This window comes from Centropristis striata, chromosome 17 (genome assembly GCF_030273125.1).
Source record: "Centropristis striata isolate RG_2023a ecotype Rhode Island chromosome 17, C.striata_1.0, whole genome shotgun sequence".
NCBI classification, from domain to species: Eukaryota; Metazoa; Chordata; class Actinopteri; order Perciformes; family Serranidae; genus Centropristis; species Centropristis striata.
The window spans coordinates 4,465,731-4,609,909 of NC_081533.1; the positions used below are offsets into that span (position 1 = coordinate 4,465,731).

Here is a 144,179-nt window from a genome sequence, read left to right on the forward strand (position 1 = left end):
TGTGATAGCAGCTGTGAGACGATGATGATCTGTAAACTGACCACGCCCACAGCAGAGGGAGGAGCTGCTGCAACGACAACAACAACAACAACAACAACAACAACAACAACAACAACAACAACAGCCTTTTACATGAAAGACAAAATTCATCTGAGATGTTCGTCAGTTTCACTGCAAAACTGGAAGAGAAATATAAAAGCGTGGTTGTGTCAATGACACAAAGTTGCAGAAATCTAATATTTCCTGGACTGAGAGGAGAAGAAAGATTTAGATTTAGATTTTCTGAAAAAGAATCCTAATTTTAGGATTTTTGTACTTTTACAAAATATCTAAGTACTTTTTCCAACAGCGAAGGAGTCAAAGCAAATAGTACAACAATGTTAACCCTTTGATGCACAACATGGTCTAAAGTGACCTGACAGAGTTTTTATCTTCTATATATTTGTAATAAATTATTTTCATCATTCAGTATTCCAGGTTTTCCTCAATTAGTTTGTTTTTGATCATCATACATCCTCATTTTATGTTTTCCTTTATTATTTTTTAATAAAATCCCTTTTTGTGTCACTACTCTTCGAATGCACAACATGGGTAAAAAATGACCCATATCCATTTTTTTTAGCTAAGTAGCTTGCTAAGCTAACTACTTAGCTAACTTCTTGGCTAAGTAGCTTGCTAAGTAGCTTGTCAAGCTAACTACTTAGCCAACTTCTTGGCTAAGTATTTAGCTAAGTAGCATGCTAAGCTAACTACTTAGCTAACTTCTTGGCTAAGTTTCTTGCTAAGCTAACTACTTCGCTAACTTCTTGGCTATGTAGTTAGCTTAGCAAGCTACTTAGCCAAGTAGTTAGCTATGTAATAATACAAAAACTTTTTTTCTTCATAAAGTATGAGAGGCAAAATGAAAATAATGATCAGTTGTTTTTAAAAAAACAAGATATTTAAAGAATACTTGAAATATCGATCAACCATGTCTTCACAGTGTCTCTGAGGAGAATTTAATGTTTCTAACAGGATCTAGTTATTACAAGCGCTTTATTTTTGGCAACGTTTTAAATGAGACATGTAGAATAAAGTGATTTTGACAGAAATATCACAATCTTCAGCTTCGTTTTGGTTACTTTTTCTAACAGAATCTTTCTTAACCTATGATCCATTCATGGACTGTCGGAAAGTTAGAATTTTGACGATAATGCCTGTTTTTACAGTTTATTTTTAGTCATTTTGTGTCTTCTGTGTTTATTTTGTCATTCTGTCTTCTCATTTTGTGTCTTTTTTTTAGTCATTTTGTGTCTCTTTTTAGTCATTTTATGTCTTTTTTTGGTCATTTTGTGTCTTTTTTAGTCATTTTGTGTCTTTTTTAAGTCATTTTGTGTCTTTTTTAGTCATTTTGTGTCTTTTTTAGTCATTTTGTGTCTTTTTTTAGTCATTTTGTGTCTTTTTTTAGTCATTTTGTGTCTTTTTTTAGTCCTTTAGTCCAACATTAAATGTGATTTTGAATCTTTTTGGAGCTTTTGGAGACTCCAGATGGTTAAATAAAAGTTCATAGTACTTTTTCCACCAGCAGAGTTATAAAGCAAATAGTACAACAATGTTAATGAGCTACTTCTTGGTGTTTTTTCACAGTTTTTTCTCCTCACAGAGCGCATGAACTCTAGCAGAAGTTATTCATCTCCTCTGGTTAAAGAGTCGAGGAATGACTGTGACAGAAACCCACAGCTGGTTCAGCCGTGTGTGAAGAATCACGCCTCAAACATCTCAGAGTTGATGTTTAGTGTTGCCTCTAACTGGTTATTTATGTGTTAATTCTGTAGAAGACTGTGGTTTTTGCCTGAGGCTAAAAATAATTTCATGAGAGATTTGTCACAGTACACGGCATTCTGCAGAGTGCAGGGTGGGGAGGAAATGAACAGGGGAAAGGGGGGATTTTGCAGGGCCGGCTTCAAATGCTCCGGCTCTCTCCTGAAAAAATAAAACCGTCTGTGCGGCTATTAATAGCTGCAGCAGGACGGTGTGGCTCTTTAAGACTGACTAATGGCTGCTTTCATACGACGCAAGCAGAAAAAGAGCCGAGCTTTGCCACCGTTTTCATCAGCAGCCTCTGTGGAGCTGCTGATGACGCGCGCCAGACGCCCCTGACTGTTTCTACAAACAGACAAAAAAAGACACAAAATGACAAATAAGACACAGAATTACTAAGAAAAAGAGACAAAATGACCAAAAAAGACACAAAATGACCAAAAAAGACAAATTGACAAAAAAAAGACACAAAATTACTTAAAAAAAGAGACAAAATGACTAAAAAAGAGACAAAATGACAAAAAAGACACAAAATGACCAAAAAAGACACAAAATTACAAAAAAAACAACACAAAATTACAAAAAAAGATACAAAATGACTAAAAAAAGACACAAAATGACCAAAAAAGACACAAATTGACTAAAAAAGACACAAAATGACTAAAAAAAGACACAAAATCACCAAAAAAGACACAAAATGACTAAAAAATACACAAAATGACCAAAAAAAGATACAAAATGACTAAAAAAATATACAAAATGACTAAAAAAAGACACAAAATGACAAAAAAAGACACAAAATGACCAAAAAAGACACAACATGACTAAAAAAAAGATACAAAATGACTAAAAAAACACAAAATGACTAAAAAAGACACTAAATGACAAAAAAGACACAAAATGATTTAAAAAAGACACTAAATGACTAAAAAAAGACACTAAATGACAAAAAAAGGCACTAATGACTAAAAAAAGACACAAAATTACCAAAAAAGAAACAAAATTACCAAAAGAGACACAATATGACCAAAGAAGACACAAAATGACTTAAAAAAGACAAAAAAATACTAAAAAAGACACAAAATGAGAAGACAGAATGTCCAAACCCCCCCACAGAAGACACAAAATGACTTACAAAGACACAACAGACACAAAATGACCAAAAAGACACAAATGAAAGGACGGTGTGGCTCTTTAAGACTGACTAATAGCTGCTTTCATACGACTCGAGCAGAAAAAGAGCCGAGCTCTGCCACCGTGTTCATCAGCAGCCTCTGTGGAGCTGCTGATGACGCGCGCCAGACGCCCCTGACTGTTTTTACAGACGCACTTCAGGACTCGGAGGAGGCGAGAAAGCAGAAACATTGTAGATTTATTAGTCAGCGGGTTGTGAGTAAGGAGGAGTGGGGCCTCACATCTCACAAACGCTACAAACACCCTGATAAAGTGACGGCTGTTGTGAAAACAGAGCGTCTTCCCTAAAGTTGTTGTGTGTCTTGTGATGCGCGTGGAGTCTCCTGAGCCAGGGCGTCTGGTGTTGAAAGGCCGGTAATGCCCCATGACCCCAGATGACATCAATAATAATGTGTCATCATGAGTCCATCATGTGTATCTCAGAATTAAAATCATTTGTCATATCTACTCCAAACCTTTTACCTTACAAGGATAGTTTGATATTTAGGGAAATATGTAATGCTTTCTTGCTGACAGTGACACATTAGATTGCCTAATATCGGACAGAATTGTCAGTTTCCTCTAGGATTTTTTTCAGCAGTGGGGGTAAAGGGTTATTTGTCCCCTGGATGGTGTGTGAGTGTAAATATTAACCAGCAATTTATAAAGTATAAAAGAATGACACTCGACTGCATAACAAGCAACACAGTTTTGCCCCAAAAGCCTAAATTTGGTGCCTCTCACACATTCTAATGCCACTATTCCATCTCAATCATTGCATATTTTAGAGAATTATTGTAAAGGAGAATAAGGGTTCTTCTGTTTTATTCAAGGCGCCTTATTTTGACAGACTTCTTGAAAATTTTGTGGTGGACTCTGCTAACACATCCATATGCTCTTATTTTGAAAGCTACATGTGTTTGCTTTTATTTTGAAGGCGGGTCTAACACAGTCTTACCGTAACGCTTAGTAAACACTATTTTATTACGCTTAGTATGTTTTATCTAAGGCATCTTATTTTGACAGTCTTCTTGTAAATTCTGTGGTGGGCTCTGCTAACACATCCATATGCTCTTATTTTGAAAGGCCGGTTATACCCCATGACCCCAGATGACATCAATAATAATGTGTCAGATTGCATCATGTGTATCTCAGAATTCAAATCATGTGTCATATCTACTCCAAAGCCTTTACCTTACAAGGAGAGTTTGATATTTAGGGAAATATGTAATGCTTTCTTGCTGACAGTGACACATTAGATTGCCTAATATCGGACAGAATCGTCAGTTTCCTCTAGGATTTTTTTCAGCAGCGGGGGTAAAGGGTTATTTGTCCCACTCACATTGAAACTGTAAAAGTATGTGTGTTTTTTCCTCTTGGAAGCCACAACAAACTTTAATTTGACTTTAACAACTTGCCTGTTGTTATACATCAGGGGTCTCAAACTCGTGGCCCGTGGGCCAATTGTGGCCCTCGTGACGATATTTTGTGGCCTCCACCTTGATATGAAAGTTTATTGTGAATTTTATATGAATGTCTCTTTACCGTGTTGTGTGTGGAAGGTCCCTTTATTGCTCCAGCTGGAGCTTTGTTTCACTTGTTTCTATGACGACGTTAACTAAAAGAAAGGCAGCTGCTACCGGAGCGTTTATTATCTGCCGTGTTGTTGTTACCGCAAGAAGTGGAAATGTTATGTAATGTCATTTTGTGTCTTTTTTTTTTAGTAATTTTGTGTCTCTTTTTTAATAATTTTGTGTCTTTTTTTGGTAATTTTGTGTCTTTTTCTAATCATTTTGTGTCTTTTTTTTTAGTAATTTTGTGTCTTTTTTTGCTCATTTTGTGTCTTTTTAAAGTAATTTAGTGTTTCTTCAGTCATCTTGTGTCTTTTTTTGTAATTTATTTATTTTTCTGTCATTTTGTGTCTTTTTTTTGTAATTTTTTGTCTTTTTTTGGTCATTTTGATGCTGCCTCCAGCGGCCCCCAGGTAATTTGAGTTTGAGACCCCTGTTATACAGCATCTATGTTCACTTAAATAAACGGTTTCAATAAAACTACTTGTGACATGTCATATTTGACTTTGACTGAACATTTGCTCTCACGTTGCGATAAAAATATTGGGATATATATATCGTATATCAATATTCAGCCTAAATATATCAGATATATGACTTTTGGTCCATATCACCCAGCCCTAAGTTTCATTAAGTAATTCTGCTGCAGACAAATAAACTGCATGGAGGAATGTAACCTCCTTAGCAGAGAGTCGTGCACCGTCACACAGTTCCCTTTAGTTCTTCAGCTAGAAAAGCATCAACACCGTCACCTTTTCACTTCAGGACACCAGCAGCATTGTTACCATACACAGTATTAAGTCCATGATTTTTGTACTTAGAAGCGCTTAAAGAGCGAACCCAAGGCCGTGCCGCTTCTATTCAGCTCTAATGAATGGACCACGTCTTATGTAACACTGACATTATTCACACCTCTGAATGCATAAAAAAAGATGGCTTTCCGTGTGCCAACTTGTCGAGGGTGCGTTTGGAAAAAGCTTCACAGCCAGCTCCTGTTAGCGTCATTAAAACTACCCAATATACTGTTGAGTTAATTGTCAGAGAATCTAGAAAAACACGTTTGTATTCTGGTGACACGGAGAGAAAAAGCTGCTTCATGAGGATGAATAGACGACTGAGTGGGAAGACTGTTGTGCTGTAACTGGAATATTTAGTTTAAATACTTCATTTTGACATGGCTACACTGTAAAAGAAATACATATTATTTCACAGAATTTTACTGCATTATTTTACATGGTTTTTCTTGTTTAGTTTTTTTTCGAAATTGAGTGCAAATGTCATAAAAATAGGTAGAATACTTTCACAGATATCAACCATAAAAAGGGAGTTGAAAACTGTAAATTAATATAATGGGACATTGTAGAATTTTGAGATTTATTCAGTATTGTTTATTGCTTAATTTAATTTAATTTTAATTGAATGTTAAAATACAGTGAAGTTCTATGTAAAAAATAATAATTAAAACATCATATTGTTGAATGTAAAATGAATTTGTATAAACAACTTTAAAAAATCATAAAAAACTGTTAAAGTCTGGCAGCAAAAGTTGCTAAACACCGTCAAATTGTAGTTAAAGAAAAAGTAGATGTTCTACAGAACATATATATATATATATATACTCTGTATATATATATACATCTATATCTGTATACATATATATCTGTATACTCTAAAACGAACAGGAAGTGGGCCATCTTGGATCAAAAATGGCGATTAAGGCGTTTTTCACCATTTCCACTCCATATAACTGAATGACATAAAGTCTGTCTAAGTTTCTAAGTCTAAGTCTTTTTAAATATATATATATATATATATATATATATATATATATATATATATATATATTTAAAAAGACTTAGACTTAGAGACTTAGACAGACTTTATTGTCATTCATATATATATATATATATATATATATTTAAAAAGACTTAGACTTAGAGACTTAGACAGACTTTATTGTCATTCATATATATATATATATATATATATATATATATATATATATATATATATATATTTAAAAAGACTTAGACTTAGAGACTTAGACAGACTTTATTGTCATTCAGTTATATGGAGTGGAAATGGTGAAAAACGCCTTAATCCCCATTTTCGATCCAAGATGGCCGACTTCCTGTTCGTTTTAGAGTATGGCTTCTTGAGACTTTTTGGTGCGTCTTCCCATGATACATGGATGTACCAAATTTCGTGTCTCTATGACAAAACTGTTTTAGGGGCTCAATTCTAGGGGGCGCTAGTAGGTCATTTAGCCACGCCCATTTCTGAAACCAATGAAATATGTAAATTTTTGACGGGATTGAATTTTGTCCCAAGTTTGGTGAGTTTTGGAATATGATAAAGCCTTCAAAAAACACGATTCATTTGCCGTTTTTATAAACGGAAGAATTTTAACAGGGTCCTCGCACTGTTAGTGCTCGGGCCCTAAAAATTAGTTGACAGTGCAGTGTAGTGCAAAAAAATTATAAAACATTCTTTAAATTATATTATGATAATACAAATTCTGTGTAAAATAACTAAAATAACTTATCATCAACTTGCAGTAAACAGTTGTTTACTTGCAGTAAACATTTTTTTACTGCAAGTTGATGGTAAGTGTTTGTTACCTTTTTTTGTTTTTTTTCTCAGTGTACTTTTGATTGTGTCAGGCTATTGTTCCTCTGTTTGAGAAAGTTGTTCCAGCTCTCTGTTGGAGGGATCCAGCTCTGGATAAAGTCATCTCCTTCAGGGCCGGACAGGAAGCCGCCTCCTCTTCCTGTTTAGTCTAGATTCTGATTGGTCCCTGGGCTCCAGAGCATTTCCACAACAAAGCGGTCAACGACACATTAATCAGCTTCTAAAGAGGAGCTAAAAGTGTCAAATAATAAAAAGGCCAGCGCAAGAGACTGAAAAACAGTCAAAACAAAAGAGGAACTGCTGCCGACGCGTTCCTCCCACAGCCCTTCAGCTGCCATCAAGTCCATTTTAGGACATTATTTTGCTTTCAAAATAAGAGCCCTCCATAATTTTAGCCCTACACATTACTGACATGAATACGGAGCACAGTGCCGCGCAGGAAAAGCATTATGATAAGAGCTATTCAAGTAGCCGACGGCCCTATTCATCTCTCCCTGAATAGTCCACTCTGGGAATACAGTGGCCACAAGAGGAAAATCACATTTTTGATTTATTCTGGGACGTTACATAATAGGTTAATGCTGCACACGGCTTTATTGGTCACCTATTTCAGTAGAGGAAAGAAAGGTCAAATACTGTACTTACAGTGAGGGAAATAATTATTTGATCCCTTGCAGATTTTGTGATTTTTGCTAAATTTTTAACGGTCTATAACTTAAATGGTTTAGGTTTAGGTTTATTTATTTGCACAGTTATATTTACATAAAATGACAAAGATAACAAATAATGTAAAGTGCAGGGAGAGGCAGAAAACCCATATGGGTAAACATTATTTATACAATGCATCACATTGCTAACCATTTCTAGATTTTTAAAAATCCTGAGAAAATAAAGAATAAATACATATAAAATAAATGGTAAACATCAGTACTGCATGTTCGGTATCGGTCAATTGCTGACTATTTAAATTGAAATAATAAAATTTAATAATAGATGATTTAATGTTTTTATGTTATACATGCATATTTTATTTTGTGCGGGCAGTGCATTTTATTTATTTTATTTCATCTATTTTATTGTTATATTGTTTACTTTATCTATTTTTTGTGTTTTTTTGTGTTATCTATTTATTGTTGTGCAGCACTTTGGAAACTTTGTGTTTGCTAAAAGTGTGCTCTATAAATAAAGTGGATTGGATTGGAGTGGGTAGCTAACACCATTTCTGAATCACCCCAAGGATTATATGAATTTCTGCATTATATGTCCTGTAAAAAATATCAGAAAATATATTTGAAAATACAGCCAGACAGCCATACAGATAGATAGGTCAATAAACTAGTATTAGTACTAGTAACTACACTGTTACTGCTACTTTTACTTCAGTAAGAGATCTGAATACTGACTGAAACTTTAAAACGTCAGAATAAGTCTTGTGATCAAAGGAATTCCCCCAGACGTCCCCTTCCTCCTGTCTGGCCTGGTCACTCGTGTTATTACACTTAAACCCTGGACAGTTAGCTCAGCATGAAAAAAAAAGGAAATTAGCTCATCAGCAGATTGACGCAACCCTAAAGATAACTAGAAGAGAGAAAAAAACAGCCGCGTGTCATTCCCTCTGCACCCATTAACATGCCTTATTAGGACATCTGCAGCCAGCTGCCAGGCTGCAGGCAGATGCTGCTTTTTGTTTTCTGTTTTTTCTCTTTTTGTTTTTCTTTGGTCAGAAGGCTGCTCCGCTCAAATATTTCAGTGTGCGTTTCAACATTTTTTATGGAATCTTTTGTGTTTACTGTTTTTTGTGTGTGTGTTTTTATGTATGTTTTTTGTGTATTTTTTATCTGTGTTTTAATTTTTTTTCTACTTTTTTGTAATTTTTTGTGTGTTTTTTTTTGTTTTTATGTGTTTTTATGTTGGGGTTTTTTGTAATTTTTTGGTGTGTTTTCATGTATTTTTTTGTGTATTTTTTATTTGTGTTTTTTGTATTTTGTGTGTGTTTTTATCTGTGTTTTTATTTTTATTTTTTTCATTTTTTCAGCTTTTTTGTAATTTTTGTGTTTTTTCTGTGGGTTTTTTGTGGGGTTTTTTTTAAATGTGTTTTTATGTTTTTTTGTAATGTTTGGCATGTTTTTGTGTGTGTTTTTATGTACTTTTTTTAACTTATTTTTTTATTTGTGTTTTTTGTAATTTTATGTGTGTTTGTGTGTGTTTTTTTCTGTTTCAAAATGTTGATCCAGTAAGTAAAAATGACAAAATAATAATGAGGTGAGGTTGAGCTGAACGAGATGATACCAGCATGGCATGGTGATAATTATTTAAGCTGCATATACAGGCAGAATAAAAAGAGTCAAAAACCAACAAAAAATAGCCCCCAAACTCCAAAGAGTTAAGATAACTAATAAAAACCAGCCACGTGTCATTCCCTCTGCACCCATTAACATGCCTTATTAGGACATCTGCAGCCGGCTGCCAGGCTTTAGGCAGATGCTGCTTTTTGTTTTCTGTTTTTTCTTCCTTTGGTCAGCCGGCCGCTCCGAACGTCCCTCAGACACTCTGAGTCATGTGACTACCGTGAAGCTCGGGTCACTTGGCCACATGACGGGACCTCACTGAGACGTGTGTGGTAGGAAATTAAACAATAACAACCCAGGTACATTGTCCGTGGAGATAAATAGATAACTAGCTTTCCCGTAAGGAAAAAGACTGAAGTTTCTCCAGTTAGATATTCTTGGAAGAGGTACACTTCACTTCCTGTAGGCTGCTGGCAAACATCCAGCCTCTTCCATCAATCTGGGATTAATTACACTCAGATAAAAGTCTATTTACATGCATCATATTTCTATTTCACCGCCAACTTCCCCTTTCTGATTCCAGCTCCCTGCACTGCAAAAGATACATTTCCCGTCCTGTTTTAAGAGCAGGTGAAGACTTGAGGTCAACCATGTTTACAGACAACAGCGATTTACGTGTAAACCTGTTGCTCCTGTCAACATTACTCTGGAGGAGTTGTAAAGCGTAATAATACTGCGACAAGCCTTCGGGGCTACTGTGCAAATGTTAAGCTCTCCTGCATATTTGCACACAGATTAGCACAGATATAGACCTTTTAAAAGTTCCAAACATAAACTTTCTAAATGCGTCCCAGCGTGTTTGTTGTTGCTGCTATCAGTAGCTGACGGAGGTTAAAGCAGAGCCAGGCTGTTCCCAAGAAGCCACTACATTAAAAAGGCTCCATAGAAATACACACAAGAGTTTAAAGTTGTTCTAGCACAGGGGTGGGCAATTAATGTTCCCAAGGCGCCACATGACCAACACCACGAAGGTTGCGGGGGCCGGACCAAAACTCTGAACTAAATTCTGCTTAATATTAATTTAATCTCTTTATAAAATACAGTAAATTATCTGGTTTTGAGCTGCTACTGATGAGAATACACGTTATGATAAGACTGTTAATGTGGAGTAAATCAAATATAGCAGTAAAAAGTAGTAAATACTCCAATCACTATATCACTTGAACATTTATTTTAAACTCAACTGTAAATGACCTTTAGCAAGGTTCCTATTGGTGTTTTTGTATTTTATAGCTTGATTTTCATGTTTGTAAATTTTCTAGGTGTTTTACAATGCTGTGATGCTTTTATTTTGAAAAGGTGCCGTCCAGTGTGAAACGGGTGCTTTAATTTTGAAAGGTGGTGACAGGAAATAACAGGTGGAACGGTTAAATGAAAAACGAACGGTAAATAATAAGGAGTGTGTCGTAATTCATATAAAGTTGATATAAAGTATCAAAAAGGCTTCTATAGTAGCGGCTGACAGGAAACAAGGTTTGTTAAAGTTTATTTTCTCCTGTTATATATATTAGTGGCTATATTTGTTGTCTTAACTATAGTAAAAGTGATTGTTAGCTCAAGTGCTAATGCTAATGTTTGTTAGCTGTTACGGTAGATTCACAAGGTGACCAAGGAATGTCTTATTTTTATTTTAATGGATTTTATGATTTTAATAAATCTAGTGAACTATCAGTTAAAGAGTCGAGCGTCATTCAGCCAGGAATGACACTAAACATACATTCAAACCACAAAAATGTTAACCGCCTTCATATTAAAAGCATTGTGTTTGTATTGATTTCTAATTTCTGGGTAACCTCATGTGGGCCGGACAGGGACGGTGCTTTTTAAGCACAGTTGCTAACATATTCACTACAACACTTAGTATATGCTGATGTTTTCCATGTTTACCATTCAGTAGCATGCTAACATTTGCTAATTCGCACTAATGCCGGATTCACGTCACCTGACTTGGATAGTAAAGACTGATGTGGGCAAAAGTTTGGCTCAAAGTGAAGATAATCCCCACCACCCAGCAGGCTGGATTTAAGCAAATGTCTTCTTAAAAAGATCGATATATTATCGTACAAAGAAACTGTAAAAACAGGCATTATTATCAGAGTTTGAACTTTTACGAAAGTCCTTGAACGGATCATAGGTTACTAATGTTTTTGTTTGAAAAAGTAGCTAAGATGAAGCTGAAAATTGTGATATTTCTGTCAAAATCACTTTATTCTTCATGTCTCATTTGAAATGTAGCCAAAAATAGGCCGTTTGTAACAACTAGATCCTGTTAAAAACATTAAATTCTGCTCCTCAGAGACACTGAAGACATGATTGATTCTGCTGAGACCAACGGTCACGAGACAAATATTAACTGAAAATCTGTTTACACAGAGCTGAGAGGAGAGGACAGGAGAGGCTGTAAAAATGTAAATAGTTCAATATGTGTAGCATGTGGGGAAACTATATTTTTTCCTCAATATTCATGACACTTGTAGGCAAATGCATTCATCAGAGATATCAACTTGCATTTTTTCTTTTTTTTTTTAATGATTTAAGTCATTATAACTGCGTTATTCTGCACAAAATACATTGTTGAGTCCACCCACTTCTAGCCATGTTTGTGTCAAAAGAGCAAAAGATATATACACAGTTCTTTAAAACACCATTTTATAGATGGCAATGAGGGAAACTGGTTAACTGATGTTTTGGGGTTATAAGGCAGGACATTAATTTACTTATAATTATTATTATTTTTAATTATCAAAAAAATATAGCATTTTCTCTCGAAATGGAAATTGAGATTTTTGTCAAGAATTTTTTTTTTTTTTTTTTACAACTCTTCACTTCTCACCAGATGTGTATTTGCTACATCACTGTCAATTGTAATGGGACAGAACATTTTCATTGTATTGTCTGTATTACATAATAAGTAGTTGGATATTTGTTTTTGTGGCCACAGTGTGTTGTTTGTTGTTTTTGTCTATGTTGGAAAATGCAATAAAAAATATTACAAAGAACAAAAAGCAAACACCCTTTTATTCCATGACAGTGGTGCACCTGAATCACCTGTTGACTCGAAGGTGTTTACGTAGCCGACACCCTCTTATGTTGACAGGCTGCCAACAGTAAACAAAAGGTTGCACATCAGATCCACAAATTCCTGAATTTCCAACAAAACCGGCAGGTTGTGAAATGCACGTACAGCATCTAAAGTCCAGAAGCCCACAGCAACATCCTGAGGAAGTCTCCTCTCCTTTAAAGCTTTACTGTAACACACATCAAAGCAAAAGAACCTGTATGTGTGTGTGTGTGTGTGTGTGTGTGTGTGTGTGTTAGATTAATTAGTTTTTTCAAGTGGCAGTAAAGTCCCTGTTAAGGTATAAAACCTGACACTTCAGGAGCTCAGTACATTTACTCAAGTACTGTACTGTGCAAATTTGAGGTACTTGTACTTTACTTGAGTATTTCCAATGTATGTAACTTATATTTTTTACTCCACTACATCTACATCAGGTCAAGATTTAACATTAAAAACATGATCAATTAAAAAGTACTTTTTTCCCCCGCTTAAACCTCATAACAGTAAATTAAGAAGTTAAAATGAGCCCTACAGTGTCGAAAAAACATCAGTTTAATTTACAGTAAAATTCACCGTAACAAATACAGTGAGTGGGTTTTCTACTGTAAATTTAAATGTAAATATCAGCAAAAACTGCAATTAAGACTAGTGAGTAGTTCCTTTATTGTTAGGGTAATTATGTCCTTGTGACATTATGGTATTTCTCCTTTCAATTTTACATGAAAAAACTGTGTTTCCTATAGTTTAAAAGTTTTGTACTATTCCTTGATTTACGTTAATTAAAAATGTCTATATTTAATTTTTTTTATTTGACGCCCTATTTCTGATGCAATATGACAGTAATTTAATGTAATTTCTACAAACATTTACATTTACAGTGTGTCTTTACTAAATGTAACTGCTTCTTATATAAATGCATCAATACAAATAAACATATAAAAATAATGTATTTAGTATATATATATAACAATCTGAGTGGGGCCATTCTGCATAACTTTTGATACTTTAAGTCATGGGTCTGAAACTCGTGGCCCGTGGGCCAATTGCGGCCCTCGTGACGATATTTTGTGGCCCCCACCTTGATATGAAAATTTAATGTGAGTTTTATATGAATGGCACTTTACCGTGTTGTGTGTGGAAGGTCCCTTTAATTACTTTTTTTGGTAATTTTGTGTATTTTTTTGGTAATTTTGTCTTTTTAAAATAATTTTGTGTCTTTTTTGAATAATTGTGTTTTTTTTAATAATTTTGTGTCTTTCTTTGGTCTTTTTTGGTCATTTTGTGTCTTTTTTGGTCATTTTGTGTCTTTTCTTTAGTAATTTTGTGTCTTTTTTGGTCATTTTGATACTGTTTGGGACCCCTGCTTTAAGTATATGTTGATGTTGATACTTTTGTACTTTTACTTCAGTAAGTTTTGAATGCAGTACTTTTTACTTGTCGTGGAGTAACTCTGCAGTGTGCTGTGAGTACTTTTACTGAAGTAAAGGATCTGGATACTTCTTCCACCACTGTTCATCAGGTCGTTGAGAGTTTCTAAGTTATCAGATGCAGGAGCCACCCAGTTCTTCTCCTCTTCCCTTCTTCAGTCATTTCCTCACATTCGATTCTTTTGAATTTAAGCGAATAACAGGAAAACCTGAGCACGAGGCCAGCAGATACAATAAACCCCCACCAGTGACTTTTTCTTCTGAGTAACTGAGCCATTTCCTTTAAAGAAACCGGAGGCCTGTAGTACTTGTTCAGGAAGGTGTAACCAGGGAGTGGGTGAAGATTAGCATGATTGAATCCGGCCACTCTCACTGGAAGAGCAGCTATTGTTGCTTCACATGGAAGCACAGAAATTAACTGAATTATTCCCACACACTCTCTGTTTGATTACTGTGTGAGTAATATTCATGAAAAAATATCAAAATTATCCTTTGATTTAGCATTTATTTTCAGTTTTCTGTTGCTATAAAAGGAATTATGCAACACAGCAGAACTTTATTTCGGTGACTCTTTAACACACTTCTAGATTGTCTAGACCAGGGGTCTCAAACTCAAATTACCTGGGGGCCGCTGGACGCAGTATCAAAATGACCAAAAAAAGACACAAAATTACAACAACAAAAAAGACACAAAATGACAGAAAAAATACCCTAAAATGCTTAAAAAAGACACAAAATGACCAAAAAATACACAAAATTTCTGAAAGACACAAAATGACTAAAAAAGACACAAAATTACAAAAGAAAGACACAAAATGACACACAAAAGACACAAAATGATCAAAAAAGACACAGAATAAGCAAAAAGACACAAAATTGTTTTTAAAAAAACACAAAATTACCAAAAAAGACACAGAATTAGCAAAAAGACACAGAATTACTTAAAAAAAGACACAAAATTACCAAAAAAGACACAAAATGACACACCAAAGACACAAAATAACAGAAAAAAATACTATAAAAAGAAACAAAATTACCAAAAAAAGACACAGAATTACCAAAAAAAGACACAAAATGACCAAAAAAAGACACAGAATTAGCAAAAAGACACAAAATTATTAAAAAAGACACAAAATTTCCAAAAAAAGACACAGAATTACCAAAAAAGACACAAAACTATTTAAAAAGACACAAAACTATTTACAAAAAAGACACAAAATTACCAAAAATAGTAATAAAAAAAAATTGTAATTAGACCTTCCACACACAACAAGGTAAAGTGGCATTTATATAAAACTCACATTAAACTTTCATATCAAGGTGGAGGCCACAAAATATCGTCACGAGGGCCGCAATTGGCCCGCGGGCCGCGAGTTTGAGACCCCTGATCTAGATGGACAAGAAAAGTGATCTCCTTTTGTAGTACATATTTGGGAACAATAAACAGTGAGTGACTCATATATCTGCAGTCACCACTCCTGTGCTCGTATCTCCTCGTCTCATCCTACTTCCCCTTCATAGACGCTCAGCTGTGTTTTTGTGTGTGTGTGTGTGTGTGTGTGTGTGTGTGTGTGGCATCCGAGTAAATAACAACAAAAGCTGGTGTGACTAGAAATGACGAGGCTGGAATGAATTGCATAACAGTAATAATCAGATGTGGTTTTAGCAGTTGGCAGATTGTAGAAGGACACAAGAAAGAATAAAATGACAAAAATCTAATTTTAAGAGACAAAGACAGGCAGCAGCACCAGTAACAGTGAGTTACAGACAAAAACATAAGACAGATACAATTTAAGATTTATCCTTTATTAATCCCACAATGGGGAAATTCAACCTCCTTTTTTTAAACACACCATACAAGGAGAAGTGGGCAGCATATTAATGCGCTCAAGCGTACTTCAGTCCTTGACCTGTCAGTCATGGGATTCGAACCGACAACCCTCTGGTTAGCCTGCTTCCTAACCTCTAGGCCACAGACTGCTCAGATAACACTCAATGTGCAACAAGGTCAAAATTAAACGGATATGCATAAATATCAATGCCCTTACATTCTCAGCAATAACAACAAAACTTGACATTTTTTAAAGACATTTTGAGAGTGCTTGACTCTGGCCCGTGACTCTCACCCATACATTATTAGATTACAATTTAAACTGTTTTAAAAAATAAAAAAGAGGAGGAAGTCCTGTAAGATAATAAAGCAGGTGTTGGTGTAAGCAGGGCTGCCAAGTTTCAGAAAATGACAAGAGTGAGACTCTAGCACCATGATGCCTTTGGCCTTTTAACGTCGATTTATTCCTTAAGACTGATGTCCTCACCTACATGCCAGCGGCCAGGGGCGATTCTAGGGTCAGAGCTTTAGGGCTGCTGAGCCCCACTGAGCCCCGCTGCCACCACACACCCTCAATCAACAGTCATTAGAATTGATTAGATTGAACTTTATTGTCACTGAACAAAGTAACCGCTACTTGGACAACAAAATGCAAAATATAGGCCATCTTTCTCTCTTTCCCTTGGCACTTTTTTTGGTCATTTTGTGTCTTTTTTAGTTATTTTGTGTCTTTTTTTGGTCATTTTGTGTCCTTTTTAGTTATTTTGTGTCTTTTTTCTGTCATTTTGTGTCTTTTTTGTCATTTTGTGTCTTTTTTAAGTAATTTAGTTTTTTGTCATTTTGTGTCCTTTTTAGTTATTTTGTGTCTTTTTTTGTTTTTTTTGTGTCTTTTTTAGGTCATTTTGTGTCTTTTTAAAAGTAATTCAGGTTTTTTCTGTCATTTTGTGTCTTTTTTAGTAATTTTGTGTCTTTTTTTCTGTCATTTTTTTTTTAAGTAATTTAGGTTTTTTTCTGTCATTTTGTGTGATTTTTTTAGTTATTTTGTGTCTTTTTTTTTAATCTCGGACGTCTGGTCACTTATAGCATATAAGAATATTCAATTACTGTTAAGCCAACTATGAATAATAAAACATGCCAAAACATGTGTCCTTTATCATAGCTACACGTATGACAAAAAAACGCGTGAAAATCAGTAGTATTCAGTGAGGTAAGATTAATTAAATGCGCTGACAGTTATATGCTCCTGTCAAACTAATTACACTGAGTGGAGCGGATCACCACTCCAAGACGGCGGCCAAATTTCTCGCGTCACAGCAGCTGATGCTGCGTCTATTTGTCTATGGGCGTGTCTGCTCCGCCTTCCGCCATGTTTGCCAAAAGAGAGAGAGAGCGAGAGCGCGAAGGAGAGAGATTTAATATGAAATATATTTAATGTAAAATATTTAATATGGTTGTATTAATATTTAATGTATTGTATTAATTGTATTGTAATTGAATTGCATGTCTGTATGTATGTTCTGCTTTTGGCAACAAAGGTTGATACCATTCATGCCAATAAAGCTAATTTGGTTCCATTTGTACACTGTCAGAGTTAAGGATAGACCTTGAAATTTAGAATTTTGAGAAACACTGCTTTAGAGGGGTCTAAATTGATATTCACAAGTCTGTAACTCTGACATACACACACACACACACACACACACACACACACACACATTGAGACTAACGTTAGAGTCTCTTTTTCAAGTGTGAACTGGTCAAGAGAAGAGGCAAATAAATGTTACACAGCTCTGCAACAAATACAGGACAGTGATAGACTTATAGCAGCCTTAAAACAGTACATATTAACTAGGAAACTCAAGGAGAAACAGTGAATCAACTGTCAACAAAATTGAGTAGTTAATTACCATCTGTCTTCTAGCAACGTCGAGTGGGTTTTAAATGTCGGCGCTGTTGTGTGTGAAAGAAAGTTAGAGACGCCAAGACCCGCCTTTCGTTGCTTCTGATTGGTTAATATTGCGTGGTGCCTTCCGCGGTTGGTTAGATTTAGGCACAAAGGACTGATGGATTGGTCTGGGATTGGTTATCTCGGTCAGTCAATCAGAGTTACTCGAGATACGGCAAGCCGCGAGGACGAAAGTTTATTATCATGAAAAAAATAAATACAGAGTATTGAATGGGGAAATATAAGCGTGAGAAATGTCAAGTGTGGCGTGTGGTGTGAGAATGGGTTAAATTGCGTGACTGTCACACTCAAAGCGTGACACTTGGCAGCTCTGGTGTAAGTGTTTGTGAGTGTCTGTCTGTCTGTCTGTCTGTCTATAGTAGGGTGAAACTAGTCAGTTTGTGTCTAAAACTCGTCAGTTAGTGTCTAAAACTAGTCAGTTAGTGTCTAAAACTAGTCAGTTTGTGTCTAAAACTAGTCAGTTAGTGTCTAAAACTCGTCAGTTAGTGTCTAAAACTAGTCAGTTAGTGTCTAAAACTAGTCAGTTTGTGTCTAAAACTCGTCAGTTAGTGTCTAAAACTAGTCAGTTAGTGTCTAAAACTAGTCAGTTAGTGTCTAAAACTAGTCAGTTTGTGTCTAAAACTAGTCAGTTAGTGTCTAAAACTAGTCAGTTAGTGTCTACAACTAGTCAGTTAGTGTCTAAAACTTGTCAGTTTGTGTCTAAAACTCGTCAGTTAGTGTCTAAAACTCGTCAGTTAGTGTCTAAAACTAGTCAGTTTGTGTCTAAAACTCGTCAGTTAGTGTCTAAAACTAGTCAGTTAGTGTCTAAAACTAGTCAGTTTGTGTCTAAAACTCGTCAGTTAGTGTCTAAAACTAGTCAGTTAGTGTCTAAAACTAGTCAGTTAGTGTCTACAACTAGTCAGTTAGTGTCTAAAACTTGTCAGTTTGTGTCTAAAACTCGTCAGTTAGTGTCTAAAACTCGTCAGTTTGTGTCTAAAACTCGTCAGTTTGTGTCTAAAACTCGTCAGTTAGTTTCTAAAACTAGTCAGTTATTGTCTAAAACTAGTCAGTTAGTGTCTAAAATCTCTCAAACAGAAAACATTTTTGTCCAAACGGTAGCTCCTATCAGTGAACCGGCTTCACTTTGAGCATCCTGAGTTCTTCCTGAACGTCTACATATGTGTTTTGTGAATAAAAATGAAGAAATTGTTTTTTTTAGAGCGATCAGAAGAAACTAGTACCTCTGCTTTCCTCCAGAAATTTTCCCTCCTTTCTACCATGGCGGTCTATGAGGCTGTGGGTGGTGTTGGTGGATCATCTGTGGTCCTACGGCCAAACTAGAACTCTGACAGCTTTACCACACCAATGTGAGGGAGAAGACACATTTTACTACGTTTCTATCTATAAATTATTTCTGTAGAGTGGTATCTGCGGCCTCGAGCGCAGTTTCCAAATGTATTTTTGACAAATTTTTCTCTCCCTCTGGACTTTAGTGATGATGTCATCCACTCTAACCTCTCCATAGGGTAACATTGGGGGATTTCAAGCACACTCAGTTAAAATAGTTTGCATGTTGTCAGTGTGGGTCTTTTGATTGAATGTTTGAATGATTGAATCCGGTCACTCTCACTGGAAGAGCAGCTATTGTTACTAGCACAGAAATGAGTAGCCCGTAGGTGTGAATGAGAGTTTGAATGGTCGTCTGTCTCTATATGTCAGCCCTGTGATAGTCTGGAGACCTGTCCAGACCTCTCGCCCAGTATCAGCTGGGATCGACTCCAGCACCGTCCCAGTTCAAACTTATGGGACATAGTTGAACATGGAAATGGACTTCAAAAAGCCAAACATACAGTCATGGAAAAAATATTATACCACTCTTGTTTTCTTCAGTTTTTTGTTCATTTTAATGCCTGGTACAACTAAAGGTACATTTGTTTGGACATCGTACTGCCTGTCAAACATTATTTTGAACACAACACAAAAAGCACAAAAAGACACGCATGTAAACAACAATATATTGAGTCCAGAAAAAAACTATCAGGTCCATTTTTATATATCAAACAATAATTTGATATAGTAATTATCGTGAGAAGCCTAACTGGAACCCCATTTTTTTCTTAAGGCCACCAAAGTGGTTTTTGTGCACTGAAAAGATGTAGAATTGTAGAATAAAGGACGAAAAATAGTGCATAACCTCTGGTAAGATATCATGCAAACCATTGTAAATAGAGCTCATGGGAACATTTCCTTTTCCTTTTGATTGACAGCTTCTGTAGTTATCATATGAAGGTAAAAGTTCAAAAACATTGCTTTATAGCACAGGTTGTAATGGTGCCAGGGACAGACCGTAGTGTGCTTTTTGCTTCAGTTGAACTCAGAGATAGTAGAAACTGGAATGCTGCCTTCATTGTTGACAAGCACACAGCTCCTGTAGATATAAATCAGAAAATGCAGAATGGCATTTGATTTACTGCAGTTTAGAAAAAAGAGGAACTGGGCATAAAACGTTTCTACCACGGATGGGTGTGAGCTTATATCATGCCACTTTACTTCCTTATTTTTCTTCTGTGCTTGCCCTGCTTCTAACAATAGCAGTTTTACATCCCTGTTCAACTGCTCAAGGCGTATGATGACCAGAAGAGAAGTAACAACCGTGTGAATATGAAGAGAGGCAGATATTTCTCGGAACAAGGCCTGGGGCTGTGTAGTAATAACCTCCAGGGCTGGGTCCTCAGTGTCAATTAAAAGCTAATCTGCTCAACAAACGCTTCATTTCTGTCTCTCTGCGACTTACTCCTGCTTGGTCAAAAGGTTCTCTTTGTGTTTTTTGCAGCTTGAAATCCCCAAATTTCCTCCCAGCTCAACTGTGAGTTGTGTTGACCATTCAAGGAGGTGTTTTTGTCATGAAGCGTCTGCAGCCTAATGCAGCCTTTTTCTCCTTCGCCCTGCCTCACGCTGCACTCACATATTATCTTTATTTTCCCACTTCTAATAACCACTCAAATTGACCACAGAATGACAAAAAATGACACAAAAAAGACACAAAATGACCAAAAAAGACACAAAATCACCAAAAAAGACACAAATTGATCACAAAATGACCAAAAAAAGACACAAAATTACCAAAAAAAGACACAAAATGACTTAAAAAAAGACAAAATGACCAAAAAAGGAAACAAAATGACCACAAAAGACACAAAATGACCAAAAAAGACACAAAATGACAAAAAAAAAGACTCAAAATGACCAGAAAACACACAAAATGACCAAAAAAAGACAACTGCTGCTCTTGAGGATGGGAAACTTCCTTGGTTTCAGTTACAATAAGTAGCAGTGAGGACATTTGAATTAATGACTGCCAATTAGTTTCTGAACAATTGGGTGTGTCTGTAATAGCGCCCACACCCACTAACACTAATGTGTTGTGGCTAGCTGGGGAGTCTAAAAAAAGATCCCTGTTTCTGAGGGATTTATATCAAAAACTGATGGTTTACCATGGATATTTACAAAACTAAGAGACTACAGGCCTGCTGGCAGGTCTAAAAGTCACTATAAAAGTCCTGCAGCTCTGTGGAATCAGCACAATCATGGCTGGAAGTGGGAACAACTTTAAAAATGTCTTTTGTGCAGAATAACACAGTTATAATGACAGAAATCATAAAAAAGAAAAAATGCAAGTTGAATTTCTCTGATGAATACTTTTTTAAAAACTCGAATAAAATGGATTTATATATGAAACACCTTTCCAAGTGCCCACAAGTGTCATGAATATAAAAAAATCGGGTCTTCTCGTGCTATACATATTGAACTATTTACATTTTTACAGCCTCTCCTGTCCTCTCCTCTCAGCTCTGTGTAAACAGATTCTCAGTGAATATTTGTCTCGTGACCGTTGGTCTCAGCAGAATCAATCATGTCTTCACAGTGTCTCTGAGGAGCAGAATTTAATGTTTTTAACAGGATCTAGTTATTACAAACACTTTATTTTGGCAAATGAGACGTGTAGAATAAAGTGATTTTGACAGAATTTTTTCAATTTTAAGCTTATTCCAGGAAGTTAGCTTAGCAAGCTACTTAGCTAACTACTTAGCCAAGAAGTTATTTAGCTAAGTAGTTAGCTTAGCAAGTTACTTAGCTAAATAACTTCTTGGCTAAGTAGTTAGCTAAGTAGCTTGCTAAGCTAACTTCTTGACTAAGTAGTTAGCTAATAATACAATAATACAAAAACTTTTTTCGCCATAAAGTATGAGAGGAAAAATGGAAATAATGATCTGTTTGTTATTAAAACAAAGATTCTTAAAGAATACTTGTAATATTCAATCATAAAATAAGTTGATATCAAAAGATAGAGCACAGAAACACACAGCAGCATTAAATAACATGGGAAATGTTGTGCATTAAAGGGTTAACCCATCCATTACTTGTCAACCAACATTTACGAATACGAATACGAATACAAATACGAAAACTTTATTATCCACTGAGTGGAAATTCCTCTTTGGTTTTTCTGTCTTTTTTAGGGTTGTCAAAAGTATCGATACTCAAAAAAGTATCAATACTAAAACGTTGTATCCAGATACGATACTAATTTTCAAAAGTATCGAGTACCTGAAGCTTGTTATCATAGTTGCAGCTTCTTTTTGCACAACTGTTTTTTATTATAAATATTTAACCTGTGGTTCTGTTAATTTTTACATGTTACATTTTTCTTGTTATAAAAATATTTCAGTTAAATTTTGGGTTAGTTTTTATCCTTGTGGTATCGAAAATGGTATTTAGTATTGAATATTTTCCTGAGTATCGGTATCGAGTTGAAAATTTTAGTATCGTTACGACCCTAGTCTTTTTTGGTCATTTTGTTTCTTTTTTAAGTAATTTAGTTTTTTTTCTGTCATTTTGTGTCTTTTTTTAGTAATTTTGTCTCTTTTTTTGGTCATTTTGATACTGCCTCCAGCGGCCCCCGGGTACTTTGAGTTTGAGACCCCTGATCTAAGACCAACATTTCCATTCATAGAGTCTCTTCAGCATGATAAAACATTGCTGGAGAACCAAATGGAGCTAAAAATACGAGGTACATTGCTGATTTCTTTGAACAAACAGTGTGAAGTCTGCACTTCTTTACTGTGGAGCTGCAGCTGCTCCGCTGCCTGTGTCACGGTTTGGATGCTGACTCTGTTTGTTCTCGTTGAGAAACGTAACGAGGGTCTGGGTGTTCTTCTGAGATGCTCCATTATGTCACCGGGCCCCAAGAATAGCTCCAGTGTGCCCTGAGAGGCTCTGAGGCCAGTGTGACGTTCACAACTTAACTGTTGTTGGGCCAAACCCAGAAGAAACAGGGGCCCTACTGTTCCCCCACGCCAGGCACACCCAGACACACACACACACACACACATGGAAGCGTTTAAGGTTTTCCTCTGCCACTGTTCAGAATGCCCCCAGAATAAACAGCTGGAGCAGATCTGAACCGTTGATCCCCATTAGAGCTGTGACGCCATGTGAAGGTAATAAAGGAACCTGCTTTCACATGTTTCACAGTTCTATACACAGACGTTCTGTGAAACTTTCACTCAGGTCTGTGATGTGAATGATGACGTCTGATATATTGTCATAAAAGGCCTCCTTTTAGACATTTTCATGTTGGTGCAAGAACAGAACGTTTTATGTCACAGTACATTCAGAGAAAGCTTTTCATTTTGGACTGAAATGATTAGTCTATTAACTAATTGGTTGTTTGGCAGATAATTAAATAACAATTTTGATAATCTGTGAGTTGTTTAGATATATATATATATACATATATGTGTATATATATATACATATATATATATATATACATATATATATATATACATATATATATATACATATATATATATATACATATATATATATACATATATATATATATATATACACATATATATATATATACATATAAATATATATATATATATATATATACACATTACTTGAATATGACGGGGAGTGTTTTTTCACATTAAACTTCAACTTCTACTGTAAAGTAAGAAGTAAGCATTAAAATGCCTTAACTTATTTATTTATTTTTTATTGCATTTAAAAAAAATGCAATAAAACTGGCATTTAAAAGGGTTAAAATGCCAAAAATGTTTAAACATTTGGTAGTTTTGAGCAGGACGGAAGTTGTTTAAGAGGTTTATGCAGAAAAAAGTAGAAAAAAATATCAATCTGTAAAGTTTTTATCGCGTTTTTTGGATATTTTCAGCCCTGAAGGGTCTGAAAGGGTTAAATGATAATGATCCCAGAGGATTAATGTTAATGTTTGTCTATTGTTACTATTACTGACAGGTAATATAAATGTCTTTTCTACTGTAAATCATCACTTCTTTCCCCCTCAGACCTCCTCCTCTCCTCAGATCAGCCTACTCACTGCTCAGACGCAAGTGCTCGTGCACGTGGAGTGACGAGGGCGCGCCCACGCTTGTTTTAAAGCGGTGTGGAGCAGCAGCTCCGTGATTCACTCCACTCAAACTCACTCCACTCACTCACACAAACACACGTCGAGCAGAGAACCAGATTATGATCCAGTCTCCGCCTCAGAGTCTCTGTCTGTCGGCGCTTTACGCTCCAGGAATACCGAGCTCCGTTTATCTATTAATACACTCACATTAATTCAATTTATATCACTTCTTGCGTGGACGTGCGGGATTGCACACTACCTGTCCAGTTTGTGTGTTTGTGTGTTTCTCTCCGGTTCACCTGAGGCGCACGAGGACATCGTTTGCATGAAACTGTGGCCAGGTAAGACCAATTTTTATAAAGTTAAAAGCATAAATTAAATAGCTACATAAGTCAACTAAAGTTTTTAAAACATACAAAACTTGTAGCACTGTTTCCTGCCTCTTGGTGCTGTGAAATGTGGCATTTTTAACCGAATGGCAGCAGTTTTACTTCGTGTTTGGCCGAACTGCACTCAAAAATCTGCCAATTTTAAGTAAACTCGCTTATTTCTTCGATTTTACGCAGCACAGCAAGTTTTTTTAAACTGTTTAATAATAATTAGACTCTGATAGATAGTTCGGCATATATTGACGTGAAGAAAATGTTTTTATAAACAGTTTTTAGATGGTTGATGGTAACTTACATGAACTGTATGTTTCATCTAAAATTACCTTGTGTGGTTCATCCCGGAGTGAAGAATGAGTTCTTATAATAATAAAAAAAAACGTCTTTGACATTTTCCTGTAGGCTACTTTATGTTTCTAATGTATGAAGCAAGAAACTATTATTTCCATTATTGAAAAATATGCTGGTTATATTCTCGTCGTTTGGTTTATAAAATGGTTTATAAAAATCTTCATACTTTAGAGGCTGAAAACAACAGTTTTTGCAATTTTTGCATGCAAAAATACTTTTGATTGGTTATCAAAATACTTGGAAATAGTTTTTTTTGGTCAATTAGTGGACTAGTTGTTGCAGCTCTATTTAGATTAAAGTTTGGGACAGGAGTCTGGAGTGTTTTACCTAAATATATATATTTAAATGTGTCAATGCAATGATGTGACAGGCTGTTAAGATGGCAGAAATGATGGCTGATTTTGAAACGATTACCACTCCAGCCAAGTAGTTTTTCAAAGTAAGTGTTCAGAGAGTTAGAGAAGAGAAAATAACAGAGATTTTGTACAAAACTTGGTGTTTTTGAATGTTGTCCTGTGGTGTGACCAACAGCACAGCAAGGAAAAAAGCATTTTGTTCAATAGTAAAATGGATAATATCATCAATATCCACATGTAAATATATGTGTTTTCCCTCAAGTTTGATTCTAATTATAATGAATATAACACAAACTTTTATGAAAAGTCACTATGTGGACATCTTTTAGTAGGAGAATGACACGATTGTCAAATTAAATTGATTATTATTGTTGTGGAAATATAATCAGGACAAACTGATGGTTTAGCATGTGTTTCTTCTTTTTCTGACAATCCCTTTATTAATTATTATCATTACAAATAATGTCACACCAGAGGACAATTATAAGGACTACCACACGAAAAAAGTAAATGGATGAGGTCACACTCAGTTTTTAGTTACTCACATGTTAATAAAGACAACTAAACGTAATTTGACATATTTTAGGAAGAAAAAAATGTGCAGAAATATTGTGTCCACTTCTGAAGCTCCTTCAGCTGTTTGCACGTGTCACAGTGAGAGATTTGAGAGAGTTGTTTACTTTATCACGTGAAGTTACTTTGATGCACATGAAGTCCGACTTGTGTTGAAATTTGCATTTTATTTGTGTAACTGTTGGGCTTTGTCTGTGACATGTGCCTGTCTGCAGCGGGTCTGAAACTAGAGCAGCAACACACCATTGTTTTCATTACAATAAATAAATGTGCTGATATATTTTCTAGATTTATCATAAAACGTAAAAATAAAAAAAATGTAAAAAGTCCATCCCAGCTTTTCAAATCTGAATGGATGTGTTTAAATGTATTTTTTATGCTGAAAAATAAAATAAATTAAGGCATTTTTTATGGTGCGTTTTATGTTTGTATTTTTTTCAAACAAAAAATGTAAAAAGGGAACATTGTCATATAGTAAAATAAAAATGTTTAGTTATTCTATGGATATATATATATATATATATATATATATATATATATATATATATATATATATATATATATATATATAATATATATTTTAAATACATACATTACAATTTTGATTAAATACAAATATTACAAGTTTGATTATCTGTTAGTTGTTTCAATAAAAAAATAATAAATCAAAAATATATATATATAAAATATTTTTTTAAATACAAATATTACAAGTTTGATTATCTGTTAGTTGTTTCAATAAAAAATAAATAAATAAAATTAAGACCTTTTTAATGCTTATTTTTACTGTATTACAGTGTGAAAAAAAAATGAAGAAAAGCATTTTTTTGGTGACATTTTTGCATGCAAGTTGCATGTGATTAATTGATACATCAAAATAGTTGGAAGTCATTTTGTGTCTGTAAGTCCACTTGTTGCAGCTGTATTTAGAATAAAGTTTGGGCCGTTAGTCTCTCCATATGATGCTCGGCTGCAGAAACGTGATCTTTGCACGTGGCAGACTGAAGGACAGTTCTCATCTAAATATACTCCTTTGTGATAAATTTGCGTGAGATTTGCCTTGACAGGGAAACCTGGTGTCGTGGCTAAATGCAAACCAGATATCCATCAGTGTGTGTTTCAAGTGAAAGTCGCGTGCATGTTTTGCATGCACGAGACCCAGGTCAGCTGGATCCAGACTCTGGGTCAGAGGTCTATAACTCAAATTACCTGGAGGCCGCTGGAGGCAGGATCCAAACGACCAAAAAAAGACTCAAAATGACAGAAAAAAACCCTAAATTACTTAAAAAAAGACAAAATCACCAAAAGAGACACACAATTATTTTTTTTAAAGAAACAAAATGACCAAAAAAGACACAAAATTATTTAAAAAAAGAAACAAAATGACCAAAAAAGACACAAAATGATTTTAAAAAAAGAAACAAAATGACCAAAAAATACACTAATTTATTAAAAAAAAGAAACGCAATGACCAATGACCAAAAAACAACACAAAAATTTTTTTAAAAAATGAAATAAAATGACCAAAAGAAGACACAAAATGACCAAAAAAAGACACAAAATGACTAAAAAAAGACACAAAATGACTAAAAAAAGACACAAAATGACTAAAAAAAGACACAAAATTACCAAAAAAGACACAAAATTACTTTAAAAAAGACACAAAATGACAGAAAACACTAAATTACTTTAAAAAAGACACAAAATGACAAACACTAAATCACTTTTAAAAAAAAGACACAAAATGACAAAAAAAAGACACAATATGACCAAAAAAAAGACACACAATTACCAACAAAGTAATTAAAGGGACCTTCCACACACAACACGGTAAAGTGCCATTCATATAAAACTCACATTAAACTTTCATATCAAGGTGGGGGCCACAAAAGATCGTCACGAGGGCCGCAATTGGCCCGCGGGCCGCCAGTTTGAGACCCCTGCTCTAGTTCAGCTTCCATCCCTTTCTGTGATGTGACACACTCTCAGAAGCACGCCATTGTTTGCAGGAGAAATATTTAGGCGGGGGAATGCGAAGCTGCTTCCTGCTCAGTAACAATGGCCGCCGTGCTGGAACAGTCGGAGGGTTTCTCTCTGCGACTCGCTTCTGAGGAGCTCGGATGTTGAAAGAATGGCCAAGAAAAGAGAAAGGGGAAAAAATAAAGTTTGACACAATGAGAACGGGTGTGTAGGATGGGAGACAATAGGAGGCCAGATGTGGATGTTACATAAGTTTCTAGTTGAGCGAGGTCACACACGCTGGTAGGAATGTTTACAAGACTCGGCTGACTTTAGAGACTCTACACACCTGAGATTACCTGCGTGTCCCTTCAGCTTGTTACCGTAACCTTAGTGTTCTCCTGGCGTGTTTCCAGTGAGTCAGTGTGTCTTCTAAAGGTTTACTGCTGACTGAGAGGACAAACTGAACTCAACCAGCCTGTAAATATTTAATGTTGCTGTGTGTGCTGGGTGAATATTCCTCTCGTGCGTCACCTTCGTAACTGATCCTGTCTGGTGGCCTTCTGTTCTTCTGGTTTTCTGTTTTCCCTGCTGAGGAACAAGCTTTGCTGGCTGCCTACGTTTGAGTTGGAAGCATGAGATTGCAAAAGATTTGATAATCTGTCAGTTGTTTAAATAAAATATAAAAAGGCATTTTTATGGTGCATTTATTTCTATATAAATGCACCAAAAAAAAGCCTTAATTTATTTTATTTTTTACAAAATATATATACATATATTTTTTTAATTATTACAATTTATACGATTATCTGTTTAAATAAAAAAAAATTAATAAATGAAGGCATTTTTATGGTGCATTTATTTGCATTTATATAATAATAATAATAATAATAATAATAACTTTATTTATATAGCACCTTTCAAAAACAAGTTACAAGGTTTTACACACACACACACACATATATATATATATATATATATATATATATATATATACCAATTTTAAAAAGTGTTTTAATATGTAAATGTTTCCTCTAAAAGTATGTCATCTATATGACTCAATACTTGAACTACTGGAAATGGACTTTTCAACATATTAAGATGATCCTGTATGTATAAATAACCTTTAACACATGTTTTGTGTTGAAGATGATCCTCAGGATGCACCATCATCATCATCCTCTTCATCTTATTGAGTCTGAACAAAGCTGAAGCATCAGTCTCGCTCTATAATTCATCTACTAACGTCACTTCTTTACCTTCTCTTTCAGACAACAGCAGTGGATGCAGTTACGCTCCATCCCTAGAGGGACGGTGGAAGAGTGGGCGTGGCTCTGAAGACGACCAGCTGACCCCCGGCGGAGGATCCACCTCGGTTAAAGTTTCCTCCAGAAGCATCCTGAAGCGCAACATGTCGCTCAGCACCTTCCAGCTCATGCAGACTCTGAAGAACTCTCCGGCCGCGCTGCGCCGCCGCTTCCGCCGCGACCGCACCGAGTCGCTGTCGCACGGCGACCCGCTCTTCAAGGTGCACTACCTGGGCACGGAGAAGATCTTCTCCCTGGACCGCGAGCAGGCGCAGGACGCCATCAGCCGCCTGCTGGACGGCGTCGCTAGCGGGAAGAAGCTGAGCAAAGAGCACGCGCTGGTGGTGCGGCCGCGCTACGTGGAGGTGAAGGAGCTGAGCACCGGCCGCCAGCTCACCAAGACCTACCTGCAGGACATCGCCTACTGCGCCGCCGACGCCACCCGGCCCAACGTCTTCCTGTACATCTGCAAGCATCAGGGCCAGCAGCTGCAGTGCCGCGTGTTCTGGTGCAGCCGGGCGGAGCGGGCGCGGGACATGACGGCGTGCTTGGCGCACTCCTTCCAGCGCGCGCTGAGCGACTGGCAGCAGGACGGCTCGGCCACGCTGCAGCACGCCGACGGGAAGAATAAACGGGCCGAGGAGTCAAACAACTCGCCCGCCAACTCCAAGAGCTCAACGCTGCCCGCCAGTCTGGGGAAAGGTGAGGAGACCACACTGATAACCTGGCACCATCATTATCATCATACATTTATCGTTCCATAGATAAAAATTAGGGCCGGGACTCGATTAAAAAAAATTAATCTAATTAAATAGAGGCTTTGTAATTAATTAATCGAAATTAATCGCATTTTAATCGCATATAAATATTTGACCTGAGAACAGTGAGAAGTCATTTTTTGGGGATTTGGATATGGATTTTTAGTATACCATTAAATAATGACTGAATACATAAGCTTAAGCAACAAAAATATTGTTTATTTTTGTTCAAGTCCAACAGACCAGTGCAATTTGCGTTAACTATAATAACCTTGATCCCTAGCCCCTTACCCTAAGGTAACCATGGTAACTCTAACATAAACATAATTGTAACATTAAGTCTAAAAGAAAGACTGAACTCTCAAAAAAGCCTTTAAAGAAGTGAGGACCAGCCGAAATGTCCTCACTTCTCAAAAATGTCCTCACTCTGTTGGTTAGAAACGTGTTCCGGTCCTCACTATGTAGGAAGTACAAGAACACACACACACACACACACATATAGATGTCAAAACATTCAGATTCTTGTGTTTCTCAGTTTTAATAGTTTCTGTATTTAAAGCTGGTGGTTTTATAGGCCTGAACAGTTCTAAAGTCCGTTTTAATGTTGTGTGGAGGAACCGTTTCCTGAATCTCCGTCCTTATCTCTCTCTCCTCTTGAGGTTTTTAGAGAGATAAGGTTTCCACTGCAGCAGCACATTTAGTGACAGTAACTGAAAACCAAGTGCTGAAGCTGGTCTAGCTTCAGTAAATGAACACCATCAACACTCTGACTGGGACAAACTGCGGCTGAATGTTGATAATTAACATTTAACCTTTTACTACTCACAAGGCTTTTTTCCACTGCAAAGTTCGGCTATTTTGGCATTCTCCAAAGCGGTCATGTGACCTCTGACGTCATGCTATCTCAATAAAAACAGGCGCTCTGTGTTCCACAAGTCTCCTCTTTATGATAACATACAGTTTAACCCTTTGATGCTCAACATGGTCTAAAGTGACCCGACAGAGTTTTATGTTCTATATCTTTGTAATAAATTATTTTCATCATTCAGTATTCCAGGTTTTCCTCAATTAGTTTGTTTTTGATCATCATAAATCCTAATTTTTATGTTTTCCTTTACTCATTTTTGAATGAAATCCCTTTTTGTGTCACTACTCTTCTAATACACAACATGGGTCAAAAATGACCCATATCCATTTTTAGCTAAGTAGCTTGCTAAGCTAACTTCTTTTCTTGGCTTAGTAGCTTGCTAAGCTAACTATTTAGCTAACTACTTAACTAACTTCTTGGCTAAGTAGCTTGCTAAGCTAACTACTTAACTAACTTTTTGGCTAAGTAGTGAGCTTAGCAAGCTACTTAGCCAAGAAGTTAGCTATAAAAACTTATTTTCTTCATAAAGTATGAGAGGCAAAATTGAAATAATGATCTGTTGTTATCAAAAACAAGATATTTAAAGAATACTTGGAATATTCAATCATAAAATAAGTTGATATCAAAAGCTATCCCTAGTTAAAACACCAGTTTTCATTTACAGCTGTTGATCTCTAACAGACACCACTGACTCATCTTTGACTCACCACTGTGTCTTTTTTTATGTTTCTCCTCTCAGTTCGTTGGAAGAAGAGGGGCTCGGTGTCTCGCAGCCCCCTCAGATCCATCACCAGGAGAGGCTCCGCCTCCGACAGCTGGAACTGAACCCCATATTTCATATTTCATCACATAACTGGACCAAGTTTACCTGACGACAGCCTCCAGGACGTCGCCACTGCTGGGAGGGAGGGACTAACAGGAAGTGTCCATATTTGGAAGTGTCCATATATGGACGTGTGAGGACTTGTGAGAGGATGTTGCAGTAACCAGCGAGTGTTTGGACCTGAAGGTTTGGACGCGGCACAGTTTGTTGCCAGGTTTGCGTCCGACGTAGCAGAAAACGCTGCTGAGCCTTTTGATCTCCGGTCAGCAGCGACTCGAGGACTTGTGGACTTGTGACTCGACTGCTTCACTTCCTGGACGCTCTCGTTTGTTTTCTAAGACACTTAAACCACCAAAGAGTTTGGACTGTTTGGAAAAAGACGATTATAAACTGACCAGGACAGCAGCTGTTTGCCTCAGATGACGAACAAAAACTGGAAAAAGACGACAAGAGCTTTTATTTTGAAAGGCTGGTTTTTATTTAACTTAAAGGTCATGATGATTTCATCTTATTTTATTTTATTTTATTTAACCCTGTGGCACTATTATATTTCTCTTCTTTTATTTTAAAATTCGATGGACAAAATTACCCGTTTTTAATCGTTTTTTTAAGTTTTGCCCAAATTTACACAGATGGATAGGAAGATTCATCCAGTGTCATACACTGTAATAAATTATTCTGTACACTGTAAAAAAAAATTCTGTTGGTTTCACAGAAAAAAATGGCAGCTGTGGTTACCAGAATAATTCTGCAGAAAATACAGAACAACTTGTACATTTTACTGGTATTCAATGCACAGTAAGCAAAATCTACATGTAAATTTTGCAGAAATAATTAGTATAAAAGTTGTAGGATGCATAAATAATTAGTATAAAAGTTTTAGGATGTAAAATTTACAAGTTCTGTAAAGATTACATTTGTACTGTATTTTTTGCAGAATTATTCTCATAACCACAGCTGCCAGTTTTTTTTCTGTTAAACACTTTTTGCAGTGTACAAACTATATTCTTAGTAGTTTTTCAGCACTAACATCTAAGCACATCATAAGGCAGGGAAATATGATGATATATATCATTTAAATGATATAAAACTGCCTATCGTGTATTTTTTGTCTATATCGTGTTATGTCAAAACTGCTTTACAGCAATATTTCTGTCATGTAGACGTCGCAAAAGCATGGACAGAAGTATATGGACTTTACAAAAGTAGGCTTTACCAAGTGCCTTTGTCATATTTATTTATTGAACCACCAGGAAACATGCTATATTATGTTATATACAGTCATGGAAAAACTTATTAGACCATTGTTTTCTTCAATTTCTTGTTCATTTTAATGCCTAATTTGTTTGGACAAATGTGATAAGAACAAAACAAGCTGATAAGAGTTTAAATTAAGAGCTGATATCTAGACATTTAACATGGTTTTCTTCATAATAACCAAAATAATTATCAAGATTTTCATAATTTTTGGCCATTTTGTTTAATTTTTTGGTCATTTTTTACATCTATTTTTGGTCAATTTATTTCAATTTTGATCATTTTGTGTAATTTTTTGGCCACTTTTACGTCTATTTTTGGTCACTTTGTTTCTTTTTAAGTCATTTTCACCTCTACAGTCATGGAAACATTCTTTATAATAACCAAAATCATTATCAAGAAAACCATGAAAACAGCTATTTTTGTTCTTATCATTATATTTGTCCAAACAAATGTACCTTTAGTTGTAAAATGAACAAGAAACTGAAGAAAACAAGGTTGATCTAATCACTTTTTCCATGACTGTGTATATAAATATCATTACCGAGATAAGAAATGAAGGATTTTGGGCCCTAAAACATCAATGAAATTCCTTTTTACAAGAGGAAGTTTTAATTTCTTACATGTTTAATAGGTCTGTGGCTGCACGCTACATGGAAAAACTAGACCTGCAGGGTGAACAAAATGCTCGCCGTGCACGCCACCGCAGCAGCAAAAACAACAAAAAACAGATCCGAACTGTCCAGAGAGATGAATTATTTGCATTTATGTGGGGAAAAGCACACTCGGCCATGACTTGCGGGTTTGTTTGTGTCCGAACACTGGGAACGCTGTGTTCCCGAGTGGAGCCTCAGTGTGGAATGCGGCCGTGCACCTGCATTCCAATAGGAGACGCAGGAGGAGGAGGAGGAGGAGGTGCAGGAGGAGGAGGAGGAGGAGGAGGAGGAGAAACGCCAACCATGACTTTGCATGTTAAGCAGCTTCAACCAGACGTTACAATGTGCTTTTAGACTTTAGTGAAGCCATAAAAAGTCCCGACTGGTCCAGAGACGCTTGCAGCCGTTGATGTGTGCAGGATTTCATCAGCTGCTGATTTCTGCCCTTTTGGTTTACAAATTTAGTGTTTTTATGACCAAACTAAGCTACTAAACAGTCACCTTTAGTTCTTCTGTTTTACATGAAAGGTGTGATGTGCCACAAGGTTTTTATCAGTTTATTTTTAACATTTTGTACTCGTGATGTATCTTTTTCATTACAAACAGCCTTATTTTATCAGTGTACTGTTGTTTTTATGTCATTGTACATATTTAATTAAATATGTATTTTATGAAATATTAAAACTTTTTATACAACATGTGTTTGTTCAGCCTGATAAATGATTCTGAAAAATGACCAAAAAAAGACACAAAATTACTAAAGAGACAAATGACAGAAAAAAACCTAAATTACTTAAAAAAGACACAAAATGACCAAAAAAGACAATTCTTTTCAAAAAAGGACACAAAATGACCCAAAAAAGACACACAATTACAAAAAAATAGGCAAAAAAACAAACAAAAAGACAGAAAAAACTAAATTATTTAAAAGAGAAACAAAATTACCAAAAAAGACACAGAATTATTTTAAAGACACAAAATTACCCAAAAAAAGACACAGAATTATTTTAAAGACACAAAATTACCCCAAAAAAAGACACAAAATGACAGAAAAAACACTACATTACTTAAAAAAGACATAAAAAGACACAAAATTAATTATTTTTAAGGGCACAAAATGACCCCAAAAAGACACAAAATTACTTAAAAACGAGACAAAAAAAACACACAAAATGACAGAAAAAAACTAAATTACTTAAAGAAACAAAATGACCAAAAAAAGACACAAAATGACCAAAAAAGACACAAAATATTTTTTTTAAAAAGACAACATATTACTAAAAAAAGAGACAAAAAAGACACAAAATGACAGAAAAAAACCCTAAATGCCTTAAAAAAGTCCCGACTGGTCCAGTGACGCTTGCAGCCGTTGATGTGTGCAGGATTTCATCAGCTGCTGATTTCTGCCCTTTTGGTTTACAAATGTAGTGTTTTTATGACCAAACTAAGCTACTAAACAGTCACCTTTTAGTTCTTCTGTTTTACATGAAAGGTGTGATGTGCCACAAGGTTTTTATCAGTTTATTTTTAACATTTTGTACTCGTGATGTATCTTTTTCATTACAAACGGCCTTATTTTATCAGTGTACTGTTGTTTTTATGTCATTGTACATATTTAATTAAATATGTATTTTATGAAATATTAAAACTTTTTATACAACATGTGTTGGTTCAGCCTGATAATTTAAAGATTCTGTTTTGCTCAACTTTTTAAAATGTTATATTTGGCTTTAAGACTGAAAGCAGGGGTCTCAAACTCAAATTACCTGCTGGAGGCAGTATCAAAATGACCAAAAAAAGAGACAAAATGACAAAAAAAAAGAGACAAAATGACTAAAAAAAGAGACAAAATGATCAAAAAGAAACAAATTGACGAAAAAAAAACGAAATTACAAAAAAAGAGACAAAATGACAGGAAAAAAACTAAATTACTTAAAAAAGAAACAAAATGACCAAAAAAGACACAAAATTACTAAAAAGAGACAAAAAAGACACAAAAAGACAGAAAAAACTTAATTACTTAAAAAAGAAACAATGACCCAAAAAAGACACAATTATTTAAAAAAAGACAAAATCATTAAAAAAGACACACATTTACTAAAAAAAGACACAAAGTTATTAAAAAAGACAAAAAATTACCAAAAAAAAGTAATTAAAGTGACCTTCCACATACAACACAAAGTGCCATTCATATAAAACTCACATTAAACTTTCATATCAAGGTGGAGGCCACAAAATATCGTCACGAGACCCATGGTTTAAAGAGTGTGTGTGTGTGTGTGTGTGTGTGTGTGTGTGTGTGTGTGTGTGTGTGTGTGTGTGTGTGTGTCTGTGTGTGTGTGTGTGTGTGTGTGTGTGTGTGGGAGCAGGGTGAAGTCTCTAAAGGTCCTGGGAGGTTTAATCTCAGTCATGTGTCTTGTTTCCCAGAGTTATTCCTCCAGTCGTCACATTGACAGAAGCTCTGGTCATGTGACTCCAGACGGAGCTCTGATTGGACGAGGAGCCTGAGACAGGCGAGGTGTGTGAGTGTGACATCATCAAAGGTCACCTGACCTACTAACTGACTGTTTATATGTCAGTTAGTCACACGGTGTTACCTTGAATACGTGAGGAAACTTTCCTTCCAGAACAAACACTCACACGTTTGCTGACTAACAGTGTGGATTTTGTTGACTAATCAATTAGTCTCTAAAGCAAACTCGCGGCCCGCGGGCCAATTGCGGCCCTTGTGACGATATTTTGTGGCCCCCACCTTGATATGAAAGTTTAATGTGAGTTTTATATGAATGTCTCTTTACTGTGTTGTGTGTGAAAGGTCCCTTTATTGCTCCAGCTGGAGCTTTGTTTCACTTGTTTCTATGACGACGTTAACTAAAAGAAAGGCAGCTGCTACCGGAGCGTTTATTATCTGCCGCGTTGTTGTTACCGGAAGAAGATGTTATGTAATGTCATTTTGTGTCTTTTTTAAAATAATTTTGTGTCTTTTTTTGGTAATTTTGTGTCTTTTTTAAGTAATTTAGTGTTTTTTCAGTCACTTAGTTTATTTTTTTTTAGTAATTTTGTGTCTTATTTTGGTTATTTTGTGTCTTTTTTTGTGTGGTAATTTTGTGTCTTTTTTAATAATTTTGTGTCTGTTTTGGTAATTTTGTGTCTTTTTTAAGCCATTTAGTGTCTTTTTTAGTAATTTTGTGTCTTATTGTAATTTTGTCTTTTTTTGTAATTTTGTGTATTTTTGGGTCATTTTGTGTATTTTTTTTTGTAATTTTGCGTCTTTTTTTTTGTCATTTTGTGCCTTTTTAAAGTAATTTAGTGTTTTTTCAGTCATTTTGTGTCATTTTCAGTCATTTTGATACTGCCTCCAGAACAAAAAGCAAACATAAACAAAGAAAAAATCTGAAAATCTGTTATTCATTTAAACAGACAGTTCAACTGCAGACAGTTTTTTACCCCAGGTAATTTGAGTTTGAGACCCCTGCTGTAAAACAACAGATCTGTAAAACAGTTTTTTCACAATGAATCATCACTTTATCTTGGGTTTGTGTGATGATGTGCTCACAACTTTTTTGAAAAATGAATCTTTCAAGCATGAGAAAACATAAAAATGAAGCAACGTGGAGCCTTCAGCCATCAGCTTCCCTCTGAAGTTCTCAGCTTAAAAATCCAAACCAGATTTTTTTTTTGATGATATTCGGCCAAGTAAGAGATAATGTCAAAATATATTTAGTATGAAAATATACAACTGGAGATTATCCTCATTTTACTTGTAATATGTTAAATTTGCAACCTGTATATTTCTGTGTGAAATGTAAAGAAGATGATGCCTGTTTTCACAGTTTTACACGATAAGCATACCCCCATTTACTTCAAGACATAGAGAATTATCTAAAAAATATATGATTATTTGTCCTCTCCTCTCTGCTCTGTGTAAACAGATTTTCAGTGAATATTTGTCACGTGACAAAAAGAAAGAAGTCGCCTGAAGAAGTGGAAATGTTATGTAATGTAATTTTGTGTCCTTTTTTAAAAAAAAATATTTTTAAATAATTTTGTGTCTTTTTTGTAATTTTGTGTTTTTTTGTAATTTTGTGTCTTTTTTAAATAATTTTGTGTCTTTTTTTTAGTAATTTTGTGTCTTTTTTAGTATTTTTTTGTCTTTTTTAGTAATTTTGTGTCTTTTTTAGTAATTGTGTGTCTTTTTTAATAATGTAGTGTCTTTTTTGTAATTTTGTTTCTTTTTTGAGTAATTTTGCGTCTTTTTCTAATAATTTTGTGTCTTTTTTAGTAATTTTGTGTGTTTTTTTTTGTAATTTTGTCTTTTTTTGTAATTTTGTGTCTTTTTAAATTAATTTTGTGAATTTTTTGGGTCATTTTGTGTCTTTTTTGTCATTTTGTGTCTTTTTTAAGTAATTTAGTTTTTTTTCTGTCATTTTGTGTCTTTTTTTTAGTAATTTTGTGTCTTTTTTTGGTCATTTTGATACTGCCTCCAGCGGCCCCCAGGTAATTTGAGTTTGAGACCCCTGATGTAAAACAACAGATCTGTAAAACAGTTTTTACACAATGAATCATCACTTTGTCTTGGGTTTGTGTGATGATGTGCTCATAACGTTTTGGGAAAATGAGTCATTCAAGCATGAGAAAAGCATTAAAAAAAGACTCTGAGGAGCAGAATTTAATGTTTTAAATGAAACATGTAGAATAAAGTGATTTTGACAGAAATATCACAATTTTAAGCTTCGTTTTTGTTACTTTTTCTAACAGAAACTCTAGTAACCTATGATCCATTCAAGGACTGTCCAAAAGTTAAAATTTCAGTGATAATGCCTGTTTTTTATAGTTTCTTCTTTCTTTCTGACTTTAACATGTTTAAGACGTCTTCAAACCTGTTTGTCTCAAGGCTTCACAGTCCAGTTTGAGCTGAATTTGTGGAAGAAGTTAGCCTGGGTATACCCAGACTGCCTTGCGCGCACGAATTTAATTTCGAACCTCCAGGCGGTATAGAAACCAGGAAGCTTTCTTAGCCCTGTTTTAGGGATCCAATCACAGAGCGGGGAGGGACGGCAAGACGATGACGCGTACTACTCGGCACTTGGAAGCTTGTAGTTTTGTAGTTTTCCGGATCCAACATGGCTGCTGCAGACGCGAAACTCTCTTTAGCTGTAGATGGTGTTTTAAATAGTTTAGAGCGAAAGTTGAAAGGCGAAAGGTCTCTCGGCGGCTCCGCTGTCCCCCGGCTGGTAGCCAGATCACCGGTAGCGGCGGTGATTAGCGCCGCTTGCAGCGCTATGAGCCGGAGGTCTCGGCGGTGATCTGGTTACGAGCCGGGGGACAGCGGAGCCGCCGAGAGACCCGCAGCAGCTTGTTTATTGCCCATAAAATCAGTGGATGTGTGTGGCTGAATGACATGAGGGGGAATAAAGCGTGAAAATAAATAATCTTGCAGAAAGCGAGAACTGGAGAAGCAAAGCAGCAGCAACACTCTCTCACAGACACACACACAACAAACATCCATCTCTGTTGCTCTACTACGTCATCTGGTATAACTGATCTGATTGGCTAAGAGCTACCTACAGACGCTTTGATAGACATTCTAAGCGCCCAATAAACGGCTCTGGAGGATCGTAAACCACACCTCCTCTACGGAGAAATGCATTGCTCGTTGCCAGACTAGACCTCATTTGAGAATAGTCTGGTGTTAGCCAGGCTAGGAAGAAGTGGAAATGTTATGTAATGTAATTTTGTGTCTTTTTTTTTGGGTAATTTTGTGTCTTTTTTAAATAATTTTGTGTCTTTTTTAGTAGTTTTGTGTCTTTTTTTAAATAACTTTGTCTTTTTTAGTAATTTTGTGTATTTTGGGGGGCATTTTGTGTCTTTTTTAAGTAATTTAGTGTTTTTTTCAGTCATTTTGTGTCTTTTTTTTTGGTCATTAAACATGACCCCCATTTCAATACATAGAGATTTTATTTTTGCATGACTTGTCCTCTCCTCTCTGCTCTGTGCAAACAGCCTGCAGTTCTGTCTGATTTTCAGTAAATATTTAACGGAAACTTTCAAAACGATCCTTTCAAGGCCTGTTCAAAAGTTCAAATTTCAGTGATTTCAGTGTTTTTACAGATTCTTTCTACGATAAACCTGACCAATACATAGAAAAAATGTATTATTTGTTTACCATGGAGGCCTATGAGAAAAACAGAGCTGTTCTTCAGGAATTCAGAGTACCACATGATACGTAAGTGAAATAGAAATAATAATTTTGAGCGTGAAGGCTGACTTTAACATGTTTAAGACGTCTTCAGACCTGTTTGTCTCAAGGCTTCACAGTCCAGTTTGAGCTGAATCAGCACAAATACAGATAAATAAACAATACAAACGGACATTTTGCAGGTTAACTTCTTTTACTTTCAGACAAAACACACCACAACACACACAAAATCTGCTACATAAAGTCCTTTTTTCGGGTAAGATTTCACACATTTGAACCTATTTTCTGTTTTTGTTTTTTTTAGTCCATTTTTGGAGTCACTCCTCTCCAGAAGAGTCCCTCACTGTGGGACAGCTGGACGTCCCCGTAGTCTCTCTGTGTCTCTGTAGCTCCAGCAGGGACTGGACATGGAGACGCCTCAGAGGCTTCACCTCCTCCACCACTGAAAGGAGAAAAATAGAGTCAGAAACAGTCACTTTTATCTTAAAATTCACATGTAGAGTCTGTAGAAAGGCTGATGATCCCTTTGTAATGTAGCTAAACGGCACCACCTGCTGGCTTCAGCAAGAACTGAAAAAAAAATGAATTTCTCTGATCCATTATTTATATGTAAAATACTTTCCAAGTGCCCACAAGTGTCATGAATATTGGCAAAAAAAAACAGATTGGGTCTCCACATGCTATACATATTGAACAATTTTGCATTTTAACAGCCTCTCCTGTCCTCTCCTCTCAGCTCTGTGTAAACAGATTTTCAGTGATTATTTATCACATGACTTTATGACCTGAATTTCATGTTTTAACAGGATCTAGTTATTACTAGTTTTGGGTCATTTTATATGAGACATGTAGAATAATGTGATTTTGACAATATATCACAATTTTAAGCTTTTCTAACTGAAACTTTTATAACCTATGATCCCTTCAATGGCTGTCGGAAAGTTCAACTTCCGCCAATAATGCCCTATTATATAAAGTTTCTTTCTATGGTAAATGCTTTATTTTTGGCGACAATTTAAATTAGAGTAAAGTGATTTTGACAGAAATATCACAATTCTAAGCTTCGTTTTGTTTACCTTTTTGAATATTTGTCAGGTGACAATCAATCATGTCTTCACAGTGTCTCTGAGGAGCAGAATTTAATGTTTTTAACAGGATCTAGTTATTACAAACTGTTTATTTTTGGGGACATTTTAAATGAGGCATGTAGAATAAAGTGATTTTGACAGAAATATCACAATTTTAAGCTTTGTTTCGGTTACTTTTTCTAAAGAAAAGTTCAAATTTAGACGATTATGTCTGTTTTTTACAGTTTCTTTCTTCAATAAACGGTGTATTTTTGGCGATCTTTTAAAGTGGTGTAGTATCGTAGTGTGTTAATGAATGAATGACCTCTGACCTTTATCGTAGTGCAGCTCGTCCCGGTTGCCATAAACAACGTACGTCTCCAGGAAGTTGAGGAGAGCGCCGGTGACGAGGAAGCGGTCGGGGAGGGGAAGGCTTTTGATGTAACGCATGTCCAGGGCGAACGGGTTGGAGGGGGACGGGACGGTGCAGAGACACACCAGCTCACTGATGACGTCCCACACACGCACACCTCAAACAACAACACACACACATTTACTATTACTGCACTGAAGAGCAATATGCAGTAATTAAGTCAGTTTTTCCATTTTATGCTACTTTATAGATCTATTCTATTGTTACATCTCAGAGGGAAATATTGCACTTTTTACTTCATGAGGTGTATTTTAAAAATTAAAAATGAATGAAATAAATAATAATTTCTGATAAAATTAATATTAACAATAAGAATATATAATAATAATAATAATAACAATAATGATGAAATAAAATAAATATTTATTATAAAAATCTAAAATAATATTAATAATAAAAATATGCAATAATATTAATAATAATGAAATAAAATAAATATTAATAATACAAATATATAAAAATAATAATAATAATAATAATTATTATTATTATTATTATTATGAAATAAAATAAATAATAATAATATAAAATAATATTAAAGATCATGAAATGAATAATAATAATAATAATAATAATAATAATAATAATAATAATAATAATAATAGGGGGAAAATATTTTCTTGATTAATTGATTAGTTGTTTGGTCTATAAAATGTCAGAAAATGGTGGGAAACAACTCAGAACTAAAAAAATGCATGTTTGCAAAGACAATGAGTAATAAATAAACATGACATCAATATTGACCTTAAATGATCCTGATTATGATTTTTGCCATAATCAAGCAGCCCTAGAATAATATATTATCCCATAATAATGCAACACATTGGAAAGGGCCATTCTGCATTGATGTATTTCCTATTATTTTGGATGCAGGACTTTTACTTGTTACAGATTATATCAACATTGTTGTATTGCTGCTTCTACTCTAGTAAAAGACCTTCTTCCATCTTTCATCGTCCTTCTTTTTTCTATCACCTCGAGCTTTTTCCACAAACCTAATCCGCAGCAAACAGTAGTCTGTACCAAGGTTCAACTCAAAGCAAAGACATCTGCGTCTGATTTAGCTGGTGGAAAATGTTGTAATTATTCAATCTGTGCAGTGAAACAATAGCTCTCTCATGTTTGGATTCCTCACATTGTTTCCATACCTCGAGTCTGCCAGTCTGCAATAGACTTGAGCTTCATGGGCGTGTCTTTCACCATCGAGTCGGTGCCGCCGATGTTGACCAGGCGCTCGTGATTGGAGCGTATCCAGGCGTAGGGCCGGCCGTACCTGACGTAGCCGGCCAGCAGGAACAGAGTGCAGTTCACCTCCTGTTGGGGGACAAAGTGGAGGCTGTGAGGAGTCAGACAGTGAGAGAGAGAGACAGTGGTTTGGAGGAGTGAGACAGGCTGAAGCACTCACTGGAACGGCTATCTCCCTCTCGCTGGGGGAGGCGGGGAGGAGGTGCTCCTCGCTGCCGGGCTCCCTGAGGACACAGAAGGAGGTCAACCAGATTATTTATTCCACATGTCTCATTTAAAATGTGCCAAAAAAATAAATATATATATATATAGGGCCGGGACTTTAACATGTTAATTAAGATTAATTATTATTATTATTATTATTATTATTAATAATAATAATAATAATAATAATAACAATAATAATAATAACAATAATAATAATAATAATTATTATTATTTTATATTTGTATTATTTATTTTATTTCATTATTGTTATTCATATTATTTTATTCCATTATTATTAATATTTATTTTATTCCATTATTATTATTATTATTTCATATTTTTATAATAAATATTGATTTTATTTTATTATTATCATTATTATATATTTTATTGTTGATATTATTTTTTTCATTAATTTTTGCAGAAATGTTATTATTTATTTCATTTACTTTTTAATTTTTCCAATAAATCTCGTGAAGAAAAAGTACAATATTTACCTCTGAGATGTAGCAAGATTAATTCATTACACAAACATTAACGCGTTAACATTTTTTTAATCGCACTTATTTTAGCACCGCGGAACGTTTCTCACTGGACGTGTTTCAGGCGGACCGATTATACTGGAGCACCAACTAGCGTTGATGAGTTGAGACAACAACAAACCACAGTGAACATGAAGGAAGAAGCTGATGAGACCTTTGGTTGGCCCCGTGGATGATGGGACATTTAGTTACTAAAAACCAACGGATGGAAGCGTCCATAAGAGCATGGTTGTGTTGCTAGGCAACAAGGAATTCACATATCACCATAGCAGCACATCCAGCCTCAAGTATCACCTCAATGCTAAACATATAGCAGCTAGCGGCTAGTGTGGTAGCTAGCGTGGATTGTGTTTTACTTCAAAAACCAAAGTATTCTAGTTTACAGAAGGTCTACCTACCTATAGGCTACCTGCATTTATGAAATGTACTATATTTATAAATATGCTATTGCTACACTTAATGGAAAAAATTGCACTGGTCTGTTGGACTTGAACAAAAATAAACAATATTTTTGTTGCTTAAGCTTATGTATTCAGTCATTATTCAATGGTATACTAAAAATCCATGTGGAAAAAATTACTTCTCACTGTTCTCAGGTCAAATATTAATATGTGATTAAAATGTGATTAATTTCGATTAATTAATTACAAAGCCTCTAATTGATTAGATTTTTTTTTTTATCGAGTCCCGGCCCTAATATAAATGTATATATATATATATATATATATATATATATATATATATATATATATATATATATATATATATAAATGCTGCCCTTACTAAGGTTTGTCATATTTAGTTCTTTTGTAATGTTCATTTTTATTTTCTCATATAAATACATTAAGGCTATTTTTATTTAAGATATTTTTTATTTAAATGTGCACTTTATGGATCTTTGATTTTAAAAAAAAAAAGGTACTCCTGTTGTTATACAGTATTTATGTTCACTTAAATAAACGGTTTCAATACTTGTGACATGTCATATTTGTCTTTGACTGAACATTTGCTCTCACTTTGTGATAAAAACATCTGGATATATATCGTATATAGATATTCAGCTTAAATATATCGGGATATGACTTTTGGTCCATATCGCCCAGCCCTACCTGAAACTAAACACACACATATATATATATATATATATATATATATATATATATGTTTTTTTTTCCAGCCCATGCAGTGAATCACCTGACAGTCTGAGGCTGCGGTGTCTTGGTGTGTGTGTGTGTTGGAGGCCCCCGGGGGCCCCGGGGCTCCCCGGGCAGGGGGGAGCTGCTCCGGCTGTCCAGGCTGGGGGAGCTGCTGCTGGGGGACACATCGCTGCTGTTACAGCTGCTGGTGGAGGAGAAAGAGGAGGCTCTGGAGACCACGAACCCTGGGGAACGCCAACCCTGCAGGACGGGACGTTACTGAGGATTATAACTAGACCTGACACCATAAAATAGTTATAGGACGATATACACTACAGGACAAAAGGGTTATAACTAGTCCTGTTACCATAAAATAGTTATAGGACAATATACACTACAGGACAAAAAGATTATAACTAGTCCTGTCACCATAAAATAGTTATAGGACGATATACACTACAGGCCAAAAGGGTTATAACTAGTCCTGTTACCATAAAATAGTTATAGGACGATATACACTACAGGCCAAAAGGGTTATAACTAGTCCTGTCACCATAAAATAGTTATAGGACGATATACACTACAGGACAAAAGGGTTATAACTAGTCCTGTCACCATAAAATAGTTATAGGACGATATACACTACAGGACAAAAGGGTTATAACTAGTCCTGTTACCATAAAATAGTTATAGGACGATATACACTACAGGCCAAAAGGGTTATAACTAGTCCTGTCACCATAAAATAGTTATAGGACGATATACACTACAGGACAAAAGTTTGGAAGCAACTTTAATTGTCTGTTTACAAAGGCTGTCTTAAAAACCAGTGTGTATTCTTTGTATTTCTGGATGTGTTTACTGCATGATCAGACTTTACCTTTATTGAATTTAACCATTTTCCTCACTTTACCTTCAGGTATACATTGATGTTATCAGACCATTGCTGAATAAATGTTACCAAAAGAAAAGAAGGGCTTAGTTTTAGGGTTGAGAAGATTTGGAAGAATCACAACTTCAGTGCAAAAGTATAGAACAAACCACAGTTTGCATTATTCTCTTTAGCTCTTTGGCTTTTGGGAGTTTGGATACAAAAATTGCAATAAATCTCAACTATGTTCATATCTCTGACAGAAACAAGAAACAAGAGTTCAGATTTATACATTAAGGAAAGAAGGATACTTTTTTTAGGGTAATTGTGTCATTGTGACATCATGGTACCTCTCCATTAATTTTACATGAAAATGTTATATTTTTTTTACAGCAGAACTGTGTGTTTCCTACAGTTTATGACAGTAAAAGTTAAAGTATTGTGCTATTCTAAAACTATTGTGTCCATTTTAATATATAAAAAGATAAGTCGATATAGTAATTATTGTGACAGGCCTAATTATAATGAATACTTGAGGAAATATATATCTGTTTAGGTGAGTAAGGAATGAGATGATGTACCAGATCCTCGTTAACGACCGTCAGCAGCAGCTCCTCTTTCCCTCTCAGCCACGGCTGGAAGTATTTAAAGCCCTGCAACACAAAAAGAAACAGTTTCATCATGTTAACTGCAGGGCTGGGTGTTAACGGAAGTTAAGTAATTGGGATTATGTAAAAAAAAATAAAAAATACAAAAACAGTAACTAATCAGCCGAGATTGCATTTGAAAATCTACGTTACATTTGAAACATCACCAAAGATTCACCATTTACTGTAGAAAGAAACTGTTAAAACAGACATTATCGTTGGAATTTGAACTTCCCAACAGTCCTTGAACAGGATCATAGGTTACAAAAGTTTCAGTTAGAAAAAGCTTAAAATTGTGATATATTTTTGTCAAAATCACTTTATTCTACACGTCTCATTTAAAATGCCCCCCAAAATAAAGCGTTTGTAATAACTAGATACTGTTAAAAACATTAAATTCTGCTCCTCAGAGACACTGTGAAAGCATGATCGATTCTGTTGAGACGAACAAATATTCACTGAAAATCTGTTTAAAGAGCTGAGAGGAGAATGATGATGTAAATAGTTCAAAATGTGTAACATGTGGACTCACTTTTTCCCCCTCAAATATTCATGACACTTGTGGGCAATGAAAAAGTGTTGTATATATAAATTCCATTTTATTTCATTTTTTTTTTAATTATCAGAGAAATTCAACTTTTTTATGATTTATGTCATTATAACTATATTAATAATTTCTCCACAATACATTTTTGACATTGTGCTGATTCCATAGAGAAAATCTGTTTACACAGAGCAGAGAGGAGAGGACAGGAAAGGAGAGGTTGTAAAAATGTAAATAGTTCGATATGTACAACATGTGGAGACACTATTTTTATTTATTTTTTCCAAATATTCATGACACTTGTGGGCTCTTGGAAAAAGTGTTGTTATATATAAATTCCATTTTATTCCAACTTTAAAAAACTAATTTTTTTTTTTACTATTTATGTCATTATAACTGTGTTATTCTGCAAAAAAATTCTGCATTTTTTTAGTTGCCATGATTGTGCTGATTCCATACAGCTGCAGAACTTATATATTGTAGTGAAATACAAGGCCACTGTGAGTAAAATGCAAAAAAAAAAACTAAATAAAAACATCCCAAGTTAATAATGACTGACCTGTAATGAACCCAGTAAGGCCAGGTCACTGAGGAAATGCTGCAGTTTCCTCCTCTGCTCCCTCTCTTTCTTCTGTCAGTCACACAGGATGAGAAACAACAAAAAAGAAAAGATATTAATTAGCAACTTAATTTTAATCAATAAATCCCATCAGCTCCCTCCCTGCCCAGTATCCTAGCAACAAATGCAACGCCTCCTCCTCCTCTTCCTCCTTCTCAGCTGCATCTCCATCAACAATAAAGACTTTATTAATAAACGGTGCAAATTAGGGACATTTTAGGGTGAAAACGTCACATTGCATGCAACAAAATGCACCAGACTGACCCTCAAATATAACATTAAGATGTCGATCCTGCATAAAAACCCTGCAGCTGATAAAAAGACCACACAATGACGGAATCCGAACTCACAGTGCCGCTGCTCATCTTGTAACAAAGCGTCGTGTCCGTCCCAGGCGAGCATGGCGGGCTCACCAAAACCTCACATTATGGACTTATTGTCTTATTGGGACACACACAGAGACAGACAGAGAGGCAGGCAGCAGCAGGTTTAGCTCCTCGGGTGTTTCCTTTTCGAGCCTCACTGTCGCAGCATGAAGTTGGTTTCGTGTTGGGGATGTGAGCTGCGCCCCTAGCGGTCATGTTGGAGAACTGCAGCAATAAAAGGAAATATAATGCAGCTTCATTTGTTGAGATTATTCCCATTTTAGGCAACTTTAAACTTCTACTTTGTTACATTTTGAAGCAAATATTGCACTTTTGACTACACTACATTTAGTTGACAGCTTTAGTTACTTTTCAGGTCGAAATTTAACATAAAAACATGATAAAGTGATTTGACATTTTATTAAATTAAACTTCACAACAGCATATTAAGGAGTTAAAATACGCCCTATCTTTATAAAATTACACTGCTTACATAAATGCATCAATACAAATAATTTAGTAATATATTTTGAATATACAGTATATATACAGTACTTGTCATAATACCGAGAAAACATGAATATTTTAGAAATCTTTAAAAAGCTTTTTTTAAACTAAAATGTTATTGTTGTTTATTTGGCAAAGAACAAACTGAATTCAGTACATTTTGTGGCAAGTATTGCACTTTTTACTACACTGCATTCTGCTTTAGTTACTTTTCAGGTCGAAATTTAACATAAAAACATGACATTTTATTAAACGTAACAATAGTATAAAGGAGTAAAAATGAGTTCTATCTTTATAAAATTACACTGCTTACATGAATGCATCAATACAAATGATTTAGTAATATATTTGGAATATACAGTGCTTAACAAATTTAGTAGACCAGCTGTCATAAAGACGAGAAAACATAAATATTTTAGAAATCTTGTTTAAAACTAAAATGTTTTTGTTGTTTATTTGGCAAATAACTAACTTAATTCACCTTTTATAGTCAGATTTGAGACGGCTCACTGGGCTTCTCTGAGAAGTCAGAAATTAATTATTCAACCAATAAAACTCTTTAGTGTTCAGGAATGCAAGTAAATAACTATAATTTGACATCTTAATCAATACATATTAATGTGCTTTACTATTTTCACTTTTTTTTGTAAAACAGTACATTTTAAAATTCCTGGATAACAATAATTTTTTATAAAGAGCTTCTACATACTGCTGTATTAACCATTACAGAAACATAAAAAAATATTTTGGTCATTACTAATGCTGTTAATTTAGGACTGCTGTGGCACAAACCGCTGCTTTAATACATTTGTTAAGCACTGTATATAAACAATCTGAGTGGGTCCATTCTGCACAAGGACTTTTTATACATTAAATGCATGAATTTATGCAGGATACATCACAAATTATCACACTTATAGATCATCCCGTCACTTTTACTGCGCATAAAGAAATACGTTTTTGGGACTTTGGGGATGTAAAACCACAAATTATAAACTGTTTGAAGTTGGATTAAAAAAAAGGACATATTCTTCTTTTTTTTTTACATATTTTTTAAACTTGAACAAAGCCAAGCTTACTGATTTCCCTTGCTTCCAGTTTTAATGCTAAGCTAATCTAAGCAATGCAATACATTGAGGTGAACATTTCTGCACACCTGACTGGAGACAGTTTTGAAAATATTCCCATTAATAAGAGAATAAAGAGTTAATTCTGTTGATTTTTCATTAATAATGAATCCAAATCTCCAACATCAGACAGACTTCGCTGCAGTGTTGGTTGGCCTGTGTTAGTGAAATCAGACATTTGAACAGACAAAAATAATCACTTTATTCAGAGAAATCAACACATCAGAACACTTCTCAACAATGTGTAAGAAGAAGCTTTAATTAACAGTGTGGCAAAGGATGATATCTTTAAAAAACAACTCATTGTCATGTTGTGTCTAATGATCGTCCGTCTTCACAGAAGACACTTCAGCCTAAAAGTGGACGAAGAAGGTCCTGATCTCTTTGGGGGAGACGGTCACAGTGAAAGCTTCGTCTCCAGAACTCCAACCCTGTCTGTCGTCTGAGATACAGAAAACACAAACAATGTGAAGGTCTGTAGATTCATATTAAAGTTAAGTTAAGTTAACTTTCCTCTTTTGTTAGTTTTCTGTTACTATTCATGGTGTTAGTGGGTCGGTTTTAACCCGTGTCTTAAATGATCCATAAAATAACCTCAAAACAATTATTTATCACCCAATTTGTTTCTTACCTCTTGGTTATCTTGTCAGGCTTCCTTATCCATGAAAAGGTTAGTTTTAATATTCTTGGTGTGGGCCTTTCTTTTGACAGCATACCCCTCGTTTCCAATTTTAAAAAATGGTAAAATAAACCTCTAGAGAAGTATATAAATAAATAAAAGGTTGTTATGGTACCTGACTATTACTGAGGGGTATAAGAAGAAATCTCCCAAATAAATTATTTCATAAATTTTTTTATTTTAATATTAATTACTAACTATGGTTACATCTATGGTGGGTGTTAGGGTCACTTTTGACCCATATATATATTTCCTTTCAAAAATAGAACTTAAATACAAATACAAAATGAAAAGCAGAATAAGTAACAATACAAAATGTAAATTTGCAAACAACAAACAGCCAATCAAGGAAATCAGACCAAGATAAATCAGGTACTAGTTCCAGTCTTTGTGTGCAAGAACATGAATGTGTATGTGTGTGTCTTTAGAAGCAGAATATGTTTTTTTCTGTTCTTTTTGCATCAGACATGTCTGTGTCTTCTGGTTGATACTCTACATGGTCCTCCTCAGAAACCTAATCATCCACTATGCTGCTCTGTGTCTCTGCCTAATTTTCAGTAAAGATATGATCCAGAACTTGGCTTATTTTAAATATTCTTCTAATTTTTGCATGCTGCAAACTGGAGATGTGCAAGTCACCAACCTTGAAATGAATTAGTCTTATGCATCGCTTACAAATCTGGACATGTCCGTCTTTGTTTGGTTTATTCAGCCCCTAACTGAAGCTCCCGGGGTTTGGAGAGGAGCTGGCTGTCAGTGGACTGTTGTCTTATTGAGCTGACATTATGTTTATGATTTAAGTTTTGGCACCAAATATTGTTTTATAAACTTATATTTTAACTGGGTCAAAACCGACCCAAACAACACAAAGTTATACTTTTCACCAGGGCATCTTATATTTTAGTGAATTTTTTTTTTGTTTTGTTTGTTTTTTGTTTAAATAGAGGTTCCTGACAAAGTAAAAAAGCCTTGATACAATAAACAAAAGTTGTGTGGTACTTTTATGCATTTAAAACCTAAAAACGAGTCGATGGTGACCCTAACACAAGAGGAAGGTTATGTTTATTCAAGTCAAGTCAAGTCAAGTCAAGTTAAGGTAAGTTAAGTTACGTCAAGTCTTCCTCACTTGTTTCTGAGTTATCTGCCGTCCTCCACTTCCACCTCTGCAGACTGCTGATATTCCAGGTTCCTGTGAGAGAACGCTCCTGCAGCACTTTTACTTCCCCAATGCCCTGCAGAACTTCCTGTTCACACAGGAAATGACTGATGTAAATTATATTTTAATATGATGAAAATCCCAGGATTTCCACCTTTACAATACCACAATGTTTAATATGTAGAAATTATTTTGGTTTCACCTTCAAGTTTATGGTGACTGGCTTAGAAAGCTCTGCGTCTTCTCCCTCCTCGAAGAGATGCATGATCCTCAGCAGGACCCGGTCGTAGTCCGGCTCCGAGTGCAGGTCCTTACCTAGATATTATTATACAAAAAAAGCAATTTTTTTCAGAATTTAAACACACAATATTTAATGTCCTGCCACTAGAGGTGTCTCTATTTCGACATGGTCCCACTGTCGGTTCGGTTTTTACTTGTGCCAAATTATCCCAAAAGGTCTCCTCCTCTCCAAAGGAACCTCACTGTCCCGCCGTCGGGATTGAAATGTATGTTTTCTTTAAAAGATCGTAAAAGATACACAGTTTATGGCATCAAGAATTACATTAGACATTATTGTAAAATTGTTAACTTTCTGACAGTCCTTTTCTAAGTTTCTCTTGACCAAAACGAAGCTCAAAATTGTGATATTTCTGTTTATATTTCTGCTGTAAATGCTCTATGACAGATAACAATACAAATACACAGTTTATTGTAGAATGAAAATGTAAAAACAGGCATTTCTTAGGAATTTCAGCTTTCTGATGGCCCTTGGATTGATAGTTTACGAAAGTTATGTTATAAAAAGTAACCCAAACGAAGTTTAGAATTGTGATATTTCTGTCAAAATCCCTTTATTCTACATGTCTCATTTAAAATGTTGCCAAAAATAAAGCGTTTGTAATAACCAGATCCTGTTAAAAACATTAAATTCTGCTTCTCAGAGACACTGTGAAGACATGATTGATTCTGCTGAGACTAACAGTCATGTGACAAATATTCACTGAAAATCTGAGGCTGTTTACACAGAGCTGAGGGGAGAGGACAGGAGAGGCTGTAAAGAGTTCAATATGTATACATTTGGAGACCAAATCGTCTTTTCCAATATTCATGACACTTGTGGGCTCTTGGAAAAGTGTTTTATATATAAATTCCATTTTATTCCATTTTTTTTGAGAATTATTTATCAGAAAAAATTTAACTTGCGATTTTTCTTTTTATGATTTATGTCATTTTAGCTGTGTTATTCGGCACAAAAGACATTTTTGACATGTGGCTGATTCCATAGAGCTGCAGGACTATCATACCTTTAATCCCCACGAAAGTCAAGAGTTCTGTCAATTGTGAGGACTTTAAAAGCCTCACAATATAACCAGCAGTATTTCTAACAGCTGACCTGAGTGGACGTGGCCGAGGTGAACATCATGATCAGAGCTGTAGTTCCATCCAGAGATACTGAAGCTGAGCAGGTGGAGGTTGGGTGGCAGGACCACCGAACGCACCGGAGAACGTCCTCTGGGCTCCTTCTCCTGCCACGGCTTCTCTAAGAGTGCGAGACAAACAACATAACTGCTTAAAAAAAACAGAAGTCAAACAGTTTTTAATGTCATGTCGCCCTGAAAAGATAAGCCCTCACGTGGTTGGTCTATGGGCATGACAACAGGTCGGTGCTGCAGCTCTATCGCCTCCCTCTGGTGGAGTTTAGAGGTGGAGCTGATGGAGCCCAGCGACATCCACAGGGCGGGCCGGACCACCGAGCTGTCGTTGAGCGTCAGGTTGTAGCCGAGGTTCCAGGGCAGGTTGTTCCACAGACTGCGATGGAGCATCACCTGAAGGGGGGAAACGATAGACTGTATGAATAATGGACGTAGTGACAGTGACGTCAACCGTTGGTTTGTGGCCCGTTTGAGGCATCGAGTTCAGCGTTACAGTCGTCGCCATCTTGTTTCCGATACGGGGAGCAGACCATATCTGGACTGTGGAGGAGGAGAGGGATCTGATCACTGACTACAGCCTCTCTACACCTCAACCTGACTGAGAGAAGTCACTGCTAATTCATGTTAGCATTAACTGGAGCATTAACTGGGATGTTAATTTTGGCAAAAAAAAAAAAAAAAAAATTATTCGTTACTTACCTCAGAAAACTGAGCAGCGACTCCTTGGAGTGTCTGTTAGTCCAACCAAATGCTGAACAAGACATTTACTGAACAAAACGTTCAAATAAACTGTCACTAAGTGAAAATACAGTGAAAGGGTCAAAGTTATGAGACCAAACCACTAAACGTCCTTTTTTATATCTATATAACGTTACATATAACTTTATTGACACGTTGCCGTGGATACGCATTGTTCTGCTTCTCTCCTGATGACGGCTCGCCTTGTTAGTGACCTGTCAATCAAAGGTAGCCCCGCCCCAAATCATATGATTCTTTATCTTATATTTTCTTCTAAATGGGGCCATTATTAGAACTATTAACATCAGATTGTCTTGAAGAAGATTTTTTACTAGTGATTGAGACCATAATGTTGTCCTAAAAAACATTTCTGAGGTAATAAATCAAGTGAGAAGTTTTCTCATTTTGTATTGAAATGAATGGACCCAAATGCTTCTGCAGCCGTCAGCGACCCCTGCTGGAATTTTTGGTAGAATGCAGCGTAAGGCACTTCCTGGTTTGCCTCCCTGCTCAGACTTGGAGGTTGCCATCTGGACTGAAGCCCACAACCAGCTGACGGGTTTGTAGGCATGTGCTCTTTTAAATTGTCATTGAATTTACACATTTCTGACGGTCCTTGAATGAATCATATGCCAAAAGTATAGTTTGCACTAAATTAAATTCTTAAAATAAAAAAAAATGTTACGCTTCTCATTGCAACTGTGAAACCATGAATGAATCAGCTGAGAGCAATTAAATCACATGAAAAACAAATCAGCAAAACTTGAACTACAGGCCATTTACACAGACCAGAGAGGAGGGGGCAAGAGAGGTTGTAAAAATGTAAATAGATGAATATGTATTTATATGTGGAACACCCATTTCCCCCCCCAATATTGATAACACTTTTGGGTACTCAGAAAAAAGTTGATGTTCTTTGATAATTTCTTTTACAAAAAAATATGCAATACTATCCGAGTTATGGCATTATAACTTTATTATACTGCAGCACCCATTTTTCCAACATTCATGACACTATTGGGTACTTGGAATATATTGTATATATTCTATTTTTTTGTAAAATAAATTGTCAAAGAAATTAAACTTTTTTTAATGATTTATGGCATTATAACTTCATTTTACTGCAGCACCCATTTTTTTCAAATTTTGATAAGACTTTTGGGTACATAAAAAAATTGTATACATTCCATTTTTTGTAAATGAAATTATCAAAGGAATTCAACTTTTTATTTATTTATGGGAATTATGTTTTTCTTGCATTTTTACTGCAGCACCCATTTTCCCCCCAATTTTGATAATTAAAAAAAACTTTTACCTCTAGCTGTCCGTTGGCTTGGCTGGACACACCGTGAGCTCTGTCGCTGACCAGCAGCAGTCTGCTGACGTCATCCTGGATGTAAGCAGCCCGAACCATGGGGAAGTAGTTCTGCAACACACATTATATACATAAAACGTAAAATTATACACATACACAATGTGCATATATATATATTATATATATATATATGCACATTATATTATTCTTTGCTGACAAAGAAGCTGTGAGCCAAGCTTCTGCTGATGTTTGCTCAGCTGGTTTCTCTGATAACTTAATATCCAGACATCCTTCATTCAAAATATCTAGTCAAAAACGACCAAGATCGAATAAAAAAATGTGTTTAAACTTGATAAAAAGTCAATTTTTGACAGCTACTGGCAGAAAAACCACATCACTGATTCACTGACAGCATTGACTGAATGTAACACTGTTACTGTCTTTTAAACTTGCTGGAAACATTTGGGATAACAGAACTGCAATACTCAGCAAAATACACAACTAAGTATTTTCATTTTTAGACGTTTTAAAAATGTATGACCTATTTTATTTTTTTACAAACTTTTGTATGTTGTTTTTCTGTCACTTTTGGACATGTTATGCTATAGTATGTATCAACAGACTCTAATGCAGCCATTTTTAAGATTTTGGGGTATTTTTTAAAAATACAATTTTTGAAAATATTTTTATTTTATTATTATTATTATTATTATTATTATTATTATTATTATTATTAATAATATTATTTTTCAATGTTGGACACTGTGTCATTTTGTACATATGGCTTTTTTCAATATGCATATTATGATATAATATGTATCAACAGATAATAATAATAATTGTTTTTTTTCTGTTTTTTTTTTCATTTCTGGACATATTCTGTCATTTTTGTACATATGGCTCTTTTTTCCTTTTTTTGGACATCCTATAAAGTGGTGTTGGTGTTTTTATGTCTTCTTGTACCCCAAGAATACTAGCTTCATAAAAAATAAAATAAAAAATATATTCAGAAACTATTGTCGTTGTTATTATTATTATTTCCTGGCCCTTTTCCAACAAAATATTCCTACTGATAGGTGAGTAAACCTTCATTTTTGATAGATTCAGACTCTTAGACTGTTCAAGACATTCATTTCAATGGGTCGTTGGTTCAATGTTTCCTACAGGCAACATTCAGACAGAAACAGGTTTAAAAAAGTTCCTTTTATAATGTTTTTGAATTTAAAATGTTATGTATTGTACCCTGTTGAAGCTACTGAATCTTTTACTCGTTTATTAAATAAATTATGCTAAAATTAATTCTAAAACTTTCTTTTTCACTTGTGCACCGTTATGGTACAATGTTGCCTACAGACAACAAACCCCAAAAACGCATGCGTACTTATGCATAATGCCTACCATAGAGGGTTAAATGGATAAAATGGACATTTTGGGTGAGCGCAGTTCACAGACACTCCCTTAGTTTGCTGGAAGGCAACTATAACTGACACAGAGTTGTTCTCAAACCTCTCCTCTTCCTGGAATGAAGCACCACTTGTTAACCAGCAGCCAGGCGAGGCCAGGCTCCTCCTGCTCAAAGTCTATTCAGCTCGGGTATTTGTTGTTCCTGCCCCTTTCACAGATCTGCCAATGTTAGGATGGGTGTAAACACCATGTGATTCATGTAAGAGCTGAAACGCCCAAACACTTCAGATTGGGGAGAGGAAATGAGCTCAGCTTTTATCTAGAAGTGAAACTTACTGACATTCACTGTCGTCGAGGGGAGAAATGGCACAGAAAGGGATTTTTGATCAAGAAAAGCTGAGCTGTTCGATCTGTATGGATCTTCTAAAGGATCCGGTGACTATTTCCTGTGGGCACAACTACTGCATGAGCTGTATTAAAGACTACTGGGATGAGAAGCTTGAGGATAAAACACACAGCTGCCCTCAGTGCAGGCAGAGCTTCACAGAGAGGCCCGTCCTGGTGAAAAACACCATGTTAGCAGAGTTGGTGGAGGAAGTGAAGAAGGTGGGACTTCAAGCTGCTTCACCTCATGAACCCTATGCAGGACCTGGAGACGTGGCCTGTGACTACTGCCTTGGGAAGAAGCTGAAAGCCTGCAAGTCCTGTTTGGTGTGTATGGCCTCTTTCTGTGAGCAACACCTTCAGCCTCACTACAACGTCGCTCCGTTAAAGAAACACAAGCTGGTTGAAGCCACTTTAAAGCTTCAGGAGAACGTCTGCTCTCGCCACGACGAGGTGATGAAGATTTTCTGCCGCACTGACCAGAAGTGCATCTGTTATCTCTGCTCCATGGACGATCATAAAGGCCATGACACGGTGTCTGCTGCAGCAGAGAGGGCTGACAGGCAGACAGAGCTTGGGGCCAGTCGACAAAAACTCCAACAGAGAGTCCAGGACAGAGAGAAAGACGTCAAGGTGCTGCAGCAGAGGGTGAAGGCTTTCAATCAATCTGCTGATGCAGCTGTGAGGGACAGCGAGGAGATCTTCACTGATTTGATCCGTCTCATTAAGAAGAGAAGCTCAGAGGTGAAGCAGCAGATCAGAAGCCAGCAGGAAACCCAAGTGAGTCAAGCTAAAGAGCTGGAGGAGAAACTGCAGCAGGAGATCACTGAGCTGCAGAGGAAAGACACTGACCTGCAGCAGCTCTTACACTCAGAAGATCACCTGCATTTCCTCAACAACTACCCCTCGCTGTCACGTCTGAGTGAGTCCCAAGACTTACCCAGCGTTGAGAATCGCCCTCTGCCCTCTTTTGAGGAGGTGACAGCAGCTGTGACAGAGGCCAGAGATAAAGTGAACGCTGTTCTGAGTGAGGAGGGGACAAAGATCTCACTGGCAGTGACTGAAGTGGACGTTTTACCACCCAGAACCAGAGCTGACTTCATGAAATATTCTCATCAGATCACACTGGATCCAAATACAGTAAATAAACGTTTGTCATTGAGTAACATGAACAGAAAAGCAACAAGAATGGCAGCAGATCAGTCATATTCAGTTCACCCAGACAGATTTATTGGTTGGTGTCAGGTCCTGAGTAAAGAGGGTCAGAAAGGACGTTGTTACTGGGAGGTGGAGTGGAGCGGGTACGCTGATATAGCAGTTGCCTACAAGGATATTAGCAGAACAGGGACCATGAATGAATGTGGATTTGGACTTAATGACAAATCTTGGGCATTAAGATGTGACAGTGGGGGTTATACATTCAGACATAACAATATAAAAACTTCCATCTCAGGCCCTCGGTCCTCTAGAATCGGGGTTTACCTGGATCACAAGGCAGGTACTCTGTCTTACTACAGCATCTCTGAAACCAAGACCATGACCCTCCTCCACAGAGTCCAGACCACGTTCACTCAGCCTCTCTATCCTGGGTTTTGGCTTTCATTATTTACTGGAGCCAGTGCTGAGTTGTGTGATCTCAGTTAGACAGGAGTTTAAATGCTGAGGTGTGTCTGCAGTGCAGAGATCAAACATGAGGCGGAGCTGTGATGTTCTTTGTTTTATGTTGTTTTGATTTTGTCAATTCAATGGAAAGTAAATTATTCTATAATATGTATCAACAGACTATAATGGGGCCATTTTAGCATTTGGGGCATTTTGAAATATAACCTTTTTTTTCTTTCTTTTTTTTTTTTTTTTACATTTCTTTAAAAACATTTTTCGTTCAGTTTTGTCTTGTTTCATTTTTGTACATATGGCTTTTCCCCCCATTTTTTACATCCTATAATTTGGTGTGTTCTGTAATTTTTGGACATATTATGCTATAATATGAATCAACATAGTTTAAAAGGGCCACTTTAAGTATTTCAGGGCATTAAAAAAATGTATGACTTTTTTTAAATTTTTTTCATATGTTTTTCTGTCATTTTTGGACATTTTATTCTATAATATGTATCAACAGACTATAATAATGCCATTTTTAGCATTTTTAAAACTTTTTTTACATACATTTTTATTTTTTTATTTTTTTATTTCAATGTTGGACATTTTCTGTCATTTTTGTACAGTTAACTTTTTTATTGTTTTGGATATATAATATAATATGTATCAATAATAATAATAATAATAATAATAATTAGACTTTTTTTTACATTTTTCAACATTTTGGGGTTTTTTTTGTCTTGTTTCAATTTTGGACACATGGCTTTTTTGACATCGTATAATTTGGTGTTTTTCTGTCATTTTTGGACTGATTATGCTATGATATGCATCAACAGACTATTATAGGGCCATTTTTAGCATTTGGGGCATTTTAAAAATGGTATCACCTTTTTTCCGAGATAAATAGTATGGTGTTGTTTTCAATTTTTATTTTTATTGTTGTTTTTTTCATTTTTGGACATTTTTTCCTTTTTTTGGACATCCTATAATGTGGTGTTGGTGTTTTTCTATCTTCTTGGACACCAAGAAGACTAAAAGCTCTATAAAAAATAAAAAAATAAAAAAATATAATCAGGAACTATTGTCGTTGTTATTATTATGTTTAGTTTTATTATTATTATGAAGATCATTATTAGCATAAATATGTTTAAATTTGTTCATGTATTTATTCCTAGTTATACAGAATATTATTATAACTATTTATTGTTATTCTTATAGTTTTTATTGATTTCCTTCACCCTCTAGAGTCCATTAAAAAACACCTGCATATTACTTCTTCATGACGTGATGTCGAGTCTTGCCATCAGCTTCCCTCTAAAGTTCTGGCTTGAAACTACATTTTTTATTTATGATATTCGGCCAAGTAAAATGGCCGTAAAATGGAGATAATGAAAAATATATTTAGTATAAAATATTGAACTAGATATTTTCCTCATTTGACCTGTTATAAGTTATATATGCAACCTGTATTCATATTTGGAATATTTAAAATTCTGTATTTTGAAACATAATTTTCAAGATCAGATTTTATGTTTTCCTTTGTTTCTTTTGGGTTCAACATTTTGTTCAAGTAAGTCAAAGTTATGAATTAATTATCAGGACATATAGGTGAGGTAAAAACTGATACCAACATGGCATGGTGAAGATTTTTAACAGATTTTTTTTAACGGACATAATAGCCCAAGATTTCAAAAGGGTTAATTTATAAATAATTTTTTAGTTAGGTATTTTTATTTGTGTACTAGAAGCTTTAATTCCTGCTTCTACAAGGTGGTGGGTCAACAGCAGACTGTCTGTGAACTTTAAACAGATGGTGCAGTTTGTCTGTTCGACTGTTGGCCCTTGTTGACCTGTTGTGGGTTTTATAATGTGTAATTCCAGCACTGATATTGCACAATAGTCACACTGCAGCAAGAGCAACGTCAAGAAAGGCAACTTTCCTGCTGCTTGATACAAGAGGGGAACCAGGCATGGTTCTCATCTTCCAGGACTGATCCAGTGTTTCCTATTACCTCCAGTTTAGGAATGCTGGCCACATATTATTTCTACACTTCTAATGGGACAGACTCCACAGAGGGTTAATACAGAAAAGTTACTTATTATACCTTTAATCCCCGGGAAGGTCAAGAGTTCTGTCAATTGTGAGGACTTTAAAAGCCTCATAATTAGGCCTGTCACAATAATTACTGTTTCGACTTATCATTCGATATATAAAATGGACATGATAGTTTTTTTCTGGACTTTATAAATGTATTCCAGTATTCTATAATATTACAGGTACATCTCAAAAAATTAGAATATCATGAAAAAGTTCAATAATTTTTGTCAATTATTTCAGAAAGTGAAACTCATACATTATATAGATTAATTACACATAGAGTGAAATATTTCATGCCTGTTTTTCTTGTAATTTTGATGATTCTGGCTTAGAGATAACAAAAACACAAAACTCAGTGTCTCAGAAAATTAGAATATTACATAAGATCAATAAAGAAAAAGGATATTTTAAACACAAATGTCAGGCTTCTGAAAGAAGTAGTTTGAGGCTTTTTTTTCTCGTAAATTTGTATTTTTCTCATGAATTTTTAGATTTCGATTTCGATTTAGAGATTCATAAATTTGTATTTTTTTGTCTTACATTTTTGATTTTTTTTCTTGTAAATTTCTGAATTTTTTCTCTTAAAGTTGTGATTCATTTCCTCACATAATTTGTGATTTTTTTTTCTCATAAATTTTTGATTTTTTTATAATTTTGTATTTTTTTCTCTTAAATTTATCATTTTTTTTCTTGTAAATTTGAATGTTTTTGATAGGAAATTTGAGATTTTTTTCTCGTACGTTCGTTAGTTTTTTTCTTGTAATTTTGATGATTATGGCTTAGAGACAAAACTCAGTGTCTCAGAATATCAGAATATTACATAAAATCAATTTTTAAAAAAAGATATTTTAAACACAAATGTCAGACTTCTGAAAAGTCTGTTAATTTCTATCCATCAATACTTGGTTGGGCTCCTTTTGAATCATGAATTAGTGCATTAATACTTGGTGGCATGGAGGAGATCAGCCTACAGCATCATGTTGCTTTTATAGCAGCCTTCAGCTCATCTGGTGTCTCTCTCCTTCCTCTTGACAACAGCCCATAGACTCCTATGGGGAGTTTGCTGGCCAGTTCAGCCCAGTAACACCATGGTCACTGAAGCAGCTTTTGGTACCTTTGCCAGTGTGGGCAGGTGCCAAGTCCTGCTGGAAAATGAAAGCAGCAGCATCTCCAAAGAGCTTGTGGAAGCATGAACTCTAAAATGTCCTGGTAGAAGCCAGAATCATCAAAATTACAAGAAAAACAGGCTTGAAATATTTAACTCTACGTGTAATGAATCTATATAATGTACGAGTCTGACTTTCTGAAATAATTGACAAAAAATATTGAACTTTTTCACAATATTCTAATTTTTTGACATGTACCTGTATCTGTCTTTATTTAATTTACTTATTAATTCTTATTAACGTCATCCACCCTGTTATTATCTCATGTTTTTGTATAATTTCTAATTTAATTTCCACTATAGATGGATGAGAGAAGGCTCAGTATGTTTACAGGGTGACGATGTGACAGCTGGGGGCGACTGAGAATCCTTTTTCTTCTCCTTTTTTTGGAGCGAAGTCATTCGTGAGCTACTTGAAGTTATTTAGGTTTGGATGGTGGTTTATTTTCCTCTCTGTTGTGATATCTGTGTGAATATAGAGAGCACTTGAATGTTGCTTATATTTTTGTTTTGATAAAAAATAAATACAATCTTTAAAAAAAAGAAAAAGAAAAAGAAAAAAGCCCGATCAGGACAGACTTAACTGTAGTTTTAATGGTAGTTAAAGTGCTTTCAGAAAATATTCATTTATGCACCTGTTATTGTTTTATAGTTGTATTTTTAACCCTCTGTGGTAAGATTCCCATTTTTGGCGTGTCAAATTTGAATAAAATGCATCTTTGAGTGATGCATTTTTTATTTGTGCTGTTTCAATTTTGGACATTTTCTGTCATTTTTGGAAACATGGCTTTTTTGGGTGTTTTTTTTTTTTTTTAACTTTTTTTTTTTTACATATTATGTTATAATATGAATCAACATAGTTTAAAATGGCTTTTTTAAGTATTTCAGGGCATTTAAAAAAATTGTATGACCTTTTTTTATTTTTTTGCCCTACATTCATATGTTGTTTTTTGGACACATTATGCTATAATATGTATAAACAGACTATAATAACGCCATTTTTAGCATTTGGGGGGATTTTTTTTCTACATTTTTCTACATACATTTAAAAACTTTTTAAAAAAATTATTATTTATTTATTTTCAATGTTGGACATTTTCTGTACATATAGCTTTTTTCATTTTTTGGACATATTACGATACAGTATGTATCAACAGAAAATATTGATAATAATAATAATAATAATAATAATAATAATAACAATAATAATAATAATAATAATACCATTTTTAGCATTTTGAGAATTTTAAAGTGTGACCTTTATTTCATTTCATTTTTCGCCTTTTTTTGTCTTGTTGAATTTTTGGTCATATGGCTTTTTTAATTTTATAATGTTTTTAAATTTAAAATGTTATGTATTGTACCCTTTTGAAGCTACTGAATCTTTTACACATGTTTATTAAATAAATTATGTTAACATTAATTTCAAAAACTCTCTTTTTCACTTGTGCACCGTTATGGTACAATGTTGTCTACGGACAACAAACCCTAAAAACGTATGCGTACTTATGCATAATGCCTACCATAGAGGGTCCACAAAAAAAAAAACTTGTAACATTTCTTCAGATTATGTATATTTAGTCTATTTTATGACAAAAAAAAGGTCTAAACATTTTTTCCTAACTGGCATCATAATGCCTACCATAGAGGGTTAAATGGATAAACATTTTGGGTGATGGCAGTTCACAGAAACTCTCTTAGTTTGCTGGAAGGCAACTATAACTGACACAGAGTTGTTCTCAAACCTCTCCTCTTCCTGGAATGAAGCACCACTTGTTAACCAGCAGCCAGGCGAGGCCAGGCTCCTCCTGCTCAAAGTCTTGCCAGCTCGGGTATTTGTTGTTCCCGCCCCATTCACAGATCTGCCAATTTTGGGTGTGAACACCATGTGATTCATGTAAGAGCTGAAACGCCCATACATCTCAGGCCTTCAGTCCTCCAGAATCAGGGTTTACCTGGATCACAAGGCAGGTACTCTGTCTTACTACAGCATCTCTGAAACCATGACCATGACCCTCCTCCACAGAGTCCAGACCATGTTCACTCAGCCTCTCTATCCAGGGTTTTGGCTTTCATTAAATAATGGAGCCACTGCTGAGTTGTGTGATCTCAGGTAGACAGGAGTTTAAATGCTGAGGTGTGTTTGCAGTGCAAAGTAAATGGTAAATGGACCTGCGCTTTTCTAGTCGCTTTGCGACCACTCAAGTATTTCAGGGCATTTAAGAAAACGTATGTCCTTTTTAAAAAAAATATTTGGCCTACTTTCGTATGTTGTTATGTAATTTTTGGACATATTATGATATAATATTATCAACAGATAATAATAATAATAATAATAATAATAATCCCATTTTTAGCATTTGGGGAATTTTAAAGTAAAGCTTTTTTTGTCTTGTTTCAATTTTGGTGATTTTCTGTAATTTTTGGACATATGGCTTTTTAATTAAATTATTTTGACATCCTATGATTTGGTGTTTTTCTGTAATTTTTGGACTTATTATGCTATATGATGTATGAACAGACTATTATAGGGCCATTTTTAGCATTTGAGGCATTTTAAAAATGGTATCACCTTTTTCTCCCGACAAATAGTATGGGATGGCGTTTTTTTTCTCTCTTTTCTTTTTTTCCATTTCTGAACTTTTCTGTCATTTTTGTACATGTGGCTCTTTTTTTTTTCATTTTTTGGGACATCCTATAAAGGGGTGTTGATGTTTTTATGTCTTCTTGGACCCAAAGAATACTAGCTTCATAAAAAATTAAATAAAAAATATAATCAGGAACGATTGTCGTTGTTATTATTATTATTATTATTTTTTATTATTATTTCCTGGCCCTTTTCCATCTGGAAAAAAGAATTCCTACTAATAGGTGAGTAAACCTTCATTTTTGATAGTTTCATACACTTAGACTGTTCAAGACATTTATTTCAATGGGTTGTTGGTTCAATGGTTCAATGTTTCCTACAGGCAACATTCAGACAAGAAACCAGTTAAAAAAGTTCATTTTATGATGTTCTTAAATGTAGAATGTTATGTATTGTACGCTGATGAAACTACTGAATCTTTTACACATGTTAATTAAATATATGATTTTAAAATTAATTTCTAAAACTTTCTTTTTCACTTGTGCACCGTTATGGTACAATGTTGTCTACGGACAACAAACCCTAAAAACTTATGCGTACTTATGCATAATGCATACCATAGAGGGTTAAATGGATAAAATGGACATTTTGGGTGATGGAAGTTCACAGACACTCCCTTAGTTTGCTGGAAGGCAACTATAACTGACACAGAGTTGCTCTCAAACCTCTCCTCATCCTGGAATGAAGCACCACTTGTTAAACAGCAGCCAGGCGAGGCCAGGCTCCTCCTACTCAAAGTATTTGTTGTTCCCGCCCCTTTCACAGATCTGCCAATGTTGGGTGTGACACCATGTGATTCATGTAAGAGCTGAAATGCCCATACACTGAAGATCGGAGAGAGGGAATGAGGAAATTAGCTCAGCTTTTATCTGGAATCAAAACTTACTGACATTCACTGTCATCGAGGGGAGAAATGGCACAGAAAGAGATCTTGGATCAAGAAAAGCTGAGCTGTTCGATCTGTCTGGATCTTCTAAAGGATCCGGTGACTATTTCCTGTGGCCACAGCTACTGCATGAGCTGTATTAAAGACTACTGGGATGAGAAGCTTGAGGATAAAACACACAGCTGCCCTCAGTGCAGGCAGAGCTTCACAGAGAGGCCCGTCCTGGGGAAAAACACCATGTTAGCAGAGTTGGTGGAGGAAGTGAAGAAGGTGGGACTTCAAGCTGCTTCACCTGATGAACCCTATGCAGGACCTGGAGATGTGGCCTGTGATTTCTGCCTTGGGATGAAGCTGAAAGCCTGCAAGTCCTGTTTGGTGTGTATGGCCTCTTTCTGTGAGCAACACCTTAAGCCTCACTACAACGTCGCTCCGTTAAAGAAACACAAGCTGGTTGAAGCCACTTTAAAGCTTCAGGAGAACGTCTGCTCTCGCCACGACGAGGTGATGAAGATTTTCTGCCGCACCGACCAGAAGTGCATCTGTTATCTCTGCTCCATGGACGATCATAAAGGCCATGACACGGTGTCTGCTGCAACAGAGAGGGCTGACAGGCAGACAGAGCTCGGGGCCAGTCGACAAAAACTCCAGCAGAGAGTCCAGGACAGAGAGAAAGACGTCAAGGTGCTGCAGCAGAGGGTGAAGGCTTTCAATCAATCTGCTGGTGCAGCTGTGAGGGACAGCGAGGAGATCTTCACTGATTTGATCCGTCTCATTAAGAAGAGAAGCTCCGAGGTGAAGCAGCAGATCAGAAGCCAGCAGGAAACCCAAGTGAGTCAAGCTAAAGAGCTGGAGGAGAAGCTGCAGCAGGAGATCACTGAGCTGCAGAGGAAAGACACTGACCTGCAGAAGCTCTCACACTCAGAAGATCACCTGCATTTCCTCAACAACTACCCCTCGCTGTCACGTCTGAGTGAGTCTCAAGACTTACCCAGCGTTGAGAATTGCCCTCTGCCCTCTTTTGAGGACGTGACAGCAGCTGTGACAGAGGCCAGAGATAAAGTGAACGCTGTTCTGAGTGAGGAGGGGACAAAGATCTCACTGGCAGTGACTGAAGTGGACGTTTTACCACCCAGAACCAGAGCTGACTTCATGAAATATTCTACTCAAATCACACTGGATCCAAATACAGTAAATAAATATTTGTCATTGAGTAACAGGAACAGAAAAGCAACAAAAATGGCAGCAGATCAGTCATATTCAGTTCACCCAGACAGATTTACTGGTGTGAAACAGGTCCTGAGTAAAGAGGGTCTGACTGGACGTTGTTACTGGGAGGTGGAGTGGAGCGGGTACACTGATATAGCAGTTGCCTACAAGGATATTAGCAGAACAGGGACCATAGATGAATGTGGATTTGGATTTAATGACAAATCTTGGTCATTAGAATGTAAAGGTGGTGGTTATAAATTCAGACATAACAATATAAAAACTTCCACCTCAGGCCCTCAGTCCTCCAGAATCGGGGTTTACCTGGATCACGAGGCAGGTACTCTGTCTTACTACAGCATCTCTGATACCAAGACCATGACCCTCCTCCACAGAGTCCAGACCACGTTCACTCAGCCTCTCTATCCTGGGTTTTGGCTTCCATCAAATACTGGAGACAGTGTTGAGTTGTGTGATCCCAGGTAGACAGGAGTTTAAATGCTGAGGTGTGTCTGCAGTGCAGAGATCAAACATGAGGCAGAGCTGTGATGTTCTTTGTTTTATCTTTTGATTTTGTCAATTCAATGAAATGTAAATTCAGAAAAAATGATGTATCTTTTTATTTCCTACATATGGATTGTCAGTAATGTTTGTTGAAATATTTTAAGCGTTTCAGGGCATTTTAAAAATGTAGGACCTTTTTTTTATTTTTTGACAAACTTTCGTATGTTGTTTTTCTGTCACTTTTGGACATTTATGTTATAATATGTATCAACAGACTCTAATGGGGCCATTTTTCGCAATTTGTAGCATTCAAAATATAACTTTAAAAAAGAAATCTCAACATTTTTTGTTTTGTTTTATCCTGACATTTTCTGTCATTTTTGTACATATGGCTTGTTTTCCCATTTTTTTTTGACATTCTATAATATGGTGGGTTTTTTTTATTTTTATTTTTTACATATTATGCTATAACATGTATCAACATAGTTTAAAGGGCTATTTTAGGTATTTCAGGGCATTAAAAAAATGTATGACCTTTTTTTATTTTTTTAGCCTACTTTCATATGTTGTTTTTCTGTCTGACTATAATAATGCCATTTTTAGCATTATGGGGCTTTTTATTTTCTTATTCATTTTTTTTTTTTTTTTTTTACATTTTTCGACACATTTTTCAAACATTTTAATTAAACTATAATAATAATAATAATAATAATAATAATAATAATAATAATAATAATAATAATTATTATTATTATTATTATTATTTATTTTTCAATGTTGGACATTTTCTGTCATTTTTGTACATATGGCTTTTTTCATTTTTTTGGACATATTATGATATATGTATCAACAGATAATAATAATAATAATAATAATAATAATAATAATAAAATCCCATTTTTAGCATTTGGGGCATTTTAAAGTATGACCTTTTTTAAAATTTTCGCCTTTTTTGTCTTGTTTGATTTTTTTTTGGTCTTTTTCTGTCATTTTTGCACATATGGCTTTTTTTCAATTTTTTTTTGACATTCTATAATTTGGTGTTTTTCTGTAATTTTTGGACTTATTATGCTATAATATGTATCAACAGACTATTATAGCGCCATTTTTAGCATTTGGGGCATTTTAAACATGGTATCACCTTTTTTTCTGACATAAATAGTATGGTGTTGTTTTAGGTTTTTTATTTTTGTTGTTGTTTTTTTCATTTTTGGACATTTTCTGTCATTTTTGTACATATGGCTGTTTTTTCTGTTTTTTTGGACATCCTATAATGTGGTGTTGGTGTTTTTTTGTCTTCTTGGACCCCAAGAAGACTAGAAGCTTTATAGAAAAATAAAAAAATATAATCAGGAACTATTGTCGTTGTTATTATTATTATTTTTTTTATTATTATTATGAAGGTCATTATTAGCATAACTATGTTTAAATTTGTTCATGTATTTATTCCTAATTATATATAATATTATTATAACTATTTATTGTTATTCTTATAGTTTTATTGGTTTCCTCAATTTATTAATACTTTTTTAGTCAGGTATTTTTATTTGTGTACTAGAAGCTTTAATTCCTGCTTCTACAAGGTGGTGAGTCAACAGCAGACTGTCTGTGAACTTTAAACAGATGGTGCAGTTTGTCTGTTCGACTGTTGGCCCTTGTTGACCTGTTGTGGGTTTTATAATGTGTAATTCCAACACTGATATTGCACAACAGTCACACTGCAGCAAGAGCAACATCAAGTAAGGCAACTTTCCTGCTGCTTGATACAAGAGGGGAACCAGGCATGGTTCTCATCTTCCATAACTGATCCAGTGTTTCCTGTTACCTACAGTATAGGAATGCTGGCCACATATTATTTCTACACTTCTAATGGGACAGACTCCACAGAGGGTTAATACAGAAAAGTTACATATTATACCTTTAATCCCCGGGAAGGTCAAGAGTTCTGTCAATTGTGAGGACTTTAAAAGCCTCATAATTAGGCCTTTCACAATAATTACTGTATCGACTTATCGTTAGATATATAAAATGGACATGTTAGTTTTTTTCTGGACTTGATATATGTATTCCAGTATTCTAGAATATTACAGGTACATCTAAAAAAATTAGAATATCATGAAAAAGTTCAATAATTTTTGTCAATTATTTCAGAAAGTGAAACTCATACATTATATAGATTCATTACACACAGAGTGAAATATTTCAAGCCTGTTTTTCTTGTAATTTTGATGATTCTGGCTTAGAGATAATGAAAACACAAAACTCAGTGTCTCAGAAAATTACAACATTACATAAGATCAATAAAGAAAAATGATATTTTAAACACAAATGTCAGGCTTCTGAAAGAAGTAGTTTGAGGCTTTTTTCTCGTAAATCTGTATTTTTCTCATGAATTTAATTTTTTTTTATCATAAATTTGTAATTTATTGTCTTAAATTTTAGATTTTTTTTCTTGTAAATTTCTGAGTTTTTTCTCTTAAATTTGTGATTCATTTCCTCAAATAATTTGTGAATTTTTTTCTCATGAATTTGTGCTTTTAAAAAAAATAATTTTGTATTTTTTTCTCTTAAATTGAAGTCATTTAGGTTTGGATGGTTGTTTATTTTCCTCTCTGTTGTGATATCTGTGTGAATATAGATAGCACTTGAATGTTGCTTATATTTTTGTTTTGATTAAAAAAAAAAAAAAATCTCAAAAAAAGAAGAAAAGAAAAGAAAAGCCGGATCAGGACACAGTGAACTGTAGTTTTAATGGTAGTTAAAGTGCTTTCAGAAAATATTCATTTATGCACCTGTTATTGTTTTATAGTTGTATTTTTAACCCTCTATGGTACGATACCCATTTTTGGCGTGTCAAATTTGAATAAAATGCATCTTTGAGTGATGCGTTTTTTTGTTTGTGTTGTTTCAATTTTGGACATTTTCTGTCATTTTTGGAAATATGGCTTTTTTTGATGTTTTTTTTTTTTTAACATTTTTTTAAACATGTTATGTTATAATATGTATTTTTGTAATATCTTTTTTAAGTATTTCAGAGCATTTAAAAAAGATTGTATGACCTTTTTTATGTTTTTGCCCTACATTCATATGTTGTTTTTTGGACACATTATGCTATAATATGTATAAACAGATTATAATAACGTCATTTTTAGCATTTGGGGGGATTTTTTTTCTACATTTTTCGCCATACATTTTTAAAAAACATTTTCTTTCAATTATTATTTATTTATTTTCAATGTAATATGATATAGTATGTATCAAAAGATAAAATTGTTAATAATAATAATAATAATAATAAGAAGATTTTTAGAATTTGGAGCATTTTAAAGTGTGACCTTTATTTTTATTTCATTTTTACATTTTTCGCCTTTTTTTGTATTGTTTAATTTTTGGACATATGGCTTTTTTCATTTTATAATGTTTTTAAATTTAAAATGTTATATATTGTACCCTGTTGAAGCTACTGAATCTTTCACACATGTTTATTAAATAAATCATGTTAACATTAATTTCAAAAACTTTCTTTTTCACTTGCGCACCGTTATGGTACGATGTTGCCTACGGGCAACAAACCCCAAAAACTTCCAAAAAAAAAAAAAAAGAATTGTAACATTTCTTCAGATTATGTTTATTTAGTCTATTTTAAGGCAAAAAAACGCTCCAAACTTTTTTTTCCTGGCATCATAATGCCTACCATAGAGGGTTAAATTGATAAAATTGACATTTTGGGTGAGGGCAGTTCACAGACACTCCCTTAGTTCGCTGGAAGGCAACTATACCTGACACAGAGTTTTTCTCAGACCTCTCCTCTTCCTGGAATGAAGCAACATGTGTTAACCAGCAGCCAGGCCAGGCCAGGCTCCTCCTGCTCAAAATCTATTCAGCTCAGGTATTTCTTGTTCCCGCCCCTTTCACAGATCTGCCAATGTTAGGATGGGTGTAACCACCATGTGATTCATGTCAGAGCTGAAACGCCCATACACTGCAGATCTGGGAGAGGGAATGAGGGAATGAGCTCAGCTTTTATCTGGAATCAAAACTTACTGACATTCACTGTCGTCGGGGGGAGAAATGGCACAGAAAGGGATTTTTGATCAAGAAAAGCTCAGCTGTTCGATCTGTCTGGATCTTCTAAAGGATCCGGTGACTATTTCCTGTGGCCACAGCTACTGCATGAGCTGTATTAAAGACTACTGGGATGAGAAGCTTGAGGAGAAAACACACAGCTGCCCTCAGTGCAGGCAGAGCTTCACAGAGAGGCCCGTCCTGGTGAAAAACACCATTTTAGCAGAGTTGGTGGAGGAAGTGAAGAAGGTGGGACTCCAAGCTGCTTCACCTGATGAACCCTATGCAGAACCTGGAGACGTGACCTGTGATTTCTGCCTTGGGAAGAAGCTGAAAGCCTGCAAGTCCTGTTTGGTGTGTATGGCCTCTTTCTGTGAGCAACACCTTCAGCCTCACTACAACGTCGCTCTGTTAAAGAAACACAAGCTGGTTGAAGCCACTTTAAAGCTTCAGGAGAACGTCTGCTCTCGCCACGACGAGGTGATGAAGATTTTCTGCCGCACTGACCAGAAGTGCATCTGTTATCTCTGCTCCATGGACGATCATAAAGGCCATGACATGGTGTCTGCTGCAGCAGAGAGGGCTGACAGGCAGACAGAGCTCGGGGCCAGTCGACAAAAACTCCAACAGAGAGTCCGGGACAGAGAGAAAGACGTCAAGGTGCTGCAGCAGAGGGTGAAGGCTTTCAATCAATCTGCTGATGCAGCTGTGAGGGACAGCGAGGAGATCTTCACTGATTTGATCCGTCTCATTAAGAAGAGAAGCTCCGAGGTGAAGCAGCAGATCAGAAGCCAGCAGGAAGCCCAAGTGAGTCAAGCTAAAGAGCTGGAGGAGAAGCTGCAGCAGGAGATCACTGAGCTGCAGAGGAAAGACACTGACCTGCAGCAGCTCTCACACTCAGAAGATCACCTGCATTTCCTCAACAACTACCCCTCGCTGTCACGTCTGAGTGAGTCCCAAGACTTACCCAGCGTTGAGAATCGCCCTCTGCCCTCTTTTGAGGAGGTGACAGCAGCTGTGACAGAGGCCAGAGATAAAGTGAACGCTGTTCTGAGTGAGGAGGGGACAAAGATCTCACTGGCAGTGACTGAAGTGGACGTTTTACCGCTTCAGGTCGAGCCCAGAACCAGAGCTGACTTCATGAAATATTCTTGTCAGATCACACTGGATCCAAATACAGTAAATAAACGTTTGTCATTGAGTAACAGGAACAGAAAAGCAATATTAATGGCAGCAGATCAGTCATATTCAGTTCTCTCAGACAGATTTATTGAGAGGTGGCAGGTCCTGAGTAAAGATGGTCTGACTGGACGTTGTTACTGGGAGGTGGAGTGGAGCGGGGACGCTGATATAGCAGTTGCCTACAAGGATATTAGCAGAACAGGGACAAGAGATGAATGTGGATTTGGACTTAATGACAAATCTTGGGCATTAAGATGTGACAGTGGTGGTTATACATTCAAACATAACAATATAAAATCTTCCATCTCAGGCCATTGGTCCTCCAGAATCGGGGTTTACCTGGATCACAAGGAAGGTACTCTGTCTTACTACAGCATCTCTGAAACCATGACCCTCCTCCACAGAGTCCAGACCACGTTCACTCAGCCTCTCTATCCTGGGTTTTGGTTTCGATCAAATACTGGAGGCACTGCTGAGTTGTGTGATCTCAGTTAGACAGGAGTTTAAATGCTGAGGTGTGTCTGCAGTGCAGAGATCAAACATGAGGCGGAGCTGTGATGTTCTTTGTTTCATGTTGTTTTGATTTTGTCAATTCAATGAAATGTAAATTAAGACAAAATGGCTTATCTTTTTTTCCCCTACACATCGATTGTCAGTCATGTTTATTGAAATATTTTAAGCGTTTCAGGGCATTTTAAAAATGTATGACCTTTTTTTATTTTTTGACAAACTTTCGTATGGTGTTTTTCTGTCACTTTTGGACATGTTATGCTATAATATGGATCAACAGACCATAATGGGAGCATTTTTTTTGCATTTTGGGGCATGGTAAAATAGAACTTAATATTTATTCATTTTTTAAAAATTTGTGTTTTATTTTGTCTTGTTTCAATTTTTTTGTACATATTGCTTTTTTTCCTTTTTTGGCATATTATGATATAATATGTATTATATAATGTATATAATGTGTGTGAACAGATTTTGTCTTGTTTCAATTTTGGTCATTATCTGTCATTTTTGGACATGCAGCTTCTTTTTTTTTCAATTTTTTTGACATCCTACAATTGTGTTTTTTCTGTAATTTTTTTTGGACTTATTATGCTATAATATGTATCAACAGACTATTATAGGGCCATTTTTAGCATTTGGGGCATTTTAAAAATGGTATCGCCTTTTTTTCTGACATAAATAGTATGGTGTTGTTTTGGGTTTCTTATTTTTGTTGCTGTTTGATTTTCTGTCATTTTTGTACATATGGCTGTTTTTTCTGTTTTTTTGGACATCCTATATTGTGGTGTTGGTGTTTTTCTGTCTTCTTGGACCCCAAGAAGATCAGAAGCTTTGTAAAAAAACAAATAAATAAATATAATCAGGAACTATTGTAATTTTTATTATTATTATTAAAGGTCATTATAAGTATAAATATGTTTAAATTTGGTCATGTATTTATTCCTAATTATGTAGAATATTATTATAACTATTTATTGTTATTCTTATAGTTTTTATTGGTTTCCTTAATTTATAAATCATTTTTTAGTCAGGTATTTTTATTTGTGTACTAGAAGCTTTAATTCCTGCTTCTACAAGGTGGTGAGTCAACAGCAGACTGTCTGTGAACTTTAAACAGATGGTGCAGTTTGTCTGTTCGACTGTTGGCCCTTGTTGACCTGTTGTGGGTTTTATAATGTGTAATTCCAGCACTGATATTGCACAATAGTCACACTGCAGCAAGATTATTAGGCCTTTCACAATAATTACTGTATCGACTTATCGTTAGATATATAAAATGCACATGTTCGTTTTTTTCTGGACTTGATATATGTATTCCAGTATTCTAGAATATTACAGGTACATCTCAAAAAAATTAGAATATCATGAAAAAGTTCAATAATTTTTGTCAATTATTTCAGAAAGTGAAACTCATACATTATATAGATTCGTTACACACAGAGTGAAATATTTCAAGCCTGTATTTCTTGTAATATTGATGATTCTGGCTTAGAGATAATGAAAACACAAAACTCAGTGTCTCAGAAAATTAGAACATTACATAAGATCAATAAAGAAAAATGATATTTTAAACACAAATTTCAGTCTTCTGAAAGAAGAAGTTTGAGGCTTCTTTTCTCGTTAATTTGTATTTTTCTCATGAATTTTTAGATTTTTTTTATCATAAATTTGTATTTTTTTATCTTACATTTTTGCTTTTTTTTCTTGTAAATTTTTGAGTTTTTTCTCTTAAATTTGTGATTCATTTCCTCACATAATTTGTGATTTTTTTTCTCATAAATTTGTGATTTTTTAAAAATAATTTTGTCTTTTTTTCTCTTAAATTTGTCTTTTTTTTTCTTGTAAATTTGAATTTTTTGATCGGAAATTTGAGATTTTTTTCTCATACGTTTGTTAGTTTTTTCTTGTAATTTTGATGATTCTGGCTTAGAGACAAAACTCAGTGTCTCAGAATATTAGAATATTACATAAAATCTATTTAAAAAAAATGATATTTTAAACACAAATGTCAGGCTTCTGAAAAGTATCTTCATTTCTATCCATCAATACTTGTTTGGGCTCCTTTTGAATCATGAATTACTGCATTAATACTTGGTGGCATGGAGGAGATCAGCCTACAGCACCATGTTGCTTTTATAGCAGCCTTCAGCTCATCTGGTGTCTCTCACCTTCCTCTTGACAACAGCCCATAGACTCCTATGGGGAGTTTGCTGGCCAGTACAGCCCAGTAACACCATGGTCACTGAAGCAGCTTTTGGTACCTTTGCCAGTGTGGGCAGGTGCCAAGTCCTGCTGGAAAATGAAAGCAGCAGCATCTCCAAAGAGCTTGTGGAAGCATGAAGACTCTAAAATGTCCTGCTAGAAGCTAGAATCATCAAAATTACAAGAAAAACAGGCTTGAAATATTTAACTCTACGTGTAATGAATCTATATAATGTACGAGTTTCACTTTCTGAAATAATTGACAAAAAATATTGAACTTTTTCACGATATTCTAATTTTTTGACATGTACCTGTATCCGTGTTTATTTAATTTACTTATTAATTCTTATTAACGTCATCCACCGTGTTATTGTATCATGAATTTGTATAATTTCTAATTTAATTTCCACTATAGATGGATGAGAGAAGGCTCAGTATGTTTACAGGGTGACAATGTGACAGCTGGGGGCGACTGAGAATCCTTTTTCTTCTCCTTTTTTTGGAGCGAAGTCAGTCGTGAGCTACTTGAAGTAATTTAGGTTTGGATGGCGGTTTATTTTCCTCTCTGTTGTGATATCTGTGTGAATATAGAGAGCACTTGTATGTTGCTTATGTTTTTGTTTTGATAAAAAATAAATAAAATCTCCAAAAAAGAAAAAGAAAAAGAAAAGAAAAGCCGGATCAGGACACAGTGAACTGTAGTTTTAATGGTAGTTAAAGTGCTTTCAGAAAATATTCATTTATGCACCTGTTATTGTTTTATAGTTGTATTTTTAACCCTCTATGGTATGATACCCATTTTTGGCGTGTCAAATTTGAATAAAATGCATTTTTGAGTGATGTGTTTTTTGTTTGTGTTATTTCAATTTTGGACATTTTCTGTCATTTTTGGAAATATGGCTTTTTTGGGTGTTTTTTTGTAAACATTTTTGTTGACATATTATCTTATAATATGTATCAACATAGTTTAAAATGGCTTTTTTAAGTATTTCAGAGCATTTAAAAAAATTGTATGACCTTTTTTTTTTTTTTTGCCCGACATTCATATGTTGTTTTTTGGACACATTATGCCATAATATCTATAAAGAGACTATAATGACGCCATTTTTAGCATTTTGGGGGATTTTTTCCCAACATTTTAAGACATACATTTTTTAAAACATTTTTTTTTATTATTATTATTTATTTATTTTCAATGTTGGACATTTTCTGTCATTTTTGTACATATGGCTTTTATTTTTTGGAGATATTATGATATAGTATGTATCAACAGATAATAATAATAATAATAATAATGATACAATTTTTAGCATTTAGATCATTTTAAAGTGTGACCTTGATTATTATTTCATTTTTAAATTTTTCGCCTTTTTTTGTATTGTTTAATTTTTGGACATATGGCTTTTTTCATTTTATAATGTTTTTAAAATTAAATGTTATGTACTGTACCCTGTTGAAGCTACAGAATCTTTTACACATGTTTATTAAATAAATCATGTTAACATTAATTTCAAAAACTCTCTTTTTCACTTGTGCACCGTTATGGTACAATGTTGCCTACGGGCAACAAACCCCAAAAACTTCCACAAAAAAAAAAAAAGAATTGTAACATTTCTTCAGATTATGTTTATTTAGTCTATTTTAAGACAAAAAAACGCTCCAAACATTTTTTTTCCTGGCATCATAATGCCTACCATAGAGGGTTAAATGGATAAAATTGACATTTTGGGTGATGGCAGTTCACAGACACTCCCTTAGTTAGCTGGAAGGCAACTATAACTGACACAGAGTTGCTCTCAAACCTCTCGTCTTCCTGGAATGAAGCACCACTTGTTAACCAGCAGCCAGGCGAGGCCAGGCTCCTCCTGCTCAAAGTCTATCCAGCTCAGGTATTTGTTGTTCCCGCCCCTTTCACAGATCTGCCAATGTTAGGATGGGTGTAAACACCATGTGATTCATGTAAGAGCTGAAACGCCCATACACTGCAGATCGGGGAGAGGGAATGAGCTCAGCTTTTATCTGCTCTCGCCACGACGAGGTGATGAAGATTTTCTGCCGCACTGACCAGAAGTGCATCTGTTATCTCTGCTCCATGGACGATCATAAAGGCCATGACACGGTGTCTGCTGCAACAGAGAGGGCTGACAGGCAGACAGAGCTCGGGGCCAGTCGACAAAAACTCCAACAGAGAGTCCAGGACAGAGAGAAAGACGTCAAGGTGCTGCAGCAGAGGGTGAAGGCTTTCAATCAATCTGCTGATGCAGCTGTGAGGGCCAGCGAGGAGATCTTCACTGATTTGATCCGTCTCATTAAGAAGAGAAGCTCCGAGGTGAAGCAGCAGATCAGAAGCCAGCAGGAAACCCAAGTGAGTCAAGCTAAAGAGCTGGAGGAGGAGCTGCAGCAGGAGATCACTGAGCTGCAGAGGAAAGACACTGACCTGCAGCAGCTCTCACACTCAGAAGATCACCTGCATTTCCTCAACAACTACCCCTCGCTGTCACGTCTGAGTGAGTCCCAAGACTTACCCAGCGTTGAGAATCGCCCTCTGCCCTCTTTTGAGGAGGTGACAGCAGCTGTGACAGAGGCCAGAGATAAAGTGAACGCTGTTCTGAGTAAGAAGGGGACAAAGATCTCACTGGCAGTGACTGAAGTGGACATTTTACCACCCAGAACCAGAGCTGACTTCATGAAATATTCTCGTCAGATCACACTGGATCCAAATACAGTAAATAAATGTTTGTCATTGAGTAACAGGAAGAGAAAAGCAATAAAAATCGCAGTAAATCAGTCATATTCAGTTCACCCAGACAGATTTATTGGTGTGTGTCAGGTCCTGAGTAAAGAGGGTCAGAAAGGACGTTGTTACTGGGAGGTGGAGTGGAGCAGGTACGCTTATATAGCAGTTGCCTACAAGGATATTAGCAGAACAGGGACCACAGATGAATGTGGATTTGGACTTAATAACAAATCTTGGGCATTAAGATGTCAGAGTGATGGTTATAGATTCAGTCATAACGATATAATAACTTCCATCCCAGGCCCTCAGTCCTCCAGAATTGGGGTTTACCTGGATCACAAGGCAGGTACTCTGTCTTACTACAGCATCTCTGATACCAAGACAATGACCCTCCTCCACAGAGTCCAGACCACGTTCACTCAGCCTCTCTATCCTGGGTTTTGGCTTCCATTAAATAATGGAGCCACTGTTGAGTTGTGTGATCTCAGGTAGACAGGAGTTTAAATGTGAGGTGTGTCTGCAGTGCAAAGTAAATGGTAAATGGACCTGCACTTATAGCGCTTTTCTAGTCGCTTTGCGACCACTCAAATCGCTTCACACTACAGACTGCGCTCATTCACACATTCATACTCACATTCATACTGGTGGCAGAGGCTACCCTAATCAGCCCCACCTGCCACCATTGGGAATTCATTCACACACTGATGAAGACAGCATCGGGAGCAATTTGGGGTTCAGTATCGTGCTCAAGGATACTTCGACATGTAGGCTGCCGTGGTCAGGGATCGAACCAATCAACCTTCCGATCAAAGGGCAACCGATCTACCAAATGGAGCCACAGCCGCCCAAAAATCAAACATGAGGCGGAGCTGTGATGTTATTGTTTTATGTTGTTTTGATTTTTTCAATTCAATAAAATGTAAATTAAGACAAAATGACTTATCTTTTTATTTCCTACATATCGATTGTCAGTTTTGTTTGTTGAAATATTTTAAGCGTGTCAGGGTATTTTAAGAATGTATGACCTTTTTTATGTCATTTTTGGACATGTTATACTATAATATGGATCAACAGACTCTAACGGGTCCATTTTTAGCATTTGGGGCATTTTAAAATATCACTTCTTTTTTTAAAAACATTTTTTTAATATATTTTTTGTTTTATTTTGTCTTGTTTCAATTTTGGATATTTTCTGTTATTTTTGTACATATGTTTTTTTCCCCCATTTTTTTTTTGGACATCCTATAATTTGGTGTTTTTCTGTAATTTTTGGACATATTATGCTATTATATGTATCAACATAGTTCAAAGGGGCTATATTAAGTATTTCAGGACATTTAAGAAAATGTATGTCCTTTTTAAAAAAAATTTGGCCTACTTTCGTATGTTGTTATGTCATTTTTGGACATATTATGATATTATATTTATCAACAGATAATAATAATAATAGTAATAATAATAATAATAATAATAATAATAATCCCATTTTTAGCATTTGGGGCATTTTAAAGTAAACCTTTTTTTGTCTTGTTTCAATTTTGGTCATTTTCTGTAATTTTTGGACATATGGGTTTTTAATTAAATTATTTTGACATCCTATGATTTGGTGTTTTTCTGTAATTTTTGGACTTATTATGCTATAAGATGTATCAACAGACTATTATAGGGCCATTTTTAGCATTTGAGGCAACTACCCCTCGCTGTCACGTCTGAGTGAGTCCCAAGACTTACCCAGCGTTGAGGATCGCCCTCTGCCCTCTTTTGAAGAGGTGACAGCAGCTGTGACAGAGGCCAGAGATAAAGTGAACGCTGTTCTGAGTGAGGAGGGAACAAAGATCTCACTGGCAGTGACTGAAGTGGACGTTTTACCGCTTCAGGTAGAGCCCAGAACCAGAGATGACTTCATGAAATATTCTCGTCAGATCACACTGGATCCAAATACAGTACATAAACGTTTGTCGTTGAGTAACAGGAACAGAAAAGCAACATTAATGGCAGCAGATCAGTCATATTCAGTTCACCCAGACAGATTTACTAATTGGTTTCAGGTCCTGAGTAAAGAGGGTCTGACTGGACGTTGTTACTGGGAGGTGGAGTGGAGCAGTACTGCTCATATAGCAGTTGCCTACAAGGATATTAGCAGATCAGGGAACGCAAATGAATGTGGATTTGGACTTAATGACAAATCTTGGTCATTAGAATGTTACAGTGGTGGTTATACATTCAGACATAACAATAAAATGACTTCCATCTCAGGCCCTCAGTCCTCCAGAATCGGGGTTTACCTGGATCACAAGGCAGGTACTCTGTCTTACTACACTATCTCTGATACCATGACCATGACCCTCCTCCACAGAGTCCAGTTCTTTGTTTTATGTTGTTTATTTCCTACATATCGATTGTCAGTGTTGTTTGTCTAAATATTTTAAGCGTTTCAGGGCATTTAAAAAATGTATGACCTTTTTTATTTTTTGACAAACTTTCATGTTGTTTGGGGCCATTTATAGCATTTGGGGCATTTTAAAATATAACTTCTTTTTTTATATAAACATTTTAAAAAATATATTTTTTGTCCTTTTTCAATTTTGGACATTTTCTGTCATTTTTGTACATATGGCTTGTTTCCCATTTTTTTGGACATTCTATAACATGGTGTTTTTTGTCATTTTTGGACATATTATGCTATAATGTGCATCAACATAGTTTAAAAGGGCTATTTTAAGTATTTCAGGGCATTTAAAAAAATGTATTATTTTTTTGGCCTACTTTCGTATGTTGTTATAGCCTGGGTATACCCAGACTGCCTTGCGCGCTCAAATTTAATTTCGAACTGCGGCGGAGTCTGGAAACCAGGAAGGATTCTTAGCCCTGTTTTAGGGATCCAATCACAGAGCGGGGAGGGACGGTGAGACGATGACGCATACTACTTGGCACTTGGAAGCTTTCCGGATCCAACATGGCTGCTGCAGACGCGAAACTCTCTTTAGCTGTAGATGGTGTTTTAAATAGTTTAGAGCGAAAGTTGAAAGGCGAAAGGTCTCTTGGCGGCTCCGCTGTCCCCCGGCTGGTAGCGAGATTACCGGTAGCGGGGCTATTAGCGCCGCACCGGCGGTCTCGGCGGCTCGTTGCGCCGAGCCGGCGAGACCGTCGGTCACCGCTGGTGATCTCGCTACCAGCCGGGGGACAGCGGAGCCGCCGAGAGACCCGCAGCAGCTTGTTTGTTGCCCATAAAATCAGTGGATGTGTATGGCAGAATGACATGAGGGGGAATAAAGCGTGAAAATAAATAATCTTGCAGAAAGCGAGAACTGGAGGAGCAAAGCAGCAAACAACACTCTCTCACAGACACACACACAACAACCATCCATTTCTGTTGCTCTACTACGTCATCTGGTATAACTGATCTGATTGGCTAAGAGCTACCTACAGACGCTTTGATAGACATTCTAAGCGCCCAATAAACGGCTCCGGAGGATCGTAAACCACACTTCCTCTACGGAGAAAAGCATTGAAGGTGTCCAGATCTAATCTCAAATGAGATTTGGTCTGGTGTTAGCCAGGCTAATGTTTTTATGTAATTTTTGGACATTTTATGCTATAATACGCATCAACAGACTATAATAATGCCATTTTTAGCATTTTGGGGGATTTTTTTTTTTTTTTTACATTTTTCGACATACATTTTTAAAAATATTTTTTTTCAATCTTTTTAAAAAAATATTTTTTTCAATGTTGGACATTTTCTGTCATTTTTGTACATATGGTTTTTTTTCTTTTTTTCAATCAATAATAATAATAATAATAATAACAACATTTTAAAGTATGACCTTTTTTTATTGTTTTACATTTTTCACCTTTTTTGTCTTGTTTCAATTTTGGATATTTTGTGTCATGTTTTGGACATATGGCTTTTTTTTTTTTTTTTTTTTGACATCCTATAATTTTGGTGTTTTTCTGTAATTTTTGGCCTTATTATGCTATAATATGTATCAACAGACTATTATAGGGTCATTTTTAGCATTTGGGGCATTCTAAAATGGTATCACCTTTTTTTCCGACATAAATAGTATGGTGTTGTTTTGAGTTTTTATTTTTGTTGTTGTTTGTTTAACTTTTAGACATTTTCTGTCATTTTTGTACATATGGCTCCACATCTTTTTCCTTTTCTTTTGGACATCCTATATTGTGGTGTTGGTGTTTTTCTGTCTTCTTGGACCCCAACAAGACTAGAAGCTTTGTAAAAAAACAAATACATAAATATAATCAGGAACTATTGTAGTTTTTATTATTATTATTAAAGGTCATTATTAGTATCACTATGTTTAAATTTGTTCATGTATTAATTCCTTATTATATATAATATTATTATAACTATTTATTGTTATTCTTGTAGTTTTTATTGGTTTCCTCAATTTATAAATATTTTTTTAGTTAGGTATTTTTATTTGTGTACTAGAAGCTTTAATTCCTGCTTCTACAAGGTGGTGAGTCAACAGCAGACTGTCTGTGAACTTTAAACAGATGGTGCAGTTTGTCTGTTCGACTGTTGGCCCTTGTTGACCTGTTGTGGGTTTTATAATGTGTAATTCCAGCACTGATATTGCACAATAGTCACACTGCAGCAAGAGCAACGTCAAGAAAGGCAACTTTCCTGCTGCTTGATACAAGAGGGGAACCAGGCATGGTTCTCATCTTCCAGGACTGATCCAGTGTTTCCTATTACCTCCAGTTTAGGAATGCTGGCCACATATTATTTCTACACTTCTAATGGGACGGACTCGACAGAGGGTTGATACAGAAAAGTTACTTATTATACCTTTAATCCCCGGGAAGGTCAAGAGTTCTGTCAATTGTGAGGACTTTAAAAGCCTCATAATTAGGCCTGTCACAATAATTACTGTATTGACTTATCGTTAGATATATAAAATGGACATGATGGTTTTCTTCTGGATTTGATAAATGTATTCCAGTATTCTATAATATTACAGGTACATCTCAAAAAATTAGAATTTCATGAAAAAGTTCAATATTTTTTGTCAATCATTTCAGAAAGTGAAACTCATACATTATATAGATTCATTACACAGAGAGTGAAATATTTTAAGCCTGTTTTTCTTGTAATTTTGATGCTTTTGGCTTAGAGAGAATGAAAACACAAAACTCAGGTTGTCAGAAAATTAGAATATTACATAAGATCAATAAAGAAAAAGGACATTTTAAACACAAATGTCAGGCTTCTGAAAGAAGTAGTTTGAGGCTTTTTTTTCTCGTAAATTTGTATTTTTCTCATGAATGTTTAGATTTTTTTTTATCATAAATTTGTATTTTTCTCATGAATGTTTAGATTTTTTTTTATCATAAATTTGTATTTTTTTGTCTTAAATTTTTGATTTTTTTTCTTGTAAATTTCTGAGTTTTTTCTCTTAAATTTGTGATTCATTTCCTCACATCATTTTTTGATTTTTTTTTTTCATAAATTTGTGATTTTTTAAATAATTTTGTATTTTTTTCTCTTAAATTTGTCATTTTTTTCCTTTTAAATTTGAATTTTTTGATCGGAAATTTTAGATTTCTTTCTCGTACGTTTGTTCGTTTTTTCTTGTAATTTTGATGATTCTGGCTTAGAGACAAAACTCAGTGTCTCAGAATATTAGAATATTACATAAAATCAATTAAAAAAAAATGATATTTTAAACTCAAATGTCAGGCTTCTGAAAAGTATCTTCATTTCTATCCATCAATACTTGGTTGGGCTCCTTTTGAATGATGAATTAGTGCATTAATACTTGGTGGCATGGAGGAGATCAGCCTACAGCACCATGTTGCTTTTATAGCAGCCTTCAGCTCATCTGGTGCCTCTCACCTTCCTCTTGACAACAGCCCATAGACTCCTATGGGGAGTTTGCTGGCCAGTCCAGCCCAGTAACACCATGGTCACTGAAGCAGCTTTTGGTACCTTTGCCAGTGTGGGCAGGTGCCAAGTCCTGCTGGAAAATGAAAGCAGCAGCATCTCCAAAGAGCTTGTGGAAGCATGAAGACTCTAAAATGTCCTGCTAGAAGCTAGAATCATCAAAATTACAAGAAAAACAGGCTTGAAATATTTAACTCTACGTGTAATGAATCTATATAATGTACGAGTTTCACTTTCTGAAATAACTGACAAAAAATATTGAACTTTTTCACGATATTCTAATTTTTTGACATGTACCTGTATCTGTCGTTATTTAATTTACTTATTAATTCTTATTAACGTCATCCACCCTATTATTGTCTCATGTATTTGTATAATTTCTAATTTTATTTCCACTATAGATGGATGAGAGAAGGCTCAGTATGTTTACAGGGTGACGATGTGACAGCTGGGGGCGACTGAGAATCCTTTTTCTTCTCCTTTTTTTGGAGCGAAGTCATTCGTGAGCTACTTGAAGTCATTTAGGTTTGGGTGGTGGTTTATTTTCCTCTCTGTTGTGATATCTGTGTGAATATAGAGAGCACTTGTATGTTGCTTATGTTTTTGTTTTGATAAAAAATAAATAAAATCTCTAAAAAAAAAGAAAAAAAAAAGAAAAGAAAAGCCTGATCAGGACACAGTGAACAGTAGTTTTAATGGTAGTTAAAGTGCTTTCAGAAAATATTCATTTATGAACCTGTTATTGTTTTATAGTTGTATTTTTAACCCTCTATGGTACGATACCCATTTTTGGCGTGTCAAATTTGAATAAAATGCATCTCTGAGTGATGCGTTTTTTGTTTGTGTTGTTTCAATTTTGGACATTTTCTGTCATTTTTGGAAACATGGCTTTTTTTGAAACATTTTTTTTTTTTACATATTATGTTATAATATGTATCAACATAGTTTAAAATGGCCTTTTTAAGTATTTCAGGGCATTTAAAAAAATGTATGACCTTTTTTTATTTTTTTGCCCTACATTCATATGTTGTTTTTTGGACACATTATGCTATAATATGTATAAACAGACTATAATGACACAATTTTTTAGCATTTTGGGGGATTTTTTTCCTACATTTTAAGATATACATTTTTTTAAACATTTTTTTTAAATTATTATTTATTCATTTTCAATGTTGAACATTTTCTGTCATTTTTGTACATATGGCTTTTTCATTTTTTTGGACATATTATGATATAATATGTTTCAACAGATAATATAATAATAATAATAATAATAATAATAATAATAATTATTATTATTATTATTATTATTATACAATTTTTAGCATTTGGAGCATTTTAAAGTGTAACCTTTATTTTTAATTCATTTTTACATTTTTCGCCTTTTTTTGACTTGTTTAATTTTTGGACATATGGCTTTTTTCATTTTATAATGTTTTTAAATTTAAAATGTTATGTATTGTGCCCTGTTGAAGCTACTGAATCTTTTACACGTTTATTAAATAAATCTCTCTTTTTCACATGTGCACCGTTATAGTACAATGTTGCCTACAGGCAACAAACCCCAAAAACTTCCACAAAAAAAAAAATAATTGTAACATTTCTTCAGATTATGTATATTTAGTCTATTTTAACACAAAAAAAACGCTCCAAACTTTTTTTTCCTGGCATCATAATGCCTACCATAGAGGGTTAAATGGATAAAATTGACATTTTGGGTGACAGCAGTTCACAGACACTCCCTTAGTTTGCTGGAAGGCAACTATAACTGACACAGAGTTGCTCTCAAACCTCTCCTCTTCCTGGAATGAAGCAACACGTGTTAACCAGCAGCCAGGCGAGGCCAGGCTCCTCCTGCTCAAAGTCTATTCAGCTCGGGTATTTGTTGTTCCCGCCCCTGTCACATATCTGCCAATGTTAGGATGGGTGTAAACACCATGTGATTCATGTAAGAGCTGAAACGCCCATACACTGCAGATCGGAGAGAGGGAATGAGGGAATGAGCTCAGCTTTTATCTAGAAGTGAAACTAACTGACATTCACTGTCGTCGAGGGGAGAAATGGCACAGAAAGGGATTTTTGATCAAGAAAAGCTGAGCTGTTCGATCTGTCTGGATCTTCTAAAGGATCCGGTAACTATTTCCTGTGGCCACAGCTACTGCATGAGCTGTATTAAAGACTACTGGGATGAGAAGCTTGAGGAGAAAACACACAGCTGCCCTCAGTGCAGGCAGAGCTTCACAGAGAGGCCCGTCCTGGGGAAAAACACCATTTTAGCAGAGTTGGTGGAGGAAGTGAAGAAGGTGGGACTCCAAGCTGCTTCACCTGATGAACCCTATGCAGAACCTGGAGACGTGACCTGTGATTACTGCCTTGGGAAGAAGCTGAAAGCCTGCAAGTCCTGTTTGGTGTGTATGGCCTCTTTCTGTGAGCAACACCTTCAGCCTCACTACAACGTTGCTCCGTTAAAGAAACACAAGCTGGTTGAAGCCACTTTAAAGCTTCAGGAGAACGTCTGCTCTCGCCACGACGAGGTGATGAAGATTTTCTGCCGCACTGACCAGAAGTGCATCTGTTATCTCTGCTCCATGGACGATCATAAAGGCCATGACACGGTGTCTGCTGCAGCAGAGAGGGCTGACAGGCAGACAGAGCTCGGGGCCAGTCGACAAAAACTCCAGCAGAGAGTCCAGGACAGAGAGAAAGACGTCAAGGTGCTGCAGCAGAGGGTGAAGGCTATCAATCAATCTGCTGATGCAGCTGTGAGGGACAGCGAGGAGATCTTCACTGATTTGATGCGTCTCATTAAGAAGAGAAGCTCCGAGGTGAAGCAGCAGATCAGAAGCCAGCAGGAAACCCAAGTGAGTCGAGCTAAAGAGCTGGAGGAGAAGCTGCAGCAGGAGATCACTGAGCTGCAGAGGAAAGACAGTGACCTGCAGCAGCTCTTACACTCAGAAGATCACCTGCATTTCCTCAACAACTACCCCTCGCTGTCACGTCTGAGTGAGTCCCAAGACTTACCCAGCATTGAGAATCTCCCTCTGCCCTCTTTTGAGGAGGTGACAGCAGCTGTGACAGAGGCCAGAGATAAAGTGAACGCTGTTCTGAGTGAGGAGGGGACAAAGATCTCACTGGCAGTGACTGAAGTGGACGTTTTACCACCCAGAACCAGAGCTGACTTCATGAAATATTCTAGTCAGATCACACTGGATCCAAATACAGTAAATAAATATTTGTCATTGAGTAACAGCAACAGAAAAGCAACATTAATTGCAGCAGCTCAGTCATATTCAGTTCACTCAGACAGATTTATTGAGAGGTGGCAGGTCCTGAGTAAAGAGGGTCAGAAAGGACGTTGTTACTGGGAGGTGGAGTGGAGCGGGACCACTTATATAGCAGTTGCCTACAAGGATATTAGCAGAACAGGGACAGAAAATGAATGTGCATTTGGATATAATGACAAATCTTGGGCATTAAGATGTGACAGTGGTAGTTATATATTCAAACATAACAATATAAAAACTTCCATCTCAGGCCCTCAGTCCTCCAGAATCGGGGTTTACCTGGATCACAAGGCAGGTACTCTGTCTTACTACAGCATCTCTGAAACCATGACCCTCCTCCACAGAGTCCAGACCACGTCCACTCAGCCTCTCTATCCTGGGTTTTTGCTTCCATTAAATGCTGGAGGCAGTGCTGAGTTGTGTGATCTCAGTTAGACAGGAGTTTAAATGCTGAGGTGTGTCTGCAGTGCAGAGATCAAACATGAGGCGGAGCTGTGATGTTCTTTGTTTTATGTTGTTTTGATTTGGTCAATTCAATGAAATGTAAATTAAGACAAAATGATTTATCTTTTTATTTCCTACATATCGATTGTCAGTAATGTTTGTTGAAATATTTTAAGCGTTTCAGGGCATTTTAAAAATGTATGACCTTTTTTTATTTTTTGACAAACTTTCGTATGTTGTTTTTCTGTCACTTTTGGACATGTTATGCTATAATATGTATCAACAGACTATAATGGGGCCATTTTTTTGCATTTTGGGGCATTTTAAAATAGAACTTAATATTTATTTATTTTTTTAACATTTTATGTTTAATTTTGTCTTGTTTAAATTTTGGACATTTTCTGTCATTTTTGTACATATGGCTTTTTCCCCCATTTTTTTTACATCATATAATTTGGTGTTTTCCTGTAATTTTTGGACATATTTTGCTATAATATGTATCAACATAGTTGGGCTACTTTAAGTATTTCAGGGCATTTAAAAAAAATGTATGACTTTTTTTATTTTTTTGGCCTACTTTCGTATGTTGCTTTTCTGTCATTTTTGGACATTTTATTCTTTAATATGTATCAACAGACTATAATAACGCCATTTTTTATTTTATTTTTCAACATACATTTTTTAAAATATTTTTATTTTATCTTATCTTATTTAATTTTTTTCAATGTTGGACATTTTCTGTCATTTTTGTACATTGTACATTTTTCTTTTTTTTGGCATATTATGATATAATATGTATTATATAATGTATATAATGTCTGTGAACAGATTTTGTCTTGTTTCAATTTTGGTCATTATCTGTCATTTTTGGACATACAGCTTTTTTTTCAATTTTTTTGAAATCCAATAATTTGGTGTTTTTCTGTAATTTTTGGACTTATTATGCTATAATATGCATCAAAAGACTATTATATGGCCATTTTTAGCATTTGGGGCATTTTTAAAAAATGGTATCACCTTTTATTTTCCGACATAAATAGTATGGTGTTGTTTTGGGTTTTTTATTTTATTTTATTATTCTTTTTTTTTTTTTTTTTCATTTTTGGACATTTTCTGTCATTTTAGTACATATAGCTGTTTTTTCCTTTTCTTTTGGACATCCTATAATGTGGTGTTGGTGTTTTTCTGTCTTCTTGGACCCCAAGAAGATTAGAAGCTTTGTAAAAAAAACAAATAAATAAATATAATCAGGAACTATTGTAGTTTTTATTATTACTATTAAAGGCCATTATTAGTATAAATATGTTTAAATTTGTTCATGTATTTATTCCTAATCATATAGAATATTATTATAACTATTTATTGTTATTCTTATAGTTTTTATTGGTTTCCTCAATTTATAAATATTTTTTTAGTCAGGTATTTTTATTTGTGTACTAGAAGCTTTAATTCCTGCTTCTACAAGGTGGTGAGTCAACAGCAGACTGTCTGTGAACTTTAAACAGATGGTGCAGTTTGTCTGTTCGACTGTTGGCCCTTGTTGACCTGTTGTGGGTTTTATAATGTGTAATTCCAGCACTGATATTGCACAATAGTCACACTGCAGCAAGAGCAACGTCAAGTAAGGCAACTTTGCTGCTGCTTGATACAAGAGGGGAACCAGGCATGGTTCTCATCTTCCAGGACTGATCCAGTGTTTTATGTTTATTCATATTACAGGTACATCTCAAAAAATTTGAATATCATGTCAATCATTTCAGAAAGTGAAACTCATTCATTATATATAGATTCATAACACATAGAGTGAAATACTTCAAGCCTGTTTTTCTTGTCATTTTGATGATTCTGGCTTAGAGATAATGAAAACACAAAACTCAGTCTCTCAGAAAACTAGAATATTACATAAGATCAATAAAGAAAAAGGATATTTTAAACACAAATGTCGGGCTTCTGAAAAGTCTGTTCATTTCTATACATCAATACTTGGTTGGGCTCCTTTTGCATGAATTACTGCATTAATGTCTAAGCCAGAATCATCAAAATGACAAAAAAACAAGCTTGAAATATTTCACTCTGTGTGTAATGAATCTATATAATGTATGAGTTTCACTTTCTGAAATAATTGACAACAAATATTGAACTTTTTCACGATATTCTAATTTTTTGAGATGTACCTGTAATGCATAAAATGTAAAAGTGTAAATGGATTTATCGTCCTTTGTTACCAAGAAAATACATTAAAAAAAAGACACAAAATGACCAAAAAAGAGACATAAAATGACAAAAAATACACAAAATGACCAAAAAGAAACATTAAATTACCAAAAGAGACACAAAATACCAAGGAAATACATAAAATTACTAATAAAGGATGTCAAATTACCAAAAAGAAACAAAATGAACAAAAGAGTTGGGCCTCCTTTTGCATGAATTACTGCATTAATACGGCGTTGACTTCAGAAAACACAGTGGACCAACAGCAGCAGAGGTCATGGACCAAACCACCACTGACCCAGGACCAGCACATTATACTGACCAGCAATATTCTAGTTTTATACTGAGACACTGAGTTTTGTGTTTTCATTATCTCTAAGCCAGAGAAATAATGGACATGATAGTTATTCCTGGCCTTGATATATGTATTCCAGTATTCTATAATATTCTATAATACCACATATACATTATTCATATTACTCACTCTTGCTAAAGTGTTATTGGTGAACTTCCTGTACGGCCTCTCCATCATCTGGTAGCCGTTGTCGTCTGTGTACAGGCTCCTGTTGTTCTTCAGGGAGGAGCTGGTCCTGAGGACCACCTCTGTGTTCAGATGGAGGGGGCCCAGAGAATAGGTCTGCTCCAGCCTGTGACACGGCAGGCTGCTCCCAAAGCATTCTGGGACTCGAGTGGTGATGGAGTAAGTGTAGTCTTTATCACTTTCCTCTCTAGAAAGACGCCACATATCAAATTATAAGCATGAATGTCACAATTATGGTTCATTTTACTGTGATATATACAACTAGAAAATTTCCTCTGGGGAAATTCTGAAAGGGCCACGGGAGCTACTGCCAGTGTGTGTACACTATGATGAGATTCTTCAGAGATTTATAACAATTAATACTAGTAATGTTATAATACTATATAATATACAAGGAGCACACCTACAACAAGCATTCCTTTTCAAGTATTTATTTATACAGCAATCTATGACCTTTAACCTCAAAATGTGTGTGTGTGTGTGTGTGTGTGTGTGTGTGTGTGTGTGTGAGAGAAACATGTGCATCTGGAGGAGTGTGCGCCCTTGCGCGCGCAGTTATGCGTGTAATGAAAATCGCATAAAGTTACGTGTGTGTGTGTGTGTGTGTGTGTTTGAAGCATGTGTATCTTGAGGAGTGTGCGCGCTTACGCACATGTGTGTAACTGTAACTGTAATCACATCAAAGATCAAAGGCAATCAGAGCAATCAACAGAATTAACTGCCACCAACTGCCAATGTTTCCGTAACAGAGGTGGAGAGACTGGAATTTCTGGCCTCGAACAGAAAGTATTTTTGGCAAAACCATAATACCTATCATTGATCCGACTTCACTTTGAGCGTCCTGAGTTCTTCCTGAACGTCTACACATTTTTTAAGAAAAATGAAAAAATAGCTTTGTTAGAGCGATCTAAAAAAACTGTTACATCTCCCTTTTTCAGAAATCTTCTTGCGTTTTTAATATGAGACCCAATGAGGCTGTTGGTGCGTGTTGGTGGATCATCTGTGTGTCCTACGCCCAAACTATAACTCTGACAGCTTTACCAGAGGATTGTGAGGGAGAAGACTAATTTTCCTACATTTCTATGTATAAATTATTTCTGTAGAGTGGAATTTGCGGCCTGGAGCGCAGTTTTCAAATTTATTTTTTGTCAGTTTTTTCTCTCCCTCTACACTCTGGCGATGATGTCACACACTGTGACACGAACATTCCGTGCAATACACACCCATTATAATCTCAGAATTTCTCCAAAAATGATCATGGTCATTGAACAGGGATTAATAAAAAACTATATGACCTATCGAAACGTGGATTAATACACCGATACACAAGACTTGTGTCTACTGTTTAAAGTTTAAATGGAGTCTCTAGGTGAAATTATGCCGGAGAAGTAGACGTTTAAAAATCTCCAATAATTGTTCTTTTTGCTAATTTTTTTTCAGCCACCCATTCACTTCAATGCAAAATTTTGCAAAAATGCAAAATCCATATTCCATAGAGAAAAGTAATAGCACACCGATCCCGATCAAACCGCACGTTTTGATATATAATTTGTAGCGGGACAAAATTGTGTCCGGAAGAGGAAGAAGACAAAATCCACAGTATAACAATAGTGCTTGGTGCGATTGCCCCGTGGCCCTAATAAATGGTTAATTTGACCACCTGTAGAAGAGCTGTCGGATCTCAGTCACAATCTTCCCGGGGATAATCTCCATCTCCACAGCTTTGTAGGCCCGCACAGCTGAACCGTTAGCACTGAAGATGTAGTTATCGGAGATGGGCCCTGATTTGATGTCCCCATTCGCCTGGTATTCCCAGAAATCCTGAGTCATCCTGACTCTCCTTTTGTCTTGCCTGTACAGGATGATACAGAGGTCAAAAAGGCATGTTTATGAGCCATAACGAACAATGTTACAAGTAACTTTCATGGACTAAAAACTAAGATATAAGATGAAAACACACAGCGCACAAAGAGATAAACCCACTTTATCGTCTATTTTATTCTAAATGTGATAATAATTTACTAAATGAACATCATGCTGTGCAGAAGAAGACTTGTAACTGCTGTTTTAGATCATAAACTCATTAGGAAAATATTCACTGAGGTAATAAATCAAGTATTATAATCATAAAACATCTCCATAGGCCTACAATTTGATTTGTTGAGTCGCCCCCTGCTGGCCGTTAGAAGGAATGCAGGTTTAAGGTACTTCTCACACCTGGAAAAATATGTTTTTATTATCAGATTGTCTGCTAATAATTTTCTTGATTAACTAGTTAACTTTCTTTTATTTGCTGAGCTTGTTTTAAAAACAATAACTAACTGAAACTGTATTTTGTGGTTACAAAACTAACAAAAATTATAGTGAAAATTTCCTTCGTTTTCAGTGATTAATCAGGACTTTTAAAAGGTCAAAACCTCATCACAGTCCTCGTAAATCATGGGTCTCAAACTCGCGGCCCGCGGGCCAATTGTGGCCCTCGTGATGATATTTTGTGGCCCTCACCTTGATATGAAAGTTTAATGTGAGTTTTATATGAATGGAACTTTACCGTGTTGTGTGTGGAAGGTCCCTTTAATTACTTTTTCTTCTTTTTTTTGTAATTTTGTGGGGTTTTTTAAAAATAATGTGTCTTTTTTTGTGGTAATTAAACTTTTTTCAAAATAATTTTGTGTCTTTTATAAGTAATTTAGTTTTTTGTGTGTCATTTTGTGCCTTTTTTGGTAATTTTGTGTCTTTTTAAAAAATAATATTTTGTGTCTTTTTTCAATAATTGAGTGTCTTTTTTAAATATTTTTTTGTCTTTTTTGGTAATTTGTGTCTTTTTGAGTAATTTTGTGTCTTTTAAAAAAAATAATGTGTCTTTTTTAATAACTTTGTGTCTTTATTGGTAATTATTTGTCTTTTTTTGGAAATTGTGTCTTTTTTTTGTCATTTTTGGTAATTTTGTGTCTTTTTTTAAATAATTTTGTGTCTTTTTTTAAATAATTTTGTGTCTTTTTAAAAAATAATTGTGTCTTTTTAAAAAATAATTTTGTGGATTTTTTGTAATTTTGTGTATTCTTTTTGGTCATTTTGTGTCTTAAGAGTTGGAGACAAAGTGGTAATAATTTGGTCATTTTTCCTTGAGATCCGTTCTTCCACATAAATAAGTAAGTCGGCTATGATCGGCTCATTTGCAGGTAATTCTCACTAAAACTCCCAAAAACGGTATTCAGGACAACACCAAACTACTCCCCGTGTAACTTATTCAACACAATCTGTACGTCCTTACAGGTAAGTGATGCTGTGCAGCAGATTGGTGTCCTGGTCAAACATCAGCTTGTAACATTGGCTGAGAACAGGCAGCAGCTTCCTGCCTGAGTTCAGCCCGTCCCGGGTGGTGCGTCTCTCATACTGAACCCCTTTAGCTTCATAAGTCCAGCCGCACTTGGACCTCCCGGAGCATTGTTTCTCTGAGAACTTAATCAGGTATTTCCTGTGCTGGAGGCCTCCAAGTTCCACCACGATGAAAAGATCGAAGGTGGTGTTGGACTGTGCCGACCTCTGGATCTGGAACAGACAGGAAACAGTTTATTATCAAGATAAAAAGACTTAATGCTGCTGTTACAGTAGGAGTCATCATTATTCTGCATGCAACCACGAGCAAAAGTTACACAGTCTTCTTGGGTCTCAAACTCAAATTACCTGGGGGCCACTGGAGGCAGTATCAAAGTGACCAAAAAAAGACACAAAATGACTAAAAAAAGACACAAATTACAAAAAAAAGACACAAAATGACAGAAAAAAACCTAGATTACTTAAAAAAGACACAAATTACAAAAACAAAAAAAGACACAAAATGACAAAAAAAATACACAAAATGACAGAAAAAAACCTAGATTACTTAAAAAAGACACAAAATTAAAAAAAAAAAAAAGACACAAAATTACCAAAAAAATCACAAAATTATGAAAAAAGACACAATTTTTTTTTAAAGACACAAAATTATTTAAAAAAGACACTCTGAGCTCCTCTCAGCTCTGTGTAAACAGATTTCCAATGAATATTTGTCACTCAACAGAATCAATCATGTCTTCACAGTGTCTCTGAGGAGCAGAATTTAATGTTTTTAACAGGATCTAGTTATTGCAAGCACTTTATTTTTTGGCAACGTTTTAAATGAGACATGTAGAGTAAAGTGATTCTGAGATAAATATCACAATTTTAAGTGTTGTTTTGGTGTCTTTTTCAAATGGTAACTTTTGTAAACTATGATCCGTTCAAGGACTGTCGGGAATTGCAAATTCTGACAATAATGCCTGTTTTTACGGTTTCTTTCTACGATAAACAGTGTATTCTTGGTGAACTTTTAAAGAAAACATGCGAGTTGTTCCCATCAGTTTTAATTACCTGTGCAGGAACAGGCTGTCCATCGTCATCGAACACGGCGGCAGCAGGGAACATTACGGTGACGTTGATGATGCTGGTGGTGTTCCACGCCAACGGGTTGTAAACGATGACGTGTTGCTCCAAAGCCTGATGAACACCTGGCACAAAATGAACAAAAAAAGACACAAAATGAACAAAAAGAGACACAAAATGACCAAAAAAAGACACAAAATGACCAAAAAGAGACACAAAATGACAAAAAGACTCAAAATGAACAAAAAAACCCCAAAATGAACAAAAAAAGGCACAAAATGAACAAAAAGAGACACAAAATGACCAAAAAAAAGACACAAAATGACCACAAAATGACACAAAACAAACAAAAAAAGACACAAAATGACAAAAAGACTCAAAATGAACAAAAAAAAACCCCAAATGAACAAAAAAAGACAAAATGACAAAAAGAATCAAAATGAACAAAAAAAACCCAAATGAACAAAAAAAGACACAAAATGACCGAAAAAGAGACACAAAATGAACAAAAAAAGGCACAAAATGAACAAAAAAAGACACAAAATGACAAAAAGAATCAAAATGAACAAAAAAAACCCCAAAATGAACAAAAAAAGGCACAAAATGAACAAAAAAAGACACAAAAAGACACAAAATGAACAAAAAAAGACACAAAAAGACAAAAACATGCCAAAAAAAAACCCCAATGTTACCCTATGGAGAGGCTAGAGTGATGACATCATCAAAAACGGCCCAAAAAAGACACAAAATGACCACAAAAAAAAAGACACATTAACACATGCACACTTTAACACAGTGGAGACAGAGCTGACTTCCAAAATGATTTGGCGACCCCCAGAAATCATCTCGGGACCCTAATAGGGCTCTGGACCCCCAGGTTGAGAACACCTGTACTGTGAGCCTATCAGGATGTTTACCTTTCCTGTGGAGGCTGCTGCTGAGGATGCTGGGTAAGTCGAGGTTGTGAGGCAGCAGGAAGAGAGCCGCCAGCAGCTCCTCTACTCCCATCATGCCCTGCAGGAGGTGCTGCAGGTACATGTCGGACACTCTGGGAGACTCGGTGCCGGTGATGCCGTCATGGTGCTGCACCTGGACAAGACAAGGACCTTTATTAGTATAAAACCTTTCAACAACAGGGCATTCAGAGTGCTTTACACAAAGCATTTAAAAGAGACATGTATATTTATTAGACGTGTTTCCTCACCTCCTGTTTACCATAGAACAATGTTATATATTACACATTTTGTTGATGATTGCAAGAAAAATTACTACTATAAATTGGATGAAGACAGAAAGTAAAACATGTCTACATGATGGAATACATGACAAAAAAAGTTGAAATCACGGAAAAAAAAGTTGAAATCACGAAAAAAAGGAAATCGTCAAAATAATAAAAAAAAAATTGAAGTCACATGAAAAAAGTCAAAATGACAAAAAAAATTTAAATCATGAAAAAAAGGTCAAAATGACAAAAAAAAGTCGAAATCATGAAAAAAAAAAGTCAAATTAACGAGAAAATTGTCAAAATAATGACAAAAAAGTTGAAGTCATAAGAAATTGTCAAAATGTAAAAAAAAGTTGAAATCATGAAAAAAAGTCAAAATGACAAAAAAAAAGTTGAAATCATGAAAAAAAGTCAAAATAAGGAAGGAACGGTTTTCTTGGTAATATTTGTGTGCACCACCTCTGAGACGGCCCAGCGGAGCGCCCTCAGCTGCTCCAGGGCCCAGTCTTTGGCCACCGGTCCGTCTGGGAAGCTGACCCGGTAGCGGGCGAACAGAGTCTCGGCGGCGTGCAGCCGGGAGCTGGCCCGCCGCGCCACGCCCTTCAGGACGCTCCTGGAGGCGTAAAACCCCGTCCACGCCTGGTGAGGCTCTAGAAAATAAATTATATCAGCAAGATGTTTGTTTGATCCCCTCACGTTTAACCCTCGGGGGTCCATTGTCCATTTTTTAATCATTTTCATATCATTTTGTGTCTTTTTTGTTTCCTTTTTAGTTATTTTGTGTCTTTTTGGGTCATTTTGTGTCTTTTTTTGTCATTTTGTTTCTTTTTTGGTCATTTTGTCTCTTTTTTAAGTATTTTGTGTCTTTTTTTGTCATTTTTTCTCTTTTTTTGAGTAATTTTCTGTCTTTTTTGTCATTTTGTCTCTTTTTAGTCATTTTGTGTCTTTTCTGGTCATTTTGTGTCTTTTCTTGTCATTTTGTGTCTTTTTTGGTCATTTTGTGTCTTTTTTGAGTAATTTTGTGTCTTTTTTGTCATTTTGTCTCTTTTTAATCATTTTGTATATTTTCTGGTAATTTTGTGTCTTTTTGGTCATTTTGTGTCTTTTTTAAGTATTTGTGTCTTTTTTGGTATTTTTGTGTCTTTTCTGATCATTTTGTGTCTTTTTTGGTCATTTTGTGTCTTTTTTGGTCATTTTGTGTCTTTTTTTTTTAGTAATTTTGTGTCTTTTTTTGGTCATTTTGTGTCTTTTTTGGTCATTTTGTGACTTTTTAGTCATTTTGTGTCTTTTTTAGTCCTTTAGTCCAACATAAAATGTGATTTTGAATCTTTTTTTTTACTTTTCAAAACACAATCATGCTCAATAAAGAATTGTAAATGTTGCAAATGTGAACAAAGGTGTCAAATCTACCATATAAGAGGGTTCCATCCAGTTCTATCATTTTATACTAAATATATTTGAGCTTGTCTCCAGATTTACTTGGTATATCATCATCAAACTGAAACTGGCCTCATGGAGTTTACAGCCAGAACTTTAGAGGTAAATTTACAGTAGGGCTCCACGCTGCTTTGTTTTCTAGTCTGGATGGAGAGAACAAGTCTGGATTATTTGGAGCTTTTGGAGTCTCCACAGGGTTAAGGACTCAGATTCTCACCTGTGGAATATGGTAGAAAATCTTCATTCCCACGAAGCTCCCAGACCAGATCTGATTGGTGGATGGCGTGGAAGTACTCACTGAGAGTGGCGTACTGCACCGTCACCCCAAACTCTTTGCTGTTCTCGTTGATGAACTTCATCAGAGGATCCATGTTGCTGAACTGGACCGACGAGTTGTAGAACTGTTTGTCACAGCCCTGAAACACAAGAGGATGTTTACGTAATGTAAATGAAAATGATTACAGGAGCTTTATAAACTGATACGACTGATTACAAATGTCAGACAGCAGGTTAACATCAATAATATTGATAACTCGATGCTTGTGGGTACAGTATTGCTAGACATCAGTGCTGCCTTTGATGTTTTCGACCGTGACATTTTGATTTCTAAACTAACTAGTTATGGTTTTAATTCCTCTGCAAGTCAGTGGTTTAGGAGCTATTTGTCTGATCGGTCACAGAGATTTTATTTTAATGGTACTTTTACTTGTTGTAAGTCCCTGGACACAAAATGACCAAAAAAGACACAAAATGACCAAAAAAAAAGACACAAAATGACCCAAAAAAGGAAACAAAGTGACCAAAAAAGACACAAAATGACTAAAAAAGACACAAAATTACCCAAAAAAGAAACAAAATGACCAAAAAGACACAGTTTGACCCAAAAGAGACACAAATTGTCCAGTTTAACCAAATTAACTAGTTATGGTTTTAATTCCTGCAATTCAGTGGTTTAGGAGCTATTTGTCGGTCACAGAGAGTTTATTTTAATGGTGCGTTTACTTGCTGCAAGTCCCTGGACTGTGGAGTCCCCCAAGGAAGCTGTCTAGGACCTCTTTTATTTTAAATTTCTTACTAACGATATGCCGTTTGTACTCAGTAACGCTAGGGTGTCTATGTTTGCGGATGATTCTACTCTTTATCATGCAGCCCCCCCACATGTTCAGAGCTTCATCAGGTTCTGTCTCATGAGATCAGCTTATTATTTAACTGGATAAAAACAAATAAACTTATCCTTAATGTATCAAAAACAAAGAGTATATTGTTTGGTTCTAAGTATAAATTACTAATTACTAGCGTCAGCTGATGGGGTTGATTTTAAATACACAAATAAACAAATATTTAGTATTTTTTCTCACCCAGGGCCAGAGGACGTGGTTGGTCCTGAACCAGGCCGCCCTCTGCTTGATGTTCTCCACCATCGTCTTGGCGTAGGCCTGAACGGTCTCCTTGGTGACGGGGAGGCTCATGTTGGGGTAAAGTCCGTCTTTGGGGGGATCGGGGAACAAGGCCACTCCGTTCCAGTAGAAACCAGAGCTGAGATATAAGAACGTGTTTCATTTTAAGGAAAAAAATCTGCAGTTTGTCTATTCAATAATCAATCCTTCCATTACTCAGAACTTTTGCCTGTTAATTTCACTGAACTTCTCAGAAAAACAATTGTTTAAAAATTATTATTTTTTTAAGACACAAAAGAGACACAAAATTAGAAAAAAAGACACAAAATAACTAAAAAAAAAGACACAAAATGACAAAAAAAAGACACAAAATAACAAAAAAAAGACACAACAGACACAAAAAAAGACATGAAAAGGTTTTCAAAAATGGACAAAATAGTCCAAGACTCCATAGAGTTAAACCTGGTGAGTGTTTTTTAAGCACACTTAGTTATGGTTAAGATTAACTAGAGTAGTTCAGGAGTTAAAGGCAGAGAGTGTAACCGTGGACTACCTGTTGGAGAAGGGCAGGTGAGACGGGGTGCAGTAGCTGAACTGGTCCATAGTGTGAGTGAAGATCTGCTGCTTCTCCTTCAGAGAGGGAGAACCTCTCCATACAAACTGGAGTTTCTGCACAGAAAAAGAAACAACAAGCAAATTGTGAATTTTCTAACAGTATTCCCTCTTCATAGTCAGGCAGCTTAGGACCAGATTTAAGAATAATGGGGACACGTCGGACAAAAGCACCACATTTTTCCACATGCTCTCTATCGCCATAGGTTTCAATTTTTGGTAGGAGCCACTTCATCAAGATTGTGGATCGGAGATGGCACCCATATAAAATCTATGAGAAACAATATATCTTCCAAGCCACTTAGAAGGTCAATCTTGGTGTCAAAATCTACATTTTCTGTTTTGTGTGTCTTTTTTTGTTCATTTTGTCTTTTTTGTTCATTTTGAGTCTTTTTTGGTCATTTTGAATCTTTTTTTGTTCATTTTGTGTCTTTTTTTTCATTTTGAGTCTTTTTTTTCATTTTGAGTCTTTTTTTGTTCATTTTGTGTCTTTTTTTTGTTCATTTTGAGTCTTTTTTTGTTCATTTTGTGTCTTTTGGATCGGAGATGGCAGCCATATAAAATCTATGAGAAACAATATATCTTCCAAGCCACTTAGAAGGTCAATCTATGTGTCTAAATCTACATTTTCTGTTGGGAAAATGTATATATACAAGATCTCACATGAAGCTAAAGCTTTCCTTTGATTTTATTGAGCAGTGTACATGGCAGCTAATCCGCACTCTCCCGTGAACACAGATTCCAAATATTTTCAACTCAGGATTTCCTGCTGCAGCACTTGAAGACCTACCAGTCTGGGTGAAAATGAACATATCTATTAGATCAAATAATCATCTAGGGATATTCTTAATAGTTTTAAATGATTCCTTGATCCAGAAAATGTAGATTTTGACACCAAGATTGACCTTCTGAGTGTCTTGGAAGATGTATTGCTTCTCATAGACTTTATATGGGTGCCATCTCTGATCCGCAATCTTGATGAAGTGGCTCCTACCAAAAATTGAAACCTATAGTGAAAAAGAGCATGTGGAAAAAAATTTGTGCTTTTGTCCGGCGTGTCCCCTTCATTTAGCTAAACTAGCTAGTTTTTGAGCTAAACCTTGTTTTTCTGCATGGCGTCTTTGAGGTCGTAGTCAACGCGGGAGATGAGGTGGGCGTTGAACCCAGCCAGGGAAAACAGGACCGGCGTGGTCGCAGACGCTCCAAACGGATCCACGTGCCAGGAAAACTGAGGACGCACCCCGAACGTCTCGTAGAGGAAACCGTGTCCCTCTGAGACAGAAACAGAGTCAGGAACATGTCGTCTTCTGCTAAAAACTGACATCTAAAGGTGGTAAAATGTGCTGCACTACCTGTCATTTGCAGTATTTCATCCTCCAGATCAGTTACAGCCTCGTCGTGCATCACTTGGCCCCCGATGATGAACTCAAGACGACCCTCTTTCACAAGCTGTCGTACCTAGAAAATCCAAAACGAGACATAACATGTAAAACAGGGGTCTCAAACTCAAATTACCTCAAAATGACCAAAAAAAGACAGAAAATTACTAAAAAAAGACACAAAATTACAAAAAAATACACAGAATTACCAAAAAAGACACACAATTATTTAAAAAGACACAAAATTACAAAAAAAGACACAAAATTACTTAAAAAAGACACAAAATTACGAAAAATACACAAAATTACTTAAAAAAAGACACAAAATTACCAAAAAATACACAAAATTAGAAAAAAAGACACAAAATTACTTAAAAAAGACACAAAATTACGAAAAATACACAAAATTACTTAAAAAAAGACACAAAATTACCAAAAAATACACAAAATTAGAAAAAAAGACACAAAATGACTGAAAAAACACAAAATTATTAAAAAATACACACAATTAGAAAAAAAGACACAAAGTTACCAAAAAAGACACAAGATGACTGAAAAAACACAAAATCAGAAAAAAATACACAAAGTTACCAAAAAAAGACACAAAATTATTTAGAAAAGACCCAAAATTATTAAAAAAGACAAAAAATTACAACAACAAAAAAAAGACACAAAGTTACCAAGGAAAGTAATTAAAAGGGGACTTCCATGCTTATAGGTTATGAAAGTTTCAGTTAGAAAAAGTAACCAAAACAAAGCTTAAAATTGTGATATTTCTGTCAAAATCCCTTTATTCTACATGTCTCACTTTTCCCACAAAGAAAAGTGTTGTACATAGACATTCTATTTAATTCCAATTTTTACACATTATTTATCAAGGAAATTAAACCTTTTTTTAATGATTTATGTCATTACAACTTTGTTATTCTGCACAAAAGACATTTTTAAGTTGTTCCCACTTCCAGCCAGGATTGTGCTGATTCCACAGAGCTGCAGGACTTATATTTTATATATTACAGTTAAATACAAGGCCACAGTGAGGAAAATGTAAAAAAAAAAAAAAAAAAAAAAGCAAATGCTGGGGTTCAGAGGGTGCAGATAATTTCCTGATCTTGCATTATTTGTGCTCAGTTCTGGTGTTGACCCATTACGTGTCCTTACTTGTTTCTTGTGTGAGTCTGTGGCCACGGTGTCCCACCACAGCCGGAAGAACTCCTGCTCCACCGCGATGAACCGGCGGTCTGCAGCCTTCAGCAGCTCCTCAGTCACACTGCTGTACACGTTGGCTGCATATGCATGCATACTCTCCTGTAGAAAGTAATAAATACTCATTTAAAGTGGCAGAAGAGGTATTCAGATCCTTTACTTCTGTTAAAATATCAAAACCTCACTGTGAAAATACTCCATTATGAGTAAAATTATGAATATAGAAGTATAAAGTTGCATAAAATGAAAAGTAAAATACAAGTACATCAAAGTTTGTACTTTATTTGACTAACATTGATTACAAAAGTTAGAAAAAGTGACCAAAACAAAGCTTAAAATTGAAAAAATTCTGTCAAAATCACTTGTCTCATGTCTCATTTGCCAAAATAAACTGTTTGGAATAACTAGATCCTGTTAAAAATTGTCATGTGACAAATATTCACTGAAAATCTGTTTACACAGAGCTGAGAGGAGAGGACAGGCTGTAAGTAGAGGTTGTAAAAATGTCAATAGTTCAATATGTATAGCATGTGGAGACCCAATTTTATTTTTCAAATATGTGTGACACTTGTGGGCACCTGGAAGAGTGTTTTATATAGAAGTTCTGTTTTATGTATTTTTTAAAAATTATTTATTAAAGAAATTCAACTTCCTTTGATTTTTTAAATGATTTATGTCATTATAACTGTGTTATTCTGCACAAAATACATTTTTAAGTTGTTCCCAACTCACAGGCCTGCAGGACTTTTATATATTGCAGTGAAATACAAGGACACAGTGAGTAAAATATATTTAAAAAGAGCATAAAAAACGAGCAGACAGAAACCTACCTGGATAGTGTACACCCAGCCCACATCCATGTGACTGTGAGGAATCACAAATGCTTGAATTGTCTCGTTTTCTCCAGCTGAGTAACAGCAGCAAAGAAGAAAAACAACACCGACTAAAAACCCCATCTTTTTCAGCTCGGGGAAGAAGAGAATGAACTTCTTCAGCCAGACTTCCTTATTATTGTTTTGCTGCAGCATGTGACTCTGACGCTACGGAAGCCCAGAAGACGCAAACTAGCTGAGCGCCGCTTTTTGCTTTTAACGGCTGGTTTTAAACGAACAGCTGTCCTTTTTGCAACAAAAAATAATGTTTTGAGTAGGCTAATAATGTTTTAAGGGGATCATAACAATGGCTGTACATATAGTTTGCATTGATTATCTGTAGAATAACCCTAGAAGTGGTCATAACGTTTTGATTTTTCTTTTTATATGTTCTAAGAAAATACAAAACGGGGTATTTTCTTAGAATATACATACATACATACATACATACATACATACATACATACATACATACATACATACATACATACATACATACATACATACATAATACAAAATATTATACATATAATAAATAAATAAACAGATAATAGATAAAAACTAAACAAATTATATATATATATAGATACATAGATAGATTTAATTGCATATATTTATAATATTATTAATAATGCATTCAATTTATATAACGCTTTTCTCTGCACTCAAAGACACTTTACATAAATAATACATATATGACACATTTAATAATTAAAATATAAAATTAATTTAATAATTTCATATATATTTTCCATAGTTCCATAGTGGTTATATATATAACAAAACAAAATATTATATATATAATTTTTTTATAATTATTTTAATTTTTATAATAAAAGTATTTCTTTTCATCTTGATATTTTCTTTCGTTTTTTCACCTTATCCAGTTGAACTGAAAAGATATACTTTTTAAAAAATCTTTTTAATTGAACACATCAATACACATAAACATTTTCACAATGTTTACATAAATAAAGACCCAAGAAATAAACACGGGGAACGAAAAAAAACGTGCTTCCAGTATGCTCGCTTTTATTTTGAAAGGCTTCCGGTCCTGACTGTGCAGCTCTGCAGCCAAACCCATAGAAATCTATGACCAGACGCTCTTCTGGGGTTTTGTGACCTTTACGCCGGAAATAATAATTGTAAACACTGCGATCACTTGGAGGTGAGAGAGAAGCAGCAGAGGAAACGTTAAAATGTCAAGAAACACGAAAACAACGTTGATTTTTGGAGGTTTTGTCGTGGCTGTCGCCGCCGCGTTTTACCCCATATTCTTCTACCCGCTGGCACATAAACAGCAGTACAGTAAGTGGACAAACAGGCAGTTTATTAATATATGTACAGTTAATATGTTGGTGTGTGTAAACATCAAGTGTTGGTTTCCATTTACAGTTTAGCTTAAAGTTGCTTTATTTAGCGACAAATAAACTAAGCTACGAGCTTAATCAAGCTAGGTGAGTTAGCCAGTTAGCTAACCTGTTTTTATGTCTTTTCTCATTAATTAAACATGATATTAACTAGTTTTATGTTCCCAAACATGCGACTAAAGCTCCAGCTTATTATGATTATTATTAACATGTGTTTAGCTAAAAGCAGTGGTGGCAGTACAGTAACTAAATTGCTGTATTTAAGTATACAGGTGCATGTATGTCTATGATAAATTCTGCTTCCACCACTGGCTAAATGTTGCTACCTACCTAAACTAGTTTTCTACCTAAACTAGAGCTGCATCATTCAGCTGGACAGCCACAGGTTTCCTTTCCACTCCTCCACAACCATCAACAGAACATGTAGTTAAGACAAAGACAAAGTGATTCCAGGAAACTCCACTCAGCTCAACAGTTGTTGTGGTTTCTTTCTTTGTAGAGCCACTCCACTAACTGCTCCGTCTTTTTATTGTGAGCCAGTTCACATGGAAAGCTCCAGTCAGGACAAACAGTCGATTCAGGATAAAAACGTCTTCCAGTCTTATTGATATCACAGACAACAGAGAGACACACAGCTGCAGGTTCATGGTTATGATTTTAATCACAAATATCTTCTGACTATTATTTACTGTTCTTTATTCTCTTTTCTAGGAGAAGTCCAGAAGGTGAACCGGGCCGGAGTCAACCAGGCAGAAATCCAACCCGTCGGTAAGAGAACAGAGGGAATATCTGTCACGTGGTTCACAGTGAGGAGCAGAATTTAATGTCTTTAGAATAAAGGGACTTTCTGTGATTTTGACAGAAATATCTTTTAATTTGAAACGATGATGGCTGTTTTTACAGTTTATGTCTATGATAAACGGTGTATTTTGGTAATGGTAAATGGACCTGCACTTATATAGCGCTTTTCTAGTCGCTTTGCGACCACTTAAAGCTCTTTACAATACAGACTGACTCATTCACCCTTTCACACACATTCATACTGGTGGCAGAGGCTACCCTAAACGGTCCCACCTGCCACCATTGGGAATTCATTCACACACCGATGAACGCAGCATCGGGAGCAATCTGGGGTTCAGTATCTTGCTCAAGGATACTTCGACATGTAGGCTGCGACGGTCAGGGATCGAACCACCAACCCTTCGGTTGGGGGCCAACCAACTGAGCCACAGCCGCCCCTTTGGCGATATTTTTCAATCTTTTATTCAGTTTTTGCAATCAGTAACAAAGTATTGGACTTTCTCTGGTAGGATAATAATGCCATGTATGTAGGCTTCTCATATATATATATATATATATATATATATAGTAATTTAGTGTTTTTTTCAGTCTATTTGTGTCTTTTTTAGTAATTTAGTTTTTTCTGTCATTTTGTGTCTTTTTTGGTCATTTTGTGTCTTTTAAGTAATTTAGTGTTTTTTTCAGGCATTTTGTGTCTTTTTTGGTCATTTTGTGTCTTTTAAGTAATTTAGTGTTTTTTTAAGTCATTTTGTGTCTTTTTTGGTCATTTTGTGTCTTTTAAGTAATTTAGTGTTTTTTTCAGGCATTTTGTGTCTTTTTTGGTCATTTTGTGTCTTTTAAGTAATTTAGTGTTTTTTTCAGGCATTTTGTGTCTTTTTTTAGTAATTTAGTTTTTTCTGTCATTTTGTGTCTTTTTTTTAGTAATTTTGTGTCTTTTTTTAGTAATTTTGTGTCTTTTTTTGGTCATTTTGGCCTCCAGCAGGTAATTTGAGTTTGAGACCCCTGATTTAATTGCTCGTACTGCTGAATCAAGTGTAGTAAATAAAAGTGTAGATTGTGTGTAACTCCGTGATGTAATGTTGATGCTGACGTTGTTTTATTCTGTATTTTTCTCTGAAGGTGTGACGGTTTGGACGGATCCATTCAAGCCGGCAGGAAAATGACCAGCAGCGACGTTTCCTCTGATGATGATGAAGACGATGATGAAGACTCTGAACACTGAACGCCTGTTTGACGATGCTTGGTGTGTGTGAATGTGAGTGAATGCTTTCAGAGTGTGTTTATTTAGTTCTTAAGTGATTCCTTAAATTGTATGAATAAAGTTAAAAGCTCTTATAACTAAAACATCATTCTTTAAATTATTTTTTTAATGTGATTTTTGCTTTAATCCTTATTCTACCCACATAATTAACAGACTGAGGACTATATTAAGGCTATTTATCCTCAAAACATTATTACTTATTAAATTAAAGTCAACCAAAAAGAAAGAAAAACACATTTTCAAACTCAATTTGCAGCTTTTGTCCCAACTCCCATCCACTTTCATTCTTTAAAGCTTTTTAACTTTACTTTGATTCTGGTATCATTTAGCTTTCATTAATTTCAAGTAAACATTATTTGTGTTTATATTTATTTTGTAAAACCAACCGATATAAAATAACTTAAAGAAATTTAAGTAAACCCACAATCATTCAAACTTGAACACTTTTTAATCTTATTTGTCTTTGTCTCACTATGATCCTGTCAAAATAAAGGTAAATGCATAAATGTAATTTAGATATTTTATTTTGTAAATTATGTAAATTTAATGGTGTTTATTTAAAACTATGAACACTACATGCTAAAGTTATACAATATATACACAATTTGGCTCAACTTATGCTGATATTAAATTATATTTTGTATTTCAAAATCAGAAATACTTTATTGATCCCAGTGGAAATTGCTTCTTTTAAAAAATGTTTTTTTTTTTTTTTACAGTTGCTGCTGTATAAGAAATAGAAATTAGTCTTTAAATAAAATAAAGATTACAAAAAGGAGCTACACTAAATATACAACAGCAATAAAAATAAAAATGCAAAAAATCTTACTTAAATAGAGATATGTACCAATAGAAATAAAAATAGAAATATCGAGACGTGCAAAACTTAAATAGAAAAATAAATAAAAAATTATGTAAATTAGTACGTAAAAAAAAATGTAAGTTATTCTACAGATACATATGTTTTTTTAAATACAGATATGAATTGTATATTATTCATATTTTTGTTTACTGTTGAATTTTTACCTTCTTTTTTTTTTTTTACAGTGTACAGCTCCTCTGCATAATGTATAAAAATATACTGTAATTTTTTGCACGTTTTTCTTTAGGTTTTTTTTCAATGAAAAAATTACAAAATTAAATTGTTGAATTCTTAAAAAAAACAACTCTTTTAATACAGATATGAATTGTATATTATTCATATTTTTTTTTAAAATTATCTGAAAAAATGTATGGTTGTTTTCCGTTATTTTTTACAAAATTAAAATTGTTGAATTCTATGAAAAAATACTAAATATATATATAACTAAATGTAAAATTAAGGCAGCTTTTCTATTTAAAATACAATAAATATAAAAATAAATTTTTATCTTAAATAATTAATAATGAAGAGCAGTATTTAGTCTAATCTGACTGAAAAAAAATTTGTGATGACATGAGAAAAAAAGTAGCATTTAAGTTTATTTTCTTCTGCAGCTCACCCCCAGTAGTACCACCTATACAATACAATAATACAACAAATCTTTATTATCCACCATGGTTGAAATTTGCCTTCAGCTCACTGTAAAGATACAGAATTTCATTAAAAACATAGAGCAGTTGAGAATGCAGTAAAAACACAGAATAACATATTAAAGAGAAGATGCTGCTAGTCGCCCTCCGTCCACTAGGGGGAGCTCTGCGTCTGTCTCTTGCTGCAGCAGCCACTGAACTGTGTTATGTTTTGTTTTGTGCATCTTGGATATTTTGGAAAAACTTTCCTATTTCCAAAAAAGCCTTGCTGTGGTATGCAGCCTGTAGGAAATTATAATAAAACACAGTGGTTTGTTTACCCATCCTATTCACAAGAATCTCTTTTGACATTTTATTTTGATTCACTTGATACAAGAGTCTTAAAATTGGTTGAGCAGATGAGGGACAATGTCCAGTAATGTGCGGTATCATCTTCCCGAGTGGAAATAGTAGAAAGCGAGTTATTCCAGGACACATCACTGCGTATTATCGTTTCTCTGCCGGGCTTTAACTAGCTGCTGGTTAAACGCCATGTGACTCTAGTTGTGTTTTTTTGCCCATGGGCTGAGAGGACGACTCAGCTCCGTGGTCGTCTTGTTCAAAATCCTCCTCGATGTGATCCAGACTCCCTTTACGAGTCCACGGGTGCTGTAAAAGCAGAGCATTTTTTCCCTGTACTTTTGTGGTTTCCTGACATTGACCAGCATCCCCTTTCAGAGTTTGGTCCATCAAAGTCCTCTTCGGAGGAAAGATAGATTAAGAAAGAACTAAAGCATGTGTTTATGGTCCTTCAGAGATGGTGCATTTTTTAAAAGTTGCCCTTAAATCTTTCACAGTCCCCGATTGCAGCCTGTACTTTCGGACATTTAGGATCGGTTCATGCAGGCTCGCTGCCAGCAGAACGCGGCTGCACGGGCCAGCAGCGGCCACTCTCCTTCTCAACCCCCCAATCAACAAGCCCCATTGTTTATGAGAGGTTGTTATTGTTGGGCTGCATTCAGAAACAAGAGAAAACTCAAGAGCCCGGCTGTGCAGAGGCGTCCAAAGTAAAGAGAGCAAGGGGTGAGGGGGTGGTTAAGGAAAAACGAAAAGCAGAAATTCCTCTCATTCCCCGCTGGTGTTTTCCAGATTCCTCAAGCGACAGCTTCTCGGCAGCGTGAGTGAAGTAAGCAACCAGAGGGGAAATTGAAGCGAACTGCGAGAGGAAGAGAAGCGCATTCTTGAGGGGACGCGTCACCTACACACAGAATAGAGAGACACTCGATCTCTGTTACTGCGCCTGGCGAAGTATGTAACAGGTTGAGCAGCGCGGCCTTCAGATTTTTAGTCATGAATCAGTGTTTGAATCACTGTGACACTCGGGTTCAAACGCTCCGTACGTCTGTCCTTTTCACAAGCAGGCCTCAAGTCTGCACCAGGGTTTACAGATATGTAGATAGACACCCATCACTATAAAACATTCAACAGGGTCAGAGCGCTCTATGAACCAACATCAGCTCAACAATGTCACATGTTTGAAGGAAGAAACTAGCAGTTGAGGCCGTAAATGTATTAGAAAAATGTTTAAATCAAGTGAAAAGTAAGGTCATTTCCCCATAGACTTCTGTACAATCTGACTTATTTCTGCAACCAGAGGAGTCGCCCCCTGCTGGCCATTATAAAGACTGCAGGTTTAAGACACTTCTGCATTTGTTCCTTAAAGTAATGTCATTTCCCCATAGACTAATGCACAATTTGACTTCTTTTTGCATTCTTTTTTTATGAGAGATTGATAATTTTAGGAGCCAGCACATGTTTGAAGGGTGAAACTAGCAATTGAGGCTATAAACTTGTTAGAAAAATACTATAATTAAGTGAAAAGTAGTGTAATTTTCCCATTGACTTGACTTCTTTTTGCAATCAGAGGAGTCGCCCCCTGCTGGCCATTATAAAGAATGCAGGTTTAAGAAACTTCTGCATTTGTACCTTAAAGTTCCTTATAATGATGTAATTTTCCAACAGACTTCTGCACAATTTGACTTCTTTGCACTCATTCTTTTTTTATGAGAGATTGATAATTTTGGGAGCCAGCACATGTTTGAAGGGTGAAACTAGCTATTGAGGCTGTAAACTTATTAGAAATAATATTTAAATCAAATGAAAAGTAATGTTATTTCTCCATAGACTTCTGTACAATCTGACTTCTTTCTGCAACCAGAGGAGTCGCCCCCTGCTGGCCATTAAAGAATAGATGAATCAGTGTTTGAATCACTGTGACACTCGGTTTCAAACGCTCCGTACGTCTGTCTTTTTCAGAAGCAGGCCTCAAGTCTGCACCAGGGTTTTACAGCGAGTCCTCTTTCTGTGGCCCTTGTCCCATTCAGCTGAATATGTAGATAGACACCCATCACTATAAAGCATTGAATAGGGTCAGAGCGCTCTATAAACCAACATGAGCTCAACAATGTCGCCTCCGCAGCACTTTTACTACCCCACTATTAACCCATCACACAAATCTCCCCCCGGCTATTGAGGCGGTTTTCAGAGCGTGGTGGCACGCCGTCGCTCCGAGCCGTTTGTTAGGTGTGTGTGTTCAAGAGCAGCAGATAATTGGCCGGCGTTTCTGACTAATTGCCATGGGAGCCGGGGTTGACAGACAGGCCACGGGGTCGGAGTTACAGAGAGCAGAGAGCGTTCGGGGAAGAGGTGGGATGTGAAGTGCGAGTGCAGCGAACGCCTCGTTCAAGTCAAGTGTGGAAAATAGAAAAAGAAAATAACAAAAACAGGAACTTTGGAGAGCTCTACAGAGCCTCTTCATGGCACACTCTGTAATTGAAGACAGAGAACTGTGGCATTCATTTCTATTTGAAGTGTTACAGTTAAGATTTCTCCTTTTTTTTTTTGTTTATTTGCAAATACACAATTTGTTATATAAATTAAGTGCATATTTACTTGCAAACATGAAATTAAGGGGGAGTATCCCCACAGTCGTAGCCCTCTTTTAGATTAAAGTCAGTAATCTTTAGATTTTAACACACAGTATATCATAGATGATTCAAAGCAATGAAAGTCAACAGAATATTTTTTTTTTAAAACAGTCCACAGAGAGGCCGTTCATAGCTGTAAAACAGAGGACTGTCCACATTATAAGAAACCCCAAAAACAAAATAGACAAATGTCCATGTGCTTATAATCATGTAATAAAAGAATACAGATGTGCATCTGTCAAATAGAGGTATTATAGGAGTTATTTATACATGTTATTTTTTTAAAAACACCAGCATTGACAAAAACAAAACAGCAAGAGTGTAAAAGAAAAGAACTATTGCACAGCCAGTGGTGACCCGAGTTAATCAGATTTTGTGCAGTGAAGTGCGAAAACAGACTTTGTTATGTAAAATTAGTGGAGTTCTTAGTTCTTTAAGGACTTTTCTAAGGGTTTCTGCAAACTTTTTTCAAATTATTCAGCAAAAACACACCAAAAATCCCCCCAATGTTACCCTATGGAGAAGCTAGAGTGGATGACACCTACAGTGCAGAGGGAGAGAAAAATTTGTCAAAAAATACATTTGGAAACTGCGCTCGAGGCCACAGATACCACTCTACAGAAATAATTTATACATAGAAACGTAGGGAAATGTGTCTTCTCCCTCACATTGGTGTGGTAAAGCTGTCAGAGTTATAGTTTGGCCGTAGGACCACAGATGATCCACCAACACCACCCACAGCCTCATAGGAAACGGATAGTATAAGACTAGCAGTTGAGGCCGTAAATGTATTAGAAAAATGTTTAAATCAAGTGAAACATAAGGTAATTTCCCCATAGACTTCTGTACAATCTGACTTCTTTTTGCAACCAGAGGAGTCGCCCCCTGCTGGCTATTAACCCTTTATCGGGCGAAGAACCATATTTGGTAACTTCAGTGGATATCCAAAATGGTATTATTTCGAAAAAAAAGTTGCAAATTTACTAGATTAAAGTGGCAAATCTATAAGAAAAAAAAGTCGCAGATTTTAAGAGATTTAAAGTGGCAAATCTGTGCGAAAAAAGTCACAGATTTACAAGAAAAAAAGTGGGGGAAAAAGCAACTTTTTTCTTGCAGATTTACCACTTTAAATCTCATAAATCTGCGCAAAAAAAAAGTTTAAATCAAGTGAAAAGTAAGGTAATTTTCTCATAGACTTCTGCACAATTTGACTTCTTTTTACAACCAGAGGAGTCGCCCCCTGCTGGCCATTATAAAGAATGCAGGTTTAAGACACTTCTGCATTTGTTCCTTAAGAAGTGCAGAATAGATGCACTCTATTCCATAAAATAAGAAAGAAGAATATCATAGATTAAAACTTTATGACAAAATCAGCACACGAGTGTGAACACACACACACACACACACACACACACACACACACACACACACAGTCGGTTTTCTCCCACAAAACAAGCAAGAGTCTACATTTCACGTCTCAAACACGCTGCTTAGGCTTGTAAAACAATGTAGCAGAGTGCTGTCCACATTCCACAATTTTGGCCGTAAATGTATTAGAAAAATGTTTAAATCAAGTGAAAAGTAAGGTAATTTTCTCATAGATTTCTGCACAATTTGACTTCTTTTTATAACCAGAGGAGTCGCCCCCTGCTGGCCATTATAAAGAATGCAGGTTTAAGACATTTGTTCCTTCTGCTCAAAATCAAAGTCAGTGCAGGATAGATGGATTCAATACCATAAAAGAAGAAGAATAGCATAGATTATAACTTTATAACACAATCAGCACACGAGTGCAAACACACACACACACACACACAGTCAGTTTTCTCCCACAAAACAAGCAAGAGTCTACATTTCACGTCTCCAATACGCTGCTTCGGCTTGTAAAACAATGTAGCAGAGTGCTGTCCACATTCTTGGGTCAGCAGGCGCACGGCTGTGGAAACAGATAGTATAAGTCTGAAGCAACGTCTAGGAAAAAAGTCTCCGGCCAGGCTCGCAGCAGGCGGGCGAGGCGAGCTGCCCCAGTGACAGTGTGGTCTGCAGCCAGCTAGAGTTACATCCAGAGAGTGTGTTCGTGTGTTCGTGTGTCATTCAGGAAAGAAAGAAAGCGAAGAAGAAGTTCATCTGAGAGGAGCCCAGTATCCCCCGGAGACTAAACTGTGGTTGTGGAACTTACTGGAACTCCAAACATCGTGTGTGTGCTTTTGTATTATGTTCATATTTGCCCGAAGGAGGACCACAAATAGATAATTATGGTTTGTTTTAGGTTGCATCCCCGTTGCCCAGTCGTGAAGGCATTGCAGCCAATGGACAAAGGGCAGATGATGCAATGACGGCGCTCTCATTCTTGTTGACTGGTGTAATTTAAACTCTTACAGGAACTCACGGTTATAAACATCTATCTGGCCACCCAGAGATGCACGTGTGAAAACATGCTCTGCGGGTTTTTTTCCCTCTTTAGGTCCTTTTTTTAGCGGAGCTCATTACAAACATCCAGTAATTAAGAGGTAACATGGTAATTTTCACAATATTTAGAATAGTAATTAGCACAGTTCCTTCTTGTTTCTTCATTTAAGTGACACGTTACTGGTTACTGCTCACTGTTTCAGGTTAACTCTAAGGAGTCTTATAGGGCGTCTAAGGAGTCTTTTTGAATCCTTTTTATGTCTTTTTGTGTCTTTTTGGGGCATTTTGTGACTTTTTTGGACATTTGTGTCTTTGTGGTTTTTGTTTTGGTCATTTTGTGTCTTTTTTTCCATTTGGGTCCTCTGTGCTTTTATGGTCATTCTGTCTTCTCATTTTGTGTCTGTTTTTTAGTCATTTTGTGTCTTTTTTAGTTAGTTTGTGTCTTTTTTTGGTCATGTTGAGTCTTTTTTAGTCATTTTGTGTCTTTTTTTTGTCATTTTGTGCCTTTTTTTAGTCCTTTAGTCCAACATAACATGTGATTTTGAATCTTTTTTTACTTTCAAAACACTATCATGCTCAATAAAGAATTCTAAATGTTGCAAATGTGAACAAAGGTGTCAAATCTAACATATAAGAGGGTTCCATCCAGTTCTATCATTTTATACTAAATCTATTTGAGCTTGTCTCCAGTTTTACTTGGTATATCATCATCAAACTGAAACTGGCCTCATGGAGTTTACAGCCAGAACTTTAGAGGTAAATTTACAGTAGGGCTCCACGCTGCTTTGTTTTCTAGTCTGGATGGAGAGAACAAGTCATACTTTTGTGCTTTTGGAGCCTCCAGAGGGTTAACATGCCAATGTTTTTGTTCCAGACAGGAGGGACGCTCTGAGCAGCAAATACTCAATTTATTTTACTCAACTATGACCAGAAAGCACATTGTAGTTTCTTGGTGCGTAAATCAGATATTCTCACACTATCACAGGGGTTCATATTTGTGGTTTTTAGTGCACAGCTACTAGATGGACGGACATTTTCCTCCGCTTATCCGGGGCCGGGTCGCGGGGGCAGCAGGATAAGCAGGGGGCAGACGTCCCTCTCTCCAGCTCCTCCTGGACCCCGAGGCGTTCCCAGGCCAGGAGAGAGATGTAATCCCTCCACCGTGTTCTGGGTCTTCCTGGGGCCTCCTACCAGTTGCACCTGGATCACCTCTAACGGGAGGATCCTTACCAGATGCCCAAACCACCTCAACTGACTCCTTCAGAGGAGAAGGAGAAGGAGCAGCGGACGGTGTCCCTGAGAGCTCACAGCGCTGCAACTTAAGAAAACACATGCAAATACACAAAACACAAGCAAACTGAGAAAACATCTTCATCAATCTGACAACACAAGAGCAGCATTTAGAAAACGCTGCAAAGACCACAACACAACAGAAGTGTTTCCAGAGGACACTTAAAAGTGATGCACACGTCTGGACTGGCATGTGATATCGCTTTATTTCTAGATAATGATATTTTAATGTTATAATGTGATATATAGCGTTAGCTGGCTAGCATTAACTGGCTAGCGTTAGCCTGCTAGTGTTAGCCCGCTAGCCCGTATCAATCACATTGTAGTTAAACAAATCAAATTAAGAATGATACACGTTTTAGTTGGTCTGTCTCAGTTTTCCGGCAGAGAACCATGGCCTCAGACTTGGAGGTGCTTGTTATTAATAGTTGGTCCATGTTTGATTTTTATATAAAAACAAATATCTGTAATAACAGACCAAAAGCTTGCACATAATGATCATAACTCTTCTGTTGTGCCTGTGCAACTCTCTCCATTGATGACACATCTTTTATTCTAATAGTTTAGCTCATTCACTAGATCAGGGGTCTCAAACTCAAATTACCTGGGGGCCCCAGGGGCCAGTATCAAAATTACCAATAAAAGTAATAAAAGGGACCTTCCACACACAACACGGTAAAGTGCCATTCATATAAAACTCACATTAAACTTTCATATCAAGGTGAGGGCCACAAAATATCGTTAGGATTGCCGCAATTGGCCCGCGGGCCCCGAGTTAGAGACCCCTGCACTAGATAGAACCGAAGGTCCAGAGGATCAGAACAGAACCGGCTGAAGAACCAGAGCTAACTCTGATGGAAAACGTGTAGCAGAGCCACAGCGTGGCTGTAGATAATTAGCATTGTGCTGAGGTCACTTGGCTCCTAGAGTGTAAATCACAGCACTAATGGAAACTCTGACTCTTAGTCACTTAACAGTTCCTTTTCTTTCTTTTTTTAAAAACTGTTTTATCAATTTGTTATTGTCGACACGTATTTTTTGCCTTTTATGCCAGAAAACCATTGATAAACACACCATTATCTGTTGGACTTGTGACCTGAACAAAAGGGAAATCAGCTTTTATTGCCTGTTTCTCATCACTTGGGCCTTTTTCCTATTAGATATAACTGATTTGTACTGAATGTTCCCCAGCTGCTCAGTTCTCTTCATAAGGACACTTCATGTGTAATCATCTAACATTTGTGTTTTAGGTTTTTTGTCCTCACAAGAAGGAATAGAAAAAGTTATACTCCGGGAAAATACTGAAATATTTTACAGGATTTTCTTGTTTTTTCTATATTAAGCCATAAAAAAGATAAATTACTTTTATTACAAATATTAACAATATAATGGACATTTAAATCTCTTTTTTACAATATCATATAATTGCTTTATAGTCTTGAATGTTAAATTACAGTGAATTCTGTAAAAAAAAAAAAAAAAAAAAAAAAGTGAATTCTATGTAAAATAAATAAATACAAAAATACACACTTGTTTCTATGACAACGTTAACAAAAAGAAAGGCAGCTGCTAAGCTGCTACCGGACCGTTTATTATCTGCCGTGTTGCTGTTACCGGAAATGTTATGTGATGTCATTTTTTTTGTGCTAATTTTGTGTCTTTTTTGGTAATTTTGTCTTTTTCTAATACATTTGTGTCTTTTTTAGTTAATTTGAGTATTTTTTGGGTGATTTTGTTCTGTTTTTGGTCATTTTGTGTCTTTTTAAATTAATTTAGTGTTTTTTTAGTAATTATGTGTCTTTTTTGGGTCATTTTGTGTCTTTTTCTAGTAATTTTATGTCTTTGTTTTAGTAATTTTGTGTGACTGTGATTAACCAACACCTCTCAATGAGCTCAGAAACTCTCCAATGTGGCCCCTTGAAGCGTGCCAAAAGCCTGTCTCTTGGCTCGCGTCCACATATGGATCGCTAGAGGAAATGTTTAAGCAATTAAGCGAAGTTTAAGGTTGGAAAAAAGTTATTATTTCCTCCAGGAAAATCTTTGTTATGGACAGACCTCATCTCATCGTGCAGACCTCTTTCTTTAAACGTGTCGGCCCATGTTCCACTGATTCTATGGAACCAAAACCACAATTACCTCTAACGCAGGACTGTTTGATTAACGGAGTCCTGCAGGAAAACCACACGCACGCCTGCATGCACACACACGTACTGATTGAAATATTATTGTCACCCCTTCTAAACACACATGCCGTCTGCCTCGGGGCCGTCAATCACGTTATATAGCAGGTTTCCGTTTTACGGTCCCATTATAATCTTAAAAATTTCGTATGCACTAAAATAGCAGGGCGGCTGTTGATTTAGGCCGGGTTAGTGACGGAGAGGGCCAGAGCTGTAAGCAATCATGCTGCTCTTCCAAAACCTCTCGGAAAGGCTAAGAAAAGAGAGAGAGGAAGAGTGATTTACAAGCCACCTTAATACTTGACACGTTCATTCGTGAAAATAAGTCTGCGGCCTATCAAAGCCGTCGCTTGCATTAAAAAGCCACGGAAAGCTCTTTTAAACAGCTTTTTTTATACTCGGCGGGCCAGTTTTCATTCATATTTCCTGGCACGCCGCTTCACTTCCCCTCAGTCCGAGGAACCGTATCAAAATAAACAGTTTAACCCCCGAGGCGACATTTAAAAATTACACTGTTAGTGAACAATACAGACGGTATGCAATTTCACAGAGCTGTTTAACAGCAGGAAATGCAGTAAAGATTGATAAAAAATGTGCAATATTATGATCTATGATGACATTGGGGGGATTTTTTGCCGTGTTTTTGTTCATTTTGTGTCCTTTTTTTGTTAATTTTGTGTCTTTTTTTGATGATGTCATCACTCTAGCCTCTCCATAGGGTAACATTGGGGAGATTTTTTGGCATGTTTTTGTTCATTTTGTGTCTTTTTTTGTTCATTTTGTGTCTTTTTTTGTTCATTTTTGTGTCTTTTTTTGTTCATTTTGTGTCTTTTTTTTTGTTCATTTTGTGTCTTTTTTTGGTCATTTTGTGTCTTTTTTTGGTCATTTTGTGGTTTTTGTTCATTTTGATTAAAAAGCCACAGAAAGCTCTTTTAAACAGCTTTTTTTATACTCGGCGGGCCAGTTTTCATTCATATTTCCTGGCACGCCGCTTCACTTCCCCTCAGTCCGAGGAACCGTATCAAAATAAACAGTTTAACCCCCGAGGCGCATTTAAAAATTACACTGTTAGTGAACAATACAGACGGTATGCAATTTCACAGAGCTGTTTAACAGCAGGAAATGCAGTAAAGATTGATAAAAATGTGCAATATTATGATCTATGATGACATTGGGGGGATTTTTTGTCATGTTTTTGTTCATTTTGTGTCCTTTTTTTGTTAATTTTGTGTCTTTTTTTTGTTAATTTTGTGTCTTTTTTTGATGATGTCATCACTCTAGCCTCTCCATAGGGTAACATTGGGGAGATTTTTTGGCATGTTTTTGTTCATTTTGTGTCTTTTTTTGTTCATTTTGTGTCCTTTTTTTTGTTCATTTTGTGTCTTTTTTTGTTCATTTTGTGTCTTTTTTTGGTCATTTTGTGGTTTTTGTTCATTTTGATTAAAAAGCCACAGAAAGCTCTTTTAAACAGCTTTTTTTTATACTCGGCGGGCCAGTTTTCATTCATATTTCCTGGCACGCCGCTTCACTTCCCCTCAGTCCAAGGAACCGTATCAAAATAAACAGTTTAACCCCCGAGGCGACATTTAAAAATTACACTGTTAGTGAACAATACAGACGGTATGCAATTTCACAGAGCTGTTTAACAGCAGGAAATGCAGTAAAGATTGATCAAAAATGGGCAATATTATGATCTAATGTGACAAACTGGGTCTTGTTTTAGTTGGACTTTATGTCGCAGTGGGCCGAATGATTCACAGCAGAACACGTAGAACAGAATAAAGAGGAATACAAAAGATTTGAAGCAAATACAAAATAACCACTTACTGTGATTTTTTTTTTCAGTGTAAGAACAGCAGACCAACATTAATTGCCAGAAGTAATTTGGTGCATTTTTACACTGCACTTTTAAGATTTCATGTTTTTGTTCATTTTGTGTCTTTTTTTTTGTTCATTTTGTGTCTTTTTTTGCTGATGTCATCACTCTAGCCTCTCCATAGGGTAACATTGGGGGGATTTTTTGGCGTGTTATTGTTCATTTTGTGTCTTTTTTTTGTCATTTTGAGTCTTTTTTGGTCATTTTGGGTCTTTTTTTGTTCATTTTGTGTCTTTTTTTGTTCATTTTGTTTCTTTTTTTTGGTCATTTTATGTCTATTTGTTCATTTTGTGTGTTGTTTTTGTTCATTTTGAGTCTTTTTTTGCTGATGTCATCACTCTAGCCTCTCCATAGGGTGATTTGGGGGGATTTTTTGGTGTGTTATTGTTCATTTTGTGTCTTTTTTTGTTCATTTTGTTTCTTTTTTTTGGTCATTTTGTGTCTATTTGTTCATTTTGTGTGTTGTTTTTGTTCATTTTGAGTCTTTTTTTCATTTTGTGTCATTTTTTGTTCATTTTGTGTCGATTTGTTTATTTTGTGTCTAGTTGTTTACAGTGCAGTAACTTAACATATTTCATGCTCAAATGCATGTAGAACAGTATAAATAGGAATACAAAAGGTTTGAAGCAAATAAAAAAGAACCACTTCAGTGCAAGAACAGCAGACCAACATTAATTGCAAGAAGTAATTTTGTGCATTTTTACACTGCACTTTTAAGATTTCATGCTCAAATGCATGTAGTTGTACTGAGGGCCACTTCAAGTGAGGGTGCGGCCCGTATGGGGCCCCCGGGCGTCCAGTTGCCCATCCCTGAGTCACAGTGTTGAAAATACTCTGCAGCGATGGACTGTATCCTGTTATTAGTGGTTCACACACACAGCAGATTAATTCAATAAGTCAAACCTATATCCTGTGACATAACAGCAGCTGTATAGAATAATGGCTTTAATGGGTATTTAGCGGCGGTGAGTCATATTCGGCGGCGTGTATTTTTACTTTTAGTGTAAAGGGCGTGTGGGCGAGCGAGGACGGTGTGCCTCTGTGTTCCTCGTGGGTTTTCATTAGGGCCTGCTGGATGACAACACAATATATGACTTGGCTCCGGACGGGAATTCGGGGAAAGTCATGGAATTTTGGACGCCTTGACGGAACACAGGCTGTCCGCTGTTGGCTCGCTCCCCACCGAGGAGGAGGAGGAGGAGGAGGAGGAGGAGGAGGAGGAATCCTGCAGCAGTGTGTGTTTGTGTGTGTGGCGGCGGGCCTTAAGGAGCTCCTCAGGGAGCTGACCCAGAACAATGACAGGTTTACAGCACACAGCACACTCACATGTGGCTGAAATCAAACAGGATCACTCTGAGCGCAAGAACAGATCCGACACAACCGGATCGTCCAGACCAGGGGTCTCAAACTTGTGGCCCGCTGGCCAATTGTGGCCCTTGTGACGATATTTTGTGGCCCCCACCTTGATATGAAAGTTTAATGTGAGTTTGATATGAATGCCACTTTACCGTGTTGTGTGTGGAAGGTCCCTTTAATTACTTTTTTGGCTAATTTTGTGTCTTTTTCTAATAATTGCATTTTTTAATCTTTTTTGTCTTTTTTAAGTAATTTAGTTTTTTTGGTCATTTTGTGTCTTTTTTAAGTAATTTAGTTTTTCCTATCATTTTGTGGGTTTTTTTGTAATATTGTGTTTTTTTGGTAATTTTGTTTCTTTTTCCAATAATTTCGTTTTTTTTATTAGTAATTTTGTGTCTTTTTTAGTCATTTTGTGTCTTTTTGGGTCATTTTGTGTCTTTTTTAGTCATTTTGTGTCTTTTGGGTCATTTTGTGTCTTTTTAAAGTAATTTAGGTTTTTTTCTAATAATTTTGTGTCTTTTTAAAGTAATTTTGTGTCTTTTTTTAGTGATTTTGTGTCTTTTTTGGTCATTTTGTGTCTTTTTTAACTAATTTAGTGGGGGGGGGTTGTCATTTTGTTTCTTTTTTTGGTAATTTTGTGTCTTTTTTTGTAATTTTGTGTCTTCTTTTGGGTCATTTTGTGTCTCTTTTAAGTAATTTTTTTCTGTCATTTTGTGTCTTTTTTTTATAGTAATTTTGTGTCATTTTTGGTCAGTTTGTGTCTTTTTAAAGTAATTTAGGTTTTTCCTGTAATTTTGTGTCTTTTTTTTATTTTTTAAATTTTGTGTCTTTTTGTGTCATTTCGATACTGCCTCCAGCAGCCCAACAGGTAATTTGAGTTTGAGACCCCTGGTCCAGATGTTTAGTAACTCTGCTAATCTCTATTTCTTGCCTAGCCGGGGAGTCTATTATATCTGTTCAATGCATTTCCTCACATAGGCAAAAAAAAAAAAAGCTTTTAAGAAGAAAATCCATGAGGAATCACTCAGGCTGTATTTTGGAATAAAGACCTTTTCAGATTTTTTGCTGATGAGCAATATCAAAACCTTCTCAAGAACTCGTTTCTGCAGGCCAAACTTCTGATGTGGTTCACATTGTTACTGTCAGAACTGGAGACTTGTGTCTTGAGTATGACTGGACTTTAGGGACTTGAGATTAGGACTTGATTCTTGACTGGACTTTTCTCAAGAGACATGGCAATCAGTCTCAAATCGAATGCGATATGACATTAACTTGTCCATTAGGACTTGAGACTTGACTTAAGACTTGAGTCTATAAGACTTGAGATTAAACTGGACTTGACTTATCTTAAATGGTTTGTGGTTTGACTTGAAAGAGTCTCAAATAACTTGTGACTTGAAATAAACTTGCATTAGTACTTGGGATGAAGCTATTGTATGACTTGTGACTCTCCATTACAACTTTTAGACGAGACTTGGACTTGTTCTTCAGGACTAAAGACTTGACGTCATACTCACTATAACAAGACTTTACTTGGGTTCGTTTGAATAACTTGACTTGGTCCTGTCTTGAATGTCTTGTGACTTGACTCGGACTGGTCCTTAAGGACTTGAGATTAGACCCGTGACACAACTTGAGTTTAAACTTGACACAAGACTTGCTATTACAAGATTTGACACCTTGACTTGTCTTTAAGGACTTGCAAGACTTGAAACCTGACTGGACTTCTCTCAAATAACTCGAGATTTCACTTGAAATAATCTCAAATCAATTTGACTTGTCCATGAGGACTTGAGACTTGACTTGATACTTGCCCTTACAATATTTGAGACTTGACTCTACTCCTCTCAAATGTTTTATGATTCCACTTGAAATAGTCTCAAATCTCAAGTCCTTAAGGACTAGTCCAAGTCAGGTCACAAGACATTCAAGACAGGACCAAGTCAAGTCATTCAGAACGAACCCAAGTCAAGTCTTGTCATAGTGACTATAAGGTCAAGTCTTGAGTCCTAAACTTGAAGTCCTAGTCAAGTCCCAAGTCTTTTTACAGTGAAACAAAGTTAAATCACAAGACATTTGAGACCAAACCCCAAGTCATTTGAGAAAAGTTCAAGCCAAGTTTTAAGTCTTGCAATAGTGAGCCCCAAACTGTGTGTAGTCCTAAAGGACAAGTCCAAGTCTTTGTTAACTACTAGCAGGTCAATTGCAAGTCTTTCTTGTCAGGCCAATAAAATGACACAAATCCAACCCATTTTCCTCATTCTTCCAGGTCAAAACTTGGGACTTGTGGTTTTGCTTAAAGTGGCAGGTGAGACCAAGTCAGTTCCAAGTCAAGTCTTCGTTTTTTTTTTTTAACTTAAATTTCTCTCAAGTCTCCAGGTCTGACAGTAACAATGTGAATCACATCAGAAGTTTTGCCTGGAGAAACGAGTTCTTGAGAAGGTTTACATAATGCGTTGTCCAGGTCCAAGTCTTGTCTCAATGCTCTAATGCACAAGTTTATTTCAAGTCAGGTCTCAAATCAAGTATCACTTGACTTGGACTTGTATTAGATGAGTTGAAACTTGACTTGGACTTGTACTAGATGACTGAAAAACAGCTCCGATCGCTTGCAAGATTTTCACAACATCCCAACCCGTAAATCTGAAGTAGAGATTGTTTGACTTTGTCCAATTGACTAGTTTTATCGAGTCCTCCATCCTAAACCTCTCCTTGGAGCCTTGGGGAGGATTTTTCTTTCCACAATTTATCACTTGACTTGGACTTGTACTAGATGAGTTGAAACTTGACTTGGACTTGTCCTCAGATGACTGTAAAACAGCTCTGATTGCTTGCAAGATTTTGCTTGCTAACCCTAACATCCCAACTCGTCAATCTGAAGTAGAGATTGTGGGACTAGTTTTATCGAGTCCTCCATCCTAAACCTCTCCTTGGAGCCTCGGGGAGGATTTTTCTTATCACTTGACTTGGACTTGTACTAGATGAGTTGACACTTGACCAGGACGAAGCTATTTCATGACTTGTGACTTGCCATTACAACTTTTCGACGAGCTTGGACTTGTTCTTCAGGACTAAAGACTTGACCTTATAGTCACTATAACAAGACTTGACTTGGGTTCGTTCTGAATGACTTGACTTGGTCCTGTCTTGAATGTCTTGTGACTTGACTCGGACTGGTCTTTAAGGACTTGGGATTTGAGACTATTTCAAGTGGAATCATAAAACATTTGAGAGGAGTAGAGTCAAGTCTCAAATCTTGTAAACGCAAGTCCAAGTCAAGTCTCAAGTCCTAATCGACAAGTCAAATTTATTTGAGATTATTTCAAGTGAAATCTCGAGTTATTTGAGAGAAGTCCAGTCAGGTTTCAAGTCTTGCTAGTACTTAAAGACAAGTCAAGGTGTCAAATCTTGTTATAGCAAGTCTTGTGTCAAGTCTAAACTCAAGTTGTGTCAATGCTCTAATGCACAAGTTTATTTCAAGTCAGGTCTCAAATCAAGTATCACTTGACTTGGACTTGTATTAGATGAGTTGAAACTTGACTTGGACTTGTCCTCAGATGACTGAAAAACAGCTCCGATTGCATCCCAACCCGTAAATCTGAAGTAGAGATTGTTTGACTTTGTCCAATTGACTAGTTTTATCGAGTCCTCCATCCTAAACCTCTCCTTGGAGCCTCGGGGAGGATTTTTCTTTCCACAACTGCTCAAGAACTTCATTATTTCCTACATTTGTTACGTGCAACGGAGGGTCAAAAATAAACCTCGGTCATGTCGTGTGCATAACCCTAAACCTAACCACAGGATTAAATAGCGGCCATATGCACTGATGTCAGTAGGAAATTTGCAAAAACGATTGAATTGCACGTATAAAAACCTCATCCTCATATTCTATCCGAAGGGTATACTTCAATGGTTGACATGAAAGCAGAATCATATCCCACCTGAGCTACAAATGATCTCTCCCTCTGGGCTATGAGCTTACTTTGTGGTCTCCCTTTCTCCTGCTCCCTGCTCCCCCATCCATCCATCCCTCCATCCAGAGAGAGAGGGAGAACAAACCACATGTTTCAGGGAGGAATCCTGGCCGGGCAGCGTCCCAGACCAGAGTACCTCCAGCTCTCCTGCCCCATGGCATCACTTAGCTCTACCCTGTCATTAAGGACAGGGCTGGATGATTTGTGTTGGAACGCGGCCCTTTGTTGGAGTAGGATGGGTGCAGGAGGAGAAAGACAGGGAGCGAAGAGGAAGGAGGAGGAGGAGGGTCGGATAATGATGTCATCTCAGGTCGGAGCTGGAAGTGGGCAGGAATGGTGTTGCCTTTGGGCTTCGCTGCAGGAAAACACACATGGAGATGTGTGGAATTTGTGTGTATCTGGAAGTTGTGTGTATCTGGATGAGTAAATATGCGTCTTTTTTTTTTTTTGTTTGTGCAAAACTTTCAGAGGGTTTTCTAGTGTGTGGTGGGGGAAAGTATAGGCTGTTTTATGTTGCGTTCGCTCTTTGTTTCAGTGTTTCTTTAGTGGGTGGATGGTTGAATGAATCATTTGGACGGAGGCTGAGCTATCAGGAACGAGTGGTTTGGCTTGGGGGGGAGGAGGAGGAGGGGAGGAGGGAGGAGGGGGGGAGGAGGGGGGGGGGGGGGGGGGGAGGAGGAGGAAAACCAACTTGTACTTGTGGCTTCTGGATTCCTAATGCACACTACTGCACAGTGTTGTGTGTCTGCCTCCCGCTGCCTTCACTATGTAGAGTGGAACATGTCAGATACGCCACAGACAGCCAGGACTGAAATTAATTACCCAAAGCATTTCTGTTTAAGTTAGGGGTCTCAAACTTGCGGCCCGCGGGCCAATTGTGGCCCTCGTGACGATATTTTGTGGCCCCCACCTTGATATGAAAGTTTAATGTGAGTTTTATATGAATGGCACTTTACAGTGTTGTGTGTGGAAGGTCCCTTTAATTACTTTTTTTGGTAATTCTGCCTTTTTTGGTAATTTTGTGTCATTTTTTGGTAATTTTGTGTCTTTTATTTGTAATCTTGTGTCTGTTTTAGTCATTTTGTGTCTTTTTTGGGTCATTTTGTGTCTTTTTTGGGTCATTTTGTGTATTTTTTAAAAATAGTTTTGTGTCTTTTTGGTAATTTTGTTTCTTTTTTAAGTAATTCTGTTTTTTTCTTTCATTTTGTGTATTTTTTGGGTCATTTTGTGTATTTTTTTTAAATAATTTTGTGAATTTTTTGGGTCATTTTGTGTATTTTTCTAAAATAATTTTGTTTCTTTTTTAAGTAATTCTGTTTTTTTCTTTCATTTTGTGTATTTTTGGGTCATTTTGTGAATTTTTTGGGTCATTTTGTGTCTTTTTTAAATCATTTTTTGTCTTTTTGATTATTCTGTGTCTTTTTTGGTAATTTTGTGTCTTTTTTAGTAATTTTGGGTATTTTTTGGTCATTTTGTTTCTTTTTTTAAAATAATTTTGTGTCTTTCTTTGTAATTCTGTGTCTTTTTTGTGGTAATTTTGTTTCCTTTTTAAATAATTTAGTGTTTTTTCAGTCATTTTGTGTCTTTTTGTTGCCATGTTTTTCTTTTTAAATGAGACATGTAGAATAAAGTGTCTTTGAAAGAAATATCACAATTTTGAAACTTCTTTTTGCGTTTGCTTCGTCTTTGGTTTACTTCTTCTAACAGAAACTTTCGTAACTTATGATCCAATCAAGGACTGTAGAAATGTTCACATTTCAATAAGAAGCCTGTTTTTACAGTTTTCTACAATAAACAGTGTATTTTTTGCAACCTTTTAAAGAACTCGTATATTTTGTTGGGTTCAGAAGACTAAGTAGCTCATTTGAAGGGAATAAGAGGCTTACAGTCTGGCTGCTTTAATTCATGTTACACCCAAACACACCTATGATCAATAAAGACACTAAACACACTCCCTTTGCCCAGTCAGTGTGACTTACTTTGTGCATAAATAATGCAACATTTACCAAAATTTACCCAAAATGCACGTGTGCCACGCCCTTTAGACCGCGCACTACAGACCAGTCCTGTTAAAAACATTAAATTCTGCTCCTCAGAGACACTGTGAAGACATGATTGATTCTGCTGAGACACCTGACAAATATTCACTGAAAATCTGTTTGCACAGAGCTGAGAGGAGAGGACAGGAGAGGCTGTTGATGAATTGTGTCCAATTTCTTTTTCCAATATTCATGACACTTGTAGGCACTTGAAAAAGCTTTGTATGTATAAATCCAATTTTTTTCCAATTTTTTTAAAGAGAAAGAGAAATTCAACTTGCATTTTTTTCCGTTTTTTCATGATTTGTGTCATTATAACTGTTTTATTCTGCAAAAAAGACATTTTAGAGTTGTTCCCACTTCTAGCCATGATTGTGCTGATTCTATAGAGTTTCAGGACTTTTATACTGTAGTAAAAATAAAAGGACACAGTGAGTAAAAGGAAAAAGAGCACAAAATGCCCTGAAACAGCTTGATACTACACCACTGCTACTTTGTATTATTTACAATGTTTAACTTCTTATCTTATATTCCCCCTGCAGCACATCTGTGTTATTATTATTCCCTGCAGTTGCTTTTACAGTGAAACCTCCACGTGACTTCTGAATAATGTTGATGCATCTTTTGACTCTCAGCCATCTTTTTAGGGCCGAGCATTCAGATCGACCATAAATGGGCCGCAGACAATTTAATGCAATGGTCAACTCTACGGATCTTTAATGGCCTGGAGATGAGACTCACTCTACAGCATGGGTCTCAAACTCGCGGCCCGCGGGCCAATTGTGGCCCTCGTGACGATATTTTGTGGCCCCCACCTTGATATGAAAGTTTAATGTGAGTTTTATATGAATGGCACTTTACCCTGTTGTGTGTGGAAGGTCCCTTTAATTACTTTTTTTGGTAATTTTGTGTCTTTTTAAAATAATTTTGTGTCTTTTTTGGTAATTTTGTGTCTTTTTTTGTAATTTTGTGCCTTTTTTGGTAATTTAGTGGGTTTTTTTGTGTCATTTTGTGTCTTTTTTAAAATAATTTTGTGTCTTTTTTGGGTAATTTTGTGTCCTTTTTTGGGGGTCGTTTTGTGTCCTTTTTCAATAATTTTGTGTCTTTTTGGTAATTCTGTGTATTTTTTTAAATAATTTTGTGTCTTTTTAAAATAATTTTGTGTCTTTTTAAAATAATTTTGTGTCTTTTTGGGGTTATTTTGTGTATTTCTTAAAAATAATTTTGTGCCTTTTTTTGTAATTTTGTGTCTTTTTTTGCTCATTTTGTGTCTTTTTAAAACAATTTAGTTTTTTTTTCTGTCATTTTGTGTCTTTTTTTTGTAATTTTGTGTCTTTTTTTGGTCATTTTGATAGTGCCTCCAGCGGCCCCCAGGTATTTTTGAGAGCCCTGCTCTAAAGTAGAATAACTTTTTACCCACTGAACTTTACATTAGTTTATATGTCGAGCGATCCCACCGAGCCATCAGCTACACGTGCACACTTCACATATTAACACGTTGATTTCGGTGTAAAGTGCCGAGGGAAGGAAAGGAAGTGGACTCGCTGTTCACTCTCGTTGTTATTTCACATATTTATTGCAACTTTTATTATCTCTGCCTCCAATAATATTTAGATGGAAGGGGACTGATAGCAGCCGAGTTCCAATAACAGAGATTAAGTGCTCTGGGGGTGATTGTGCAGCGTTTTTGAGGAGAGAGGCATCTGCCTAAGTAAACTCAGCCCGGCACTGAGGAATTGGGCTCTGGAACGTGGTGGTGTAACCGGAGCAGGTTTGGGAATAGCCCAAGGGAACTGGGCTCAGTTTTCCAAAAGCCTCTATCTCCTGCGATATGTAGTGTGATTTGAGGAGAGGAGAGGATGTGTGTGTGTGTGTGTGTGTGTGTGTGTGTGTGTGTGCGCGTGTGTGTGTGTGTGTGTGTGTGTGTGTTCTTGTACTTCCTACATAGTGAGGACCAGAACACGTTTTTTTTAACCAACAGAGTGAGGACATTTTTGCAAAGTGAGGACGTTTCGGCCGGTCCTCACTTCTTTAAAGGCTTTTTTTGAGATTTCAGACTTTGTTTTAAGGGTTAAAGGTTACATGATGATGATAATTAACTGAAACTGTATTGTGTGGTTACAAAAAAAACTAAAATTATAGTGAAAATGTCCTTCGTTTTCGTCTTTGTCAACTTTTTTCATACATAATGAAGATGGATAAGGCAAAGGAAATAAAGGCAAAATACCCCATTACAAAAAACTAAAACTAACAAAAAAATGTATAAAAACTAAACTAAAACTAAAGCAAACTCACTCTAAAAACTCATTTAAACTAACTGAATTTGAAAAAAAAATTCACATTGAAAATTAAAACTAAAACTAATGAAAAATCCAAAACTATTTTAACCTTGCTAGGGAATTCACTGTTCCAATGAGGGTCCTCACAAAGATAGAAGTACAAGAATGTGTGTGTGTGCGTGTGTGTGTGTGTGTGTGTGTGTAACAGGGGAAGTGGATGGAGGGCTTACAGAACGGCTAAGTCAGGAAAACAAGTCTCAGGAAACCCTACACCTCACTCTGGCACCGACACAGACGTTCTTTCTTTCTCTTCCTCTGTCTCTCTCTCTCTTTCTCTCTCTCTCTCTCTCTGTCTCTCTCTCTCTCTCTCTCTCTGTGTCTCTCTCTCTCTCTCTCTCTACTGGAGAAAAGACGAGTGAAAGCAACAGCAGTCAGAGCAACAACTGAACAAAAGCCACCCTTGACACTCGCTGCTGTTAAGGAAACAGTGATGACCTTGTTGGGGGTTGAAACCTTTTTTAAGCTTTCTTTTTTGATTTTTCGGTGTTTCTATTTTAAAAAATAAATCTATATCTGCATCGAGACACAAGCTCAGACTTTATATAATCTATATTATTACAATGTGACACCTTGGCCTTTGAGATGAGACACTATGATAAATATCCAGGATTTATAGTTCGGGTTTAGGACTTAAATGCACATTATGTAATTTTCTCTCGCGCGGTATGGGAGTTGTCGTCTTCACCGATATTTCCGTCCGAGTAAAGAATCTACGGTGGCCCTGAGAGCTCACAGCGCTGCAACTTAAGAAACCACATGCAAATACACAAAACACAAGTACACTGAGAAAACATGAGAGCAGCATTTAGAAAACGCTGCAAAGACCACAACACAACAGAAGTGTTTCCAGAGGACACTTAAAAGTGATGCACACGTCTGGACACGCTTGATATTATCACGTTATTTCAACATCTGTTATAATGTTAACAGCTGATCATAGAATGCTAACGTTAGCCAGCAATCGATAGCATGCTAGCGTTAGCTGGCAATCGATAGCATGCTAGCGTTAGCGGCGCATCATAGCGTGCTAGCATTAGCGGGCTAGCAAGACCCAAACCAACTCGGTGCTGTTGAGAGAGACCAACTAAAACATGAATCATTCATTTATTTGATTTGTTTAACTGCAGTGTGATGATACAGGCTAGCAGGCTAATGCTAGCAGGCTAACGCTATATATCAAGTAATATCATGAAAATATAACGCTATCACGTAAAATTATTATAATCTTGAAATAACGCATAACAATAATATCAAGCGTGTCCAGATGTGTTCATCACTGTTCTGTTGTGTTGTGGTTTATTTGCAGCGCTTTTTGTTTTTGCTACCAAAGCCTGACCCCCCCCCCCCCCCCCCCTTATTATTATTATTATTATTATTATTATTATTATTTTACCATTGCTTTTCTACTGTAAATGACCCCCTTTGGTCAGGTATTTATTTATTATTATCATTATTCAAAGTCAGATTTGTTTACAAAAATGCTGTCAGATTAAACCTTTTTATTTTCAGAAAGTGGGTTTGTGAATAAAGGAAATCCTTTATATTTTTATATCTGAAAATCTAAAATAGGATTTGTGGAAAAAATACACATGAAGAAAGAGAACTATTAATTAAGTGGGTGTTATTATTTTATTTGTTTTTATTTTATCATATTGTTACTATTATTATACTATATATTATATTTTATATTATATACTGTACTATTATTATATACTGTCTAGTCACAATAACATTATTACTATCTTATCTTCTTTTTAACTTTAAGTGTCTTTGTTCTATTCTGTGTTTTTTTTCTATTGTTGTTTTTATTTATTCTACCTCAGTATTTTTATTCTATTATAATTTATTGTACTTAAATATACCGGACTGCTGCGACAACTGCATTTCCCTTCAGGGATGAATAAAGTAATCTATCTATCTTAAGTAAAAACATGAAATTCACCTTCTTCTTCTTCTTCTTCTTCTTCTTCTTCTTCTAGTGTGAAATAATTGGTAGCCTGCGAAGCTCCCCAACACTAGTTATAACAGGTTTATAAATACACACAACCACAGGGGCATTTATTTGAGTTTTTAGCCAATTTCGCCTCACATTTTCTCAGACTTTTCTCTAATTCCCTGCCTCATCTTTCTCTCTCTCATCACTCCATCAGTTCAATTAAAAGCAGCTTATATCACATGAACTATCTCTCTTTTGTCCCACACTCTGTCTGCCTCTCAAGCACTCACACACTCCTTTATCTCTTCCCTTTCCACTCTCCCTCCAGCCTCTTGTCTGTCTCTGTCGCCCCCTTTTCCTTTTACAAAAACACTTTTGTTTCCACAGCCTTTCCACTCCTTTTCTCTATCTTTTTCTCCTCTGGACCCCTCACACAACAAACACGCTGCAAAAAAAGAAAAGTTGGGTGAACTCAAAATTTCAAGGCAACAAACTTAGATAAAATTTTAAGTTGGACAATTAAACTAAATATTTTAAGTTTTGTTTTTGAGTTTGCTCAAATCTGAATTCAGATTTTTGTCAACTCAACTGTAAGTTGTACTAACTTATACTTTTACATTGTAATAACTTTTAATCCTTACTTCTGCTAACTTCTGCAATGTGCTGAATTGGCACGATTGTAACGCCGCTATGAAATGAGACCACAATTTTGAGTTAGCATTGATACGCTAACGGCTACTCTTGTAGCTGTAACAAGCAGCGCCGCTAGCATCAGTTAGCCGCTAGCATCAGTTAGCCGCTAGCTTTCACTAATGACCGAATTTCACCACTTTCCCGCATTTCACAACAAAGAAATAAGAGTTATCAGAACTATTGTCCCTTGTTGTGAACCCCAACTTAAAGATATAAGTAACAACAACTCACCAACTTGTTTTTGAGCAGACAACTGGCTTCCTTTGTTGTGCTAACTTACATTATTGCCCTAAATGTCAATAATTTATATTTCCAAGTTTTACCACCTTAAATCACTGTTTTAGGCCAAAAAATACAAGTTGGCTTTCTTGCAGTGCACACCTCCTCCTTATACTTTCACCCCAGTCCTCTCTCTCTCTTCCCCTCTTTCCATTTGTTTCATGCCATCTTTCTTTTCTTCTTCCTGTTTTCCTCCATCTATCACTATCAGCCTCTGTTTCCGTGCCTCTCTCAGCCTCCACCTTATCAGCGTGCCCTCTCTCTGCTCTCACCCTCCGTTCTCCCCCCTGTTCCCCCTCTCCTCTCCTCTTTCTCCATCCTTCCTTCCCTTTCCAGCTCTCTCTGGGTCCCCGGTGTGTCTGTGGGGGCAGCGAGTGGTCAGGCCTGCCTGCAGGCATCAACAGCACAGGGCCACCGCCTCGGGCTCTGTGTTTGTGGGTGTGTATGTGTGTAACAGTGTGTGTGTGTGTGTGTGTGTGTGTGTGTGTGTGTGTTTGTTAGGCTGATTGGCACAGTGCCCAGACCCACCTCCTGTGGTGAAACCCACTCCTTTTCTTCTTAGCAGTCTGGACTGCTGCCCAGACTGACCCCTCACACACACACACACACACACACACTCACACAGATAACCTGACTGGCACACAGATTTGATGCATTAACACACACACATACACACACGAATAGATCTCATGTATATCCAGAGAGCAGAAAATCACCTTGTTTGTGTCTCTGTGAACAGTTATATGCATTCAGAGGTGCGGCATGCCTCCTTTTGCACATGCATTGTGCTAACAGTGTGTGTGTGTGTGTGTGTGTGTGTGTGTGTGTGTATGCATGCGATGCGTGTGCATGTGTGCACGTGTGCATGTGCATGCATGTCACACCCAACTTCACCCTGCTCCCATTCTTCAAATTGATGTGTATATATCATTCCAATTAGGATGTTTGCATTAGATTAAATTGTATGTACAGAAAACTGTTCCCCTTCAAAATAAGAGAAAAATTATGCCTTCAAAGTGGTTCTTTTTAATTAAGTGTTTACGGTTTCTGCAAAGCATGCATTCAGAGGTGTTGCATGCCTCCTTTTGCGCATGCATTGTGCCAACAGTGTGTGTGTGTGTGTGTGTGCGTGTATGTCACATCCAACTTCCACCTGCTCCCATTCTACAAATTGATGTATATATCATTCCAATTAGGATCTTTGTATTCAAATAAATTGTATATACAGGAAAAAACTGTTCCCCTTCAAAATAAAAGAAAAAAGCAAAAGAAAGAAGTTGCATTTGCTTTTAAATGAGTTTTTTGGGGGGAGGAAAATATTTATTGAAATAAAAGCATGCATTCAGAGGTGTTGCATGCCTCCTTTTGCACATGCATTGTGCCAACTGTGTGTGTGTGTGCGTGCACGTGTACGTGTACGTGTGCATGTGCATGTGCATGCATGTCACACCCAACTTCCTCCTGCTCCCATTCTACAAATCGATGTGTATATCATTCTAATTAGGATGTTTGCATTAGATTTAATATACGGAAAACTGTTCACCTTCAAAATAAGAGAAAAATTATGCCTTCAAATTGTTTCTATTTAATTAAGTGTTTACTGTTACAGAGGTTTTGCATGCCTCCTTTTGCACGTGCATTGTGCCAACAGTGTGTGTGTGTGTGTGTCTGTGTGTGTGTGTGTGCATGCATGTCACAGCCAACTTCCTCCTGCTCCCATTCTACAAATTGATGTGTATATCATTCCAATTAGGATGTTTGCATTAGATTAAATTGTATATACAGAAAACTATTATGTTCCCCTTCAAAATAAGAGAAACATTATGCCCTTAAAGGGTTTCCTTTTAATTAAGTGTTTACGGTTTCTGCAAGTCTTGAAAAGTTTAACATTTATTGAGCTGAATTTAAGGCCTGAGAATGTTTTAAATACATTTTTTGACAGGTCTTTAAAAATGATTGGATTATGCAGATAGTGTTGCTTCTATAAAGTTGCATTGACTTCAGTCTCGCTTTTAAATTTTGGGGGGAAAAGATTTATTGAAATAAAACCAACATGGAACCAATAACCACCAATGCAAACTATGCAGCCTGGTCAGAATTCATAGGGATCATAAAAGTGAGTTTTTCTCCATATGCAGAGGACAACAAATCTGTCTTTGTGACTCCTTTTTTAGTTTTATTGTGGGGTGTTTTTTAGTTTTTTAATTTATATTTTATGTATTTTAACATAATAACTCATATACAATAACAAAGAGAACAAAACAAGCAACAACCTATAAAACAAAATTTAAAATTTAAAAAATGACTTAAACGCAAAGGGTAAAACTGAGAAAAACTGATTTAAAGTTCTTTTTTTTACATTTTTTACTGGCAAGCCAAATGGGCTATAGGTAGATAAGTGATATGACACTTATTTCTACATGTATTGATGATGTCATTTTTATGCTAAAAAATCATCATGATTTATTTGACCTTTGACCCCAAAAATGAACTTACTGCACTCTGGTTTTGCATTGCTTTAATATGATCTAATAGTAATGATAAACAGAGTGCAGTAACTACAATGTTGTTGTCTTCTTTCAGCTTTTATATTTTGTTTTCAGTGAATAAACATTTTCAAATTGATTTTGTTATAAATGTATTTAAAAGGCAGTAACTGCATTTTTGTTCAAAAATGAGTTATTATCATTTTCATGACATTCAAGGCATCCTTTGTTATGTGACAAAACATCTTATCTTAAATGTGTGTCGTTTTGGAAAAAAATGGTATTCGTTTGTACAGTAACTGCAAAAAGCCCTAGTGAAACAAAGCAAGAGTACAGTAACATCCATTACTGTATTCTTGTTATGTTTTACCTAACAAAAAAATAACCAGTGAAGTTACTGTTTCCATGGTGACCACACACAGCGGCATCCTGACGAAAAATTATTTTGTTTATTGTTTGTTTTATTTTGGAGAATCTACTGGCTTTTCCCTTGGTATGGTGCCACGTTTTTGGTAAGTGATACAAAGCAAGAATACAGTAACTGCAAAAATAGGGGTAAAATATAAAATTAAATATGAAGATTGATATGTACAAAGAATAAGCTAATAGAAAGTAACAAAACAGCCACATGTCCAATAATCTACCTACAACTACTTAGGCTGGATGACAGGATAACTTTAAAGTCATTTTTCTCAGTTCTGCACTCTGCCTAGTTACTGCCTTTTTGCTTTGTAGGGCAGTGTATCACAGTCTGCTTTGGTTTTATGTCTAAATTCATATAAATATATCCAAATCAGGTAAGTACAATTTCTCTGGTCTGCTTTGGTTTTGAGTTTGATTTTGTAGTTACTGCAATTTTTATATCATTATTTCTCTGAAATAAAGCAAACATTTAAATCTAAAAGTTTGTCACAAGATAAAAACAGACATCAAGGAGTTCATTTTTAGTTATAACTCAGTTTCGACCAAAAATGTAGTTTACTGCAGTTATGGGCTTGGTAGGGCAGAATAAACTGGGATCGTAGGAGGAGCAGTTGGTGTTTTATCAGTCCTCCGGCACATCTTGCAGCGTCGTGTCACTCTTTCCATGTCATGGTCAACTAGCGTGTGGCTGCTGGCCTCCTGCTCTCATATCTGCTCCTCGAGGCCTTCCAGCCAGACTGTAAAACGTGCAAAGCTGTGTTATTTATTCTCGCTGTCTGTTGCGGTCTTGGTGTCGCTCTCTGCCCTTTTTTTTTTCTCTTTTTCTCCTTGTGTCCCCATCTTTTAATAACTCCATTCTCTCGGAGTGACTCCCTGCTGGTTTATAACTAGATTGAAGGGTAATAGATAGAAGAAACTGATAGATAGAAATATTGAGAGCTACCACAACTTGTCCCAGATCCTTTCCCCAGATGCAATTCAAACCAAGGCCAATAGCAAACCCCGGCCCGGCCGCTTGTTCCCTGACACTTGGATGCCAGCTCCTCTGTGGTTTCAGCCAATGAGCTCACCCCTATTGAAAATAACAGCAGTGACATCACTGTTTTGGCCCATCGCAGCTCCCACCCAGTCAGGAGTCAGAGGTAACCCGCAGCGAAGGCAGGAAGAGGCTAAATATGAACGGAAAGAAAAAGAGAAGGGGTTTTTGAAGAAAGATGGTTTTTATTTAAAGGTAATAAGGTCGGTTTATAGTCAGAAGAAAGGGAAGAAGAGGGTGAGGCCGGATAGAGTACAGACAACGGAGACACATATACACATATATAAATAGATGCACATTTTTCTGTTGGCCTCAGCCATGTTTTGGCTCCATCTGTGTCTATGTCGACCAACATTTAACTGGAGTCGTTTTGTTTCAGCGAGGTTCTTTTTTAATGTTTTTTGTTTCAAGCCTAAAACTAAACTTTCTGCCTGCCTGTCTGTCTGTCTGTCTGTCTTTGCCTTGAGGTCATCAGCTGATGTACCAGCTGGTGTTCACTGCCTCCTAGTTGATCTCCTGACCTCTCAACTTTGACCCCTGCAAGAACGCCCCCCCCCCCCCCCCCTCCACACACACACACACACACACACAAATAGTTCCAATTTAACAGCCAGTAAAGCTCATTTATACCACCTGACACAAATTTACAAGGATAAACGGACACGTGTACACAAGAAATAATGTCTAATTAGCTTTTTTTTCCTTTTGCATGGATGAATTTTCAAAATAACAATTTGGGATAAAAGCCCATTTAACCTTTAAGATCTTTAACTTTAAGCCATTGATTGCAGTTACAGGCCTCGTCTGTGGTGCATTCAAATTTCACAATCTGTGAAAAAATAAATTAGGTAATTAGATTTCGGCTGAATTTTTTTCATTAGAGTGTAGAAACACATTCAAACATCCTTTTCCTGAGCTGGTTAGAATACTTGGTTGCTGCTTTGACACATCTCAGGCATTTTACTGCAGGAAATAGGTTATTCGTTTTGAGAAGCATGACTTTGTTTTTGTATTTTTGTTTTGCTGTCTTCTTTTGATTGTTTTTTATTTTTGTATACCAGACTGAGATCAGTATGGGCTCATTATAATATCTGAAATCTGGCTTGTAGATTGGATATTGCAATGACTGGAAAATAGCCACTACAATACAAAATTGTATCATCTGCATACAAATTATACTTTTCTAAGTTTTACAGAAAAACATATTTTAAATGCTCTGCTGAGAGGACAGTAGACACTCTAGAACAGAACCATGGGGTACACCTTTGAAACCTTTCACTTTTCTGCAAAAATCAAACCGTTTTTGAACCAAAATAAGTCATTTTCTTGTATGTCCCACAAATCCTGCTGCAAATGAAACAGACTAAACTTAAAAAATGACCTTCTTGGCAAAGATATGATATGAAACACAGAAAAGCAGCAAATCCTATTTGTAATATCCTCTATTTTAGATGCTGAAACCTCAATTTTGCATTTTAATGTATAGAGAGAACAGCAGAGGCACTAGTACAGAACCATGAGGAACACCTTAAAAACTTTCTGCCAAAATGGAACTTTTTTTATCCAAAATAGATCATTTTTGTGTTGTGGAACTATTTAAATTTGTTGTCAGCAATTAACAGTAACGCTAAGTTGTGCTAGCTTATTCTGCATCTCTTTCAAGTCTAATCTCTTGTTTCTCAGGCACTCATACTTCTAAAACAAGACAATGATTATCTCATCTCTCAGGCAAGGTTTAATTACAACTTTGGATGATTAGCTTGACACACGGGCAATATGGTTGCACGTCTCTCTCACTGACAGATGGTGCAAACTGTTGGGATTGTAGTTGGTAGGAGGGTCCCTTTGGAGAATTTTGCAGAGTTCCCCAGGGAGGTCAGCTCCAGATCAGATGATAAGGCATGGACGATGGTATTATGTAGTTTATTTTGGAGGACTTGATAGTGATAGTCCTGAAACCAGAAAACCAGCGTGTCATCAAGACGTAACAAACAAAGTATGTGAAAGAAATAATCAACTGTGTAAAAAAGCTTTGCTTGGATCAACAAGGAGGCCAGTATAATATTGTTTCTCATCAAGAGCTGAGATCACAGCAGCTACTGGGTGAGAACTAGAACCACATTAAGTCACATCGTCTCACCTCGTTGGGAAGACATGGACAATATTCGGAATTTTTTTCCAAAGACGTCCGCCACCGTGATTTGAGCCGCCAGCCCTCGCGGTCACAACCTCAATTCATTAACCTTGAGAGGGTTAGTGTCAGCCTGTCCTCCTGTGATGTCATGTTGGTGATGGGGCTCGGGAGGGGGCTTAGAGGGGATCTGTGTGTGTGTGTGTGTGTGTGTGGGTGTGTGTGTGTTGTTTTACTTCCTACATAGTGAGGACCAGGACACGTTTTTAACCAACAGAGTGAGGACATTTTTGCAAAGTGAGGACATTTCGGCTGGTCCTCACTTCTTTAAAGGCTTTTTTTTTTCAGATTTCAGACTTTGTTTTAAGGGTTAACTCCATTGGAGTCTTGGGCTATTTTGTCCATTTTTGAATCCAAAATGTCTTTTTTGTGTCTTTTTTTGTCATTTTGTGTCTTTTTTTTTTTTTACATTTTGTGTCTTCCGTGTTTTGTTTTTTTGTCATTCTGTCTTCTCATTTTCTGTCTTTTTTTAGTCCTTTAGTCCAACCTAAAATGTGATTTGAATCTTTTTTGACTTTCATAACACTATCATGCTCAATAAAGAATTTTAAATGTTGCAGATGTTTGTTTTCTAGTCTGGGTGTCATGAAGAAGTCATGATTCGGAGCTTTTGCAGACTCCAGAGGGTTAAAGGTTACATGATAATGATAATTAACTGAGACTGTATTGTGTGGGTACAAAACTAACTAAAATTATAGTGAAAATGTCCTTCGTTTTCGTCTTTGTCAACTTTTTTCATACATAATGAAGATGGATAAGACAAAGGAAATAAAGGCAAAATTTACTGTGACCTCTTTTAATCTCCCACCCAACAAATACCCCATTACAAAAAACTAAAACTAACACTAAAACTAAAGCATTTAAAAAAAAATAATACTAAACTAAAACTAGCAAACTCACTCTAAAAAGTCATTAAGACTAACTGAATTTGAAATCTGAAATCTGGCTTGTAGATTGGATATTGCAATGACTGGAAAATCGCTACTACAATACAAAATGGTATCATCTGCATACAAATTATTAAAAAATATATATATATATTATTTAAATTAAAACTGATGAAAAATCCAAAACTATTATAACCTTGCAAGGGAATTCACTGCTCCAATGAGGGTCCTCACAAAGATAGAAGTACAAGAATGTGTGTGTGTGTGTGTGTGTGTGTGTGTGTGTGTGTTGCAGTAGACGGGAGGAGGAAGATGAGGGGGATCCTATTTGTTTGTTTTGCCCTCCAGACGTGTCCGAGAGCAGATTAAGGGATTTAGCTCGAGGGGGGGTTGGCACAGGAGGGACTTAAACTCCTCGACCATTTACATCCATGGTTGATTAATACACACACAAAACACACTGGGGAGGTCAAAGAAATCAAGAAGTTTTCTTTTATTTAAGATGAAAGCGGCAGCAGCGGTAGAAAGATGTACAGATGTTATTAGTCGGACAGAATGACGGAGGGAAAAGAAGACAGGAAGTCATGTGTGATACCTCTTCCAGCCGTCTGATCTACTCTTGTTTTAGTGCTAATCCCAAACGTTAAGCACCAACAGAATTAGGGACCCCAAATCTTGTAGCTTTGCCAGATCTCGCACGCAAAGGCTGTCTTAGAGAACAGCAGCTCCACTGTCAGCAAGCAGAAACATTCTGCACTCTTCTACAGCGCTGATACTACAATTAACCCTAAAACAAAGCAGAGCAAAAAAGACACAAAATGACCAAAAAGACACAAAATGAGAAGACAGAATAACCCCAAAAAAAACCCACAGAAGACACAAAATAACAAAAAAAGACACAAAATGACCAAAAAAAGACACAAAATAACTATAAAAGACACAACAACAGACACAAAATGACACAAAATGACAAAATAAAGACACAAAATAACTAAAATGACACAAAATGATTAGAAAAGACACTAAATGACCAAAAAGACATTAAATGAGAAGACGGAATAACCCAAAAAAAAACCCCACAGAAGACACAAAATGACCAAAAAAAGACACAAAATAACTATAAAAGACACAACAACGGACACAAAATGACAAAATAAAGACACAAAATAACTAAAAAAGACAAAACAGACACAAAATTATCAAAAAAGACACAAAATGACTAGAAAAGACACAAAATGACCAAAAAGACACTAAATGAGAAGACGGAATAACCCAAAAAAAAACCCCACAGAAGACACAAAATGACAAAAAAAAGACACAAAATAAAGACACAAAATAACTAAAAAAGACAAAACAGACACAAAGTTACCAAAAAAGACACAAAATGACAAAAAAAGACACAAAATAACTAAAAAGTTAATTCATATGTAACATTAACTCAACAATAGTGGTAATAATAAAAATAACACTTAAACACTCAGACTTTAGCCTTCACCCTTTTTTCAGTCAAAATATTATGTTTATTTTATATATAATGAATCAGTGTTATTTAACTTTATGTAACTGTATGGTTACTGTTTATAAATGATCAGAAAATAAACTAAACTGAAACTGAACTTCTTGGGTGTTTTTATATTGTGTTACGAAAAGACATGAAAAGGATTCAAAATGGACAAAATAGCCCAAGACTCCATGGAGTTAAACAATGTTTTTATTTGAAATTATTATGCATTTACTTATCTTGTTTCACTATTGTTGGAAGTAAAACTACGTTCACTAAAAAGTACAACTTAAGTACAATTTTAGGTACTTTTATTGTCTGGAATATTTTCACTTTATTGTACTTTATTCTTCTACTCAACCACTTTTCAAAGGGTAATAAAAAACACCCAATAGTAAATAAGTAGGTAGAAATGGCTCTTCAGTATTAATTCATATGTAACATTAAATCAACAATAGTGGTAATAATAAAAAATTACACTTAGACACTCAGACTTTAGCCTTCACCCTTTTTTCAGTCAAAATATTATGTTTATTTTAAATATAATGAATCAGTTTTATTTAACTTTATGTAACTGTATGGTTACTGTTTATAAATGACCAGAAAATAAACTAAACTGAAACTGAACTTCTTGGGTGTTTTTATATTGTGCAATTGTTACTTTTAGTAAAAGCTCCTAAAAAAATTTCCACCACTGGAAATAGTTTTTTTATTATTATTATTATTCATTTATCATTATTGTATTTTATTGCCCAGAGAATTTCCGCCCACAACCAAGTTGTTGATCTGACTTGAGGGAGTGTTGAAATGAATTTTCCCAGTTGAGAACATATTTTTCCGATTATTCAGACACCACATGAATGCAGCACTAATGCCACATCTTCCAGTGTTGACACAAGTAAAAAATAATTAATGTGTTCGCCTCATCGCTCCAAAATTAATGGTTCTTTCTGGCCCATGCTACACCCCTCCCACCAAGTTTCATGAAAATCAGCATGCTCCTTTTTAAGAAATCCGGCTTCAAACAAACAAACTAAACTAAAAATGTGATCTTCTTGGCAGAGGTGATATAAAATGAAGAAAAGCAGAAAATCCTCCCATTTTAGATGCTGGACTTAGTTAGTATTTGGCATTTTTGCATGATAAATATGTTTTTTCAGAGAGAACCACAGAGGATCTAAAACAGAACCCTGAGGAACTCCTTTAATATATTTTTTTAACCTTTCAGCGAAACTTGAAGAAAAATGTAATCCAAAATAGTTACTTTTTGTGTAGGAAATATCAAATGTCAATCAGTCAAAGTAGGAGCCAATGTTTATAAAAATATAATATAATAATAAGGAGATGAAGCTGTGGAAATATGGAAGTTCATATGTTAGCTTGCGATGCATCTCTCTCTAGTCTGATCTTCCTACACTATAAAAAGAAGATAAACAATAGCTACTCAATAAAATTGAGGCAACAGATTGCATGCAATATTATTAATTAAATCTAACTACGTTACAAGTTGAGTTAATAACAACTTAACAGGAAGTGCCTGTCAATTAAAAAACTGACTAATTCTATTGTGTTGGATTCATTCAAAATTCTCTTGATTTATAATTATATACACATAAATATTATATTTAATGTGATCAAAATAAGTAGATTATATCTCAAACATTTTTATATTAAAGTTACTTAAACAACTGCCTCAAAATCAAAGACGCATTTATATTTAATACATTTTATCAAATATATTAAGTAAAATGAAATGACGACAGAATAATGTATTACAGTGTGGGTTAAGTGAACACCACCACCACATGAAGCTCCTAACAGCAGCCTGCCACGCGTTGATGTGTGTTTGTAATTTTGGTGGGGTTAAAAGGAAGGAGGTGGGGTTGGGGGTGGGGAGGGGGGGGGTGGGGGGGTGCAAACTGCAAACAAACGAATGAACGCCAAGCTCAAATTCAACCGCAGGTCGCTGAGGCGGGGCCCGGGGCCTACCGTGGTGTGGCTCTTTTGTAATGTATATCAAGTTCACCAAGGGCCTTTTCATGTGACAGGCCATTGTTAGAGAGGCTCGGCGGCGTGCTACTCCCCTCTTAACCCCGCCCCCCCCGACACGGGAGCAGGTTGGCTCGCAATTGTTTTATGGAAATGCACGCGGGCCGGGCCGGGTGTCTGCCAGGCGAGGATGGAGGGGGGGAGGGGACTGTATGTGTGTGTGTGTGTGTGTGTGTGTGTGTGGTTGGGGGGTAGATGTGACGCCGACCCCAGCGAACGCCCCTGACCCCGAGCAGATGGCGAGGCAGGGTCTCTCCGCTCAGCCAGAATTAATAGCGTGTGCCATGTCACATTGTCTGAGACGGGCCTGCTGAAAGCCCCCCCCCCCCCCACACACACACACACACACACACAACCACCTCCCTCTTCTAGCCTGATTTTTGCACACCCCCTCCCCTCTCTCTCTAACCCACCTTTCTTCGACAGCTCCCTCATCTCTCTCTTCTTCTATCCTCTTTTTTCTTGCCCCCTCCTCCTCTTCTTCCCCATCTTTATTTTTTAACACAGATATTCAACATACATCATTTCTCTTATTCCCCCCCCCCCCCCCCCCCCCCCCCCCCACCCACCCACCCACCCACCCATCCCCATCATGCTGTCAATACGAAAAATAAATAAATAAATAAATAAAATAATGAAAATAAACTCGTGACCTCAAATGTTATACGAAAAAAAAGTTACAGGCATGAAAATATATACAAGGTTAAAATAATATTGTCATACAAAATAAATAAAGATAAACTAAAACGAAAAAAAGCAAATAAAAAATAAATAACAATAATAATTAATAAATGAATAAATAAAAAATAAATAAATAAGAGAAAAAGTGGACATCAAGACATTACAAATAGGCTATTTGCCTTGTTTTCATTTTTAATCTTGTGTTTGAGGGCTGTAAGTTTCTCTAAATAAGATAATAGAGGAGTCCATGCTTCATAGAAATTTTGGGTCGACCCTCTAATCCAATTCAATCCACTTCATTTATAGAGCACAATTTTATCAAACACAAGGTTTCCAAAGTGCTGCACAAACAATAAATAGATAACACAATACAAAGAGATACTTTATCTTTTCCAACTTAAGGAATAGAATCAAGTCTTCTTCCATCTTTTACCTCCCATACATCACATCACTTGTCTCCTCCTCCTCCTCCTCCTCCTCCTCCTCCTCCTCCTCCTCCTCCTCCTCCTCCTCCGATACCCCATTACATCCACAGCTTCCCCACAGAGTGCTTACTCTTCCAGCCACTCGTTTGCTCATTCAGTCACTCCTTCACTCCTTCATTTATTCACGTGCGCCTCATTCATCCTTCTTTTTAACAGACACTCATTCACAGGTTTGCCCACTCGCCGAGGCTTTATTGGAGGACAATTAAGGCACCTGCGTTTCTAAAGCTCCCCCGCTGAATGCCTGCCACCCCATTTCCTCACCCGTCTGTTCACACTACTACTACTGTTCACCCGCTCACTTCTTCTCGTATCCGGCCTCGCGCACTTTATCACATAAATGCAGATAAATCTGAAAATGTGCCTTTTTTCATCACTGTTGGTCTTCTGTTAATACCAAAACCACAGAGAGTTAAAATCCTGGTGTCACATTGCATTCTGCATGTGAGGTTTTTGTCAAATGATGCATTTTTTTAGATTTTTTTTTCTTTTCTGGTGCATATGCTTGCAAACATATTTCCTCAAAATCGATGAAAAGCCACTTGGCGCAAATGGTGCAAAAGTGCAGGTGCAGGCTCAAGTGGCCTGCATGCAGCCAAAAATGGGATTTAGCAACTGAATGTGGAATAATGCTTCATAAAATGAGCAGAAGTCACCATTTTTCACGTGTAAACCCAAATAGTCATTATATAAATCCAATTTTTTTGCAACATTATTTTTTACATTTTCACATTTACGTTTTCTACATTTTTCAGCCCATTTTGTGGACTTTTTCAGTACATGAAGTTGTCATTTTGATGGTTTAATTATTAAAGGTGGCGTCCACCAATCAGAGCAGTGCTGTGGAATTTGACACCAATGAGATTAACAGGAAAACAGCTAAAAAGTATCTCTCAAACAGAAAGCATTTTAGTCCAAACCGTAGCTCCTATCATTGATCCGACTTCACTTTCAGCATCCTGAGTTGTTCCTGAACTCAGAAGAAACTAGTACCTCTGCTTTCCTCCAGAAATGTTCCCGCCTTTTTCCCATGGCGGTCTATGAGGCTGTGGGTGGTGTTGGTGGATCATCTGTGGTCCTACGCCCAAACTATAACTCTGACAGCTTTACCACACCAATGTGAGGGAGAAGACACATTTTACTACGTTTCTATGTATAAATTATTTCTGTAGAGTGGTATCTGCAGCCTCGAGCGCAATTTCCAAATTTATTTTTTGACAAATTTCTCTCTCCCTCTGGACTCTAGTGATGAAGTCATCACTCTATCCTCTCCATAAGGTAACATTGGGGGGATTTTTTGGCGTATTTTTGCCAAATAATTTTAAAAAAGTTTGCCGAAACCCTTAGAAAAGTGATAGCACACTTGACATGGTCTAGCCGGTCGATTTGATACCTTTGTAGTGTACGTGCGACCAAAACACAGAAGAAACGGAAGAATAAAATCTAGGATTAAGCCTGCTGGATAACATGTAGTGTGCTTTTTCAAGCACACTCAATTATTGATGTAATGTTTGACCTGATGATGGTGCTGCATGCAGCATCAGGGGAAAGTTATTAAAATTCCTCCTGAGGGGAACACAGTATTATCTGTCACACATTTTATGGCGATCCATCCAATAGTTGCCGAGATACTCCAGTCTGGGCCAAACTGGTGTTAGCAGGTCCACTATCTGGTCCGTGGGTGTGGATCCATCACAAATATTTGCAGGGCCTCTTTCTCTCCTGGAGCGGCAGGGTGGCTGCCAGAAATGGATAAGAGGGTCAGGGGTTTGTTGTGTGTGTGTGTGTGTGTGTGTGTGTGTCCCTCCCCACCACCATCCTAATCACCAGTCCTCTTCCTGCCCCTCTCCGCCCCCCGCTGACCCCCGCCTCCTTCGCCTCTATCGGCCTCCAGACAGACAGCCTGGGAGATGGAGGAGGAGGCGCAGGGGAGGAGGTGCAGGGGAGGAGGGGGAGGAGGAGGCGGAGGGGAGGAGGTCACGGCCTCAGCGGTGCAGTCACTTGGCCAAAGAGTGTGTGTGTGGGCGTGTGTGTGTGCATCTTCGCACTGCATCACCCTTCTTCCCCTTTGTGTGTGTGTGTGTGTGTGTCACAGAGAAATTCTCCTATTTTTGTGCATGAGGCAGGCTCTGCAAAAAAATGTTTGTGTAAATATATTTGCTTATGAGAGAGAGAGAGAGAGAGAGAGAGAGAGACAGACAGAGAGAGAGAGAGAGATTTTTATTTTTTTCAAAACCTAGACTAATTTAGTGAGTCCAGCTATAAAAGTCTAATGGGAAATACTCAATAAT

General features: G+C 36.1%; 8 protein-coding genes across 8 annotated transcripts; 6 read left to right on the top strand and 2 right to left on the bottom strand.

Annotated features, from left to right (window-relative positions):
* The first annotated feature begins 24,296 nt into the window (after positions 1-24,296).
* Positions 24,297-32,040, top strand: si:dkey-19b23.8 (uncharacterized). Its single transcript, XM_059354746.1, has 3 exons — positions 24,297-24,567; positions 29,123-29,860; positions 31,524-32,040. The coding sequence occupies exons 1-3, from the start codon at positions 24,552-24,554 to the stop codon at positions 31,607-31,609; spliced, it is 840 nt and encodes a 279-aa protein (XP_059210729.1). The 5' UTR covers positions 24,297-24,551; the 3' UTR covers positions 31,610-32,040.
* Positions 32,041-39,415: 7,375 nt separating this feature from the next.
* Positions 39,416-47,519, bottom strand: si:dkey-19b23.7 (uncharacterized). Its single transcript, XM_059354740.1, has 8 exons — positions 47,381-47,519; positions 46,971-47,042; positions 45,802-45,873; positions 44,408-44,610; positions 42,625-42,688; positions 42,368-42,533; positions 41,119-41,316; positions 39,416-40,161 (listed from the first exon to the last, which is right to left on the bottom strand). The coding sequence occupies exons 1-8, from the start codon at positions 47,393-47,395 to the stop codon at positions 40,037-40,039; spliced, it is 915 nt and encodes a 304-aa protein (XP_059210723.1). The 5' UTR covers positions 47,396-47,519; the 3' UTR covers positions 39,416-40,036.
* Positions 47,520-49,214: 1,695 nt separating this feature from the next.
* Positions 49,215-101,983, bottom strand: man2b2 (mannosidase, alpha, class 2B, member 2). The gene is made up of 19 exons (XM_059354708.1): positions 101,827-101,983; positions 100,952-101,098; positions 99,764-99,869; positions 99,511-99,683; positions 98,353-98,468; positions 97,761-97,938; positions 96,620-96,818; positions 95,425-95,615; positions 94,658-94,829; positions 93,729-93,865; positions 92,611-92,888; positions 90,997-91,188; positions 89,280-89,523; positions 54,351-54,461; positions 52,498-52,690; positions 52,258-52,404; positions 51,067-51,179; positions 50,835-50,952; positions 49,215-49,471 (listed from the first exon to the last, which is right to left on the bottom strand). The coding sequence occupies exons 1-19, from the start codon at positions 101,950-101,952 to the stop codon at positions 49,383-49,385; spliced, it is 3,030 nt and encodes a 1,009-aa protein (XP_059210691.1). The 5' UTR covers positions 101,953-101,983; the 3' UTR covers positions 49,215-49,382.
* LOC131989483 (E3 ubiquitin/ISG15 ligase TRIM25-like) lies at positions 56,072-57,888 on the top strand. Its single transcript, XM_059354719.1, has one exon. It carries the CDS (start codon positions 56,118-56,120, stop codon positions 57,780-57,782), a length of 1,665 nt encoding a protein of 554 aa, XP_059210702.1. The 5' UTR covers positions 56,072-56,117; the 3' UTR covers positions 57,783-57,888.
* Positions 64,214-66,289, top strand: LOC131989484 (tripartite motif-containing protein 16-like). Its single transcript, XM_059354720.1, has one exon. It carries the CDS (start codon positions 64,561-64,563, stop codon positions 66,223-66,225), a length of 1,665 nt encoding a protein of 554 aa, XP_059210703.1. The 5' UTR covers positions 64,214-64,560; the 3' UTR covers positions 66,226-66,289.
* Positions 70,276-72,098, top strand: LOC131989481 (tripartite motif-containing protein 16-like). The gene has a single exon (XM_059354717.1). The coding sequence runs from the start codon at positions 70,315-70,317 to the stop codon at positions 71,983-71,985; it is 1,671 nt and encodes a 556-aa protein (XP_059210700.1). The 5' UTR covers positions 70,276-70,314; the 3' UTR covers positions 71,986-72,098.
* Positions 84,510-86,881, top strand: LOC131989485 (E3 ubiquitin/ISG15 ligase TRIM25-like). The gene has a single exon (XM_059354722.1). The coding sequence runs from the start codon at positions 84,914-84,916 to the stop codon at positions 86,570-86,572; it is 1,659 nt and encodes a 552-aa protein (XP_059210705.1). The 5' UTR covers positions 84,510-84,913; the 3' UTR covers positions 86,573-86,881.
* Positions 101,984-103,011: 1,028 nt separating the features above from the next.
* On the top strand, positions 103,012-105,383 carry smim20 (small integral membrane protein 20). The gene is made up of 3 exons (XM_059354769.1): positions 103,012-103,176; positions 103,950-104,006; positions 105,159-105,383. The coding sequence occupies exons 1-3, from the start codon at positions 103,068-103,070 to the stop codon at positions 105,200-105,202; spliced, it is 210 nt and encodes a 69-aa protein (XP_059210752.1). The 5' UTR covers positions 103,012-103,067; the 3' UTR covers positions 105,203-105,383.
* Positions 105,384-144,179: the final 38,796 nt, after the last annotated feature.

What these genes read in the sequence shown, in the direction of transcription:
- LOC131989484 (XM_059354720.1), top strand. Translation starts at nt 64,561, where the DNA reads ATGGCACAGAAAGAGATCTTGGATCAAGAAAAGCTGAGCTGTTCGATC.
- si:dkey-19b23.8 (XM_059354746.1), top strand. An exon ending in GCCCGCCAGTCTGGGGAAAG is followed by an intron (nt 29,861 to 31,523) that starts GTGAGGAGACCA and finishes TTCTCCTCTCAG; the next exon opens with TTCGTTGGAAGAAGAGGGGC.
- smim20 (XM_059354769.1), top strand. Translation starts at nt 103,068, where the DNA reads ATGTCAAGAAACACGAAAACAACGTTGATTTTTGGAGGTTTTGTCGTG. An exon ending in GGCACATAAACAGCAGTACA is followed by an intron (nt 103,177 to 103,949) that starts GTAAGTGGACAA and finishes TCTCTTTTCTAG; the next exon opens with GAGAAGTCCAGAAGGTGAAC. An exon ending in GGCAGAAATCCAACCCGTCG is followed by an intron (nt 104,007 to 105,158) that starts GTAAGAGAACAG and finishes TTTTCTCTGAAG; the next exon opens with GTGTGACGGTTTGGACGGAT.
- LOC131989483 (XM_059354719.1), top strand. Translation starts at nt 56,118, where the DNA reads ATGGCACAGAAAGGGATTTTTGATCAAGAAAAGCTGAGCTGTTCGATC.
- man2b2 (XM_059354708.1), bottom strand. Translation starts at nt 101,952, where the DNA reads ATGGGGTTTTTAGTCGGTGTTGTTTTTCTTCTTTGCTGCTGTTACTCA. An exon ending in TTTTCTACCATATTCCACAG is followed by an intron (nt 95,616 to 96,619) that starts GTGAGAATCTGA and finishes TTTATTTTCTAG; the next exon opens with AGCCTCACCAGGCGTGGACG. An exon ending in CAGCAGCCTCCACAGGAAAG is followed by an intron (nt 93,866 to 94,657) that starts GTAAACATCCTG and finishes ATTTTGTGCCAG; the next exon opens with GTGTTCATCAGGCTTTGGAG.
- si:dkey-19b23.7 (XM_059354740.1), bottom strand. An exon ending in CCTTACTGGGTTCATTACAG is followed by an intron (nt 45,874 to 46,970) that starts GTCAGTCATTAT and finishes TTTGTGTTGCAG; the next exon opens with GGCTTTAAATACTTCCAGCC. An exon ending in TGCAGACTGGCAGACTCGAG is followed by an intron (nt 41,317 to 42,367) that starts GTATGGAAACAA and finishes TTGTTGTTTGAG; the next exon opens with GTGTGCGTGTGTGGGACGTC.
- LOC131989481 (XM_059354717.1), top strand. Translation starts at nt 70,315, where the DNA reads ATGGCACAGAAAGGGATTTTTGATCAAGAAAAGCTCAGCTGTTCGATC.
- LOC131989485 (XM_059354722.1), top strand. Translation starts at nt 84,914, where the DNA reads ATGGCACAGAAAGGGATTTTTGATCAAGAAAAGCTGAGCTGTTCGATC.